Genomic DNA, 144,179 nt, shown 5'->3' with positions numbered 1-144,179 from the left:
AGTGTCAACGTGTGGGAAATATTTTAGAGCTGAAAGTTCATATATAAATATGTTTAGAGTTTATTTTAAATATAAAGAAAAATCATCTATGTTGGGTGCCGCTAAAAATCTGCGTCCTTCGACTAAGACCATTTTTGGTGGGTAAATAATCAATTCCCAATCTAGACAATAATTATTTGCTGGCCTAATATCCTCTCCTTTCAGTTAGTCTATAGAGATTACTCTCAGCTCGCCTACAGAGACTCCCATCAACTCGTCGGTATATAAAATCACTTCATTCCGAATCCAAAGACTTCCTTCAGCTCATCTATGAAATACTCTCTTCAGCTTGTCCTTTAAGGTTCCCTTCTGCTCGTTTATGAAAAACATCCTTAAGTTAGTCTGTGGAAGTCTTTAATCAGTTCACCCATACAAACTCCCTTCAGCTCTTCTATAGAGATCCAGCTCTTCTATATGAAAGACTCCCTTCAGCTCGTCTATGAAAGACTCTCTTCAGCTCGTCTATGAAAGACTCCCTTCAGCTCGTCTATGAATGACTCCCTTCAGTTCGTCTATGAAAGACTCCCTTCAGTTCGTCTATAGAGTCCCCGTTCAGCTCGTCCATAGAGGCTCCCTTCAGCACGTCTATAGAGGCTCCCTTCAGCACGTCTATAGAGACTTTCTTCAGCTCGTCTATAGAGACCTCCTTCAGCTTGTCTATGAAAGACCCCCTTCAGATCATCTATGAAAGACTCCCTTCAGCTTGTCCTTTAAGGTTCCCTTCTGCTAGTTTATGAAAAACCTCCTTCTGTTAGTCCGTGAAAGTCTTTAATCAGTTCATCCATACAAACTCCCTTCAGCTCTTCTATAGATATCCCATTCAGCTCGTCTATAGAGATTCCCTTCAGCTCTTTTACAGAGATTCCCTTCAGCTCGTCTATAGATACTCTCCCTTCAGCTCGCCTATAAATATAATCAACTCATCCATAGAGCCTCCCTTAAGCTCGTCTATAAAGATTTCCTTCAGCTCGTCTATAAAGATTCCCTTCAGCTCGTCTATAAAGACTCCCTTCAGCTCGTCTATAAGGACTCTCTTCAACTCGTTTATAACTTCATCTCGTCTATAAAGGTTAACTCCGCTTCTTTACTTTCTTTTTCGTCTATCTCCGGCTCCCTCCTGCACTCATATGAAAAATCTCCATATCGTCTATAAAGATTATTTGTCTCATTTATAAAGATATCCTTCTCCTCAGTATAGACTATTTCATATAAAGAACCCCTGTAGACTTCATTCATCGGATTTTTTAAGACTCCTAGTACTCATCGTCCGAACCACTTTACCTATAAAAGGGAATGAGTTCCTAGAATTAAATCTACTTTCTTTAAATTTAAAAATTTCCAAAGTGGTTCCCACAAGAAAATTGCTCTCCTCAAAAACTGAAAGGCTTTCCCACTGACATTGATGTGACACAATTTCCTCTTGATTCATTTTTCCTATGATGAGAACTTCATTAACAGATGCTTGAGTAGGATGGAGAGTGAATGACTTGAAGCCAGGACCACAAACTGTGCTCCCAAAGAGGAAGTCAATTATTTTATTCTAACTGGGAATGACCTCAATTTCCCTTAAAAAACAGAAAGAAAATAACACTTGTTACATTTTCCAGACCAACGGAAATAAATTTACAACCTTTTTTGTTATTTTTGCACAACCCTTAAGAAATAGAAAAGGATATTCGTTTCCTTGCCAGGCCGCCAACAGCGGCTGCCACATTTAGACATCAAAATTATAATGATGGGAACGAATAATTTTTTTTCCTAAGGCACATCCCACAGAGCTGGCTCGGCAAGCGACCAAGAAAATTACGGAGGAAGAGCTGAGTTGTTGCCATTCAACAACAGGGGTCATTTTGGGCCATTAAAGGGGCCTATCCTACAAACAGTTTTTTGTTTGTATCGAAATTCTAACCAAGATTCTCACTCAGCTTGAAGAAAATAAAAATAAAAACAAAGAAAGGAAACTTGAAACGAAGAAAAAGTAGAACTTGGAAACCTAAGAAATTTTACTTCACACAAACACAAACACACACACACAGCCATACAGCACACAGCTGAGCATAATGACAGGTAATTATTGAAGAAGTCATCGTCAGTGACACGAAACATTTGTCATAATTTTCATGTCAGTTTTTTCAGTTCAATTTTCTGTTGCATTTTCCCACCATAACACATAGAGAGAATACAACAACAACAAAAACAACAACATCGGCGAAAACATTAATTTTTGTGGTTATGGTATTGTTTGAGTGGTGGTTTTTATGTCATATTGCCAGGGGTGGAGTGGGATCTTCTTGCTAAGGTGGTATACACTTGAAAAAAATATTGGAGGGAGGTCATTTATAAGAAGGATGAAGAGAGTCTCTCATGGACGAGCTGAAGGGAGTTTTTCATAGACGAGCTGAAGCGGGAGTCTTTAATAGACGAGCTGAAGGCAGTCTTCTTTCATAGACGAGCTGAAGGGAGTCTTCTTTCAAATACGTGCTAAAGGCTGTCTTCTTTCATAGACGAGCTGAAGGGAGTCTTTCATAGACGTGCTGAAGGGAGTCTTTCATAGACGAGCTGAAGGGAGTGTTTAATAGAGAAGTTGAAGGGAGTCTTCTTTCATAGACAAGCTGAAGGGAGTCTTTCATAGGCGAGCTGAAGGGAGTCTTTTTTTATAAAAGAAGAGCTGAAGGGAGTCTCTATAGACTAGTTGAAGGAAGTCTTTCATAGACGAGCTGAAGAGAGTATTTCATAGACGAGCTGAAGGGAGTCTTTCATAGACGAGCTGAAGGCAGTCTTCTTTCATAGACGAGCTGAAGGCAGTCTTCTTTCATAGACGAGCTGAATGCAGTCTTCTTTCATAGACGAGCTGAAGGCAGTCTTCTTTAATAGATGAGCTGAAGGCAGTCTTCTTTCATAGACGAGCTGAAGGCAGTCTTCTTTAATAGACGAGCTGAAGGCAGTCTTCTTTCATAGACGAGCTGAAGGGAGTCTTTCATAGGCGAGCTGAAGGGAGTCTTTTTTTTAGAAAAGAAGAGCTGAAGGGAGTCTCTATAGACTAGTTGAAGGAAGTCTTTCATAGACGAGCTGAAGAGAGTCTTTCATAGACGAGCTGAAGGGAGTCTTTCATAGACGAGCTGAAGGCAGTCTTCTTTCATAGACGAGCTGAAGGCAGTCTTCTTTCATAGATGAGCTGAAGGCAGTCTTCTTTCATAGACGAGCTGAAGGCAATCTTCTTTAATAGACGAGCTGAAGGCAGTCTTCTTTCATAGACGAGCTGAAGGCAGTCTTCTTTCATAGACGAGCTGAAGGCAGTCTTCTTTCATAGATGAGCTGAAGGCAGTCTTCTTTCATAGACGAGCTGAAGGCAGTCTTCTTTAATAGACGAGCTGAAGGCAGTCTTCTTTCATAGACGAGCTGAAGGGTGTCTTCTTTCATAGACGAGCTGAAGGGAGTCTTCTTTCATAGACGAGCTGAAGGGTGTCTTCTTTCATAGACGAGCTGAAGGGAGTCTTCTTTCATAGACGAGCTGAAGGGTGTCTTCTTTCATAGACGAGCTGAAGGCAGTCTTCTTTCATAGACGAGCTGAAGGCAGTCTTCTTTCATAGACGAGCTGAAGGCAGTCTTCTTTCATAGATGAGCTGAAGGCAGTCTTCTTTCATAGACGAGCTGAAGGCAGTCTTCTTTCATAGACGAGCTGAAGGGTGTCTTTTTTCATAGACGAGCTGAAGGGAGTCTTCTTTCATAGACGAGCTGAAGGCAGTCTTTTTTCATAAACGAGCTGAAGTGAGTCTTTCATAGACGATCTGAAGGGAGTCTTCTCTCATAGACGAGCTGAAGGGAGTCTTCTCTCATAGACGAGCTGAAGGGAGTCTTCTCTCATAGACGAGCTGAAGGGAGTCTTCTCTCATAGACGAGCTGAAGGGAGTCTTCTTTCATAGACGAGCTGAAGGGAGTCTTTCATAGACGAGCTGAAGGGAGTATTCTTTCATAAACGAGCTGAAGGGAGTCTTTCATAGACGAGCTGAGGGGAGTCTTTATACAAGAGCTGAAGGGAGGTCCTATAGACGAGCTGAGGGGGGTCTTTCATAGACGAGCTGAAGGGGGTCTTTCATAGACGAGCTGAGGAGGTCTTTCACAGACGAGCTGAAGGGCGTCTTTCATAGACAAGCTGAGTGGAGTCTTTCATAGGCAAGCTGAAGGCAGTTTTTTATAGAAAAAAAAGATTTTATATACGATCTGAAGGAGGCCTTGATAGACATACTGAAGGGAGTCTTTCCAGAAGAGCTGAAAAGGACTATTTATAGACCAGCAGAAGGGAGTCTCTGTAGACGAACTGAAGGGAATCTTCATAGACCAACCGTAGGGAGTTTTTATTGTCCAGTTGAGGGGAGTCCTCTCAGGCTCTATAAGGAGTTGAAGGCAATTTCTGTGGAATAACTAACTGTAGCCTTTTTATACGAACTGATGCAACCGCCCAAAAATTTCTCCCTGTGTATTAATAATAACTATGCATAAATAAGTATTTCGAATATTATCTGTGACAAAAACTATTTCAAGTATGCCCCCGCTAGCGTGTGAGATCGGTAATGTATTCCATATTTTGCCTAATACTTTTGGAGGTATGGGCATGAACATGAATTGCCCATAAACAAACATAGAAAATTATGGCAGCCGAAATAGTAGCAATAGCAACTGAGTGGAAACCTACCCCTAACGGTAGGCAAATGCATTAAGGAAAGAAAATGTTAATTTTTCTTATCAAGCACCGGGAATTGATAAAAACAAAAATTATGATTTTATAGTGGTTTTGAGGTACACCCCCCAAAAACCATACACACACAAAAACAACAACAATAGTGCAACAAGTGCAGTTATTAGTGTGGACTATTTTTGGCTTAGTGTTTTTGTTGTGAAAAACTATGAGAACGTCCGCTCTAATTTTGTACTTCTTCTTGGTTGGCACTTAAGCATGACTTATGACTTGGAGTTTTATGCGGTTCAGCTACTCATGAGGAGGAGCAACATTAGCAGACGAAAGGGAGGGGGTTTTAATAATTTCATATACTATGTTTTTATTATAAACAGAACGTTTTGTTTACTTTTTGGACTTTAGTTTTGTTTTTCGGTTTTTATGTTTTATGTCGTCTGCGGATGTCAATGACCGCCGGCCCAGACCACTGGTCATAAAACTGCATTGAATTTTTTAGTTAACTTTGTTAACATTCCGCCTTACTACTCCGTTTATTATCTTTATGATGTCTTAATGATTTTAAACATTATGTTTGTTTGTGTGTTTTGTTATTCCAACGAAGAACATGGCCATAGCCTCCACAGAGACTAAAGACAGGTGGTGATGTCCGATTGCCGTTTTGTTTATTTACCTTACAAACGTATTATCTGTGGGAAGACGCTTGTCACAACACACACAGATCACAGAGTATTGACTTCGAGTCACCGAGTTTTGAAAACATGATCGATTAGTTGATTTACACGCACGACCCTTTCGTTGTGTGTGTGCCTCCAATTTTTATCTGATCTAAACTTTGTCAATGTTTAAATATTTAAACTAATAAATCATGATCAGAAAAAAAATAACAAATACAACTACATGCTTACATATGTATCGATTAGGGAAAATCGGCGAATGGAACTTCCTATAAAGAACGTGACGAACTGAAGGGAGTTTTTATAGACGAACGATAGGAAACTTTATGTAAGGTAGTTGAAGGGAGTCTCTATAGATGTTCTAAATCGAGCAGTATCTTAAGAGGACTCGAAGGTAGCCTTTGTAGTAGAGTTGAAGGATATCCTTATTGACAAGTGGAATTGAGTCCCAATAGACGATCTGATTATAGTCTCTATAGAAGAGCTCAAGGGAAAAATGTATAGACATACTGAAGGGAGTTTAAATAGATTATATTGGGAGAGTCTTTCATTGGCGAGCTGAAAAAAGTCTCTATTGAGGGGATGCAGGATTTTTGTTTTTCGTGGAACTGAACTTCGACGAGCTGAAGGTACGAACTGATTCGAGTTTTTATAGACGAACGATAGGGTACTTTATGTAAGAGAGTTGAAGGGAGTCTCTATAGACGACCTGAGGGGGGTTTTTTGATGTTTTAAATCGAGCAGTATCTTAAGAGGACTCGAAGGTAGCCTTTATAGAAAAGTTGAAGGATTTCTTTATTAATAAGCCGATAAGGGGGTATATATTGATGAACTGTTATTAGTCCCTATAGGCGAGCTAAAGTGAATTCCTATAGACAAATTGATGTGGGCCGTTGTGGACGTGCTGTAAGAAGTTTGTATAGAATGAAGTTTTTAGAGATGGGCTGAATTGAGTCTTTATAGGCGAGTTGAAGGATGTCTTCCTAGAAAAGCAGAATGATGACCTTATAGAGGAGCTAGTGGAAATCTCTATACATGATCTGTAGGCAGTCTTTATAGAGAAGCTAAAGAGAGTCTTCCTAGATGATATGAATGAGCTGTAAGGAAGCTTTCGAAAAACATTGGAAAGTAGGAAGTCTCTGCAGCAGAACTGATACAGGGCGTCCCTGTAAAGGAGCTAGGTGACAGGGAGTTTTCATAAACGAGTTACAGATCACGCAGTCTCTGTAATTGAACTGAAGGAAGAAATCTTTATATGTGATCTGAAGGACAGAGAGCCTTCATAGATGAAATTATATGTTAGGCAAGGTGGAAGCTATAAAGAGGTTAGAAATCTTTACAGATGTGCTGAAGAACCTGGAAGTCTGTATATGTGGTGCCTGAGCCGGTATTTAAGAATGGGAGGGCATTTTACAGTAATACATTATAGAAGACTTCTTGATCATTAGCCCTATATGTGACCTTTACGGATGTGCTAAAGAAGCTGGATGTCTGTATATGAAGTGTCAGAGCAGGTAATTTTAAGTGACTCAGAATGGGAACATTATAGACGAGCTATAGAAGTTCCTTATAGAAGTTCTGGACCACTGAATTATATAGACGAGCTGAGCCTGACCTGGTCATTTTCAAATGAGCAGACGCAGAACATTTTATAGGCAAAGTGGCGAACGGAAGTTCGGGTGTCTTATATATGGCATGATCATCGACATTTGTAATTCAGGTTGTCTGTACAGACTACTTTTTATAGATCTCCTGACTTCTTTCTGGTCTTCAAATAGCCTTTCAAAATTATCTTACCCACACCTAGACTCCCCAAAATATTTTTGCTCTTTCACAAAAAATTACTATTTGGCCTTTAGTTTACCTATACAGCTTCTATAGTTACCTGATATATAAAATAATTAAAATCCCCTAGTTTTTCAAAGACGAGCTAAAGGTCAAGCAGTCTCTGCTATTGTATTGATGCGGGAAGTTCTTATAGGAGATCTGAGTCCCTGTCTGGGAGCGCCTCTAGGAACTTCCTCTTGTCTTTATAGAAAAGGCATAAATCAGGAAGTTTTATATACAAGAGAAATAGTCAGGGAATTTTTCAGAGCCTGGGAGCATTTATATGCTAGTTGTAGAGCAAATCTTTTTAACTGACTGAAGAAGAGGGGATCATAGACGAGCTAATACAGTGATTTCTTATAGAAGTGGCCTTAGACCAACTGAAGGGCTTGAAAAATATTTTATGAGTTGGAGAACCCTATACATAGAAAAAGTAAAATCCTTCATTGGAAATCTATTTTATGAGCTGAAGAACCCTATATAGACAAACTGAAACCTTCTAGTTTTCATTGACATAGCGGAACCATCTAGTTATCCTTTCTATCCCTTTCTCTCTCTAGAAAATATGACTAAGGAACCCAAGAACCCCGGAAAGGATAAAAAAAATGCATTCGCCCTGAAAGGATATTTTAATCCTTCCGTTTGCTGTACTTATGCATACAGTTTTGTTTCACAAAAATCTTTAGCATAACTCTTCTTCTTCCTTGCCACATCCTCTTTTGAAACGGTATTAAATTGCAAATTTGCAGTTAAGCCGGTCTTGCGTTTTGAAATTCTTACCTAAATGTCTGCGGCCCTTCCTATCCCCTTCGTAGCAAAGAATGAACATTTGTCATGCCCGAACTACCTGTTTGCATATCTAGCGAACATAAAAAAACAAGCAGGCAAGCAAACATACACACAAAAAGGACAATAAGGAGATATAAAAACGCTGATCATCACCGTCATCGTGATGATCAGGACATGATTATCTGCATAACAATCGCAATTCGTTACACTTGGCTGGAGAACATTAAACATCGTACGAGAAAGGGATATTTATTGCAAGAGATTGTTCATTTCGTTCCGACAAAAAAGAGAGGAGAAGATAAAGGATCAGCAGAAAAGCAACAACAAACTATATTGTATCGTGATAAAAACGAAGACTAGTCTTTGCCTAGCGTTGAGGGATTACTGTGACATGTTTCGATCAAATAAAAGGATTAATTTTCTAACAAGATACTGATTGACATTTCGTTTCATGGATGGGATGTGGAGTTCTTAGAAATCTCCTTAAGATATGTTTAGCTCTTTTCACTCACTTTTTTTTGGGAATATTAAATATCAAAGAGATAGAGGTTTTTGTTGATCTGTCTCCTTTCATCAAAAAAGGTTTAAGGATTAATCTGTTGATGGATGTATTTGAATATTAAATGTCACATTTGTTGACATGACAAAAGGAGCAATTGATGTGGACATTTTAATAAAAAAAATTGGAAAGGGATAAATAATAAAAAAAAATCTATAAAAGGGATTTGAATGAGCAATTCATTGGAAATAATTGTAATAGATCTACGATTTTAAAATAAAAAATATAAATTTTATAAAATATGACATCGTGTTTTATATGACTCTCTCATTGATTAATTTATATAAGAGAGAGAGATAGTAATCATATTAAATCAATAGCAACTACTTCATTCACCTCAAGTACCAACATCAAAACTACCACCTGCCTGTTTGCTATCACGTAGCCGTCTGATATTTTTTTATTTTCACAACAATCGTAACTTTATCATAATTCGCATTCATACATTATTTAGCGAGCGATAATAAACCAATTAAATAATCTTTGTTCTTTATTTTTAAATCATGATGAAAATGTAGTTCCTTTAACTATGAACAGTAAAAACAACAAAATAATTGTATTTGCTGAAATATGGCAGCAATTAAAAGATCTCCGGAAGGATTGTGAACAAATTGGTTTATTTTCACAATTTGTCGTCACTTCGGCGGGTATTTTTTCGCTAATTCATTTATGTCTAATTTAGATACTCTGATCTTAAAAAATCTGCTAAAGGTAATTATAAACCAACGAAATTTGTTTAATTTTGTAACTCCTATACAATCTAATTGGCTCTATATCTGGTCTACAAGGCCTGAACTGGTTATAGCCTCCATTATCCAAGAGATCATTTCGATGGGATACATATTTTTAGGCATATATGGATATACCCCTCGTTTAAATAGGCACCCTGTTCATTTAGAGACCCTATTTAAGCTTCTCACCCACATAGATAGCTCTTCAAGAATGACCAGAAGTCCGATCGTTGAGCTTTTCTAGATAGACTAGGTAGTGCTTTAGACCATAGCATGGCTGATTTTCTTCTGTAAATTGATATTTAACTTTTGGCCATTTAACTGACCTAAATAATCTCCATTGTAATATTGCTCGCTTAGTAAGACTCCGGGTTTCCAGGTCGTCGATATATGTCCTCAAACCTTTAAGTTTGTCTAGATAGGCTCTGTAAGACTTCAAATCGTCTCTACAACCTCCATAGTCATTCAGCTTGCTAGAATATTAGGTCTCCTGTCTTTACAGCTTGTCGGAATTTACCCTCAAAACATTTAACTTCTCTAGATAGACTTGCTGCGGCTTCATATCATCTTCAGCTTGTATATAAAGACTAAGAATATTTTTTATAGATCTCCTGATTCCATTCAGGTCTTAAAATGGACATCTTCATTTAGATTGTCTAGATCCACATAGAAATAAACCCCAGGGCCCCTCACCTTATCTAAATAGATGGTGCTTCAGACTAAGACTCCTGGTTCTGCAAATGTCCTATTGGACCTTCTTCTAGCCTAAACAAGACTCCTGGCCTTCAGATCATCTGTACAGGCTCCCTGTTCATCAGTACACAAAAAAAGACTCATGACCCTTACGTTTTTCTGTAGAGCACTCCTCTCTGTTTTAGGACTCCCTTCCTCTCTGCTTTAGGACTCCCTGCTTCAGCTGTTCAGTCCGCCTACTTAGACTCCATAAAATAATCTTGGGCCTTCACTTCGTCTACAAAGACTATGTGACCCTCAACTCGTATATAAAGTCTCCCAGGTTCTGGAAACGTTCTGTTGACCCTTCTTCTAGCCTGAACAAGACTCCCTGGCCCTCAGATAACCTTAAAGACTTCCTGTTCTTCAGTACGCCTTAAAAAGTCTCCCTGACCTTCAGGTGTTATAAAAAGATTGGCACATTAGTTCGCCCTTATAGATATAATGACTCTTTATATCTGCTATAAAGACTCCCTGCCAGGGGTTAAGTCTCCATAGAATCTTCTACAAAAGAAGGTAGACAAGCAACCCTTCAATATCCCTCCTTGCACCATGCGTTTATCTATTTGGTCCTTGAGCTCGTCTACAACGACTCCCTGGCTTCGTCTATAGAGGATCCCAGCTCTCCGTTCGTCTACAAAGACTATCTGGTCGACTGCCTCCATATCCTCAGCACGTATATAAAGTCTCTTGCGACTTCGGTTTTGTTCAAAGACTCTCAGACTCTAGCTATAGAGACTTCATTTCGACCACGAATTAAAAGTTTAAATATAAGAGACTCTATTAAAGACTCCTTCAGTCTTCAGTATATTGATATTTGCTACAAAGTCTATTTAGAGTTCTTGTCTTTAGCTCGACTATGAAAGTCTCCTTCACCCTTCAGATAGAACTTCGGGTCTCTTGCTCTTCCACAGAGACACTCATCACATCTCGAGCAGCTCGTCTATTGCAGTCTCCTTCCGCTCATCTCTATATATTCTCGCATCAGCTCATCTAATGACACTATCAACCCTTAGTCCTATCTGATCTTTCAATTAGTCTACAAAGACTCCCTATCTTCAGTTAGTCTATTTAGGGTTCTTGTCATCAGCTCGACAATGAAAATGATTTCTTTGACCTTCAGGTCACCTTCAAATATTCCTGGCCTCCGGCTAGACCAGCTCTCGAACTAAAAAATCCTGCCTCCTAAGAGATACTTTCGGCTATTACATTGTCTAAAAAGACGATCTAGTCCTTCAATTGGTATACAAGGATTCTCTTTCTTCAGTTAGTCTATTTAGAGTCCTTGTCTTCAGCTCGACTATAAAAAAGACGTTTTGACCTTCAGGTTGTTTTCAAAGATTCCCGGCCTTCAACTCGTATACCGAAACTCCCATCAGCTCCCGAACTAATTAATCGTGTCTCCAGCACAATTATAAGTAACTATCCCCAGCTCGTTTATTGCAGGCTACTTCAGCGCATCCATATATAATCGCCTCAGCTCATCTAAGAGACTATCCGCCCTTTTGATAGTTTTTAGATGTATAGTTCAGCCCCCTATAAAGAGTCCTTTACACCGACAATAAAAACTTCATCTTTCATTTCTATAAAAACTCCGTTCAGATCCTCTATTAACTCCGATAAATTCGTCTATGAAAGAATCTGCCTGTTAAGGCTTCTTTTATGAAGGGAAACTGTAACCTCCAAACCAAAACATTCTCCAAGCCGCCTATGAACGACTGACCTCAGATCATCTATGAACGATTTTCTTCTGCTCGTCTATGATGGCTAGCTTTTTTGGACGTATAAAGGTGACTTTCACCATGCCTTTAAGAATATCTTCATTTCTTCAAGGCGCCCTGATTTTTCTGTTTTTATTGTTTCCCATCATAGACCCCTATTTTAAAAATCATTAATATGACCCCAGCTTGACCAGCTGTTTAATTGAATTTAAATTCGATCTACATTTCAGAAGATCCTGTATCATGATTTAAATGGTTATTTGTTCCGGTTATGACCATTTCGTTTTGCATATGGCCCATTTTGACTGCAAGGATAATGATCATGGTCGGATCTTAAAATCAAAATTGCCATCATGTTTGTTGTTTTAGGAAGAAATCTTCCTTTACTTCTCAAAATATCAAATAAAACAAAATAAATTTGCATTGTCCTGTCTAAGGATTTCAATTAAATGCAAATTTTTGTGTGTGTGTTTTCTTTATAAAATTTCTTTCAAATTTATTTTTGGAATGAAGAACAAAAGGCGAAATTAAAAACCATGCAAAGGCCTCCCCAAAGCAAGAGAATAAGAAGACAATTGAAAACAATTGAAATGAAATCCTCTGCTCAATTAAATACCATTGTCCAGTAACAATTGGAAAAAAGGGAAGAAATTTTTCAAGACGAAGACGGAGAACAATGCCTGGCTGTTAGACAATTAAGGACATATGCTGAACATACATACAAAAAAATTCTGCACTGAAGCATAAAAGGACAATAGAATTTGAAAAGAAGGATCGTTTTGTAATAGGAGATGTTCACAAAACCTTTGAGAGGGAGCGAGAGGGGAAATAAAGAAGTTGAAGAAATTTTAAACTCCTACAGCTATTGTGAGGAACATGTGCGTGAGAAATGATCCTGTGTGCCAGCCAGCCAAGGAAATGATGCGTATGCCCATTTTGCCTTGCATGGCATGCCTATTTTTAATGCCTATGTTATGTGTGAGCATTTGTAATAATTTCATGCTTTCTTTCCCAGGCTTGTCTTAGGCGAAGAGCATAAGAATAGGGGAGAATTTGTGTGTGTGTGTGCATAGCTAGACCATAACCAGCCATCAAATGATAGTTAATTTTGCTTGGGCATGATCTTCAACGGTGAAGACTTGTCTTAGACGAAGAGCATAAGAATAGGGGAGAGTTTGTGTGTGTCTGTGCATAGAGATGAGTAGAGAGGAAATGAATGATGTTAGCTAGACCGTAACCAGCCATCAAATGATAGTTAGTTTTGCTTGTGCAAGATCTTCAACGGCAAAGACGGTGTGTGAATGTGAGTCGTGTGTCTGGCTAACGAAAAAAGGTAGACAAGCAACCAGGTAACTGTGTATAGCAGTGGGAGAGTAATAACCCGAGTGCCTAGCACACGTTGGTTGCTTGCTTGGTTTTGTTTAATCTTTTACAATTGCCTTTTGTTTGTTCACATTGTGAACTCCGTATGTTGAGTTAAATTCTCTCACAATTTCACTCTCTCTGTGTGAAACTCACTCCCTCCGCTCTTTCTCTCTCATATGATCATTTCACATTGTTGATATGGTTATGGCCGGGGTTTGCTAGGCCGCACAGTTTAGTTTACGACGAGAATTAAGAGGCTTAAGACGTGTCAACGGCTCGCCCCGAAATTTAAAAGAAAAATATTTACGTTTCTGTTACGTTCCATTTACGATTTGTTATTATTTTTTTTTCTTATAAAAAATAAATAAAAGCCGCAAAAAAACGAAGTGAATAAAAAGATATACAATTACTTATATCCGCAAATACACAAAAGTGGCAAAGAAGAAGAAGTCGCAAGAAAAAAAAATACAAAATAAATACCCAGTGAAAGTCCAAAGACAAGATAAAAATATTAAAACAGAAAAAATATATAAAAATAAAACAAACACAAAATCAGTCATCAACCACAATAAAATAAAAAAGTAACAACAATCAGTCAGCAGAAGAAAATATTATAAAAATCCACCATGGAAAGAATAATACGCTCATTGAATTACGATCTGCAATTCGATAAAGACGCCCAACATATTTTGGAAAATAGTCACACGGATCATACGTCTGCGAATACCATAACACTGACCTCCACGCCCACAATTACTAGTTTGGATTCATCGGCAGTGCCAGTAAATTCCCATCACATTACCACAACCAGTGATTTCCTCTCGAAATTGGGGGCCTCCATTATCAATTCCATACAATTGCAAACCTCACCCCTGAATCTACCCTCAGCCTCCGCCGTATCATCATCGCCTGTTATTAATACCGATAACATGGATTTTACCAATTTCCAAACTCCTCATCATGTTGTGATCGACTCCGTCCACTATGATTCCGCCATGGATGAACTGCAAAAGCAAGTGGAATACGATCAGTTTATGAATGAAGTTTGGATTGGCATTGTTTTGATTTTGATATTGATTTCAATGGTGTTTTGCTTCTGTTCCTGTTTCCTGTATCATCAATTTCGTGTGTGGAAAAGAAATTGTAAGTATTTGAAAATCGAATTGAAAATTTAAATATTTTTTGCGCAGCTATTTGTTATTTATCTGTTTGAGTTGCCTATTTTGAAAAGAAAGAAAAAAACTACAACAACAAATCAAAACAACTAATTTCATATTCTCCAAACGTTTTAAGCATTTTGCATATAAGTAACAACTATTTTATTTTATTTTTATTTTCACTACTGTGAATATTTAATTTCTAATCAAGAAGAAGAAATTTGTTTTGTTTTTACAAAACCTTGATGTGTGAATGAGTGGCAGTTTTGGCTCAAAGCCATTAACGTCCTAACGTCCAAAAACGGAAGTGAAATTAACGCAACAATTAGAAATTTATTTTCAAAGCTTTGGGGTTTTGAGTTTTTTTGGCCAGTGAAATGAGTTAACGAAAAAAAAAAAAATGTGAAAAAGAAACAATAAATTATAAAATTATGGCAGACAACAGCAACAACAACAACCACAAATGTAGAGTTACAAGTGTTTTGTTGTACCACCACAACAACAACAACACACATTACCGGTGTAAAAACAATGAAATGTAGGGCTTAAAATGTATTGAAAAGAAATTTGGGGTTTATTTTTCTAAAGCGTGAGAAATTTTTGAAAACAAAAGAAAATTTTTGGTTTTGGGAAAATAGTAGAGAAATTTTGAAAATTTAAAAAAAATGGTTATAAAAAAAATTAAAAAAATCGCTTATATGAAACTCTAAGATATTAAAAAAGTCAAGAACAAAAAAGAAATAGAATTTGAAAAAATTAAAAAAAATTCAAAAATGTAAAAATGTTCAAAAAATAAAAATTTTAAGTATTTAAAAATTATAAAAAAATAATAATTTTTTATATGAAACTCTAAGATATTAAAAAAGTCAAAAACAAAAAAAGATAATTTGAAATACTTAAAAAAAATTCAAAAAAATAGATATTTTTATTGAAATAATAATCCATAATTTTTATTGAATAATATCGAAATTTTTTTCTTGCTTATAACCGAAATTTTTCGTTTTTTACAAATTTGTGTAAAGAAAATCGAAATTTTAAAGAATTCATTTTGTTTTTGCTTTTAATTTGCCACTAAATTGTGATTTTTATGAAAATACTCCAAAAAATTGTGTTTTATAACTGTTACTTATAACCGAAATTTTCGTTTTTTAACAATTTTTCTAAAGAAAATTGAGATTTTTGGTGACATTTTAAAGGATTTGAATTTATTTTGTTTATAATTAGCGATCTTCATTGAAATAATCCACCAAATTTATGTTTTATAACGGAATTGTTTGTTACTTATAACCGAAAATTTTCGTTTTTTTACAAATTTTTGTAAAGAAAATTGATTTTTTTTTGCGAAATATTCATTTATTTCGTTTTTAATTTTCCACCAAATTGTGATTTTTATTGAAATAATCCACAAGACTTGTTTTTTATAACCGATTTATTTGTTACTTATAACCGAAAATTTTAATTTTTTACAAAATTTTGTAAAGAAAATTGAGATTTTTTGTGATTACTGGCCTTACCTATGAAAATTAGTACAGAGTCCTGCAAAAAAAAGTGAAAAAAATCATTAAAAGCACGTGTTGCTTATAACCGAAAATATTCTCTATAAGGAAAAATTAACATTTTTATTAACATATTTTCAATATTATAATTAAAATAATATGCGTGTACCCAAAATTAAATTCCCACATATCGTCGAAATCGCTTATTACGATACCGATTTTAATGACATGCCGGTTTTAACGTTTTTATTCAGAAGTCCTGAAAAAAGTTTTTGCTCTTTTATTTAATATTGGTTATAACGACTATCACTTATGGTGACAAATTTTGCGGGTCTCCAGACCATCCTAATATATGCTATCAACTGTTAACGAATATTTGAAGATTTGACTAATACCTTGATGGATCGTTTATATGCAAAAAATTCTATATCCGATACTCTACTTTCTACTGTAGAAATTTTCTCCCATTGAAAAAAAATTTAACACCTCTCGATGATACCCTTTTCATTAAAAAATTGATTAAAGACCATTGACCTAAAATAGCCAGACATTTTGCATAAAACCACCTCACAACATTAAATTTCGTTTTTAATAGATCCGGTCTGGATTTCGAAAATAAATCCTCTCAATAGGCAAAAAAATCTGAAAGAAAAGAAGCCGATCAAGCCGCTAAAGTTCTTGGTTATTTATATATTATGATAATTGGCCAATAACAACAAAACAATAACAAAAGAAAACAAAAAAACTTGTTAGCCAACTAAACAATAGAACGGACATATGCAGATTCAGATTTTTTATAACTCACGTTTTTTCATATCAACGTCGAGACAAAAAAACGGCTGATATGTTCAGCGAAAATAGTGTCAGCTGTTGGGGTATATTTACATATTTAAATAAAAAAAATATATAGGGAAAAAGTGGAATTTTTTTTGAAAAAAATCGAATGTAAATTACTTAGAACATTTATTTTGAGCCGGTGGAAAAAATTTGTTAAAAAAAAATTAAAAAAATAATGACAAAAAATATTTTTTTAATTAGAAATAAACAACATCGTTTAAAGAATATTGAAAAATTTTTTTTAACAAAAAAAAATTTTATTTTTTATTGATAAAGCTAGAAACAAATCGGTTATAAACAACAAAACATTTTTTTTCAAATAACAAAAAAAATAGTTATAATTAACAAAAATATTAAAAAAATAATAAGGTTAAAAATAATAAAAATTTTTATAATAAAAAATCGGTTAAAACATAAAAAACGCAATTTCTATTTTTATAACAAACAAAAAACTCCTGACTCAAGCTTCCGTAAAACAACCCAACCACTAAAACGTAATAACCCATTTTTTTCCAAATGGCTGATAAGTGGTGTATTATTATTTTTTGCCAAAAAAATACAAGGTCATAAATTTCGTTATTAACATTTCTATTATCAAAAAAAAAAAAAAAAAACATTTTAATCGCTTATAAAAATCACAGATAGCCAAACCAAAAAAACCTGCAAAATTTTCTAAGGTTTTGGTTTTGATTTTTTTGGCAAACAGAAAATTGTAGAACATCTCAAAAAATTTAATTTTCAAAATGACTGCTGTCAGAAATAAATGATATGATAACACAAGCAAAATTTCTAGACATTCAAGATACATCATGTTTACTTCCCTAAATCAACACACATACCATCTGAGTAAATATTTACCAAAAAGCGGTAGTAAAAGAAAATAAGGCATTTTTTCCAAATCTCAAACAGATAAAATAAACACAGATTTTATTTTTCATGTCAAACCATGTTCTTTTTCCAAAACCATGTTTACTAATCAATTTCCTTTTTTCTTATTTATTTTTCCAGATCGCCACACAATGACCCAAAGTGATGATGAGGATAATGTAAAAATCAATTTGGATTTTGAGGATCCTGTTCCCGAGTACACCTTGGTTTCCGGTCTACCCTCGTACGAGGCAGCCCTGGAGCTATTGCATAAAAATCCCCAATCCTGTCTCATTGTACATCCTAGTGTTTTTGAAGTTTTCAATTGCAATGAAAAATCACAAAACCCAGAAATGTCAATGGCTGCAGGAAATCCAACAACACAACCTCCAACTCCCACAACAGAGGTCGTGGTTGCAGCAGAAAGTTCAACACCTTTGTTGGCCGATAATGCCAATAACAACAGCAAAACGCCACAGGCTTTTGTTATAACCCCTTTGGTAACATCATCTGCCACAGCTGTGATGACCACACCACCTCCCACCTCCTCTCCACCACATTACAGTTTGACTAGCCTAAGTTTGGTAAATGAGAAATTGCCAGGTCTTAAAACACAGTCTTCTACGGACAAGACATCGTCTTCTACAAAAACCAGTGATAAACCAGAAAAGTCATAATTTTTTTATAAATTTATAAAAAAGACTTTTATTTAAAAAAAAAACAATTCCCGTAAGACTGTGATAATAGAACTTAAACTTAGAATCATTAACCAAAGGCAATAGACTTAGAGGATAAAAGAAAATTATCAATTTTTTATAAAATTAAAAAAAAAATCGCGATTTCATAAAGAAAGGACACTGAGATTTTTAAATTCGAGATTAAATTTGAACTCCGTTTGTTTCTGTTGGAGTTGTCCCCATTTGTACTTCCCCTTCCCTTGTCTATTGCATATTTATATCCGATGTATACTTATAGAAATTTTTTTATATAGTCCTAAACTGTGATTAATCAATTTTATTAACCTCATATATATATATATCATCTGTGTATGTATATGTGTGTTAACAAATTATAATTTACTTAATATTATTTATTTATATATAAAAAAATTAAATAAAACAAAAAATTAGACTGTATACTTATTTATATACCGTAATGTATAAATTAATGTGTGTTAACTAATTTTAAGTTATTTATATATGAGAAAAGAAATTTAGTGAAAAAAACAAAAACAAAATTTAAAAAAATATATTATTATGAAAATAAAAAAATCATTACTTTAAAAAATATGAAAATTAAAACAATTTTTTTTATTTCAAACTATTTGGGAAAATAAAAAATTGGGGAAAGTAAAAAAATCGGCGAAATTAAAAATAAAAATAATAAAAAAAATTATTGTCGGATTTTAAAACAAAATATTATTTTGAATTATATTCTGACCTTTGAAAAAAAAAAAATGCTTTTCTTCTAAAAAATATTTTTAAAAAATTAAAAAATAAATGAAAAATTGGCCTCAAAATTGTTCTTAAAAATTCGACTTTTCCATGTTTTGTATAACACCTGAAAAATCCACGCCTTGTATAACAGTTGAAAAATTCCACACCTTTTATAACAGTTGAAAAATCCACGCCTTGTATAACAGTTGAAAAAATTCACGCCTTGTATAACAGTTGAAAAATCCACGCCTTTTATAACAGTTGAAAAAATTCACGCCCTGTATAACAGTTGAAAAATTCACGCCTTGTATAACAGTTGAAAAATCCACGCCTTGTATAACAGTTGAAAAAATTCACGCCCTGTATAATAGTTGAAAAATCCACGCCTAGTATAACAGTTGAAAAAATTCACGCCTTGTATAACAGTTGAAAAAAATGCACGCCTTGTATAACAGTTGAAAAAATACACGCCTTGTATAATAGTTGAAAAATCCAAGCCTTGTATAACAGTTGAAAATCTACGCCTAGCATAACAGTTGAACAAATTCACGCCTTGTATAACAGTTGAAAAATCCACGTCTTGTATAACAGTTAAAAAAATATTTTTAAAAAATCCACGCCTTGTATAACAGTTAAAAAATATGTTTAAAAAGTCAGCGCGTGTAGTTTCTCCATTAAAAAAAAATCTTTTTTAAAAAATCCAAGCCTGAGGCCTTTCAAAAAAAAAATCTTTTTTAAAAAATCCTCGTCCTGAGGTCCTTTAATTCTTGAAAATCCTAGTATTGAGATCATTTAATTCTTGAAAAATCTATGTCTTGAGGTCCTTTATGTTTTGAAAATCCTCGTTTTGAGGTCCTTTATTTCTTGAAAAATCCACGCCTTGGGGTATTTTTTTTAAATCCACTTCTTAAGGTTCATCTTAAAAATCCAATCCTTAGGGTCCCTTTATAAAAATCCATGCTTTGAGGTCCTTTTTTATAAATCCACGTCTTGAGGGCCTTTTTAAAAATCCACGTCTTGAGGGCATTTTTTTTAATCCATGCCTTGATATCCTTTTTAAAAAATCCACGCCTTGAGGTCCTTTTTAAAAAATCCACGCCTTGAGGTCCTTTTTAAGAAATGCACGCCTTGAGGTCCCTTTTTGAAAATCCACACCTTGAGGACCTTTCTAAAGAGGTCCACGCCTTGAGGCTCTACATCTCTTTGAAAAGTTTCTTTAAAAAATCCACGCCTTGAGGCTCTACATCTCTTTGAAAAGTTTCTTTAAAAAATCCACGCCTTGAGGCTCTACATCTCTTTGAAAAGTTTCTTTAAAAAATCCACGCCTTGAGGCTCTACATCTCTTTGAAAAGTTTCTTTAAAAAATCCACGCCTTGAGGCTCTACATCTCTTTGAAAAGTTTCTTTAAAAAATCCACGCCTTGAGGCTCTACATCTCTTTGAAAAGTTTCTTTAAATAAATCCACGCCTAAAGGTCCACGCCTTGAGGCTCTACATCTCTTTGAAAAGTTTCTTTAAATAAATCCACGCCTAAAGGTCCACGCCTTGAGGCTCTACATCTCTTTGAAAAGTTTCTTTAAAAAATCCACGCCTTGAGGCTCCATCTCTTTGAAAAGTTTCTTTAAAAAATCCACGCCTTGAGGCTCTACATCTCTTTGAAAAGTTTCTTTAAATAAATCCACGCCTAAAGGTCCACGCCTTGAGGCTCTACATCTCTTTGAAAAGTTACTTTAAAAATACTTCTTTAAAAAATTCACGCCTTGAGGTCTACGTCTCCATGAAAAATTCTTCTTTAAAAAAAATGCACGCCTTGAGGCTCAACTTCTCCATGAAAAATTCTTCATTAAAAAAATCCAAGCCTTGAGGTCTACTTCTCCTTGAAAAAATCTTCTTTAAAAAATCCACGCCTTGAGGCTCTACATCCCTTTGAAAAGTTTATTTAAAAAATCCACGCCTTGAGCTCTACTTCTTCATGAAAAATTCACCTTTAAAAAATCCACGCCTTGAGGCTCTACATCTCTTTGAAAAATTCACCTTTAAAAAATCCACGCCTTGAGGCTCTACATCTCTTTGAAAAGTTTCTATAAAAAAATCCAGGCCTTGAGGCTCTACATCTCTTTGAAAAGTTTCTTTAAAAAATCCACGCATTAAGCTCTACTTCCGCTTGAAAAATTATTCTTTAAAATACCCACTTTTTTAAATTTTCCCCTATGACTAATTCCCCATTAAATTCCCATGAACAACAAGTTATTAAAAAAATTAGCAGCGCACGTCAATAGAATTTAAAAATAGTGTCAATAAATTTTGTATTTTCAGAATTGTAACAATTAATTCAGCGATTACTTAGTAGAATTATCAGATTCCAACGTGGTATATAAAAATGAAATTAAAATCCGTTTTTCATAAAAACTATAAAAAGTTTTATGATTTCACTGTTACTTATAAACTTGGCTAGGGGCAATTAAAACTAACCCATAGACAAGAAAACGGGTTAGCGTTACAATGCCAAACTATTTTTAAAATAAAATAAAAATGCAAATAAAAAATACAACAAATTTTAGAGTTTTTAATTAATTAACAAAAACAAAAAAACAGCAACATCATTTAATTTGATGATCTCGATATCAGCAACAACAAAACTGAAATTAATAGCTGACAACAAAATGCTGTAAAAAATATTGATCGGTTTTTTTGGCCATAAATACAACATGATCGCTTACAAAAGTTCGGCCTAATAAAATTGTAAATTTATGATGAATTTATAAATAGCCTCCGAGAGACCCCTTGGTGTCTGCATATTACCAAATAATTCCCCCACCCCAAAAATGGCCACTGATTTGGCTTACAGCCAACCTGGCCAGACTTAAAGGGTCCACCTATTGTGTTTAGGTTTTTTTTTAATTTTCAAACATTTTAGTGACTTTGGCATTATTCCACATTTCAAAATATTTCCTCTCATAGTTTAGGCTTAATCAAAAATTATGTTATCATCATCAGTATTTCTGTTGTCCAAATAGATGACAACAATATAACTCAGCGAGTCGGAACCTGAAATACACTTGGAGGGCTATGTTTCTGTATTTTTTTAATTAAATGGCCATTTCTTTAATTATGAAAATGCCTCGTTGTTGCCGAACAATATGTCGCTTACACTCGGGAGCCATGGGCTATGAAATACGCCATTTCTTGTTGTTGTTGTCGTCGTTTTCATTATTTTATTATTAAAACTTTAGTTATAATTTCCTACAAGTGAAAGTTGGCTGCTTGAAACGGTGGTAGGGTAAGTGGGTAGTCATCAGCATGAAAAACAAGCAGCTAACCTTCATTTATGCCCAAAAATATGTTTTTTTATTTAATTTATGGCAGAGCAAGACATCTTTAAGGCCTGGTTCAAGCGCAAATAAAAATAGCTGCACAACAACAGCAGCAGAAACAACAACAAGAAAGCTTTTCCATAAATGAATATTACAACTACTATTTTTGGAGATGTTGTACCACAGTGGAACTAAGTTTTCATTAGCTGACTTCAAAGAGATATAGAGCACAAGACGTAGATTTTTAAAGAAGAATTTTTCAGGAAAAAGTAGATCTGAAAGCGGAGATTTTTAAAGAATGTGTGGATTTTTTCAAATAGACGTAAAACTCAATGCGTGGATTTTTTAATAGAAATTTTGAAGGATAAATGGGGGCGGTTCTGAAAAAAATGTTAAGTAAATTTTTAGTAGAAGTAGAGCTCAAGTCGTGGATTTTTTAAAGGAGAATTTGTCGAGGAGCTGTAGAGCTCAAGGCGTGTATTTTTTTTTAAATATAATTTTTTCAAGAACTCAGTGAGCTCACAACGTGGATTATAAAAGATGAATTTCAAGGACCCATTAAGTCCAAGGAATAGATTTGTAAATAAGAATATTTCAGGGAGAAGTAGAGCCCAAGGCGTGGATTTTTTAAAGAGGAAATTCTCAGGGAGAAGTAGAGCTCAAGGCGTAGATTTTTTAAAATGGACTTTTCAGGAAGAATCAGTTCTCAAGGCGTGGGATTTTAAAAAAACATTTTTAAGAGAGATGTAAATCTCAAGGCGCGGATTTTTAAAGACGAACTTTTTAAGGAGATGTGGAGCTCAAGGCGTGGATTTTCAAAGAAGAATTTTCCAAGTAGAAGTAGTGCTCAAGGCGTGGATTTAAAAAAGTTATTTTCCACCTAGAAGTAGAGCTCAAGGCTGGATTTTTGAATGAAAATTTTTTTTTGAGGAGAATTAGAGCTTGGAAAATTGGATTTTTATAGAAGAATTTTTTGAAGATAAGTAGAGTTCAAGACCTGGATTTTTAAAGAAGAATTTTTTTAAGGGAGGTAGAGCTTGGAAAATTGGATTTTTAAAGAAAACTGTTTCAGGGTGAAGTAGGTGACAAGATGTGGATTTTTAAAGCAGAATTTTTAAGATAGAGCTCAAGGCGTGGATTTTAACAAAGAATTTTTGAAGTAGAGGTCAAGGCGTGGATTTTAAAGAGGAATTTTTGAAGTAGAGGTCAAGGCGTGGATTTTAAAGAAGAATTTTTGAAGGACTTTTTCCAAAGACTATTTTTTCAAGGAAGGATTTCTAAGGGTCAAGTGTGGATCTTTAAAAAAGATTTCTTAAGGGCCAAACACGGATTTTTAAAGAAGGATTACCAAGGAAAAAGTGGATTTTTAAAGAAGGTTTGTTAAGGACCAAACGTGGATTTTAAAAATAAAATTTCTTAGGGACTAATGGTTAAGGATCAAGCGTAGAGTTTAAAAAGGTTTGTTAAGGACAAAAAATACATAAGGATCGGGATATAAAACAAAAACTTAAGGATCAGGCGTGGATAAATAAATTTCTGGACCACCTTCTGGAAGACCTTGCAAGTCTTACGTATAAACAGGAGAATATGAAGGTATCCAAAGAAGACCTAAAAACTCGTTCATCTACTCTAGGAGACCCAATAAGTCTTGTACATCCATAGAAGAACATATATGGCTTTTTGTTTCTATAGAGAAACAAGAATTTTCAGGATGTTAGACCTTGCAAGTCATCCGACTTTACATATGATCTTGAAGGTCTTCCGTCTCCAAAGAAGACCTGGGAGGTCTTCTATCAACGTAGATTACCTTAAAGGCCTTTACTATAATGAACCTGAAAGGTCTGATGACCCCATAGAAGACTTTGAATATATTCTGATTCCATATAAAACCTCGAAGGTCTCCATTGAACACCTTCTCTTTCTCTATAGGAGACCAAGTATGTCATGTGCCTCCGTAGAAGAACATATAGGAATTTTTGTCTCCATAGAGGAACATGAAGTTTCTGGTCCTCCGTTTCCATAGGTCCTCCATCTCCGTAGATGACTTTGAAGGTCTTTCGTTACAATAATAAAACTCAAAGGTCTTGTGTTCCCATAAAAGGCTTTGGAAGATATTCTGTATCTATAGAACAACTTAATGGTCCTCCGTATCCATAGGGGACCTAAAACGTCTTATGTTATAGAAGACCTCGAAAGTCTTCCGTCTCCATTGAACTCCTTCTTTTCTATAAGAGAGAAGTCTTGTGCCTTCATAGAAGAACATAAAGATTCCACTTTCCCCAGAGGAATAAGAAGTTTCAGGACCACAGAAGACCTTGCAAACCCTCCGATTTCAGAGGTTTTTTTTATAACAGTAGACGACTTTAAAGGTCTTTCGTCACTATAGAGACCTCAAAGACGTTCGTACAGAATACTTTGAAGATATTCTGTTTCCATAGAAGACTACTAACCAAGTTTTTTTTTTAATTTTTTGTATCTATTATCACCCAACAATACCTTAAAAATCCTCCAACTTCATAAAAGACATACTCCGTCTCCATAGAAGTCTTGGGGGTTTTCTATCACCGTAGACGACCATATAAGATCATTCGTCAATTTAGTAGTTTTTAAAGGTCCTTGAGGGGCCTTTTATGACTATTAGGGACTTCTGTTTCCATAGAAGACTCTAAAAACCTTCTATATCTAAAAAAACATTTCAACTTTTTCCCCATCTCTTATTGTCCACCAAACTACTGTCCACATTGGTCTCCCCTCTAGGCTCCAGCGTTTTTTTTTTATAAAAATAAGTGCGACAACATTAATGAATTGCAGACAACAATGAATGAAGAGAGAAAAAACTGCATTTTCGTTTTCATTTAATGGATTTTTATGAACATCTTCTGGCCGCTTTCATGCAATGCAATGAATGGCGGCCAATAGCAATCAACGAACCAACCGAGCCAACAACCAAACAAAAATGCCATGGATTCATAAATGCATGAATAGCTGTCACGTTTTTTCAGCCAACACAGTCGGGAGGCAAAGTGGGGAATAACCAAAAAAAAAAAAAAAAAACATTCGGAGATTACCTTAAAAGTTTAACACTTTTTTCGATTGTTTGTTAATCTTGCAGCGGCAGCAGCAGCACCAGCCATAGATAGATTTATCGCAACTTCAATCAAACAACTGTGTTTGAGTTCGGATGTGTATGGGTATGAGAGGAGGGAAGCTATGGTTTGGTGTCTACTTGGAATTGATGATGATGCTGCGGATTTTGAAGAGATGTTGTTTTTTTTTTGCTGTTTAAAGTTTGTGTGTGTGTTGTTTTTTGTTTTGGTCCAAAAACCACGAAGATTAAACCGGGACATGCCGCAGGTATTCGAATGAAATTGAAAGTTAAAAACCTGTTTGCAACAGCTCATCGAATCGATATGGATCGGCCAAATGTAACATCAGCAGCATCGCCATTACGAACGTCGTATTCGTCTTCGTCATTTAATTTATTTGTTGTTAATATTTGACCTAGATATGGTTTCGGTTGTAAACGATGTTGTTCGGAGTGTTTGTTGTTGTGTATGTTTGGTTGTTTGTTGTTTTTTATTGTTATTAACATTTAATATTAACTCTTGATGGTGTTGTGGTGCTGTTTTTTGGAGGACTTGCAATACTTGATCAATACCGACAACACCAACAACAAGAGCACCTAGCCCAGAAATACAATATGAGGAAGAAACATGTTAATTAGTTTTACCTTAGTTTGTGGTTCAGCGGACTTTTGATGAATTTGAAGTTTGCCCCAATTTTTACGCATGCTGAGAAGGGTTGTTCGATATTTAAGCCAAGGTAAAACAAACAAAAAAATCAATAAAAAATTCAATCGTAGACGTATTTGGAGTGTTTTTATCTGATGATGTTTTGGATGTCATGCCATTTAAGATACAATTTTGAGATAAGAGAATAACGATCATAAAATTGTATTGGAAACCAAATGGAAATAGGGTCGTTTAATAGATCAAAGATATATTTAAAATTATATATGTAGTTAGACAGTTTTCCTATTTTCATGTTGAGCGCCACTTGGTTTTTTACAACATTTTTCAAATTATTCAATTTTTTGTTTTTATTCAAAATTATCAGGCGTAAACTCAATTTATTTTTATACAACAACGATTTATTAGTGGCAAAATATGGCATTTTTCTCACTAAGGGGTAAGAAAGGCTGTCCCTTGGTACCTTGGTTTTGGATACTACCAAGCCTACTATAATTTTATAATATGAAATTATAAATTGAAAGTGAAATAATTTTGAAATGTTCTTAATTTTGTAGTACCTTTACTTCGAACTGGATTTCGTTAACCCAGTGGTTTATATTTCGCGATTTACATTTCCGAATTATCAATGCCTTATCTCCCTCCGGTTTAGATTTGGCTTCAGATTTATTTATTTATTTTTTGTTTGTTTTTGAATCTCAACCCTATTAAATAATTATACAAAAAGGAAATAAAAAATATCAACGAACTTAGACAGAATTTACTAGATTTTTTCAGAAGTTCGCCGTAGGTCTAAATTAGTTTCATTATCACCCACCGTGTCAATGTCAATGTGCCATTAAAACAATTTGTAAAAAAAAAAAATTATAAAATAAAAAAAAAAATATTAAAAATAACCATTGTTTTACAATAAAAAAACTTGACACACATTAAAACCACAATAATAATATAAAAAAATAAAATTGATAATAACATATGTTGTACAATGACTCTCAACTAAAGGCGATAATAACAAAAAGAAAACAAAATATGACAAGCCTTTGAATTTATTTTGAGATCTACTTAGGATTCCGAGCAAATGGAATAATCTAGGCTAACTCAAAGTTTGGAAAGTACAGTGAATTTTCAAATTAGTTTTATATGATTAGTAATAAATTTTAACAATTGTTAATGTCTACATTGGAACTTTTTTTAAATAATCGATTTTGCGAAGTCCAACTAATTCATAAATGTGTGTTTTTTTTAATCAAAATGATCTAGAACAGAGGACCAATCGAGGTATAAGCAGTGATTTTTTAAACATATTTTTTCAATGTGATTTTTTAAGAAGAATACTTAAGGAGAAGTACATATCAAGGCTTGGATATCTATGTAAGAATTTTTCAAGGATCCCCAAAGCTCAAGGAGTTTTAAAGGAGATTTTTTCAATGACCCACTAACCTCAAGGTTTTAAAAAAAGAATATTTCGAAGTTTTCAGAAAATATTTTTAAGAAGAAGTAGAGTGTGGATTTTTTATACGAAATTTTTAAGGAGAATCTGCGCTCTAAGTTTGGATTTTTCAGGACTAATTTTTTAAGGAAAAATTGAGATGAAGGCGTAGATTTTTTGGAATAATCTAAGCTAAGTCTGGATTTTTGAAAGAAAAATTTTTTTTTTAATGAAAAATTGATTGTTGTAAGGCGTGGATTTTTTTTTAAAGAAAAATTTCAAAAATAATTTTTAGGATTTTTGAAAGAAAATGAAATAGAGCTCATGGCGTGATCGTTGTAAAGAAGAGTTCTAGACGGGATTTTAAAAGGAGCGTTTTAAGGATTTTTTCATAGACCTTTTAGCAGGGATTTTAAAAATAAATTTTAAAGGATTTTTTAAATACCGGTCCATTTGTTGTGAAGAATAGTTCTAGACGGGATTTTAAAAGAAGATATTTTCAAGGCATTAAGGAACTTTTTTTTATCAAAATTCTACAACAAGGAACGGATTTTTTGGTGTACAGTCAACATGAATAGGTCGAAATTATATATGGAAGCTAATCTGAACCGATTTCAAGGAAACTTGCTAGATTTTTATTAATAACTGTACGTGTATGGGTCTGCATGGGCCTTTAGTGTACCATTTACATAAAATCGGACGAAAATATATATAGAAGGTATATGTAAATCTGAACCAATTTCAAGAAAACTTGACACACGAAAGTTTATTGTAACAGTATTGAAGCCATATCTAAATCTGAACCGATTTTCACGAAACTTAGCACGCATCATTCTGGACCTAATTCAGTAACCTATGCCAAATTTCGTGCAAATCGAAAGATATATAGGCACTTTGGAGCCCCATTTACTTTAGATCGGACGAAAATATATATGGGAGCTATATCTAAATCTGAACCGATTTTCTCGAAACTTAGCACACATCATTCTGGACCCAATTCAGTACTCTGTGCCAAATCTGTATTTTAAAAGGAACCATTTTGATTATTTTTGCCTGTTACAAACATGTATGTCTTTGTGCATATGTACCACACTGTTCCATGCAAATCGAAATATATATAGGGACTTTGGTGCACCATTTTTCTTAAATCGGACGAAACTATTTATGGGAGCTATATCCAAATCTGAACCGAATTTCTCGAAACTTGGCACACATCATTCTGGATCTAATTCAGTACTCTATGCCAAATTTCGTGAACATCGAAAGGGGGGGCAATTGGCTATACTTTTGTACAGCATTTTACCTTTTGAAATATTTTCTTCACGTTGGGCGCCATATTAAGCAATACACTCAATTTTTGTGGATATTTCTTATTTTAGAAGCGAATAACTTTAAGTGCTACTTGCAAGGCATACTTATTATGGTCAGATCTAGAATGTTTGATGTATCAGAATCACTGATTCATCTTTTCATTTATCTTGTGATGACATCAACTGATTGTTTTAAATGTGACTGATGTGACATTCATATTGAGCGCCAATTGGCTATATTTATACCCTACACAATTATGTTGTCAGGGTATTATAGCTTTGTGCAGCCCCAAAAGTTTGTAACGCCGCAAAATATTGGTCCTAGACCCACCTATAAGTAAACGGATCGTCATATCTCGACTAACTGAGTCGATCTAGACATGTGTGTCCGTCCGTCTGTCCATTATGGACAAATTTTTGTATGGAGAAGGGGATCGGGCCAAAGAATAAGCATGCCTGTTTTGATAAAGATCGGTCAATATTTAGAGGGTCAAATGGACCCTAACTTTTGTGTGAAAAATGACTAAATTTGTATTCTATAGACTATATATTTACCACTGAAGGACATAGACCCCAGAAGTTGGCAGTATATCCAAGAGGAGTGGTTGACCTTTAAATTGATACCAATTATATTGTCATAGGTACTCGGATGCGGGAGTTACACTTAAATATTTACAAGTGCTTCCGTATTCACATATTATTTAGTAACCTATTACCACACTTGAGGGCGGATATATAGATATATAGGTTCCAGTTATGGTCAGTAAAATGTTAGGTGATGATCGCTTTGAAATTATTTGTACTTTTCATGAGTGTGCAAATATCGCTGTAAATATTGCCCAAAAGTGTGCAGAATTTAGAACCACAAAATGTTAGATTTTTCGGGAAGTTGTGAAGGGTATCGTATGGTCGAACCCGTCCGACTATACAGTTCCGCTCACTGGTTTTGTACAACATTTTACCTTTTTAAATAATTTTTTTTATTAAACATTTTCTTAACGTTGGGCGCCATATTTATTATGTCGAGCTACACACTCAATTTTTAATGATATTTCTTTTTTTAGCAGCGAATAACTTGAAGTGTGACTGACAAACCTTATTTCTATTTTAATGTTGGGCGCCACTTTTTCCTTTTTTAAACATCAAGTTTTGAACTATCCATATTCTGATTATTTGGTCGTTTCATACATGTATTGATCCTAAATGGGCCTATGTGTTATTTTCTTAAAGTCGTAAAATGATTGTTTTTTTATCCCTATTAAAAGGCCTAGAAGTCGGAGATCTTATTCTGCGTAGTTCATGAAGGAAATAGAACATATTATTAGTGTGAGTAATACAAATTTTCTAAATTATAACCACAACAACATCAACAAAAATTCCCCTTAATTTTTTGATAAATATCAGTTCGCTTCTCACGTGTCCTCACCGGCTGCAAATGATCGGAAATAAACGAAATGGTTACTTCATTTGTTGACACCAGTAATTTTGTTTTTTGCATCCATTCGAACACAAAACAAATTGGAATGGAATGTTTCTAAACACGTTGCGGCTGTTCGAGAATCATTTCCAATTAGTTTTTATTAAATTAATTGAATTAATGTTTTGTTTTGATGGCGCGGTGTTAAATTTATGTGGACAGCAAAACGAACAAAAACAACAACAGTGACACTCCTGCAAATGGCTAGATGGCAGGTTGTCTGAGCAGAGGTCTAAACACGTGAGTTTTACAACATTTGCAAGGAGATCGTTCGACGATAAGGAACCGTTACGATTTGTTGTGTCCATAACAACTTGGTAAATCAAACACGTGAGAACCTGTTGGAGCCATCAATATTATCATCGTAGACTAAGATCATACCGCATTAACATCTAATACTAATAATAGTCAAATGTTAGTTAGTTGGTTCACTGGCCAAGTGACTTCACTTAACAAAATCGCTCAACACTTCATGCAATTCAATTATTTCATTTCATTTTATTTTATTTTTTTTTTTTTTTTTTTTGAAAAAAATTACTCTCTTACCCCGGTGTGAGAGTGTCTGGGGGACCAAAACACCGGCGAACTTTAGAATTTCTACCGGCAATCAAACAAAAATCCATTACTTTTTGCCATGAGTGAGTGCGAGTGCAAGCAAAGTGTTGTCTAATTTTTCTCCGATCACACTTCATTACCTTACCCTGCGCATCTCACCAACTTGTTTGTGGACTTTTGTAATGTATAATTAACAAACGAACAAATGAATACAACAAATAGCATTGCTTTTGTGGTTTTAATGACTGACTGTTCGAGTGACTGCCTGCCTGCCTGCCTGGTCGGTATGGCCTGCAAAACGATTAATTGCCAAGCTAATCGAAAAGAAAATCTATTTTAAAATATTGCTGATCTTCAATTATTCAAATCGCTCAAAATTGTTATGAACAGTCATTTAATCTGCCATAACAAACTGTAAATGATGAGGATGATGGAGATGGAGATGATGGTGTGTGGTGGTGATGCTGTTATCGCGATCTGCTGCCAGTAAACGTGAATTTATTCGTTTAGATGCTTCATTGTTTTGATTTATGAGTTTTCGAAATACAAATACAAAAACAAAAACACAACAAAATGTTATGCAATTTTATTTACAATCTAGACAATGAAAGACGAGCTAAAATTCATACGTAGCCCTTATTGTGTCAAGGGTTACTACACAAAACTATTTATAATTAGAAATAAGTGAAAAGAAATCTGCTATGAGATAAAATGCCAGACATAACGCCCTTTTTGAAGAAATAATCATCTATTATGATCCTGGAATATGAAAATGATTTTTTTCAGGTTGGGCGCCATTTAAAATTTATTCAATTAGCAACTAAAGAGTCCTGCCTTGTAATCAATACTTTAAAAATTTTCAGAAGTTTTTATTTTCGGGTGCTATTTTTTAGTCGTTCCGAAAAATGTCCCGTCTACATCTTCTCAAGAACTTATTAATCCCTATATCAATATCTATATATAAAAGAGCTTAGTGTTAAGTGAGTGAGTGACTGACTGACAGATTATCGCCCAGACGAAACGTCTAAAGCTAGAAGCTTGAAATTTTGAGTGTGGGTTGTTGTTGGTGTGTAGGCGTGAGATAAGGCGGGGTTTTTGGAGATTCGTACTAGAAGGGTACGAAAAGTACTAAAATGTACTAAATATGGTACCCTTTGTATTAGGCGAACGGGAAGAGCTAGAATTCTGAAATTTGGAATATGGGTCACTGATGGAAAGTTAGAAAGATGTAGAAAAGGATTTTTGGAAATTCGACCTATAAGTGTACTAAAAGTACTAAATTGAGTTCTAATTCTACATATATTGAACATATATAGCTAAAATCTTGAAATTTTATATAGACAACAGGTTGGGAAGTGGTGCTGATGTATAGAAATGGTTTAAGATTTTCGTACTTATGTTTTTTAAAAAGTACTAAATGGTACTAAATTTGGTACTATTTGCATTTAGTTGAGTGTATATAGATGGAATCCTGAAAATCGGAATTAGGACTACTGTTGGAATACAGGATTGAGGTAGCTTTAAAAAATCGTACCTTTGTGTACGAAAAGTATTTAATGGTACTAAATTTGGTGCAAGTTGCATTTCGGTTCACATATAGAGCTGGATTCTTGAAATTGGGAATTAAAATGGCAGTTGCAGTGTAGAATTGAGGTAGTTTTGGAAATTCGCACTTATTGGTACGAAAAGTACTAAATCGTACTAAATGTAGTACAATTTTGATTTTGCTTAAACGGATGAGCTTAAAACCTGAAATTTGGAATTCTGATTACTGTTTAAGATTGAGCTATAGAGACATCTGTGGAAATTCGTATTTGTGTGTAAACGTACTAAACGGCACTAGATATGGAAACCTAAAATTTGGAATAATGGTTGCTTTTAGAATATAGAATTAAGGTATGGAAGCATAGTACGTATGTGTACTAAATGGTACTATATTTGGTACAACTTAATTAATTGGATAGAGTTGGACTCCAGAATTTTGGAATTAAAATTACTTTTGAAGTGTAAAATTGACGTAGTTTAATTATAGAAACAAAACGTACTAAATGGTACCAATGGATAGGGTTGAGATCCTGAAATTTTGATTAAATTAATATTACTGTTGGAGTGCAGGATTGAAATATGTCGGTAGTTTTGAAAATTTGTCATTTCGTGTACTAAATGGTACTAAATTTGGTACAGTTTAGATCAGAGTGAATGGATAGAGATAGAAAACTTAAATTTAGAATGCAAATCATAGAATTAAGGTAGTATTGGAATTTCGTACTCTTGGATACGAGAAGCACTAAATGGTACTAAATAGGGTACAATTCGTTTTGTTTGAACAGACAGAGCTGGAATTATTAAATTTTGACTTACGATTACGATTTGAAATAAGGATTGAGGTATATTTGGAAATTCGAACTTATGAGTACGAAAAGTACTTAATTTGGACTTTGTGGAATTAAGATTACTGTAGATTGGAATTTAGATTACTGTTGAAATGTAGTATTTAGCTATAGAGATAACTATGGAAACTCGAATTTATTTGTACGAATAGTAAATGGAAAGCAAATGCACTAAATTTCGATTTCGGCAACGGAATCACATTATATGCATAGAATTACATTATTTGTCGATTTATGCATTGTAAACAATGTATAGGTCGCATTTATGATCCGAATTGGATGAAATTTGGCATACGTCACATATTTGGCCCAATGACGAACCCTATTGAAATTGGAAAAAATCGGTTCAAATTTAGATATAGCTCCATATATATTTTAGTCCGATTTTAGATAAATAGTGCACCAAACTTCAATTTACACGAAATTAGGCACAGCGGGCTGAATTACGGCTAGAACAATGTGTGTTAAACATCGTGAAAATAAGTTCCGATTTAGATATAGCTCCCATATATAACTTCGTCCGATTTAATGTAAATGGTGTACCAAAGTCCCTCTATATCTTTCGACTTGCACGAAATTTTGCATGGGGTACTTTACTACTTTCCTTACTGGAAATAGTGCTTATGTGTACGAAAAGTACTAAATCGCAAACTATAGTAAAACAAATTTATAGTATTTACGATACAATGTGAAATATTTTTTGTATTCCCTTTCCGCATACGAAGTAGCGGGCACTTTGCTAGTTATTCTATATAGAGAGGTATATACACTAGTTACTTCATAGGGTACTTCTCATTTTAGAAAAACATCTGTTGGAAGATCATGCCAGAAACAACGCCTTGTTGAAGAAAATTAATGTTGGGCGCCATTTTAATTCAATAATAAATAATAGCCTACTGTTTATTTTTCTATATTTAAAAAATTTGCCGAAGTTGTTATTTTTATGTGCTACTTTTTATTCCTCCCATAATATGCCTCGTCTATATTTTCTCAAGAGGCTATTAATCCCGAAATCAATATTTGGACATTGAGAAGTATATGCACTAGTTACATTTTAGTGTACAAGGTCTTCTTAGAAGAAAATTCATGTTGGGCGCCATTTAAAATGTGTTTAATAAAACTATTATTTCTATAGTATGCAGTTTAATTTTCCATTTTTATACAGCCCCAATTTTTTGTACAGCCCCAATTATATAGGTTAATATTTAGGGGGTGAAATGGACCAACTATTTAATTTTTGTCGGTTTTTCTGGTCGCTTCAGACGTCGCAACTATAGCCCAAACATTCCGAATTTTTACATGGAGAAGGAAATCGAAAAATGAGAATATGTGTATTCTACACCGTATATATTTACCCCTAAAGGACATAGACCCGAGAAGTTGATAATATATCCAAGAGGAGTGGTTGACCTTTAAATTGATACCATATTGTCGAATGTACTCGGGTGTGGGACATACACTTAAATATTTACAGGTGCTTGCGTATTCTTAGATTATTTAGTAACCTATTACCACACTAGAGGGCGGAAATATAGCGCTGTTCGCTTTGACATTTTCCATGAGGATTCAGGTATGGTCAAGGACAACGCCTATAATTTTCGGTGATGATCAGATAACAATGATGAAAAAAAGTGGAACGAAAACTTAATTTTTTGTGTTTTTTCGAGTCGATCTATAGGCCACAAGTGAAAGCTGAACATTACCCATGGCGAATGGAATCTGGAAAAGTAATTAGAAGAGCTGTACAGAATATGAGCAATGTTTGTTGAGTTGTAGTCGGTCAAGAGGGTGCAAATATCGCGAAATATTGCCCAAGCTCGGAATGCAGCTTGGACAATAGGGAAGTTGTGTAGGGTATCATATGGTCGGCCCAGTTCGACTATACTGCTCGGCTCACTGGTTATTTTTTAATTGAAAATTCTCATTGGAAGCCAAATCTCCATATCGAAAATAATCAATAGCGTCCCATCGGTATTTTGAGGATTTCAGAAATTTTTATGAACCCCTATGTTCATTTTTATTGGAATTTCAGATATTGGCTCTAATTTGGTATATTGAGTTCTCATTCGTCCTACAAACAATTATAAATACCGGTCGATCATTGGGTACCGCCTGTATAGAAAGTTCCACCCCTTCGTAGATATCTGGATCATAGTGACCTAGTGACTCTATACGAAATGACTGTAATTTTGCTTGGGGGGTAAACAAGTTTTTCACATAACATTTTCTTGCTTCTGTATATCCCCCCATACAAATGTCACGCCTTATTTTCGGGGTCCCTTGACTAATTTTCTAATCTGAGTGTCTATAGGTTGGTATTTTGATTTCCCTTAGCAACAATTAACTGCGGCATAGCGCCCATATAAAACCTCTGTTCGATTTTAGTAAATTTGAATGCCTACCTCATGGTTCATTTGGCTTATTATTTTGTTCATAGAGCTTGATATCGATATCGTTGGGCGCCATTTTCATTCATTTTCGGTATGTTCGAGGTCCTAGACAAATTTTCTAAGCTAAGTGTATTTAAGTTGGTATTTCCTTTTTTCCTGGAAGCAATTAACCATGACATAGCACCCATATTAAACTCCTCTTCGATTTTAGCAAATTTCGATGTCTACCTCAGGGTTCGACCCGATCAAACATACCGACGTTTTTAATTGATTTTTTGTTATATTTCTTTTATTTGAAAGTCTAGTGCAATTTATACGTAAATGTAGTAAATTTGAATGCCTACATCATTGTCCATTTGAATTATTATTTTGTTCTTAGAGTTTAATGAAAATGGCGCCCAACGATATCGATATCGTTCCAGGAGCGAATTTCTAAGCTAAGTGTATCTAAGTTGGTATCTCCTTTTTTCCTGGCAGCAATTAACTATGGCATAGCAACCATATTAATTTCCTCTTCGATTTTAGAAAATTTCGATGTCTACCTCAGGGTTCGACCTGATCAAACATACCGACGTTTTTAATTGATTTTTTTGTCATATTTCTGTTATTTGAAAGTCTGGTGCAATTTATACGTAAATGTTTAATCTGTTGGGCGCCATATATCTCTCACGTTCAATTTAAATTAGCAAGAGTTTCTGTAGATCTTCCTAATGACATAGTTAATTGTCAAAATGTAAAATATACTGTTTTTAATTGGGCGCCAACAATGTTCTAACTGAAGCATCCAAGCTTTTGGCAGGTATTTTAAGTTGGGCGCCATCTGGATAATTATTTTGTTCCTTAGCGCATGATAACGATATCGTTGGGCGCCATTTCATCGAAAAGTTGAGTTTTATAGCCCCAAAGTCCGTCAGCAACAAGTGTAGAAATCTAGAAGCTTTTTCTATAGAAAAAATCCTCAGTCACAGAATTGAAGTTTTTCTATTGAATATATTCACGTTTTTTTTCTATAGAAAAAACATTTGATTTTTGAGTATTTTTCTTATAGAAAAAAATTCCTCGGCCACAGGTTATTTGGGGTTATTTTCTATAGAACAAAATTGCTCAGCCACCCGTTGAGGTTTTTTTATTCTTTAGAACAAAATTGCTCAGCATCCCGTTGAGGTTTTTTTTATAGAAAAAAAGCTCAGCCACCGGTAGAGATTTTTTGTATAGAAATAAATTCCTCAGCCACCGGTTGAGGTTTTCTTCTATAGAAAAAAATGCTCAGCCACCGGTTGAGGTTTTTCTGCAATAGAAAAGTTTATTGCTAATATTATGTCCATGTTGGGCGCCAGTTTTTTTAACGATTTTTATAATCATTTCATTTATATTTAATTTGTTCTGAATTTATGACACTCTCTTTTAATAGCTTAAGTTATCAGCACCAGAATCTGCCAAGATTCTTGACACACAATTTATCGTAATGTCAACAAACTTGATTCCATAATCGATATACAAATAATAATTACTAGATACGCTGCTGGGAATTCAAAGTTCAGTGGCTAATAAAACCAGATTTACATCACCTGAGACAACTGTTACAATGGCGGCGATTATTAAATAGGTCACTTTAAGCCAATTTTTTTTATTATATAAAAAAAGAAAAGAAATTATTGATTTTTAATTAGTAACTTAAATAATTAAATGTTATGTCGATGCAATCGATTTCCTCGTGAAGGAATTATAAAATAGATATGAAATCAATAAATCGATTATATGGGCACTGAGAGAGCGAGAAAAGCCTTAACTCTCCAAGTCTCACCTATCGCCACAAAAGTTTATCAAGTTTCTGTAACTCAATCCCTTAGTGCCACTTGTCTCCATTATTTATTCACATATATTCTGAGCACAAAAAAAAATCTATTACAAAATCAAATATGTGATCTGAAAATTATATCACCAATGGGGACAAATTGCAATAAAATCGCCTCGATACATATAAAAAACCTATATTCCGTTTATAAAGAAAAAAAAAAATACAAATAAATAAAAAACTTGTTGAGATATTAGATTTGATTTTAGCGGTTTCTCAGACCATGTAATAAATTCGCTGTAAAGATCTGTTGTGGTTGGTTATTTTTTCTATTTTATATAAATAGTCTGTGGTAATACAAGTTTTTTTTTGTTTTGTTTTTGTTGTATTGCCAACCAAGGTCAATGACTCAGAATCAGAAATCAATTAACACCAGATTTGTTTCTAATGTGTTAGTCTAACTTATTTGCCAGTAAATCTATGAAGATAACCATTGAGCTGGAGACCGATCGCCAATGATTTTCTTTGTAAAAGTGAAATTTATTAAAAAAATATTCAGTCTGAGGTTTAAAAATTTACACAGAAAGTCGTTGCTAAGCCAAATTTATATATCGCCGAAGCGTTTGATAATTAATTATGGTTGTTAATATGGTGTCATTATTTATTGTTACAAAGTTCGATTTGGAGCGAAGTTGTTTTTTTTTATTATGTAATTGAAGGAATGCTGTGCGACAAAAAAATGGAATTTTTAAAAACTAATTTATACATAATAGTTATAGAAGCTATGAAACACTATTGTTAAAAAAATTTAAACACCAATTAGTAAGCCTGCACTTTCTGAACTCTAGTTATTGACAATTTGCCATTGGAATTTCTGACTCAGTTTATTTTTGTTTAGAAAAACTTGTTGCTAAGTAATTTTTTTCTATAGAAACAAATCAAGAGACTGTGGCAGAGGATTTTTTTCTTATAGAAGAAAACCCCAAACTATAGCTGAAGAATTTGTTCTACAGAAAAACCCCTAAATTTCAGCTGAGGAATTTTTTTCTATAGAAAAAACCCAACCTGTGGCTGAGGAATTTTTTTCAACAGGAAAGAAGACATCAACCTATTGCTGAGGATTTTTTTTATAAAAAAAACCCAACTTTTGGCTGAGAATTTTTATTATTTAGAAACACTGACCTCAACCTTAATCTTTGCTGAAAAACATTATTCAGCCCCCAGTTGAGGTTTTTTATACCCTCAGTCTTTAGGCTAATGAGGGCAGGGTTGCCATTGTGCGACTAAAGTCGCAATTTGCAACCTTTTTGATGCTCTGTAACGCTGGTTGCAACTTTTTAAGCTTTATGCGTCTTTTCTTTCCTGTTTTTGTTAAGTTATATTTTGATGGCTAAAGGGCTTCTCAAACTTAAAACGCGTTTTTCTCTAAATATTTGTTTGCGAATGGCGGGCACGATAACTCAAAAACTAATAATCTAATCGGTTCCAAATTTTGCAACGTTTCTCTGGGAGTGTATAGCTCTCGTATGAACTAATTTTGTAAATTATTTTTCTTCCTTTTTAAATCTTCAAATATATATGTGCAAAGTTAGAAACCTTAACAACAATTGGTATTGATTTACCAGCCCAATGAAAATCTTGAAAAATTAAAATCGAGAATGGGGGGTTCCCTTAAGTTCGAAGATGGAGAATATCGGTCCACTCCTTCTGGTACCTCCCCCACAAAACGGGAGAATTGTGCTAAAAATTAATTTGATTTATTTAAATCATTGTACAGCCTATTATCTTTACTAAGCCTAGATCAAGTTTGAAGATGGGACCCACTGGTCCACTCTTTGCGGTACCTACCCAAAAATAAGGTCAAATTGTTCTAAAAATTAATTTTATAAAAACATTACCAACTTATTATCTTTACCAACCCTTGATCATGAAGATAGAACCCATTGGTCCACTCCTTCTGGCACCTGCCCCACAACTAGTAAAAAAATTTCAATATTTGTAAATCCAATATCAGGCGAATGGAATGTCCGATAGGAACCAAACTATGCACAACCCACATTATCTTTACGAAGTCTAGATTAAGTCCAAAAATGGGACCCAGAAGTCCTCTCCTTCCGGTACCTCCCTCATAAATGGTCAATATTTTATAAAAGTTCTTATATAAAGCTAATAATAAAATCTGTGTCTAATTCCGAAGTCCTCCATATGATGGGGGTATATATCTGTCGGCAACACCAACTGACACTTTTTTACTTGTTCTATATAGAAACAAGTGAAAGAAAAAAACAAGAAAGCGTTAAGTTCGGCCGGGCCGAACTTTGGATACCTATACCGACATTTCTACAAACCGATTATATAAACAGTCATTTTTGATTATACCCTCAGCCTTATGGGTAATTAGTGTGTATACACTTTCACACGGTGAAAAGGTGCCTCATCGAAATATTGGTTCTAGACGCCATGTTTCTTTGGGCCAAATCCGTTTCAGAAAAATTTGATTTCATCGCATCTTATTATGTCTTCCAAACATAGTTCAAGTCCGAATTTGGGGAATATCGGTCCTTCTGGTACCTCCCAAGCAGGGGCTACGTCTAAGCCTAAATACGGGCTATAGTTCACATATAGTTCATTATTGAACCGTACGTTCTACTTTTTTATCTCGATATCCTTCGCAGGTGAAATGATTACAACAGAGTGTTAGAACCAAATATAAAAAAATGTGATTATGTGGGGACTACGCCTAAAAGGGGTTGACTATTAATAATTTTTGGTAGGGAGATTTGTTTTCATATACGGCTACAAAATACCAAATTTCAGTGATTTCGGTTGAAAAACGCGATCAAGAACATCAAAATGCCGAAATTTGGGGGTGCCTTTATATGGGGACTACCAGAAAAAGACGACCTATACTTATAATTTTTTGTGGAGACATTTAGTACGTAATAAGAACCCAATATACCAAATTTTAGCGGATTCGGTTGAAAAACGCGAAATTGGGGGGTACCATTATTTGGGAGCTATGCCTAAACGTGGACCGATATATTCCATCTTCGAACTTGACCTGCCTGCAGACAAAAGACAACCCTATGCAAAATTTCAGCACCCTATCTCAATTCCTCCGGAAGATAGCGTGATTACAACAGACGGACGGACGGACGGACATGGCTAGATCGTCTTAGAATTTTACCCAGATCAAAAATATATATACTTTATAGGATCGGAAATGAATATTTCGGTAAGTTACAAACGGAATGACAAAATTAATATATCCTCCATACTATGGTAGAAGGTACGAAAATTCCTCAGGTTTATGTTGACGTTTTTCTATAGAAAAAATCCTCAGACCTTGTTTGGGGTCTATTTTCCTGACATTTTGTCATACAGCGACTCCTTTATTTAGGTAGTTTGAGTTTTGGTATGTGAAGTTATTCAAACCCTCCTCCCTGAATCACATAGAGATATGTCCTTTTTATTTCACCCATTACCCATAGTTTCTCTAAGGATATCCTGCATTGTTATCAAATATCAGAAGAAATCTCCGCAGAATATTTTTCCCATTAACGATGGCTCCTTTTTACGAAAAATTTTGCAACAATTTGTCATCATTTGTCCCCTATGGGAGTTTTGTAATGATGATATCTCCTCAGCTAAGTACAAGACATTTGAGATGACAAATTATATAGAAAATCACATGTGATGAAGATATCTTATTTCAACCGGACGGACAACTCTTCAATGGAACAGGTATTCTGTTGCTATTCTTGTTTTTTTTTTTGCGTAACAATGCAAAATTTTGTTTTCGACAAAAGGGAAATTGATATCATGGAAGAGATGGAGAGAGAGAATAGAAGATCAAAATTCATTGATAAATTGCTACTTTTGTATTTTTTCGATTTTTTGTGGAGGAGGAGGTTCCCAGGTCTCATAACCTTACTCAACAAGATTTTTTGTTTTGTTTAAGACGGAAATTGTTTGAATACAAAATTGAAAAATCATCATCGAAAGGAACATAAACAATGTTATGAGCAATGAATGAATGAAGGAATGCAGAACCAAAAAAAATGCATTCATTCATAACAAAACTATTCCTTGTAAATCTAAAATAAATATACACAAACACACAGAAGGACAGACAGCCCTGCTCTATCCCCTGACTTTGTTTTTCTTGTGTGTGTGTTGGAAAAAAGGGGTGTTTACTGCGCATGTGCACATGGCCTAAGTAAACACATTGCCTAGAAGACATGTTCTGCTATTGTAATGTTTTGGTTCCCATAAGATGTGACAAAGACATGTTCCTTGGAGGATATTCAAAAAAAAAGGTATCTATTTTTATACCAAAATATCATCCAATATTCTGAGACGATGAGGTGACAAAATTGTGGGAATTTAAATAAAACAATGCAACACTTGCATCATTGCTTCGAACAGAGAGACAGATAAGGAGATGTCTCAATGATCTTATCTATTGTCCTGTAAGGAAAACCATACGGAAGTAACTCAATTATGTACCGGAAATAAATTGAAAATTGTATATATTTTGTATGTGTAAAGGGTATAATTGAAATATCATTAGAAAATTGGTCATTTTCAAAATTTTCTCACCAAAATTTTTTTGCACAATAGCCAAAAAACAGCAGGCTTTAAATTATATTTTTTTTCACACACTTTTTACATTCATTTGGGCAAATTAAGATTTCAAAATCTCCACAAAACATACATAACAATGCATTTCTGTTTGTTTACGTTTCTATTTAAAATATTCGTTTCTTAATCTACAAAAAAAAAAAATATCATAAATCTCAAAGCAAACTTGAACTCTGACCTAACCCATATAAACCGGAGTGGCATAATAAATTTGTTATTTCTATACGAAATTTATTAATAACAACAAAACAAAATTTTTAAAACACCATCGATTTTTTTTTAAATCAAAATGTTTAATATTTTCCACAGGCGTCAATGTCTAATTGTCCGCGCTCATTTCTTTTCACACCTCATTATAATGACTTTATCAAAAATGAAATAAATTTCAATTAATTCCCCAAAAAAATAATATTGAGATCAACAACCAATCGTAGATCCATTAATCATTTTTATTTTGTCGCCGAATGCTATCAGCAGCAAATAGCCTAAAGACATTTTTTTCTACGGTCATGTTTTCCCAATTTATTGTAAACTTTCCCTAGACAAGCCGAGGCGGAATACCGAACATCTTTGTTAGAATTATTAGTTCCTATTATTTTTATTTTATAACATAACACCCCTAAAGGTTATCACTGACTTGCATAACTAATGCATTTTCAAAAAAAAATAAATTTAAATATACAATTCTATTTTGAAAATAAAAAATGTAAACAATGCAAAAATCTAGTTTTATAATTAATGACACATACACAAACAAATTATTTCCAGGGAGAAGACAAATACGCTCAGTCGTGTGCCTGAAAAAAATTCTGCCCGGTTGCTGGGGAATTAAGAAAACAGTTTCGTAGTCAAATATTTCTTTAAAAATCCACGGCTTGGATGGTCGTTGAAAAAAATATTTCTTTAAAAATCCACGGCTTGGATGGTCGTTGAAAAAATATTTCTTTAAAAATCCACGCCTTGGATGGTCGTTGAAAAAATATTTCTTTAAAAATCCACGCCTTGGATGGTCGTTGAAAAAATATTTCTTTAAAAATCCACGCCTTGGATGGTCGTTGAAAAAATATTTCTTTAAAAATCCACGCCTTGGATGGTCGTTGAAAAAAATATTTCTTTAAAAATCCACGCCTTGGGTGGTCGTTGAAAAAAATATTTCTTTAAAAATCCACGCCTTGGGTGGTCGTTGAAAAAAATATTTCTTTAAAAATCCACGCCTTGGATGGTCGTTGAAAAAATATTTCTTTAAAAATCCACGCCTTGGATGGTCGTTAAAAAAATATTTCTTTAAAAATCCACACCCTAGAAGGTCGTTGAAAAAATTCTTTAAAATCCACGCCATGGGTTTTGTAGTTGAAAAATTGAGAAATGCGTCTAGGACCTTTAAAATATGCGGAACGTTATGTATGGACCTATGAAATTGTGACTTTTTCTGAAAGAAAAATATCTTATCTTTACACTGATGTGTCATAGGTCACTGTAGCTAATAAAATACTAGAGATATAGCAACATTAACACAATTACCAAAATTTGACAAATTTGGTTAATTTTTAAGTAACCCTCTTCTGAAGCCCTTAACGTCAAAAATTATCAAAGTTTTCGAATACAATAAATTGATTTTGCAAACTGTAGATATTTCCCGTTATTTCAATATATAATACTAAAATATTTCCAACTAAAATTAATTTAAATCCTAAATGAAAACATGTGATGAATATTGGCAAAATTTGGGAATTTCTAAAGTAATTATCATCTTGGGGCGAAATTTTCTGCTATATTTCCGGTTATCTCGATATAAGCACAAGTGCATTAAAGTACATAATCTCCCCTTTAAATTGATATATCCTACGTGAACATCGTCGCCAAAATGACCAAGTTATGACTAAATGATTCCATACGTCAAAGTATAATACATGTTAAACATTTTTGAGTAACCACATACAAGTAGCCATAACCATTTAAGTGATCGGTAGATCTACATAAACAATCTTGATTATGAATGTAGAGAACCTTAGCTTCAACATCGTGTTGTAAAATTTTGATATTATTCACCAAAACTTAGTACCCGTTTGATAATGATAACATTTGACGAAATGCCCCAAACGGTCGGTTGTTTTGGTAATCACATTCTAGGGACCATAACTTCTAAGGTAATCGTCCATATCGTTACATAAATATTCCTACATTAAAGAAGAAATTCTCTCCTTTACATTGATGTGCGATTTGGTTAATATTCCTTTAAAATGGACGAAATGTGGCTAAATTATTAGTGATACCAAGTGATGTCAAATGCTTGTAATTTGCGAGTAACCGTTTTGTTACGATCATAACTTGAGAAGTAATCGGTATATCTGCATGAAATAACTTGATTATGAAAGTTCAGAAGCTTAACTCTACAGATGTGTTGAAGAACTTGGGTATTTGGAACAATAAAAATAACCAAACAGTTAAATGAAAAGATTACACGAAAGCAACCAAACTTTAAGTTGTTATTCTAAATCGCAAAACTTTAAAAGTAATCTATATATTTCAATAAAATATCTTTACTATAAACGTGTGTAGGTTAATATTCAATATAATATAAAATAATCATAAATTTCCTAAACGTAAAACTTCCCCAAAACATGAAATAAATCAAGTGCTGAAACGTTATAAATGTTTGCAATTTTTGAGTAACCATCTTCTAGTGGTCATAACTACTAATGTAATCAGTATTTTAGAATGAAAAAGTTGACTATGAAAGATTAGTGATTTATCTATAATGTGACATAAATTAATAAAAATGTTGCAGTATAATAATTGATCAAGTTTTCAAACTAAGACTGACTAAAAGGTTATTTCGCAGTTGAGGTTTTTTTGGTTACCGGTATCTAGTGACCATAACATCGAAAGTAGTCGGTACTTTTTCGAAACCTAAAATGAAGGCAAGTACTGATATGTACAGAATTTTTGCTATTTTTGAGTAACCACTTTCTGTTGGACATAACTTCTAAAGTACTGGGTATATTTGAAGGCAATAATTTGCACATGAAAAGGCGTATGATTTTATCTTTAAGCTGGTATAAAATAATGTATATATAGCAATGTTAATAATTGGCAAAATTGTAAATTAATAAAGTGCGGAATTTGTGTCGAAATTTCAACTTTTTTGAGTTGTCGCGTTCTAGTCAGTCAGTCAGTTAATGAAACAACTTGTTTATGAAATTGCAGACATTTGTCTTCATATTTTACGTATAATTTTTGCCACTTTGGAGTTACCTCTTTCCAGGGTTCATAACTTCGAAAGTAATCGGTATATCTTAATAAAATAAATTGATCATGCAAATATTTTATTTTAAAAAGGGTAGATACATTTTGATACAGAATATTAATTTTAGGGTCAAATGCTTAGCAATTTGTGTTTCTGAAGTTATATATATATGTACGTAAATATATATTATTAAATTCAAATTTGATTATTATAATTTTTATTTACAACTGGGAATACATTTTTTCGGTCACCAATTTTACTAACTGCGGAATAGTTTTGTAATATTGTAAATTCTAAAACAGAATGAATTATAGATGTGTCGAACCTACATGTTCTGTTCTTTTGTTTTTTTATTGTAGCAGATTTGTTAAATTTTGTATTGAATTTATAATTAATTTGAACTATTTTTAGAAATGTAAATTGACTTTATTGTCGAATATTAATTTTTAGGGCTCGAATGTTGGGTGATTTTTATTTATGAAAAAAAAACATGTTCTGTCTGTATTTTAAATTCAGAATATTAATTTTTGTTGCGGCTCCAAATTGGCTAACTCGGTGATAAGATTTAGAAATATGGAAGAACCTCAGACAACATAAATTTTTTTCAAAATGCAAAAAAACCAAAGCATTATTGTTGGTAATTTTGAAATTTTTTTTTTTTTTTTGAGATTATCAAAATTTTAAAATGATTTTTAAATTTCTTTTATCTTTTTTAACGAAATGTAAATCAATTTTATTGGAATATTAATTTCTAGGGCTCTATTGTTTGGTGTTTTAAGAAATTCAAAATTTAGTATTGTTGTAGTTGTTTTTTTAATACCGAATATTAATTTTTCTTACGGCTCCAAATTGGCTAACTGTGTGGTTAGTACAGTCAAACCTAATATAAAACAATTTTTTCAATAGCAAAAAAACTCCAAATTTGGTACAGGGTGTTTTCAAAAAAGTGGTTTTATGTTGACATTCATAAAATAAAATCATTTTTAAATGATTAAAATGTATACGAGGACCATATAATTTTCATACAATTTTAAAACCCCATATACTGAACATTTTCTACCAGGAAGTCCTTTGTGTCAAGAAACCACGAAATGCCAAATATCATCAACTTCGAGATATATAGGGCTATGGTGTTCAAAATACTGCAAATGCTACAGGTCCCCTATGTGGAAACTCTCTATGCCAATATCCTGACCTAAATTGACAGGTTTCTAACAAAATTGACAAGTTTCAAATTTCAAAAATATTTAAAAATTTAAAAAAAAAACTCTTTGGAATCTTCTGTGGATGTTTTTGAACACGGTTGTCCTGAATCAAGAAAATGTTTGATGTGTAAAAATGTCCTTTTCTGGATATTTCCTTTCCTAGCAAATATTTCCATTAAAAATACTCCAGCAATTTAACTAAAAAGACGTATTATGTTGGTATTCATAAAAAATTGTTTTTTTCGAATGTTTAAAATTTATACGAGCCCACCTACAGAATAGCAAAGTGGCTCCCTAATGTCTTCGCCAGCCTGGGTTGGCGCAGTAGTATGCCTGAAACTTCTATTTGTGTCCAATCCCATCAACCGAGATTGCCAAATATGAAATTGCCTACATTTAGCGGAAAATATTCCAAATATAAACATTTTATGAGTTTTTTGAAAATTTAGTTCACACAGATCCGACATTGACAGACATAGAAAAATGTAATCACTTAATTTCATGCTTGTCCGATGACGCTCTCGGTACTGTAAGAGCATTTCAGATTTCTGAAGAAAATTATCCTAGACTGAAAAAGGTTTATGATAATGATTGCTTGATATGTTTCGATAATATTTCTAAACCTGTTGATCTTCCTGAAATCCCTAAACCTTTAACTTCTGCTTTGCGTAGCATGATCCAATCACTAAATCCAAATGGGAAGAACAGGTTGACTTCGAAAAGCTACCATTATAGTCTGATTTTTAGGATGCTTTATGTAAGAAATATCAGTATATTTCAGCTGAAGAATCTTCTGGTGCAAGACCAAAAATTAATAAACAAAAGTTTGATAATCAGCCTAAAAAGAACCTTAAAACATCACTTTCAGTTTCTAAAAAGAAGCCATCTCCTGAAAAGTGCGTGTTCTGTAGATTTTTACAGCATAATATAAATAATTGTACTTTCTTCACTGCCGTACCAGTTCTGCAACGATTTGAGTTTCATAAAAAATGTCCCTGCTTGCATTGATTGCCTTAACTCCTCACTGGAACATCGGAATCCGAAAATTCCAACGGTGTTAGAAAGAGTACATGTCTGGCTCTCTTATGAACTAGGATTATTGACTTTGCACAACAATTAACAAAATGGCGGAACTTTGATTTTTTTTTTTGGAAACCGCCGGAAGTTCTTCACCGATTGGCTTTATCCTAGTTCATACGAGAGCTATACACTCCCAGAGAAACGTGTCAAAATTTGGAACCGATTGGATTATTAGTTTTAGTTATCGTGCCCGCCATTCGCAAAAGAGAAAAACGCGTTTAATGTTTGAGAAGCCCTTTAGCCGTCACTTGATGCTGACACAATAAATCGGCTTTATCTTCAATGCTTCTTGAGATTTTCACTTGAAATTTTGTAGGGTCATTCTTGAATTAGTGTAGATTCGAATTAAATCAAAAAAAAAATCTGACCCCGAGAATGGGGGTCCCCTTAAAAAAGGTCATACGGTTTCCAAATTCAATTCAGGAGTGAAGTGTAGAGTATGCGGTGGTTCACACCATTTCTTACTGCATCGATATGCCTCAGATCAAGCGCAGCCTTCTACTTCTAGCGCTTCGGTCAACTACTCCTCGTCAAACGAAGGCGTAATGTTAGCCACAGCCTCTGTAACGAAGAAGTTGCTGGGTATTAAATCACAAGATCTTGATGGGTAATTGTGATCACCTCTTGGAGAGATAACCCGTAATACTGGCTGGATCTAGAAATGAAATGTGTAACGAAAAATATCCTAAATTCCTATCAGAATATGAAATGAAGTAAAAATATAAAAAAATATACTTAATATATTTTTATTCTAACTTTGCTTGTCGTAATTAATCCCGGTATGTTATAATAGCTCACATGTGAAATTACATTCCATCGCTGGAGACCTTTTGTAGTCCTTTCCATAGAAAAAGAAAACTACACACGATAGGCATCTCTTGTTGGGAAAACAACCTTTAAAACGAAATTCCTAACCATGACCCCACTGAAATAATTAAACATTTTACTCTGCCCTCTTACTTTTTATGACTTTTCTAGGTACTTTATGTCTAGGAATTTCTGCGCTGGACCCCAAAAGTCATAAAAATTCGAAACAACACAAACCAAATCTTAACATTTAACCTTTTTCCAATCACATTTATTTTTTCACAAAAACAACAATTATTTTATGTTGTTTTTCTATGAGCGTGTCTATTTCGATAATGCCGGAGCAATGGCCGCAATGTGTTTTTAAACAAATAAATAAAGCAAGAAATTTTTATGTTTTTTTCTTCACTCTTATCTTAAATTTTTTTTCTATAAAAAAAAAATTATTATTTTTTTTATTTTGGTACAGAGTCAGCATCATTATTTTGAAAGAAAAATAAAACAAGAATTGTTTTTTTGTAGAATTCTTGAGGAGATTTAAAATTGTGTGCATTTTTATTTTATTTTTTCTTCCAGTAGCAAGGTTGTGCGCCTCAATTTGTTTTTCAATTTAATGCATTTTTACTTTGTAGTTACAAAAAAAAAATAAGATAAAAATTAATTTTTTTAAGGAAATCTTGAACTTTCTATGTTTTGTGATATCGCTTATCTCATTGAAGTTTAATTTCCTGTTTTAGTTCTCTCATGGAAATGTGCTTTATTTTATTTTTTGGTATCCACTGACCCAGTTCACATCATTAGAATTTTTTGTTGTTGTGGTTTTAGGGGAATTTTTCTAGGGATTTTATTTTTTCTATTTGTTTTTTGTTATTTAGACTCTAAAGCAGGCAGGTTATGTTTGGGTCAAGTTCAATGCTAATTACAATTATTTTATTTATTTTTAACTTGAATAATAACAATAATAATGTTTCGTTGATAACACATGTGAGGCGAGGCACAGTGGTGTGAAATCGAATCGAAATCGAATTTAAAGCGATATGGAAAATTAGAAAATTTCATGTTAGAAAATACGACTAGAACCTTCAGAATACTAAAAATCAGTGAAGTCGTTGTTTGCCTGCAGGGAGGTATGTTAAGATGAAAAAAAAAATCCAGATTAAAAATTTCGGTGGATGTTTTTTGAACACGGTTAGCCCTGAATCAATGCAATCTTAGCTCTCCAATAATAGCCTTTTCTGGAGATTTCCTTTGTCTAATAGCAAATATTTGCGAATAATGCCATTATTTCTATTAAAAACATTATTCAAGCAATTTAATTAATTTTGTTCTTTGTTAAACAGTTATTTATTTTTAGCATCCAATCTATGTGTCACAGAGTTCGCATATTTTATTTGTTGTTTAAAAAATAATATTTATAACTTGTTTGATATGTTTAGATATTTAAAATTAAAAGAATTTAGCTACTGTTTCTAATATCGTAGACAAAACCGGTAAGAGTTCAAGGACAGCGTGAAAGTTGTCATTGTTATTCTCACATAAAAATATTGATGATTCGATATAAAATCTATATCGAAATGGTATATTAAGGAATACCTTTACACCCGAAAATGGACTCAATGGACGACCTAATGATCAAGGTTTCTGGCCCTACAGCTAATTCAGATGTGGTTTTTCAAAACTAAACTGGTGAATCACGGACGACCCTACACGACCCCATTGACGACATGGAAATTCTATCGAAGGAGGGACACACTTTCGCCATAAAATAATTATTTTTAAGTACCATAAAAAATTGCAAAAATTAATCTACACCTTCACTATATAGCCTTACCAGAGCTGAGCTTTTCAAACAGACTCAATAAGAATACATTGATTATCCAGATTGTTCCGATAGACACCTAATATTAGATTTATAAAAATTTACAACTTTTTCACATTGTGGGAGAGATTTTCAAAGGAGTGGATCGATAGGTTCGAACTTGATATAGGATTGGCAAAAATATTACGTTGTGTAAAGTTTGGTTGAAATCGAACATTTAATTCGCCTAAAATTGGATTTATAAATATTTAAAATTTTGACGCTTTGTGGGGGAGGTACTAGAAGGAATACGTTGATATTTCCCATTTTCCAAAAATGGAAAACTATCGAAATATCGTTCGCACGATATTATAAAATACATTTTCAGCAAAATTTTGATCATTTTGTGGAGGGGGCACCAGAAGGACTGGACTGGAAATTAATTTCATTTTGAAAGAAACATTATAATGTGCAAAGTTTGGATGAAACCGATTACTCCCCTCAAGAGTTATAGTGCTGACTGGAAGGCCACACAGACGGACGGAGGGACATTTGTAAATTTACTCCAAATTGTCTGAAACGAATTTGATCCACAGAAACATGGGTTATAAAACAAATATTAAGGCTGAGGGTATTGAAATGTTTATTCTCACACATATACCGGCTATATGAAACTTCAACTATTTTGTCCTCAAAACGCGATATCAAAATAAATTCAAAATTACAAATATTCTCTAATAATTTTAAATTATAGCATGTTCTCTACATAAAAATATTTTTTTTAAATCTACGACCTCATAGTTCTATAAAAATATTTTTTTTAAAATCGAAGCCTATTTTTTTTTTTTTGAATCTACGTCTTCTTGGTTCCTTCAAAAAATGTATTAAAAAAGTACATTAAGCCTTTTTGGTTCGTTTAAAAAATCTACGCGATCTTGGTGTCTTAAAAAAATCTACGAGTTCTTGGCTCCTCTAAGGAAACTTGGTTCCTTAAAAATATATTTTTAAAAAATCTACGCCATAGATTTTTCAGTTATTTGAGACGGCAACTACTAGTACATTAGGAGCGCTAGTTACCCCATATAATGTTTTCCTCTCCATCTAAAATTATATTTCTGCGAATAACAATTGGATTTCTGGGTCGTATGGTGATGTTCGTATTCATTTCTTAGTATTTTAAGTATAATGTTTGTGTACAAACAATATTAATTTAAAAAAAATATATATTTTTAAATCGAATTTTATTTCGAATCTACATTAAGTCATGAATGCCCCTATGAAATTTCAAGTGAAATCTCAACAACTCTTGAAGATATAGCCGATTTATTGTGCCAGCATCAAGTGACGGCAAGAGAACTTCTCAAACTTTAAACACATTTTTCTCCTAACAAATTGTTTACGAATTGCGGGAACGATAACTCAAAAACTAATAATCCGATCGATTCCAACGATTTTGGGACGTTTCTCTGTGAGTTGGTCAAGAGCTTCCATATTTTTTAAAATAGGCGATTTTCCAAAAATATTTTTTTTAAAAGTCCGCCGTTGATTTTTGATCGAAGTCAATAATCCTAGATCATACGATTCCGATGTTTCAGTTATTTTTGATGGCGGGCATGACACCGCCATCAAAAATGAGGACATTTCTTTAATCACATAAAACAACAAAACAAAAAAAAATGTAAATTATTTTTCTTTTCCTTTAAATCTTCAAATATATATCTGCAAAGTTACAAACCTTAACAAGCTTTGGTATTGATTTACCAGCCCATTGAAAATCTTGAAAATTATAAATCCAGAATACAATACAATACCTCCATATAAATATTGTCAACGCTGCTGTGGATTATGCATATTCTGTTTTGTCCCATTACTCTATTGAATCACAATATCAACTTGCCTATCCCTGACAACCAACCACACAAGTGGGAAAAATTAGAAAACAACAACAATAAAATTCTTACCTTGAAGCTCATGTCGCATTCCTTACTCTCCTCAGCTAACGAGAGCAGTAGTGATCAAACCAAGACGACGGCAGCAGCGACTGCGACGACAACGATTGTTCAGACGACCGAGGTTGACACGAAAAACGTAAACAAACGAACCACGGCGGCAGACAACCGACCGAGGATGACACAAAAATTGTAAACAAACGACACGAACTGACCACTAACCTCAACAAAGAACATCAAATGGTACAAAAAAATATTGGCAAATAATTATTATATTTCAATGAAATTAACAAATTCAATTAAAACACTTCAATCAAACATTTTCACTTCACTTTACCAATAACTTTGATTTACAAAGAGGAATTTAAACGTTGATAATGACGACATGGGGGCAAAAGAACACAAAGAAATAAACGAACACAGAACATAGACGGACAGGCAACTTGCAAACAGATGATGGATACCGAAATGAAAGAAAACACGACTCGCGAAACAGCCGACGACAAACTATTCGCGACCGGCTTCAATGAAAACACCAAACAACTGAAGAGAGAATAATTACAGAGTTGCCCTAATCAATGTAATTAAATTAAAAAAGGGGTGATGGTGGATGAACTTAATTCAGTAATTTAGTTTTGGCGATTAAAGGAGTAAATATTATCGATTTAAAATATTTCAATAAATATTTAAAAATTAAAATTAGAGTCTTGAGTAAAGTGACGCCTTGACGAAACAACTGAGGCTAGAATCTTGAAATTGTGGGTGCCACCTTTGTCCAAAGGTTTTTGAAAATTCGTACTAGAACGCCGCGAAAAGTACTAAATATGCTACCATTTTTATTTGCCGAATCGATAGAGCTACATTTTCTAATATACCCTGCGGATCATTGTCTCATCTGTAATAGGTTCCCAGGCCTTTTAACACTGCTTATAGGGCTATAGATTGTCAACTGAAGATTTCTCTCAGTCAGTTTTTATTAAAATAATCTTTTGATTTTCATTCTCCATAGTCTATAGCCTTTCCGTTCATCCATAAGATCATCTCATCTGTTATTAATAGTATATTCATCTGTTATTAATAGTATAGACCGCTTGTCTCCAAACAACATGCGCAAACGAAATCCCTTCTACATGACTTCCATAACCTTATCTTTTGGTTTCAAATATCAAGCATCCTCCCTCATCCTTTCATCAATGGTGTTGTGATGTCATAACAATAATAATTTGTTTTTTTATTTTGTGTGTGTGTTTTTTTTCACTCTCCGAACATTGTTCTAAAGCTAGCATCTGATAATTCCTTTCAAATGGCCTTCGGAATGTTGTACATAACAAGTGTAATACTTGCTCATGCATGTTCAAATACCCATAGGATTAATTTGTAGTGAGAACAAATTTTGTTCTTCTTCTTTTCTATATTATTATTATTATTTTTTTTTTTTTTTTGAAATCTTAATTTCAAAAAATAAAGATAAAGACTATGTTTTTTTCAAACTTTATCTCATACAACCCTAACCTATACCACACAATTTCCACAGAGAATCCCACAACAAAATCGACAATTATGGTGCAGCTTTTTCGACAAGCATTTGTCGATGATAACAGATATCGAAGAAACATAAACGAAATACAAATTGTGACACTCGAAGAAGACCCCTCCATACCCCTTTTTCTCTTTGTATCTTTCAGTTGCAACCACAACAAAATATGTTTATCATACGGCCAGTTCTCAAACAACAATAAAATTTAACGACCAACATATTTTTCAACACTACGCCTGTTTCACATCTCAACGGAAGTTCGAATAAAATGAATGACTTCCAATCAAGAAGAAGAAGAAGAAGTATCAACAAATGAATCGATTTGCGGAGGTTTTCATTCATCAATGGATTGATTGCAACCACATAGGAAATTTGTCATAAATTTCAAAGCAACAACAACAATACCAAACACAAAACAATGATTAATTAACTCCTACTCCGTTGTTGATTTTTTGGAAATATGCATAAAAAATGTACTAGGGGCCCTAATCACCATTGTTTCGATGTTATTAATCCATCGGCTGTTGTTGTTTTTTTCTTAGATAAGCAAATTAATAGCCCCATGCCTACAACTAATTAGTGGGTCATTACAATCGCTGTTCATCTCCTAAATGATTTGAAATTTTATTGGTTGCATTGTGGGCTAGGAATTGTTTGAAATGTAACGATATTGCGTGGTATTTTGCATTTGAATGATTTATTGTCGTGTGAGGTTTTATATGGACTTCTATGGTATAAACAGAAGATTCACAAGATTAAACCAAAAAAAAAAAAAAAAGAGTTAAAAGGTCGTTTTGTTTAGGTTTGTATACCACCACCTTAAGATACGCATTCAAAGTTCGTAAACTAGGTCGGGACATTTTTATAGGCGTTATTATAGATTAACTGTCAGAAGTTATTTTGTCCTCCGTATAACAGATTACAGACACTCATTGTATTGCAAGTGGGCGGGAATATAATATGGGATTTATGTAAAAAATAGACCTATACTGATTTTTTATCGAAAAAGTTCTATACCCACCAATAACTCGGAATGCCAAATTTCAACTACTTCGATTGGAAAATGGGGGTTAGGACCATGAAAATAATTAAAATGGGGCGAAACCTTTACATGAGGACTATGAAAAAATATGAACAATTTCTCGAAGGAAGTTTTTTACCCACCAAGAACTCAGAATGCCAAATAAAAGCCACTGCGACTGGAACATGCGGTTGAACCACCTAAAGTGGGATCTATATGAGATCTACGTAAAATATCGTCATATATTGAACATTTTGTGCAACAATTAAGAACGCGGAATACATTAATATACATTAAAATATACAGATAAGACCTACAGATTACCGAAATGGGGTGTTACTGCTATATGGTAATCCACCGAATGATATTCTTACAACAACATGATAGTCTTACAACAACTTGAAAGTCTTACGACAACATGATAGTCTTACAACTGATCAGATAATATGAAATTATGCGGCCTCTGGCTCTACAGGTCGTGCATATGAATTCAGGGGCACCTTCACGTAGACCCACTGGCATTAAACTCGTTCAGCTCGTTCATATAAACCCACTGGCCCCTCAGCTCTTCTATATAGAGTAACTGGACCCTAAGATCGTCTATATAGAGTAACTGGACCCCAAGCTCGTATATATAGATTTACTGAGCCACCTGCTTAGCTCTTCTATATAGGATCACTGGCCCATCAGCTTGGCCCTTGGTTCCTCAGCTCGTATATATAGAATCACTGGCCCCTCAGCTTATCTACATAGACTTACTGGCTCCTCAGCACGGGTCCCTCAGCTCGTCTATATAAACTTACCTGCTTCAGATCGTCTACATATACTGACTGACCTTAGTTCAACTCATTGGCCCGTCAGCTCGTCCATAGGCTCGTCTATATAGACTCACTGGTCCTTCAGCTCGTCTATATAAATTCACAGGCCCCTCAGCTCCTTTAAATATAATCACTGGCATTTTGTTTTTGTAAAATAGTCAGGCTGAATCCCAGTTTGTTGTTTTTATAAAAAAAATAATCACTGGCTTTACAGCTCGTCTTTATAGACACACTGGCTCCTCAGGTTGTCTGTACAGACCCATTGAGCCCTCAGTTCGTCTATACAGACTCACTGAACCCTCAGTTCGTCTATATAGACTAATGAACCCCTCAACTCGTCTATACAGACTCACTAGCTCCTAGCTCGTTAGCTCGTTTATAAAGGATAAGTGGCCCTCAGCTCCTTTATATAGACTCATGGATCCTCTGCTAGCCCATATAGACTATGTACAGCTCGTAAATATAGAATGACTGGACCCTCAGCTCCTCTATATAGACTCACTCACGTCGAAAAGATTCAATAGCTTCTCAGCACGGCAATATAGACTCCCTGGGCTCTGAACTCATCTATATAGACTCACTGACCCTTCAGAAATATATACGAGCTGTACCAGTAATTTAATTTGTGACAACATTTAAAATAATATATTCCTTATATTCTCCGAATTTTTTACCGCTGATAATCATTTGAGTACTTCTGTACCTCATTTAAATTCTCTTTAATAGCCTTCATCTATTGTTGACGCCAAACTACCATTCTGGGGATTACTGTAGATTATCAGCAATTTATTTGCCCATAAACTTAGCAAGTACGCAATATTTGATCAACAACAAACGAACCAAAAAAAAAAAACAAAAAAACATTTTCAGTGCACCCCTTGTGATTCTTAATTCATCCGTTCAATTCCATTCATAATTTTGTTTTCGATAACGTCAATTCACGAGATCGTTTGCCAATTAACATCGGCACATGGCCACCACCACATAGCTTGTGTTAATGAGCTATGCAAATAGGGACAGTAAAATGCAAATAAATACGAAATTGCAAAAAATATGAGAATGAGAAGCATAAACTGTGGTGTGGGATATGGTAAAGTGTCAAGAGAGAGGGGAAGGGGGGAGAATTCTTATTAAAACCTTGATGGACATTATGGCTAGACTCCAAAGAGATATTAATGTTAATTGCTTAGGAAAACTTATGCAAATACGTTATAAAAATAATTGTGTTGTTCTATAAAATGTTGGGCGCCACTGTAGCCCAGTGATTATAATCCATGTCATCTAAGCCAACAATTAAAAAATGTAATTGTCCAAAATTGCTTTCAATATTTTCATAATACATACATTTATGAATATTTTTTCTTGTTTTCTAAACAAACATCATCCGGTTGAAAAGCATAATACAAAATCAAAACAGAACTTACCTAACCAAACCGAACAACAGCAACATCACAAATTTCAACAAACAAATTCCATTGAAATCCGTATTGGAATGAAAAAAGAGGAGGCCAAATTTTGTAAATATCAATGACAATACAATTTCAATTGGAATCTTTGTTTAAATTCGAAGGCATTGCTGCTACCGAACTCCAGCTTCCATCATAGCAAACCCATTCAGCGTCAGCATCATCATCGCATTATCCATTCATCTCTCATCGCACTCGAACGTAATTCCTTGTGTCAACACACATTGCGAGAAACCACTTGAGAGTTCCGCATAAAATCTGTCCTTCGTCATCGAATATTTTTTGGGGGATTTATTTTTGGGTTGTTGTTGACAGTGGTAACGAATGATTTTCCACTTTTTTGGGTTTGAGTTCCGTTTCTTTTGTATGTCACAAAATTTGGGTAAATATTTACTTTAACAATAAATGATAATACAACAACAAAAACGTAATCAGCAAAAAAATAACACTTAGTTTTGATTATGCAGAATGATTCTCGAGATTGTGCTAAAATTCACATGACAGGAGGCTGAGATTTTTATTTTGAAGCGGAGAAAATTTTGCGGATTGAATAAAGAAAAAAACAAGTTGGGCTTAGTCGAGTTTTTATTGGTTTCATCGTGAGGTGCTCATTCCAAGTATTACAAATATATCGGAATATGTATATGAAAAAATAGACATAGAGTTCTTTTCAGGTCATCTATATAGGCACTGGAATCTCAGCTCACCTATAACGACTATATGCTTCCACTGTTTTCTATATAGAATCACTGGTTCCTCAGCTCGGCTATGTAGTCTCACTGGCCCCTCAGCTCACCTATACAGACTCACTGGCCCTTTTATAGACTCATAAACCCCTTAGCTCATCTGTATAGACTAACTGGCCCTTCAGCTCTTCTATATAGACTCACTTACCCCTAAGCTTGCCGATATAGACTAACTGGCCCTTTATAGACTCATAGACCCCTTAGCTCGCCTATATAGGATCATTTGCCCCTTTATAGACTCACAGGCTCCTCAGCTAGCCTATACTGGCTCACTGGTTTATCAGCTCAGCTATATGGGCTCAGTGGCGCCTCAGCTCATCTATATCGACTTACTGGCCCCTTAGCTCGTCTGTATAGTCTCAGTGTCCTTGAACTTGTCTCCATAGAATCACTGGCTCCACAGCTCGCCTGTATCTACTTACTGGTCCCTCAGCTCGTCTGTATAGACTCACTCGCCCTTCAGCTCGTCTGTATAGACTCACAGACCCTTAATCTTGTCTATATAGACTCACTGACCCCTCAGCTCGTATAAATAGACTCATGGGACCTTCAGCTCGTCTGTATAGACTCACTGACCCCTCAGTTCGCCTATATAGACTTTCTGGCCCTCAGTCATCTATATTGACTCACTGGCCCTCAGCTCCTCTAAACAGTCTCACTAGCTGCTCAGCTAATCTGTATAGACTCACTGGCCCTTCAACTCGTCTGTATGGACTCACTGACCCCACAGCTCGCCTATATAGACTGTTTATATAGACTCACTGACCCCTAAGATCGTCTATTTGAACTCAATGTCCCCTCAGTCATCTATATGGACTCAGTGAGCATCAGCTCCTCCATACAGACTCACTGTCTCCTCAGTTCGCATGTATATGCTCTTTAGGTTGTCTATATAAACTCATAGATCATTCAGCTCATCTGTATATACTCAGTGGTCCTTCGGCTAGTCTATGACCCTTGAACTGGTCTATACGGTCCCTTCAGATCCTCTATATAGCCCCTGTCCCTTCAGCTCCTCCATATAGCCTCGTTGACCCCTCACTACATGGACTTGCTGGGCCGCTGGATCGTTTATATTTATTTTCCGAGCCCTCAGCGCTTCAATATACACTCCCAGGGTCCTTAGCCCTTATGTAAATCCCATACCCTTTGGTTATTTACATTATTTCCCCCGAACCTTCGCAAACTCATTTTAAATAATTTATTTTTATTATCCTTATAACAGGATTTCCAAAATTTATTAATCATCATCAAAAAACTTCTCCATTGCCGTTTCATTAACATAACCAAAATGCCATTTCTGTTCCAGCTTCGTGAGATCACAAAAATTAACGAAAATCTTCTTCGTTTCCCGCTCCACTTCCATGCAACGCTGGCGATATTTCTCTCTGCCACCATGTACCAACATTTCCGTATTCCTATCATAATACCACCATTGATTACCACCACGATTATGGCAAGGCCATAGCCATATGGGTGCTCTGGCAGACCATGTTTGGACCTCCAGACAATTACCATGATGTTGAAGATCACGACGAAATCCCAAATGCCATTTTTGGGAATCGTAAGGATATTTTAAGTCTGGTGAACAGGGTTTGAGGATATTTTCCAGTTTATGGCGAGGTTCCACATCAGCCATATCTATGCAGAGGTCCCGGAGGGCCAAACTTCGTATAGCACCGCTGGCAAAATCGGGAGGTTTGACGGGAGGATAGGCTTTGAGTAAATCGGGGGCTATAGTCTGCATAAAATATTTAAAGGGCTTGCAGTTTAAGTCATGCCTTAATTGTTTTTGTTTTGTCAAATTGCTAGCATCGATTTGATTGAGTTTGGGTATGTGTTCATACAAATACTCCTTGTACTCATCCATCCATACCTCGGCTACGCGTTTGTAGTTCTATAAAAAATTCAGATCATTAGAAATAAATAAAATCATATATTTTTGTACACCCTTACCTTCGATATAAAATCATCCTTTCGCTTCGTATAGCTCACAGCAAATTCTGGTGATCGATATAAATGTCCAACCCTGGAGCATGGCACCTCCAACAAACGTCCACCACATAGCCACAGCTTAAAACTCAATTCATATTGTTCGGCACCCCAAATTTCCAAACCTCGATCATAGCCACCCAAATGCCAGAAATATTTCCTCCGCATCGCAAAGAGTCCACCATTCATAATGGGGTTATTATGGGGTTCAGGATCAATGGCTTCCTCCTGTTTCAGCAACGGCAATTGTACATAATTAAATTGCCAATTGAAGCCACCCCGCGAGGGCATTCCACCCTGATATTCCAAGGTGTCATATTTGATGATGTCAATAATGGGTGTGGTTGCGGTATTGGGATTCTCCACAATGGGCGCCAAGAGTGGTGGTAACCAATTTACATTTACCTCAACATGGGCATCGAGAAACACCAGAACTTCTCCCTTAGCTTTTTGAGCTCCGTGAAGACGTGCTCGTATTAGGCCTTCCCTTTGAGGTAAATTGATGTTATGTATCTTGCCAGGGAAATTCTCGATTAAATAGTTTTGCAGAACTTTCTGCTGATTTTCAGTTAAATTATCGCTGTAATCATTGACCAATATGATTTCGTGGAGTAGTTCTTCTGGGGTTCGATTCCATATGCTATGTAAGGTTCTCAGTAACACTGAGGGTTCTTCATTGTAGTAGACAATGATAATACTGCAGGTAGGCAAGATAGCGGGATATAATTTTGATTTGCAGCTGGAAAATTGAGAAAAAGAGGATTGATTTTAGATAAATCAGATATTGACCTTAGCAGGAACCCATTTCTACAAATCGACCGGAGTCAGGGGACTTCTAAAAATACACAAACCCTATGAACATTTTGTAACATTATGTTGTTTTTCAGATTACTTCTAATAGACCCTTTAGCTCCCTGCTCCTGCATCTTGAGATATACTTTTAGGTCTCTAAGGTTGCCTTTACCTCTTCTAAGGTAGACTTTCTGACATTTCAACTGGTCCGTAATATAAAGGAGCTTAAACTGATCTGGTCCGATTATATGTCCTCTTACCTTGTCATTTTCCTCGACTAATATATTCCTCGGTCCTTAAATTTCCATAATATATCACTAAACCTTTCCAACGATTCGATGTTAGTAATCGACTCTTCATAGATCAGCATACCCTTTATCTTGACCTGCTGCTCCTTCAACTACATACACCTTTCAAATCGTCGATATAGAAACTCTTGTTCTTCAGATCGTCGTTCGCTGGCCCTTAAGATAGTCGCTCCTTTGGATCATCGATCGCTAGCCTCCACACCCCCTCGCCACCCCTTGCAGCTCCTCTATATAGACCAGTTGACCCCGCAGTTCCTTTATATAGACCCGCTGATCCTGCAGCTCTTTTGTATAGACCAATTGGCCCTTTATAGGTAATAAACCCCTGGAGCTCCAGTTTGTCTATAGAAAACACCATTCCTGGACAAGAAATTTATTTACATAGACAAATTGGAGGTCTATGCAAACAGATTCCCTGTTCATACAGCTAATTAGTGGAAGCACTCATCCAGCTTTTCCATGGAAGAGAGATTCGTTTATACAACATCGATTCCCAGTTATTCGGACATATATGCCAGCTAGTCCATCAATTCATCTATATAGACACTTCAGATCGTCGATATAGAAAAACTGGCTCTTCACATCGTCGATCTCTGGCCTATTGGATCGTCGATCTCTGGCCTATTGGATCGTCGGTCTTTGGACTTTTAGTACGTCGAACGCTAGCCCTGCAGCTCGTAAAAACCTGCAGCTCCTCTACATAGACCAGCTGGCCCTTATGCCAATCGGCTTGCTTAAAAGCCAGCCTGACTTCATGTTCCTACATCCGGCCCATTGTCTACTCCGGGGACATCAGCTCCACTAGGTTAAATCGTGTTCCATTCAACATCGGTTTGCCATTAAACAACTTCCTCGCCACTTCGATTTGCTTCCATTGCCTCTCATCCTGCCAATAATAGCCAACCTTGAAGCTCGTCTTTATAGACCAGGTGACCCCGAAGCTCGTCTATACAGGCCAGTTGACCCTGCAACTCCTTTATATAGACCAGCTGGCTCTTCACATCTATATAAGGACGTCTATAAGGCGTCCTTGGTCATTTGCCCGATTTTTATTTCCCCGGATCTTCGGCTTTCCTATACCAGACTTCTTAATCCCTCACCTATTATAGGTTTTTGGCCTCCTGACCCATGAGCTCGTATATCATTAATTCCTTGCCACACCAACTTGTTTCCATTCCATTTCTTTTCAGAACATCAATTCACCGCCAATAGACTTGCTCAAAATTCAGCCTACCCCCATGTACCTATATCCAGCCCATTATAAATAAACTCCGGTTAAATGAGCTCGGCTAGGTTATATAGTTTTGTATCCAAATCGGTTTGCCAGTGATCCACTTCCTCATCACTTCGATATGTCTCCATTTCCCCTCATCCCGCCTATAATAGGCTGCCTTCAAATCGATTTAAAACCCCTGTCTTTTTTATTTACTTAACAAATCAAATCACATAAAATAGATCATAATTTTTAGAACCCTAACCCCCTTCCTTCTCCCCGAACACTATACACACCCAGCAACATAGTTCCTAACTAACCCATTTGATTAATTCCACACACGTTTTGACTGAACAAACAAAGAGGCAATTTGCACCTCTTCACATGTTTTGCACACACTCTACGCCCCCCGGTCCTACCTAAAATGGCCTAAATGACCCCCCGCAAAAAAATTAGCTACAGATCGACACACACACATTCACCTTCACTCACTCACTAAATCACTTACCTTTTATGTCGTGTATCGGGTACCGGCCGCAACAATGGCAAACTCTCGGAGAGACGAACATTAAAACCGGTTAACTTTAAGCCATTGTTATGGCTGTCGTAACGTTTCTTTGCCCTGGCCGATTGACCAATTTTTAATGGCAGCAGCGGTGGCGGTTGTGGTTGTGTTGAAGTCTGGCTTAGCTTTTGATCGTCATTTTTTGCTCTATGTGGTGGTCGGGTATGCCAATCACGTAATTGCCGATTAGTGTTAACGTCTAGTTGTTGTTGCGGATTTGTGTTTAGATTCTCGAGAAGTGAATGTTGCTGTTGTTCGGAACGTTTGAAAATGCTTAACAGCGCAACATTTTCTACACTGTGGCTAATGAGACCCGCACTGTAAACTATGATAAGTAATATGCTCAGAACGCTGAGAGAGAAGAATAGCAGCAGCAGATAATACGTCACTTTTCGTGTCGGCTGATAACGAAGTAACAGAGAGTAAGAGTGTTTGGAGCGGACCATAACGTGCGACTGATGTTTGGGTTGTTGGAGGAGAGTAAACAAAGCAAGATCATTGTTGTGGATGCGTGGTTGGATGGCTGGCTGGAGGACAGAGGGATGGAGGTGTGAAGCTTTTAGAAAATGCATTTCGTAAAAAATAATAAAAAAAAAGCTTTATCAAGATCAGGTTTAGAGCTTTATATTAATTTACAAAAAAGACGTTATATTTTGATTTTTTTTTAATTTATTTTTTTTTATTTAATCATTATAATAATTATAAAAAAATATTATTATATTAAATATTTATTTTATTAATATTTTGTTTTTTTTTTCATATTTTAAATATTGTATTTATTTTTTTATAATAAAAATACGAATTTGAAAAAATGGATCGGATTTTTTTCAATTATGTGTACAAAAAATACTTTATGTGTTTATCCCGATTCCTTCCAAGACCCTAACCATTGAGGCCTCACAAGCCTCCTATACATAATTTTTAATTGTTATTATCGTCCTCTATTTCCATAGCTTCTTTATAGCTTTCCAAAAATATCTTCTTCAGTCAAGCCATGCTGGGCCAAATAGGCACGAGACCAATCATCGATTTTCTTTTGCAGCTCAGGAGACAATTCATCCTTGAAGGAGCCCACAATGCCGCGGCGCATAAATCTTAAAGAAAACCCAAATGTTATCTCAATAAAATAGTCCATCGATTTGAATCCTTTCTACTTACTGGAAATCCTCTTTAATTGTGGGCACCTGTTCCCTCAAAATCCCCGTCAAATTGGTTTGATCATTACCTTAAAAAAAATATTTCCAATTTACCGAAAAATCTGAAAAATCCCCATTTTTCCTTCCCCCACCCTTACCCTTCATATTTTCAAACGACAAGTGATTCAGCGTATTCTCCAATTCCTCTGCCGTCAATTGTGGTCTACCCAAGAAGTCACACAATTGTTGTATTACCTTACCCAAATCCTTTTTCATCTCCTCATAGGTGGTAAAGAAAATATTCGGTTCATTACGCATTTTCCAAAAATCGACAATGTGGGTCCAGAAGCAGGTATACATAGTCTCATTGTTCATAAAATCATTGGCAAAGTCATCGACATTATCCCCTACCCAGGAACCGAGATTTTTCAGGAAGTGATAGGAGGAGACAATGACATCCTTGCAGTTGCGGGCAACGTAGATGATCTAGAGGGTTGAAAGAGAGGGGGAATGAAAGAGAGAGGGAGAGAGAGAGAAAGAAACATATTATTATTTAAAACAAGTGAAGAGGTGGGTTTAGTCTGGACGAACTGAACTTATCCTCTACTATGAAGTGGACATTCATAACATCTAAAATTCGTATATTGGATTATGGCGGAACTTATATGGAACTATGCCAAAGCATGAACCTAGAAGAAATATAATTCTAGGTGATAACGAATTATCAAAGTGCGAACAAGTCGAATACTTCGGAACCTTCAATATACCGAAAAGGTGTTGGAACCTTTATAGGGGAATTCTGTCAGATTTGGACCTATATTGAAATACAGTTGTTTACGCAGCAAGAACGCAGAATGTCAAATTACACATGGGGGTTATGTCAAAGCATGAACCTATACTGAAAATGTCCTGTGAAGTATCTGTTTATCCGTCCAGGAGCAGAGGGTCTATTTTCCATGAGCTGAAATCCTAAAGAGTTTTTTTTTTCACAAGATACCTTAAAGGTCGGAGCAAGGGAAAAGAGGCCAGGTAGGTTTTCTGTAGAAAACAGGATCCCTGGACAGGGAATCTATTTCCTTAGACAAATTGGAGGTCCATAGAAAAGTGTTCTGCGAAGTAGTTTTTTATCCGCCCAGGACCAGGGGAGCTATTTTCAAACAGCTGAAATCCTAAGGAGTCTATTTTTCACAAAAGATCTGAATGATCAGAGCGAGGACACCCTTGCCTTCCTCTAGTCTAGTCTCCAGGTTGTCAATAGAAAACAGCATCCCTGGACACGGAAGACGAACTGAAGGTCTATAGAAACGGATACCCTGTTCCTCCTGGTAATCAGTGGAAGACCCTCATACCCATCCTGCTCTTCCATGGACGTAGATTCGTTTATACAACATAGAGTCCTAGTCCTTTCTTCTCTATATTGAGCACTCTCTATATATATATAAACCAGGAGGCAGCTCTTCATTGTAGCACACTGCAGCTTCTATATAGACCAGCTGGCCCTTTAGATAAACCTCTGTGTAGACCAGCTGACGCTCCAGCTCCTCTATATTAAACAGATGACCCTTCAGCTTGTCTATATAGACCAGTTGGCCCTTTAGCTCCTCCATATAGATCTTCTATATAGACAAGATAAATATGCAGCTCCCCTATATAGACTATTTGATAATGCAGCTCATCTATATAGACCAACTGGCCCTTCATCTCTTCTTCTATATAGACCAGCTGTTCTTGTAGCTCTTCTTCATATTAAAGTATGCCCTGCAACTCGTCTATATATAAGACCTATATCCTGCAGTTCCTCTATATAGACAAACATGCCTCTCAGCTCGTGGATATGTTATGGCAGGCCCTCACCTCTTTTATATATGCTCACTGGCACTTCAGCTCGTTAATATGCAATTACATGCCCCTCCCGTTTACTGATCAGGCTTTCTTTTCTCAAATCGGATACCTTACCTTCGCTTTCTTCGTCCACAATTCCAAGGGCAATAAATTCGGTGGCATGTGGCTTTTAATGACACGAGGACTAGCTAAGCTTTGGCATTGCTCTACGGCATTCGGTGCTGTTGGATTGAAACCTTGAATGCTACAAAAACAGAAATAAGTGTTCTTAAAAATAACTTCAGAATTTTCGACCTTCTTCTTACTCTATAAATGGACTTCTCACAAATATATGTTCTCTCTTCGATTTCCCAAAATCCAAATTATGCATTAGCAACCATGCCGCCTCCTGCATCCATGTGGTACCACATTTTATAAAAGTCACAATGAAGATATCATCGTCACGAACTTCCATGTTTAAAATTTGTGGTAAAAGTCCATCAAATTCTTTCGATAGACTACACCATGATTCCAACCAGTTTTTCTTTAATGGAATATTTTGGCCTTCGGCGGAATATTGTTTCGAATCGTAGGCAATGCGCGGGGCTTTAAGTGGACGGGATTTTAACATTTTCTTTTTAATTTTTTTTAAATAATTTTTCTTTCCGATTTCTACAAGACCTCGATGATAACTAAAAGTAAATCGCTTTTATTTTTTGGTGGTTTCCTAAGCACTCATAAAATCACATAAAAAGATATGCGAGCGACATGTTCGCTCTGTCATTGTATTTGCTGGTGTCTTGAGTGATAAGAAATTCGGTAGATTTATGAGATAAACTAAATTTTTCAGTTTGCTGGCCCTCGCCTCTCTCTCTATTTTTATTATCGATAATAATATTCATTTTTATAGATTCAAATTTTTTTGGTAATGTTACACTCGAAAAAAGCTGTCAGTTCAACTAAAAACAAGGTCTACAAAATGGATCTTTTGTTTTGATATATAAATCTAGGGCCTTATAGTTCGAATATAGAAATATACTTCCTGTCCCTCCAGTTGTCTAAAGAAAACTGACCCTCTGGCCCTTTATATAGTCCATATAAAAGATACTCATTGACCCGGCATATTCGGCCCGTTCTACAGACAACAGACTCCCTGGACCTTCATCTAGTTCACAGAAAAAGGACTTTCTGGCCCTCCAGTTTGTCTATTGACAATAGACCCCCTGGCCCTCCTGTGTTTCTATAGACGAGAGACTTCTTGGCCTATAAACAATTTACTATCTGACCCTTAACCTTTTTTATAGACAATCGACTCCCTGGCCCTCAAACTCATCTCTCGACAATAGACTCCCTGACCGAACTTCAGAGTAATTTTCGTACATAAAAAACCTAATATCCGATTTTTAATACTTTCGATTTTTTCGAACCAACTTACCTTAGTCTTTTTCTTCCATATATCCAGGGGCAATAAATTGGCTGGCATGTGAGTTTTTAAAACTCTGGGACTGGTAAGGTGTTTAGCTTCCTCCACGCTATCCGGAGCCAAAGGATTCAGACCTTGGTGGCTGGAATAAAAGCATTTATTATCCTGCCCCATAAATCAAAACCCAAAACACAGATCGGTCCTTACTCCAAAAATGGACTACGCTGCCACAAATGCAACGCTTTGCTCTTCTCAAAATCCAAATTATACATTAGCAACCAGACGGTTTCCTGCATCCACGTCGTGCCAGATTTAATAAATGTCACAATGAAGACATCATCATCACGCACATCCATTTCCAACAACTTTGGGAGAACTTTATCGAAACCATGGGTCAATGTACACCAGGTATCTGACCAATTTTTCTTGAGAGGTATATCGGAACCTTCGGTGGTATATTGTTTAGATTCCAAGGCGGCACGCGAAGTTTTAATGGGACGTGATTGGAACATAACAGGGAGTGATTTTTTAGATGTTTTTTTCTAATGCTTCTAGATTGGAACTGAAAGGGGTACATTTTAGCCTCCGAAAAAATGGAAAAATACTATGTGCATGTCCCATATCAATGTTTTAATTTTTAGGGTTTTAATCTTTTGTGAGATAAGCTATAAGGCATTTGATATGCTTACAAGATAGTATATAATTGTTTTTATTTATTTTAATGTTTCGAAATTCATGTTTTAACATAGTCGAAATTAATTGTCTTTTTCGATAATATCTGTACGAAGTGAAGAAAATAGACACGCGAGTCTAAAAATATAGAACAGCTATTTTTTCAACCTCAACTACAAAAAGTCAGCTCGGCTCACAAAAAGATTAGCTTATCAACAGAAACTTCCTAAAAATCTAATGCTTGTATATAGTTTCCTAGGACCAGGTCACCCGATGTATCCCCTCTTGTTTTGAGAACAGCTGACCCTTCAGATCTCCTTTATAAATCGTCAAAATATGGCGGCTTAGCTGCTGACTAATCACTCGAAACATCCTAAAATGTTTAGCCCTACAACATAACCTCATTAGACTCCCTGCCTGATCTTCGATTACTAATGCCTGTCCTTTTTGCTTTCTATTGATATTGACATATCCTTGACCCTTTAGCTCGAATTTGTATTGAACATGTTATCCTTTATATTGTCTTTATAGAACTGATGGCATGTAAGGACATTTTGGCACTTCTGTTGGCCTGTAGTGATTACTGATGCCTGTCCTTTTAGCTATTCTATTGACAATTCCTTGACCATTTGGCTCGAATTTGTATTGAACATGTTATCCTCCACATTGTCTTTTTAGAACAGATGGTCTTTCTAATCGTCTGGGTATACCATTTAGTCCTTTATTTTGGCATGTAAGGTCCTTTTGGCACTTTGCTGTTGGCCTCTAATGACTCAGTGATTTCCTGTTCAGCTTCATTAGCACATTGGTCCATTAGGACTCTATAAAGACTAGTTGAATATATTTATCGTATATAAGGACTACGTAGCATTCAGTCCACCTGTAGTCACACACTAGGCCTTCGATTGAACTGTGGAGAATTCCTTGCCCTTCAGCTCGACTATAGAGACTTCAGATCTTTATATTGTCTATTGTCTGGCCTTTCAGTTCAAATATTTCGGCCAGTCGGTCTTCGAAAGACTCCTTGACGAGCATATTTGAATATTTAGGATTTTGAAGGATAGGATTTTGAAATGACTTAAATCAAATTTAGAAGAAATAATTTTTTTTAATTCAAATTTTATATTAATATTAAAAAAAAAGATTTAGGAAATTCGTTTTTTGAAGGCATTAAGGTCTCAAAAAATGTTTTGTGTAAAATATCCAGGCCCTGGATAATTATAATTTTTATACCCTACACAACTATGTTGTCATGGTATTATAGCTTTGTGCAGCCCCAAGTGTTTGTAGCGCCGCGAAATATTGGTCCTCGACCCACCTTTAAGTATACCGATCGTCACATCTCGTCTAGCTGAGACGATATAGACATGTGTGTCCGTCCGTCTGTCCATTATAATTTGTAAACACGATACAGGCCACAGTTATGGACCAATCTTCACGAAATTTTGCATGTATGATGGGTTCTGGCCAATAAAGACACCTATTGTTTTTTGAAAAGAATGGTTAATGTTTGGGGGATGAAATGGACCAAAAACTTTATTTTTGTCTGATTTGCTGGTCGTTTCAGAGGCCGCAATTATGGCCATAACTTCGCGAATTTTTACATGGAAAAGGGGATCGGGCCAAAGAATAAGCATGCCTGTTTTGATAAAGATCGGTCAATATTTAGCAGGTCAAATGGACCCTGACTTTTGTGTGAAATTTTTCAAAATTTGTATTATATAGCATATATATTTAATCCTGAAGCACATAGAATCGAGAAGTTAATAGTATATCCAAGAGGAGTGGTTGGCCTTTAAATTAATACAAATTATATTGTCGTATGTACTCGGATGTGGGAGTTACACGTAAATAATTACTGGTGCTTACGTATTCAGATATTATTTAGTAAGCCATTACCACACTAGAGGGCGGAAATATAACGCTTATCACTTTGAAATTGTCCATGAGGATCAAGGTTATGATCAGATAATAATATTGGCATGAGGTGGACCGAAACTTAATTTTTTGTGTTTTTTCTTCAAGTCTATCTATAGGCTACAATTGAAAGCCGAACATCACATCATAACCGACGGTGAAGGGAATCTGGAGAAATAATTAGAAGGGCTGTACTGAATATTAGTAATATTCTGAAAATATGTCAGTGTAATGAAGAGGTGCTGTTGACCTCTAGTCGGTCAAAAGGGTGCAAATATCGCGATATATTGCCGAAGCTCAGAATATAGAATCACAGAAAGTTAGATTTTCATGGAAGTTGTGTAGGGTATCATATGGTCGGCCCCGTCCGACTATACTGCACCGCTCACTGGTTTTAAACAGTGTTTTGTGACAATGGAAAACCGGACCCTCCAACTCGTCTCTCTACAATACATTCCCAGGCTTTCCAGCTCTTCTATATCAAATAGACTCCATGGTCCTGTAGCTCGCAAAAATAAAAAAAAAAATATTTTCTTATAAATATCCTTCTTAAAAAAAAAAAATTTAAAACAAAAAACAAAGCCTTTATATATATATATATATATATAATATAAAATATTATATATAAAATTTAACTTGTCATTCAGAGTATATATCTTGATCCATCTTTCATATAAACAAATATTTAAATCATATAAAAAAATATTTGGCTTTATTTCTAAAACTACCCAGTAGTTCGAGTAACTGGTGATGAACTAGATATTTTACTAATTACCTGTAAGTACCACTAGTTACCACTTCATGCCCTAGACTGGTGAATTTAACATGTGTATGTCATTGGGGAAGTCAATTGTCCCCTGCCTGCGTTACCAGTATACAGTCATTTCGATAGTCGATTCATTACCCTTTGCATTACCAGTAACTACTGAATTGGTATGATGTGTGCAAACAACTTATTCAGTTGACAAAAAAATCCAACAGTCTATTTTGTGTTCCTTTTTGGGGTATGAAGTAACTAGATCACCAAGTAACTAGCTATATAACTATATAATAGCAGACAATTGATATTTATTGTACAACTGGGTAGTTTCAGATTTCTTTAAATAAAATCTTTTTTGAAAAGTTTTTTGTAAAAAATGATTACCATTTCTAGTTAATATAACTAAGGGCACGAAATTGATTTACAGTTTGCCAAAAATATCCTCTTCGGTTAGACCATATTGAGACAAAATTTTCCGAGACCAATCGTCAATTTTGGCTTGCAGTTCTGGGGTCAATTCATCCTTGAAGGAGCCGACAACGCCGCGTCTCATGAATCTGTAAATAAAAATTGGGAAATAAAAATTAAATAAAATTCCATGAATATAAACAAAACATTAAATATATGAAATTATATCGAAATCGATTTAAAATCTGAAATTGGGAAGTATGTTTCAAACCAACTGGAAGATGTTTTGAGACCATATAGAAGTTGTATGTGCTAAAACACCAGCTGGAAAACCCCCAATTCGATTATGGTTAAATCGCTCAATTTTTTGATATTTGGAGCCTTTCTCAAGAAGCTAGTGGAGATGGCAATGGGAGAGCTCTATGGTTATAACTTTAATTTTACTTACTGAAAATCATTTGCGACATTGGGAATGGTTTCCTTGATAACGGTGGTAATATTTGTTTTATCATTATCTAGAAAAGAAATTGGGACCCATCACTTCAAAAAATATTCTCAAATATAAAATCTCAAATCGAAATTTACCTTTCATTTTATTGAATGACAAATAATCCAAAATCTTTTGCATTTCCTCCTCCGACAGTTGGGGTCTACCCAAAAATGTGCACAATCTCTTAATGACCGAACCCAAATCACGTTTCATCTCTTCGTAGGTAACAAAGAAAATATGCTCCTCGTTGCGCATTTTCCAAAAGTCAACAATATGTGTCCAATAATTGCTATAGTAAATTTCATCATTAAGGAAATCGGTGACAAAATCTTCGATATTATCACCAAGCCATTGGCGGAGATTCTTCAGGAAATGATATGAGGAGACAACGACATCCTTGCAGTTGCGGGCAACATAGATTGTCTGAAAGGAAAAAGAATGGGGAAATTTATTTTTTAATCCTTAAAATCCTCGCCTTTTGAAGACGTCTTAAAAATTTTAAAAAAACCACGCCTTATGGAGATCTCTAGAAAAATATTTTTTAAGAATTCGAGCCTTATGGAGGTCCCTAGAAAAAAAAAAATTAAAAAATCCCCGCCCTAAAAAGGTTTCTAGAAAAGTATCTTTTTTTAGGAATCCACGCCTTATGCAGGTCTGTAGAAAAATATTTTTAAGAATCAGCACCAAATGGAGGTCTCTAGAATTGTTCTAAATCCACGCCTTGGAGGTCTCTAGAATTGTTCTAAATCCACGCCTTGTGGAGGTCTCTAGAATTGTTCTAAATCCACGCCTTGTGGAGGTCTCTAGAATTGTTCTAAATCCACGCCTTGTGGAGGTCTCTAGAATTGTTCTAAATCCACGCCTTGTGGAGGTCTATAGAAAAATATTTTTAAAAAATCCACGCCTTGTGGAGGTCTATAGAAAAATATTTTTAAAAAATCCACGCCTTGTGGAGGTCTATAGAAAAATATTTTTAAAAAATCCACGCCTTGTGGAGATCTATAGAAAAATATTTTTAAAACATCCACGCCTTGTGGAGGTCTATAGAAAAATATTTTTAAAAAATCCACGCCTTGTGGAGGTCTATAGAAAAATATTTTTAAAAAATCCACGCCTTGTGGAGGTCTATAGAAAAATATTTTTAAAAAATCCACGCCTTGTGGAGGTCTATAGAAAAATATTTTTAAAAAATCCACGCCTTGTGGAGGTCTATAGAAAAATATTTTTAAAAAATCCACGCCTTGTGGAGGTCTATAGAAAAATATTTTTAAAAAATCCACGCCTTGTGGAGGTCTCTAGAAAAATATTTTTAAAAAATCCACGCCTTGTGGAGGTCTCTAGAAAAATATTTTTAAAAAATCCACGCCTTGTGGAGGTCTCTAGAATTTTTTAAATCCACGCCTTGTGGAGGTCTCTAGAAAAATATTTTTAAAAATCCACGCCTTGTGGAGGTCTCTAGAAAAATATTTTTAAAAATCCACGCCTTGTGGAGGTCTCTAGAAAAATATTTTTAATAAATCCACGCCTTGTGGAGGTCTCTAGAAAAATATTTTTAAAAAATCCACGCCTTGTGGAGGTCTATAGAAAAATATTTAAAAAAAAATCCACGCCTTTTGGGATCTCTAGTAAAAGATCTCTTTTGACATAGATAAAATGTACTTACCTTTGTCTTTTCTGTCCAAATTTTTTGTGGCACCAAATTGGCTGGCATATGGGTCTTAATCAAACGTGGACTGGGCAGAGTTTTGCTGAACTCAATAAGACTGGGTACATTGTCGGTGATGCCATGGAAACTAAAAACAAACAAAAATTAATTCCGAAAATCCACCTCGTATCCAAAATTTGTCTACTCACTCAATAAATGGAGTTCTCTGGGTCAAACTCAACTGTTTACTCTTCTCGAAATCCAAATTATTCAGCAACAACCAGGCGGTTTCTTGCATCCAGGTGGTACCACTCTTAATATACGTGACCACGAAAACATCATCCTTACGCACTTCATAGGTCAGGGTGTCATTGAGAATATTATCGAAAGCCTGTGGCAAGGTACACCACGACTCCGACCAATTTTTCTTTAGCGGGATATTTGGATCTTCAGCGGCATATTCCTTCATAACATAGGAGCTACGTTGGGTGGGTTTGCTGCGTGATTTGAACATGGTGATGCACGATTTTAATATTTTTAATTTAATTAATTCTATTCCCAATAACTTAAGGGTAAGTGTTCCGGCCAATGTCTCTTTTCAAACTGCAGGAGAGGAAGCCGAAACGAACATATTTTTTTCTTCAGCGGCATTTAAGAAAATCAAACGCGATAACAGAACCCTGTCCATTATGAAGATAAGGTAGCATGACTAAGCATATTCTTGCCAAATTCACTAATAGTTTGACATCGACAGGTTATTCTAACTGGAAAATAACTTTGTTGATAAACAATAACTGTTTGGCTGTTTACAAAACAAAAATTAGCAAGAAGTGTGTGTATCGATCGAAGACGCAAACTCTGGTATATGCCTTCGATAGGTAGGTTAAACAAGTTTTATTAGAGATAACACAAATGTGTTTATTTTGTAATTTGACACACCTCCAATTATTTTCAACACGAATAAACTTAAAATTTATCTCTTGAGAGTATTCTAGATGTAGGAACTATCAGTAAGCCCGGCCTTTTGTTTCCCATCGTCAGAAAGATAAGCTATTTTGCATTTGTCATCCTTGCATTCAATATAAGTTTTTTTTAATATTGTCAAATTTTGTGCGTCATGACCTATGGCATCTCAAATTTGAAATCAGAAAAGGAATCGGTTATGTGACTAAATTAATTTTCGTTTTCATAAATATATGAATAAAAAATCCACGTCTTTTAGAGGGTCGCTAAAAAATATTTTTTTTTTAAATCCACGCCTTCTGGGACTTCAGAAAAATATTTTTTTTTTTAAATCCACGCCTTCTGGGACTCCAGAAAAATATTTTTTTTTAAATCCACGCCTTCTGGGGCTCCAGAAAAAAATTTTTAAAAAATCCACGCCTTAACTGCTCTTAAAAATATTTTTAAACCAGTGCGCGGAGCAGTATAGTCGGACGGGGCCGACCATATAATTCCCCACACAACTGCCACGAAAATCGAATTTTCTGTGGTTATATATTCTGAACTTGGACAATATTTCGCGATATTTGCACTCTCCTGACAGAATAGAAGTCAAGAAATATTAATAATATTCAGTACAGCCCTTCTAATTACTTGTCTAGATTCCCTTCACCGTGGGTTGTATTGCGATGTTCAGCCTTTAATTGTGGCCTATAGATCGACTCGAACACAAAAAGTTGTCGGCCCACTTCATCCCAATATTATTATCTGATCATCACCGAAAATTATAGGCGATGTCCTTGACAATTCCTGAATCCTGATGGAAAATTTCAATGCGATCAGCGCTATATTTTCGCCCTCTAGTGTGGTAATGGGTTACTAAATAATATCTGAATACATAAGCACCTGTATATATTTACGTGTAACTCCCACATCTGAGTACATACGACAATATAATTGAATCCAATTTAAAGGTCAACCACTCCTCTTGGATATACTGTCAACTTCTCGGGTCTATGCCCTTCAGGGTTAAATTTATTCGCCATAGAATTCAAATTTAATGTAAATTTTTACACAAAAGTCAGGGTCCATTTGACACGGTAAATATTGGTCTATCTTTACCAAAACAGGCAGGCTTATTTTTTGGCCCGATTTCCTTCTCCATGAAAAACTTCGCGATGTTCGGGCCATAATTGCGGCATCAGGAGCGACCAGAAAATCAAACAAAAATAAAGTTTTTGTTCCATTTCATCCCCTAAATATAAATCGATCTTTATCAAACCCAATAGAGATCTTCATTGGGCAGAACCCTTCCTACATGCAAAATATCGTGAAGATAATAGACAGATGGACGGACGGACACACTTGTCTAGATCGACTCAGCAAGTCGAGATATGACGATCGATATACTTAAAGGTGGGTCTAGAACCAATATTTCGCGGCGTTACAAACTCTTGGGAATGCACAAAGCAATAATACCCTGACAAAATAGTTGTGTAAGGTATAAAAATCCACGTCTATAAATAGGCCACTAGAAAAATATATATGAAGAATATATATAAATGAAGGTCCCTAAAAAAATCTCCGCCTATTGAAGGTCTCTAGAATTTTTTTTTTATTTTTTAATTAACATTTATTTCCAATTCGTATTGAAATCCGAACTTATCACTAATTAATTTAATCTTAGAAACTAAAAAAGTTGTAATTTACAATTTGCCAAAAATATCCTCTTCCGTTAGACCATATTGAGCCAATGTTTTACGTGACCAGTCATCAATTTTGGCTTGCAATTCTGGGGTCAATTCATCCTTGTAGGAGCCGACAATGCCACGTCTCATAAATCTGAAAAAAAAGTATTTAAAAAAAAATATATAAAAATATATAAAGAAATATCCTACACAAAGGAATATTTTTTTAAGGATACAGTCGAACTTCTCTACATCGAACATCATGAATAATTATCCCAAACGATTTAAGAAACCTGATATAGATTCTCACACAAAATAATCTCTTTTCGAGGTACATATCCATCGGTCCCCCAGCTTCATTGTAGAGAAGTCTCACAGTAATCTCACATATATTTTTCTTTACTTACTGAAAATCTTCCTTGGCGTCGGGAGCATTTTGCTTCAGGGCAGTGGTGATATTTGTTTTATCATTAACTGAAAGATAATTTCGAATATTAAATATCGATTTTAAATTTGTGTTTTTTTTTAATTTCACATTTACCTTTCATTTTATTAAACGACAAATAATCCAATGTCTGTTGCATTTCCTCCTCGGTCAGCTGGGGTCTACCCAAAAAGGTGCATAATCTCTTAATGACCACACCCAAATCACGTTTCATCTCCTCGTAGGTGACAAAGAAAATATGTTCTTCGTTTCGCATTTTCCAAAAGTCCACAATATGAGTCCAAAAATTGCTATAATAAATTTCATCATTGAGGAAATCGGTAACGAAATCTTCGATATTATCACCACGCCATTGCTGCAGATTTTTCAGGAAATGATAGGATGACACTATGACATCCTTGCAGTTGCGAGCAACGTAGATTGTCTGAAAGGGAGAAGAGATGAATTATTTCTTTTTATTATGGAAAAAATATATTTTGAGGACCTGTAGAAGGCCTCTGGAAAGTTTTCTCGATGTTATTCTATATCCATATATAAAATGTCAGAATTTTTGAAAAGTTCCGTATAAAGTGAAGGCCTGTACTGACCATTAATTTAATTTTTTTCTGTATAAGAGGGGACCTCTATCGATAAATTGTGAGGTTAAATAATCTCTATATTCGATCTGAGGGCTAAAAAGGACTCCAGGAATGTGCTGAAGGGCTTAGGTGGTCTCCATTGAGAAACTGAAGGGACACAAGTCTCTTCTGAAGAATTGATATGCCAAGAAGTCCATATAGACGAATGGCCATTAAGTCTCTTTAGAAGAACTGAAGTGGGCACGTATATATCGAGAAAATATGGGGCTACCAAATATCTACAGACAAACTAGGTGACTAAAGGCAATCTACAGGTAAAATGAAGGACTAACAAGTCTCAATATATAGATGAGGAGACTACCGACTCTTTCGACAAACCAAAGGGCTGTTGGAGGCGACTATAGAGGCTGTATCAAGGACATGACAGTCGCAATTAATAGAATGAGCTGTCGATCACGGCGGACTCTGCCAACAAACTGAAAGGTCAGAAGTCTTGCCAGACGATCTAATCTGCCAAGAAGGTCATATCGATGAGATGAAGGATCAGGGGCCTCAAGAATAAATACTCAAGATGTGGGGAAGGACGAGGGTGTATATATCGAGAGGCTATAGAACTACGAGGTTTCAACAGACAAACTAAATAGCTAGAGGGTCACTACAAGTAAACTGAAGAAAACTGAAGATCTCAAGATAAAGGACAAGGGAATCCTTTGAACCAAGCTAAATAATGTGTATAAGACCTTAGACTGTCTGGCCCTACATCTAATCAAGGATCGTTCAAGGACCTGACAGTCATAATAAATAAAATGGGCTGACAGCCTAGGCGATCTCCATAAAGTGTCAGAAGTTTCGTCAAACGATCTGATTCGCCAAGAAGTCCATATAGATTAGATGAAATATCAGAGGTGTTTAGAATCAAAGATGTTTCTAAAGACAAACTGAAGGGCTAGAGGGTCTCTACAGGAAAACTGAATAGTTACAGAGGTTTTGCAGAAAAGTTGAAAGTTCAGAAGTTTCATCAGACCAGCTGATGAGCCAAGAAATCCTTATAGATTAGATTAAGGGCCAAGGGTTCCGAGAATAGATAATAAAAAATATTTATACAGGCAAACAGAATAGCCAGTAGATCTCTACAGTCAAACTGAAGGGCTACGAAGTCTCAATAGGTAAGAGAATCACTTTTGTCGAACTAAACAACATTTGGAGGCCCTCCGAATCTAGGGAGTTTCTACAGATCTGTATAGGACATCTGAAGACTGTAGAGTATCGTCCAACAAACTAAATGGCTTACAATAGAGGAGGATGTGTATAGGGCCATTGGTATATCGAAGAATCGTTATCAAACCGACTACAACTACAGCAATGTTTTTACAGTAGTCAATCTCAGGCCCTCAATCTGCAGAAAAGTTGTTAAAAGGTTTCGATCAATCCTTACCTTAATCTTTTTTTGCCAAATTTGTTGAGGCACTAAATTCGCGGGCATGTGGGTCTTTAGCAAACGAGGACTGGCCAAAGTTTTACTGTACTCAATCAGACTGGGTACATGAGGGGCCAAGCCATGATAACTGGAAAAAGTGGCACCATAAATAAAAAATCCAACACCAAAAAAAAATGAAGACCTTACTCCAAAAATGGTGATCTCTTGGTTTGATCCAATTTCTTACTTCCTTCAAAGTCCAAATTATTCAGCAGCAACCAAGCAGTCTCTTGCATCCAGGTGGTGCCACATTTAATATAGGTACAAACAAAGACATCATCCTGACGCACCTCAAAAGGTAGCAGTTCGTTGAGCACCGTATCAAAAGATTGTGGCAATGTACACCAGGATTCAAGCCAATTTTTCTTTAGCGGGATGTTAGGATCTTCAGCGGCATATTCTTTCATAACATAGGCACAGCGTTCGCGAGAAGTTTTACGGGTTATTTCGCGGGATTTGAACATGGTGGGAAATTTAATTTTTTATTTCTTTAATGAATCAAGTTCTGTGTATTCTGCTCTAGGTCTCTTTGAGTACTGCCAAACTTAGTACGGAACTTATTGCATCTTCCAATGACAAGCAAAATATTAGCCATTAGTGATAAGACCACCGCCACCACCACCACCATTCATTTGCCCATTATTGATAAGCCAGAATTTTGGTCAAACATGTGTCTTATATTGTAGTGGATAAGATAGTCATTTGCCGATTATTATTTTGTTTGAGCTCAAGATTATTTTGTTAACTACAAAGTAGTTTATGTTTACAATTGTCTATTAAGATATGAAGTGGAATTCCGTCTATTTATAATCTAGCGACCCTAAAGAATTGCATAGCCTTCAATATAGAATATATTTGTATTTTTCTTTTAATAAAAGTTCCACTTGGGCTTATCTATGATGTTCTATCTGAGCATGATACTTAAGTTCTATTTTAAATTAGAATCCATTTTTCGATATAAATACGAAATGAAAATCTTATCTCGGAAATTCTACTGAATCGGAAATAAATTTTCCATAAATAGATGACTGTACTTATTTATTATAAATAATAAAAATACATTAAAAAATCACTTTTAGAGCTTCCCAAAAATATCCTCCTCCTTAAGGCCATGATGGGCCAAAACATTGCAGGACCAATTATCAATCTTCCTTTGGAGCTCAGGCGACAATTCATCTCTGTAAGAACCCACAATGCCACGACGCATAAATCTGAAAATAATCGATATAAAAAATTATATTCTCCACAATGAAAATCTAAAAATCCCAACATACTGAAAATCATCACTAATCGTTGGCACCTGTTTCCTCATCAGGGCGGTTATGTTGGTTTGATCATTGCCTGGAACATTTTTTTTAAAAATTAATATCTGAGCATTTTTATTAAAATTCCAAAATGTACCTTTCATATTCTCAAAAGACAAGTGTTTTAACATCTTCTCCATTTCGCCAGAACTTAACTGAGGCCTCTGCAAAAATCCACACAATTTTTGTAAAACTCCTGGTAGATCTCTTTTCATCTCTTCATAGGTTGTGAAAAACATAAACGGCTCGTTGCGCATTTTCCAAAAATCCACAATATGTGACCAAAAGCTGGTGTACATAATTTCATTATTCATAAAATCATTGGCGAATTCTTCTAAATTTTCACCATTCCAAGAGCCCAAATTTTTGGTGAAATGATAGGCGGAAACAATGACATCCTTGCAGTTTCGGGCCACATAAATTATCTGGGGGAGGATATTATTAAATACTAGAATCGTCAATGGCTAAGAAAATCCTCGAAGTTAAGAACCAGTGAGGGTATATAGAACCTAGTAGAAGGGTTAAATAGCAAAAGAACTCGAATGAAGGTCTACGTAATTCACGTAGACAAAATTCAGTCCTGAAAATCTACTCAGACTTCTTTATAGACAAGCTCTTGGATGTTTTTCAAGACTTTTTTATAAAGAAGCTGAAGGGTCCAGGTGTTTACATGGACGAGTTATATGGCCAGGGACCTCTACAAGAGAATTAAATGTCCATAAAGATGATGTCCATAAATATGACTTTTTGGCACATACGCTCGTCAGAAAAACATACATCTTGTCAATATTTACATCGTTGTCCTACAGTTCCTCTACAAGAATTCCATTGTCCTTCATATCATCTATATGGGATTTTTGGGACATCAATTTGTTCGAAGGTCCTTCAACTCGTCCGTAGAGCCCTCTTTGAGAAACTGCAATATGGAAGAATCTTTATAAAAGAAGTCAGGGGTCAGGAGGTCCCCAATAAATATGTCAGGAATGAACAACCTTCTATCGATGACCAGGGTGTCTTAAAAGATAGCCGAAAACCAAAAGTGCTGTAGTACCATAGAATCTCTACAAACGAGCATAAGTACAGATAAGGATATGGAAGAAGTAAAACACCAGTTAGTCTCAATCAATTGATGAAATCCGAAGAAGTCTCTATCGATTACCAGATAGACTGAAAAGTTTATATGTACCAACACAGGGTTGAAGAAGTCTTTACAGATAAAATAATGTGTTAAGTCGTCTCCACAGACAGATCGCAGGGACAATTTACCTATAGAAGAGTTGAAGGAGGAAGCGGTAGGACTCAGAAGTTTCTACAAACAAATTGAATTGCTAGAGCGTATCTGCAGACAATCTGAAGAACTACGAAGTCTCAATAAACAGGTGAAAGACAAGGGAGTCTCCATCGACAAACTGTAGGCAAAAAGTATCTCTACATACGAGCTCGGACACTAGGAAGTCTCTGCAGACCAACTGAGTGACTATGACGTCTCTAAATACGAGCTGAGGGGTCAGAGTCCGTCCACCTGAGATCTTAAGGGCTATATATTATCTACAGACGAACTGAAGAGGTTGACTCTATCGGCAAACAAGTGAGGTACCTAAATATGAGCTGAAGGGTGAGAGTACATCTACTTTCAGGGCTAGATATTATCTGTAGACGTACTGAAGAGCTAGGAAATCTCAAAAAATGCTCTGAAGACCAAAAAGTGTCTATAGAGGAACTGATCATCCAGCAGTTTCTTCAGGCAGGCTGAAATGCCGAACATCCTATATAGGGGGCCATGTTGTGAATAATTGAATGTCATACGGTGTATTTTATATATCTGGATGACACGATCGATAAACTGAAGGTCTATTAGTCCTCTAGAGACAAACTGAGGCATTTGAGTGCCTAAATAACTCTTTAGACGATCTGAAGTGCTACAGAGTCTCTATAGATCACCTGACGTCTGTATAAAATGATTTGAAGACCAGGAAACTTCTATAGGACGTCTTAGCTTGACTATATGAACTCACTAACTCTTCAGTTCTCTACTGTTCCTTCGGCTACGTATTTGGATACACTAGCTCTTTATGTGCTCTATGGTTTTCTGATCGTCTGTATAAATCCTCTGGCTACTCAGCTAGTATTTATAGATTCACCTTCCCCTCAGAAGGTATGTAAAGACTCACTGACTGCAGTTTAACAATATAGATTCAATGCGGCTTCATTTGGTCTTTGTAGACCTGATGGCATCTTAGCGCGTCTTTAGAGACCCACTATCTTCCAATATACTCAGTGACTCTTCTGCTTCTTTATAAAGACCATCAGACTCTACATCTCTTTTATGGCACTCAGCTCTCCACATAATGGCTTTCAGATCGAATTTATAGACCTCTGACTCCTCAGGTCGTATTTATTCATACACCTACTCCTGAGCCCTTCTATAAAGACTCACTGAACTTTCTATTCGCTAAAATTGATGCATTAGTCTTTCAGTTCCACTTATAAGTTCAATGATCATCCTTCGTTCGTTAAAATAAAAACTGTGGCTATCAGTCCCTACAGATGTCCCTTACATTCAGCTCTTCACTCAACTGACCTTTATAGACTCACTGACTTTTAGATCGCTTCTATAGTCCGTCTGCCTCCTTAGGTCGTATTTACGGGTACACCTACCCCTAAGCCCTTCTATAAACACCTAGTGACCATTCAATTCCCTAAAATAGATTCATTAGTCATTATAGGCCCAATGGAGCCTTAGCTGGCACTCATCACCTTCAAAAAAACGACCCAGTGACTTCAGTGACTTATGAAGCTAATTTATATGGACTCAATGGTCCTTCAACTTGCCTCATTGTCCCTTTATCTAACCTTTTGTTGATCCACACCTTCAAATAGATACAGTGCCCCTTCAATTTATCTATATACACTATCATGACTTGCAACTTGTCAATGGCACCTAAGATCGTTTATATGGACTATGTGGGCCTTTTATGAAGGTTCTATAGAATCACTCGTTCTTTAGCTCGTCCATAATATCCCAGGACCTCTCAGGATCATCAATCCTATACAATGTCAATCCCTACCTTCACATTTTTCTTCCATATTCACAATGGCAAAAAATCGGCTGACATATGGGTCTTAATGAAACCTAAGTTAGTTTATACGGATTCTGTGGCCCTCCAACTAGCCTCTATAGGCTCACTGGCCTTTTAACATCGTATGTAGTATCCCTAGATTTTCATCTCCTTCTCTGGACCATCATTTCAATGTCAATCTCTTACCTTCACTTTTTTCTTCCATATTTCCAATGGCAATAAATTGGCTGGCATGTGGGTTTTAATGACTCGAGGACTTGGTGCAGTCTTACAATATTCTATGGCATTGGGGGCGCCAACATTAAAGCCATGATTGCTATACAAAAATATAATATTTGATATTCGGAAAAAAATATTTTCAGACAAAAATTCTTACTCCAAAAATGGACTCCTTTCCCAAACATGCATCGCTTTCGATTTCTCAAAATCCAAATTATTCATTAGCAGCCAAGCGGCTTCCTGCATCCAGGTGGTGCCACATTTAATGAAGGTCACCACAAAGACGTCATCCGAACGTATTTCCATGTTCAAAATATCGGGTAAAACAATATCGAATTCTTGTGACAGAGTACACCACGTTTCGGACCAATTTTTCGCATATGGAATATCTTTGCCATCGGTGGCATATTGTTTGGAGGGGAAGAGAACTCGAGGTGCAGAAATTGAACGAGATTTTAACATTGCGAATTTGTTGGGAATTTTTGACTTAGATGTGTTGTGTGCGGAATCTTAAATGATACTGATAGATGCGACTTTTCTTTGTTGTTATTATTTGTTATGGTCCCGTATTGTTGTTGTTAATTCAATTAAAATCGAAGAAGAAGCATGAATAAGCAAATCTGGTAGAAGAATAATACTACACTTATGGCTTTATTATATTTAATCGTTTTATTTATTTGAGCGAATTTATCATTTCCTTTTTATTTTTATTATTTTCCAAATATTTAAAAAAATATATAAACAAATATTAATTTAAGATCTATAAGATACAAGGGGCAAGGCAGGTTCTGTATTATAAATACTTTAACAACAAAATTAAAAAATATTAAAACTAGTTAATAATAGCTTCTAAGGTGGCTGTTATAAATCGTCAAATTTAATTCGATTTATAGCTTGCCAAAAATATCTTCTTCAGTCAGGCCATGTTGGGCCAAATAGTTCTTAGACCAGTTATCAATTTTTTCCTGCAATTCCGGGGTCAATTCATCCTTGAAGGAGCCAACAATGCCACGGCGCATAAATCTGAAAAATAAATAGATTTTGTATTAACACAAAAATAAACAAATAAAAAATTAATCGAACTACTTACTGGAAATCTTCCTTGGCTGTGGTAATTTGTTCCTTCAGGGCAGTGGTAATATTTGTTTTGTCATTAACTGTAAACCGAAATATAATTTTATTAGACTTAAAAATTCCTTCTAATAATTAACCTCTTAAAATTCTCACCCTTCATTTGTCCGAATGACAAATATTCCAATGTCTTTGGCAATTCCTCCGCGGTCAATTGGGGTCTACCCAAAAAGGTGCACAACCGTTGGACAACTGAACCCAAATCGCGTTTCATCTCCTCATAGGTAGTGAAAAAGATATTCTCTTCGTTACGCATTTTCCAAAAATCAATAATGTGCGTCCAATAATTACAATATAAAATATCATCATTAATGAAATCATTAACAAAATCTTCGATATTATCACCAGACCAGAGGCGTAGATTTTTGGCGAAATGATAGGAGGATACAACGACATCTTTGCAATTGCGGGCAACATAGATGACCTGAAAGTAGAGAAAAAGGAAAATAATAAATCCAGATATAAAGAAAACACAGTTCTAAGTTCAATTGGAACCTCCAACACAATAAAGAATCAAATATTTTGGCGAGACAATTATGGACAATTTTCTGCGAGGGAGGTATTTTACTCTAAAAATGCGGAAAATTCGGCGAGATTTTTATATAATGATAGCGTCGAACACGAACCTGTATCTTTTCTACTTCGAGGAGGAAGATTACTCTTTGAAATCCAAAATGACTCATTAGAGCTAATTAGTTTTGAATAGGCTCACTGGCGCCTCCGCTAGTCCATGTGTACCTACTGGTCCTTCATCTAGTCTTAATATATTCACTGGGAACCACATGTTTTCTAAATAGTCTTACAGACCCTGTAGAGACTTTCTATCCCATCTGATCGACGAATAAGTTTATATGACCTTCCGACTATGTAGGTACTCTGACCCTTCATCTCATCTTTGCAGACTCACAAGCACCTCAGCTTCTCTATATGGACTCACTGCTCATCTACAGAAACTTACTGGCCTCTCAGCTTATACAGAGCCTCACAAGTCACACAACTCGTCTATAGAGATTCACGCTATTCTACCGAGGCTCACTGACCTCTCCTCTCTATATAGTCTCACTGGTCCTTCATCTAGTCTTTATATACTCACTGGGCGCTACATGTTTTCTCTATCCCATCAGATCGACGAATAGGTTTATATGACCTTCCGACTATGTTCTCTGACCCTCACAGGTACCTCTGACTCACAGGCACCTCAGTCTTTCTATATGGACTCACTGCTCATCTACAGAGACTTACTGGCCTCTCAGCTTATACAGAGCCTCACAAGCCACACAACTCGTCTATAGATATTCACGCTATTCAACCGAGGCTCACTGACCTCTCCTCTCTATATAGTCTCACTGGTCCTTCATCTAGTCTTTATATACTCACTGGGCGCTACATGTTTTCTCTATCCCATCAGATCGACGAATAAGTTTATATGACCTTCCGACTATGTTTTCTGACCCTCACAGGTACCTCTGACTCACAGGCACCTCAGCCTTTCTATATGGACTCACTGCTCATCTACAGAGACTTACTGGCCTCTCAGCTTATACAGAGCCTCACAAGCCACACAACTCGTCTATAGAGATTCCCGCTATACCGAGGCTCACTGACCTCTCCTCTCTATATAGTCTCACTGGTCCTTCATCTAGTCTTTATATACTCACTGGGCCCTACATGTTATCTCTATCCCATCAGATCGACGAATAAGATTATATGACCTTCCGACTATGTAGGTTATCTGGCCCTTCATCTCATCTTTGCAGAGTCACAGGCACCTCATGTTCTCTATATCGACTCCCTGCTCATCTACAGAGACTTACTGGCCTCTCAGCTTATCCAAAGCCTCACAAGCCACTCAGCTTGTCTATAAATATTCACGCACTTCTGCCGAGACTCGCTGGCTTCTTCACTCTATATAGTCTTACAGGTCCCTGAGATTGACTTTATAGGCTCTCTGACATCTTAAATTGTTTATAGATTTTTTCAGAACCCTCAACATCTCCATAGATACTCCCTGCTTCTTACGATCGACTAATGAGACTCTCTGATCTTTTCGGCTCTACAAATTTCCTGAGCATTAATATCGCATATATAGGCTTCTTGACCATCTGGTATCTTTAAAAAAAAACTTCCCGACTCTATTTAAAAATTCGCGCTTTGAGTTACAGTTTAGAAAAAAAAAACTATTTTTACCAAATTCACGCCTTTAATTGTCCCCGAAAAAATATTTTTCCCAAATCGAGGCCTTTAATTGTCCTCGAAAAAAATATTTTTCCCAAATCGAGGCCTTTAATTGTCCTCGAAAAAATATTTTTCCCAAATCGAGGCCTTTAATTGTCCTCGAAAAAAATATTTTTCCCAAATCGAAGCCTTTAATTGTCCTCGAAAAAATATTTTTCCCAAATCGAAGCCTTTAATTGTCCACGAAAAAATATTTTTCCCAAATAGAGGCCTTTAATTGTCCTCGAAAAAATATTTTTCCCAAATCCACGCCTATTGTAGGCCTTTAAATTTTTTTTAAAAATCCACGCCTTAGATAGTCATGGAAAAAATATTTTTAAAAAAATGCACAAAAATTTCCTCATCCTTTTCCAAGACTTCCTGGCCTCTCGTTCTGCTTTTTTGATATACGGTGTGGTTAATTTGAACCCCTTGCCTTTACTTTTTACTCTTCAATTCGTCTTACCTTTGTCTTTTGTTCCCAAATTTGTTTTGGCACCAAATTCGCCGGCATATGGGTCTTCAGCAGACGGGGACTGGACAATGTTTTGCTATATTCAATGGGATTGGGAGCCGTGGGAATAATGCCATGGAAACTAAAAAACAAATATCCGATTAATATGAGTGCCACCAAAAAACCTCCTCTATGCCAACTTACTCAATAAATGGTGATCTTAGGGTCTGAGCGATTTGTTTACTCTTCTCAAAATCCAAATTGTTCAGCAACAACCAAGCGGTCTCTTGCATCCAGGTGGTACCACATTTAATAAAGGTGCATACAAAGACATCATCCTTACGCACCTCATAGTTGAGAACTTCGTTTAGCACTGTATCGAAAGGTTGTGGCAGGGTACACCATGTCTCCGACCAATCTTTTTTCAAGGGGATATTTGGATCCTCAGCCGAGTACTGTTTCATTGCAAAGGCACGTTTTTCTTTGCCATCTGTGAGTTTGGGGCGTGATTTGAACATGATGATTGTTTTCTTTTTCGTAAATTTGTTTCTAAAAAAAATTAGATTTCAAAATCCCTTTTAATTTCTAACGACTAACTGCTTCGCCCGACGTCTCTCCCAATACTGTTAATGTTCGCAGTCATCTACAATTAATTTAAAAACAACCAGAAAACCGGCTTATCTTGTCCATTGGCAAAATAATAATAAATATAGGGTGTTTTGTTGTTGTTGTTTTTTTATTCGAAAAATTATCATTGAGAAAGCCTTCTCTCCTACACACATATTTCCGATGTGTAACATACACATCATTGTTGTGTTAGCCCATTATTACGATAATGGATTAAGTCCATATCTACAAATTTGGATGTTCTATTATTTATTCGAAGCTGAGCAAACGAGATTTTGATAAGACCACTATAGATAACAGACTTTGCCAAACATGTGTCTGATTAAAAAATAAAAACACGTGTGAGTTTTATGACGATTATTTTTTTATTTTAAGATTTGCAGATTATTTTTGGGGTAAACAAAATGACTAGCCAATTTTTTCGGTTTTTTAGTTTTTATTTTGTTTGACAACAATTAGTTTATTTTTGTTCTGGAAAATAACCTATTTTTTTAGTTGATAATTAAAAATAAAACAATATGTGAAGTGTATGTATGCTAGTGTTACTATGAAGTACTATAAATTCAAATCAAAATAAATAATTAACAATTGGTATACATATTGTTGATTGGTTATCTGAACCAGATCAGACTTAAAAAAAAATTTGAAATAAAAACATTTAAAAAATCCAGGCCTCAGATAGTCCTTGGAGAAAAATATTAAAAAAAAAAACATTAAAAAAATCCAGGCCTCAGATAGTCCTTCAAAATATATTCTTTAAAAAAAATCCACGCCTCAGATAGTCCTTGGAGAAAAATATTTAAAAAAATCCACGCCTCAGATAGTCCTTGGAGAAAAATATTTAAAAAAAAATCCAAATCTACGCCTTAGATAGTCCTTGGAGAAAAATATTAAAAAAAAAAAAATCCAAATCTACGCCTTTGATAGTCCTTGGAGAAAAATATTTTTAAAAAAATCCACGCCTCAGATAGTCCTTGGAGAAAAATATTTAAAAAAAAATCACGCCTAAGGGTAGGCCTCGAAAAATATTTAAAAAAAAATCCACGCCTCAGAGAGTCCTTGGAGAAAAATATTTAAAAAATCCACGCCTCAGATAGTCCTTGGAGAAAAATATTTAAAAAAATCCACGCCTCAGATAGTCCTTGGAGAAAAATATTTAAAAAAATCCACGCCTCAGATAGTCCTTGGAGAAAAATGTTTAAAAAATCCACGCCTCAGATAGTCCTTGGAGAAATATATTAAAAAAAATCCACGCCTCAGATAGTCCTTGGAGAAAAATATTAAAAAAAATCCACGCCTCAGTAAACCATGAACAAATATTTAAAAAAAAAATCCACGCCTCAGTAATCCATGAAAAAATATTTAAAAAAAATCCACGACTTAGTTATCCATGAAAAAAATGTTTAAAAAAATCCACGCTTCAGTAATCCATGAAAAAAATATTTAAAAAAAATCCACGCGTTAGTAACCCATGAAAAAATGTTTAAAAAAATCCACGTCTCAAATAGTCCTGGGAAAAATATTTTTAAAAAAATCCACGCCTTAGATAGTAGTTGGAAAAAATATTTTAACAAAAATCTACGCCTCAGTAATCCATGAAAAATATTAAAAAAATCCACGCCTCAGATAGTCCTAGGAAAAATATTTTTAAAAAAGTCCACGCCTTAGATAGTAGTTGGTAAATATATTTTTAAAAAAGTCCACGCCTTAGATAGTAGTTGGTAAAAATATTTTAAAAAAATCCACGCCTCAGTAATCCATGAAAAAAATTTAAAAAAAAAATCCACGCCTTAGATAGTCCTTGAAAAATATTTTTGAAAAAACCACGTCTTAGTTAATACTTGAAAAAATATTTTTAAAAAAATCCACGCCTCAGTAATCCATGAAAAAAATATTTAAAAAAATCCACGTATCTGGTACGTGGAAAAAATATTTTTAAAAAATCCACGCCCCAGATAGTCCTTGGAAAAAATGTTTTTAAAAAAATCCACGCCCCAGTAATCCATGTAAAAAATATTTAAAAAAAATCCACGCCTCATTAATCCAGGAAAAAATATTTAAAAAAAATACACGCCTCAGCTATCTGAGGCGTGGAAAAATATTTTTAATTTTTTTTTTTTTTTTTTTTTTTTGAAAAATCCATGTCTAGGATAATACTTAAAAAATGTTTCTAAAAAAATCCACGCCTCAGATAGCCCTCGAATTTGTTTTTAATCCCTTCATTCAATTGTTCTTGAATATAGGGTGTATCCCCAAGTCTGTGTGTAGGCAAAATTTATTCACACATTGTGATTATTGTTGTAATTGTTATCTTATTACAATTTATTCTCCTATTCAAAATTTTTTATTATTATTTGGGCAATAACAAATGTGTTGCTTTCTGAGATAGATAAATATATAAAAAAATATACTTTACACATGACAAGTGTTTTTTTTTTAATTTAATCGAGAGGTCTATTACTCCAGGCTGATTAAATATTTGTTTTTTGTAAATAAAATGAAAATGATTTAAAAAATAATAATAGAAAAAAAAACAAAATTTTATGTCAGAAGCTAAGAGAAATCATAGGCATGTAAAACAAATAAACTGTAATATAAGAACTAAAGCCAAAATTAATATTTGAATTCTAAAATTCCGTTCCGTTTAAACTTCCACCGATGGATTAGATTAAATTCTTCGTAGTCTCTTTCGGCTTAGTCTCTTTGGGCCGAAATGTATGTAGGTAGATATTTTGCGTATTAACTTATTAATGTGGGAACTTTCCTTTACAAAAAAAAAATAACAAATATGTTTCACAGCTATATTTACAACAAATTAATTATACAGTCGAACATGTATATAATTGCCGAATGAAATGAATTCATAAGCATTTTGTCAAAAATGGAAATAGAATCAAAGCTTCTCAGAGCTGTGTAAGGAGTTCCACTGTAAAAATAATAATTAGACTTGAAGCGGGTCATTCATCTAAACACATCACAACATTTTGTCGACCAATTAAAACATCATTTACTTACCCTATAATACCTGCCACCTCAAGTGCGGGAAGTTACACACATGTTTGGAGAATATTTTCTTCGAATATCGATGATACATGTTAAGGAAATAGCGATTCGAAAAAGAATTTTCCAAAGATAAGCTAAATGGCAAAAAAGTTCCTATAGACGATGTGGAGAGCCAGACAGTCTTCCTGTACGAACTTGAATAAATATAGGGAGTTACATTGAAGCATGAAGTCTCTTAATAAATCTGCAGAAGAAAAAGGTGGGCTCTGGGGAATGTTGGGACTTAATATGGAAGCTATATTGTCAAATTATTTGTAGTCACGTCGGCTAACACGCCAGAAGGCACAGGAGGATGTTAAAACAGGAGGTATATGTTGAAAAGAGCAGTTAAGCATTGTAACTTCTAAGACAAGTAGAAGAGAGTGACATTGAAAACGAATTCAAAGGTCAGGCAAATTGTATTGAATTAAATTATAGCCTTTGAGACTTTATAGATCCAAGAAAGGCTAACGATTGTATAAACGGGATTGGGAACACGAAGACGTCCTTAGAAGCATGACCATTCCTTAGGCGGGCTGAAGATTTGTACAATTTAATTATGCATTGAAAAATATTTGGGAGCACGAAGTTTCTACAGATAACCTACGAAGCATGAAGACTTTTTAAATGAGTTGAAGAAATTTGGAGAATAATATAATTTACAGAAATGGTCAAGGTGAAGACGTGCTTTTAAAATACACCATGTTAAAGAATTAACAGAACAGACCGGCTGTGAAGACCAGAAAAGGCTTGGAAATTGGACAAGGGGTGAATAGAAGCCCGAAGCCTTTAAAGAGTTCAGTATCATGAATAGCAGCCTAATTTTTAATAAAAAGAGCTTGTTCGAACTGAAGATATCGAATAGAAAAGGTTTATAGAACTGAAAAAGTTTTGGGAATTAAAAAAATTAATTTTTGTGTAGTGTAGAAGAGGCTAACAAATTGTTTAGAACGGAATAAAAAGGAATGGAGTCTATAAAATTAAACAGAGAACAGTATCACGGAAAGTGTTCTATTTTTTAACAAAAATAACTTGTAGTAAAAACTGAGGATATAAAACAGCATGTTGGATCTTTGAGTTTTATTCATCTGAGGAGGTCCTAAGAGCTGTAAAATTGAGTTGAGGAGTAAAACAAATTTTTAGACTCTCGGGATAATGAAGTATCGGATAATTTCTAATAAAACATTTAATAGGCCTGGAATCTTGAGGAAGTCTTCAAAGTCTGCTGTTTATAGGTGACCTGCTGATTGTCTACTGTCCATAGGTAACCTGTAGATGGTCTGCTTTTATAGAAGAGGGAGTTTTTCCATAGACGTCATTTTCAAGATCTGCTGTGTATAAAAGGACCTGTAAAAATCTTATACAGAATACCTGTAAAACGTATGTGTACACCGAACGTAATACTACGTTTGTTTACTGACAAGTTTATAGGCGAACTAATGACGATCTGCAGGGCGATCTGAATAAGTTTAATTAAGGTAAATAATAGCTTTACTACTGGAATTAAATTAATCGACTCTTTTAAAATCCGTTGAAGTCTTATTCTAATTTATAAATGAAACGAAGAGTTTCTCACAAATGAAAGAAGAAGAAAGGAATGCCAAGAAGGAAAGTAATTTCCATTAGCTTTCCAATGGCGCCCATATTGCCCCGGCAGAATTTTCTGGAAGGAACAGGGGACAAAATAATTGTCCTTCTTCCAAGATTAAAGTTATTATATAGGACGTTTATAGGCGAGCTTAACTACAGAAAAACCTTGTGGGCGAGATGAAGGACCCAAATCGTATTGTCAATAATATTATATATGATGAACGCTCATCTATCCGTGGAGGCGTTGTTGCCATTAAAACAGTATGATATATTATTCTGGGACCAATGAAAACTAGCTCCAAATCTAAGCCCAATGTTTCTCTTCATCTCGCCCACAAGGTTTTTTTGTAGTTAAGCTCACCTTTAAACGTCCTATATAATAACTTTAATCTTGGAACAAGGACAATTATTTTGTCCCCTGTTCCTTTCAGAAAAATTCTTATTCTCAATAAATGTCGTCCCTACCAATACAGCAACTTTTAAATTAACCTAAATATTGATCCTAATAATGATAAAAAAAATGAGTGGCGCCCAACATATGATCATTGGGCGTCAATATTTTTCTATTAATGTTATTTGTGCTTATATATATTTTTTTATTTACAAAAATTGATCTACACCACCTTATAATGTACCAAAAATATCCTCCTCTTTGAGACCATGTTGGGCCAAACAGGCCTGAGACCAATTGTCAATTTTCTGCTGTAATTCGGGAGTTAATTCATCCTTAAAGGAACCGACAATGCCACGACGCATAAATCTGAAAAAGGACAGACAAAACACGAATTAAATATATGTTACAGTGAGCATTATAGTGAGTGAGTGAGAGTTGTAAAAATAACTTACTGAAAATCCGTAGTGGTCTTTGGTAGCTGTTTCTTCAAGCCGTTGGTCATTTTTTCATAACCTATTAAACAAATAAAAAATATTTTAAATTTTTTTCTGTTTTGCAAATTTTCGATTACCTACTTTTCATTTTATCAAATGACAAATGTTCCAGCGTCTTCTTCATTTCCTCCTCGGTCAATTGGGGCCGTTCCAAAAACACACACAACCTCTGGATGACACTGGCCAAATCTCGTTTCATTTCTTCATAGGTTACAAAGAAAATATGCGGTTCATTACGCATTTTCCAAAAATCTACAATGTGATTCCAATAACTGGTATAATTCAGCTCATTGTTGATAAAATCATTAACATAATCTTCGATATTGTCTCCCGTCCAGAGACCCAATTTTTTGAGGAAGTGATATGAGGATACAACAACATCTTTGCAATTGCGAGCCACATAAATAATCTGAAATTTTCAAAAGTGTAGATAAATTTAAGTATTTAGGATGGAATTTGTAAATATTTAAAAACTGTTTATAAAAGACCTGGAGATGACCTTCTATGTATAGAGAATCTGTAAATAGCCTTCTGTATAGAGAGGACATGTATATGGTCTTATATCTATAGAAGACCTGCGTTAAGATTTCTGTACATAGGAGACCTGTATAAAATTTTCTGTCTGCAGAGGACCACAGAAAGCTTGTAAAGATCTGCTATATATAGGGGATACCGGTAAAGAAATCTGCCGTCCATAAAAAATCTTTAGAAAGATTTCTCTCCGTAGAAAAGCCAGTAAAGAATATTCTGTGTATAAAAGGTCTGTTTAAGATTTTCTGTCAATAGAAAACCTGACCAGAGCCTGTGGTCCATAAAAGACCGAAAATAATATTTTCTGTAGGCCAGCAAATGTCCTTTATTTATAGAAGGCTTAAAGAGAGTCAACAGCCAATATAGGACCTGTAGAAGGTCTCTTGTATACATGAGACTTGTTTCCATAGAAGACCTGATAAAATCTGCTGTCCATAAAAAAACCTGTGAAATGTTTACAGTGTTTAAAAAACTAGTAATGGGGTTTCCTCCTAGTGAAGACCTGTAGAAAGTCTGTTTTCTATAGAAACCCTATGAACTTTTCATAAGACCTGAAAGAGGTCATATAGCTATAAATATTTTTACCACATATATTGTCTACAGAGGGCCATCTCTACAGACTCACTGGCCCTCAGTTCTTCTGTACAGACTCAGTGGCTCCTCAGATCGTCTAGATAGACTCAATGGCCCCTCAGCTCGTCTATATAGTCTCACAGACTCCTCATCTCATCTATGTATACCCACTGGCCCTCAGCTCGTCTGTATAAAATTTTTGTCTCCTCAGACTCACTAGCTCAAGGGCTCATCTACATAGACTCACTGGTCGCTTAACTCCTTTATATAGACACACTATCCTCTTAGCTCGTCTGTATAGAATCTTTGGCTCCTCAGATTCACTGGCCCCTGAGCTCATCTATATAGACTCACTGGCCCCTCAGTTCGTCTATGTGGACTCACTGGCCTCTCAGCTCGTCTGTATAGAATCTTTGGCTCCTCACAATCACTGGCCGCTCAGCTTGTCTACATTGACTCATTGACCCCTCAGCTCGACTGCACAGATTCGCTGGCCACTCAGCTCATCTTTATAAACTCAATGGCCCCTTAGCTCGCATATATAGACTCACCGGCCCCTCCACTTCTTTGTATAGACTAAGTGGCCCTTCAGCTCGTATGTATATACTCACTGGCCCTTCAGCTCGTCTACATAGACTCACTGGCTCTTCAGCTCGTCTACATAGACTCACTGGCCCTTCAGCTCGTCTATATAGACTCACTGGCCCTTCAGCTCGTCTACATAGACTCACTGGCCCTTCAGCTCATCTATATAGACTCACTGGCCCTTCAGCTCGTCTATATAGACTCACTGGCCCTTCAGCTCGTCTATATAGACTCACTGGCCCATCAGCTCGTCTATATAGACTCACTGGCCCTTCAGCTCGTCTATATAGACTCACTGGCCCTTCAGCTCGTCTATATAGACTCACTGGCCCCTCAGCTCGTCTATATAGACTCACTGGCCCCTCATCTCGTCTATATAGACTTAATGGCCCCTCATCTCGTCTAAATAGACTCAATGGCCGCTCAGCTCGTCTATATAGACTCACTGGCCACTAAGCTCGCCTGTATAGAATCTTTGGCTCCTCAGATTCACTGGCCCCCCATCTCATCGATATAGACTCGTCTGTACAGAAACTTTGGGTCTATATAGACCCACTTACCCCTCAGTTCATCTATATAGACTTACCGTCCCGTCAGCTCATCTGTATATAATCAATGGCCCTTCAGTTCCTCTTTAAAGACTCATGGCACTTTAACTCGTCTATATAGGCTAACTGGACCCCCATATATTTTCATTATCTCTATTCTGATTGCTTGTTCTTATCACGCTTACCTTTTGTTTGCGTTCCCACATCTGCAACGGCAGCAAATTGGCTGGCATGTGTGATTTGAGTAAACGTGGACTGGACAATGTTTGACTATACTTTATGGCATCGCGAGCTCCACTGACAATACCATGATCTCTGCAAAACAAATTTTGAGTATTAATTTAATTATTTTTTCCTTTCAAAATTTTCAAACTCACTCTAAAAATGGACTTCTATCCAACACCGCCACCTGTTTACTTTTTTCATAATCTAAATTATTAATAAGCAACCAAGCGGTCTCCTGCATCCAGGTGGTGCCACATTTCATAAAGGTCACAACAAAAACATCATCATCGCGTACTTCATAGCGGAGTAACTCTGGAAGGACTGTATCACAAGCATTTGGTAGGGTACACCAGGAATCTAACCAATTTTTCTTTAGCGGAATATTTAGACCCTCTGCGGCATATTCCTTCATGGGCAGAGGGGAGCGAGTTTTGTGGGTGGCCGTTGTTACAGGACGTGATACGAACATTTTAAGGGGAGATTTTTTGGAAACTATTTTTTATATTATTTGTATTTTTAATTTATAATAAAATATTATTTATTTATTTAGTTTTTATATATAAATTTTTTTAATTTCTTTTGGAAAAAAAAGCTGCGCACCTATCGCTTTCTAAATTCAAACTACCTTGTGGCAAGCTGATAACTATAAATGATAGGGCCCAGAGCGAACAACCGGTTGTTATCAAAATTTTCTCAGCTTTCTTTGTTTATTCTGTTGTCGAAGAAGAGCAAATATCGAGGTGTCTTCTAAGGTTATTAATGCATATGCTTTATCTGTATACTTGATAGCAACAACAACAACATAAGTGAATAGTTTTTATTATAGTTTAATTAGTGTGTTTGAGAGATGTTCAAGCACAGGCACAGTGTAAGATTTAAAAAAAAAAAAAATCAAAAGCTCAAAAAAGTTATTCGGTTTTCGGATTTAACGTCCATTAGAACCATTGCTTGATTTATAATAAGTTTAGGTTGCATACTTTTAGGTAAAACACATGACTCCTAAAAATCCTTAAAAACTTAAACCACACCTCTGTATTTGTATTTTATCCAATGTAGAACTTCTAAAAAACATTTAAATAATTCAATTGCTGTGAACACGCATTATTATTTTTGCAATTTTATTGTTTATAAAATTTATATTTTCGCCATCGTTTGACTTTTCCATTTCTCCCATTTCTTACTAATAGTCCATGTGCGTTGCATACTTTTAGGTATAACATATGACTCAGAAATTAATTTTCCTTATATAATTTTTTTGTATGTCTGCATTCTAAAATTTCCCAAAAATGTCCTCCTCAGCTAGCCCATGTTCGGCTAACACTTTCTTGGACCACTCATCGATTTTGGTTTGTAAATCTGGACTCAATTCGTCTCGGTACGAACCCACAATGCCGCGGCGCATAAATCTAAAAAAATTGTAGAAAATTCGAAGGATATATTCTCTCACAAGACAATTAGGAAAACTTACTGAAAATCCTCCTTGATGTTGGGAATTTTGGCCTTCATCGAAGCAGTGGCATTCGTTTGTTTATTTTCTGGGCGGTAAAGGTAAAAAACCGACAGTAAAAAATAAATATTGAAGTTATACAAGGTAAAAAACTCATACCGCTTTCAAGGGTATACTATACACAGAAGACTTTTCACGAAGTATCTTCTCGATTTCTTATCAAAAAATGCGAAACTTATGAGATATATTTTTATGTATAAAATATCTTCTTCGGATTTTTATACTCATTTCGACTTGATAGAAATTTTCAGAACACATAAGTCCTCTTAGAAGTCTTCGCCACAGAAGTCTTTATAACATACAAAGCCTTTGGTTAGAGGTCTTCTACTCAGAAACACTTTCTATGGGGGCTCTTATAGTCAAAATACCTTTTGGAAACCTTCTATCTTCCTTCCCGAACTTCTATCAGCTATCAGATTAGCTTTTATACAATGTAAACGTCAGAAAATTTTCAACAATGAAATACTTTGTTTTGATTTCCCATACTCAGGATGGCTTTATTATCTCTTCTGCAAGAGGTCTAACCACAGAAAACCTTTTATGGATCATCCGTACATATAACGCTTTTCGGAGGTATTCTACGCAAAACAACCTTCTAAGGGACCCTCACACTGAACATAATTCCTTAAAACCTTAAATCATTCCTCGTTATTTTCTATACCCCAAAGATATTATATCCAATGTAGAACTTCTTAAAAAAAACACATTTAAACATAAAATACCTTGTTCCGATATTTTTTTGTACTCAGGAGGGCTTTTTATAAGTCGCATTCTAATCTTAAGTCTCCTCAATAGGTCTTCACAAAATAAAAACATCTTCTATTCAGATATCTCCTTCTATTTATTCTACTCTACTTAGAAAGACTCTGTAATGGTCTTCTTCATGCAAACATGTTCATTTTATAGATTTTCGAAAAGAGTAAGACCTTGTAGAGGTCTCACTGAATACCTTCTAAGATTTTTATACACAGAAGATGTACCTTTAGATTTCTATACTCTATTAGAGATCCTCTGTACACAAGAGGTGTGTCTGAAGTTTTCTATACACATGAAGCAGTGTTGCCAAAACCTTGTTGAGAAAAAATGCTAGATTCTGTTTAAAAAAATGCTAAAAAGTGCTAAAAAATTTAAAAAAGTGCCAGAAAAAAGTGCTAGATTTTAATATAAAGAAAGTTGTTAATGAAATCTATATTTCTTAATTTGTATACCTTAATATAAATTAAAAAATGAAATGAAACTTTTCCAAACAGGATACATATTGTTTTTAGTAAAAATCGGTTAATATTTAGCATTTGAAATGGCCAAAAGGCCAATAATGTTTAATATTATTCCCACACCAGAGGGCGAAAATGTCGGTTATGGTCAAGTAAGAAATCTATAGTTTTTGATAGTTTTACATTCTAATATTGTTAAGTAGCATTATCACAGAAGGAGGTGTATATGCCGCGAATTTTTCACTGACACCGGAATTCGTTTGAGGTCCACTGATAATTATGCAGGGTTTCATATGGTTAGCTTCGACCGACTTTACTGCTCCGCTCGCTGATTTAACGTTGGAAAATCTAACTCATCGTGGAAAAAATGCAGAAATTTCAATTTGTCAAAGTGAAATCGAAAAACCAGAGAGCGGAGCAGTATTGTCGGACGGGGCCGACCATATGATACCCCACTCAACTTCCACGAAAATCTAACTTTCTGTGGTTATATATTCTGAGCATGGAAAATATTTCGCTATATTTGCAACCTCTTGACCGACTAGAGGTCAACAAATATTAATAATATTCAGTAAATCCCTTCTAATTACTTGTTTAGATTCCCTTCACCGTGGATTGTGTTATGATGTTCGGCTTTTAATTGTGGTTTACATATTGACTAGAAAAAACACAAAAAATTAAGTTTTCGCTCCACCTCATTCCAATATTATTATCTGATCATCACCCAAAATTATAGGCGTTATCCTTGACCATACCTGGATTCTCATGGAAAATTTCAAAGCGATCCGGGCTGTATTTCCGCCTCTAGTGTGGTACAGATATTACTAAATAATATCTGAGTACGTGAGCACCTGTAAATATTTAAAAGTAATTCCCACATGCGAGTACATACGACAATATAATTTGTATCAATTTAAAGGTCAACCACTTCTCTTGGATGTACTATCAACTTCTCGGCTCTATGTCATTCATGAGTAAATATATACGCTATAGAATACAAATTTTGTCATTTTCACACAAAAGTAAGGGTCCATTTGGCCCGCTAAATATTGACCTATCTCTATCAAAAAAGACGTTTATTCTTTGGCCCAATCCCCTTCTCCATGTAGAAAATCAGACAAAAATTTAGTTTTTGGTCCACTTCATCCCCTAAATATTAACCGATCTTTACCAAAAATAGGGGTCTTCATTGGGCAGAACCCATCCTACATGCAAAATTTCATGAAGATTGGTCCATAACTGCGGCCTGTATCGTGTTTACAAATTATAATGGACAGACGGACACACATGTCTAGATCGACTCAGCTAGTCGAGATATAACGATCGGTATACTTAATGGTGGGTCTAGGACCAATATTTCGCGGCGTTACAAAATCTTGGGGCTGCACAAAGCCATAATACCCTGACACATTGTTGTGTAGGGTATAATGACAATTTTTTTGGAGTGATACCAGAAATTCTCGAGAAGATTCCATAAAAAATAAAAATGCTAAAAAAAGTGCTAGGTGCTAGATCAATTTTTTTGGTGCTAAAAGAGTTTAAAAAGTGCTAAATCTAGCACTAAAAGTGCTAAATTGGCAACACTGACATGAAGGCTGTCAGGCATGGCCCTCAGCTCGTTTATATAGACTCCTAGGCCTCTCAGCTCGCCTATATAGGCTCACGGGGCCCTCAGCTCGTCTATATAGACTCACTGGCTCCTCAGCTCGTTTATATAGACCCCTGTCTCCTCTGCTCGTCTATATTGAGTTACTGGACCCTCAGAATACCTTCTAAGATCTTTATACACAGAAGATGTACCTTCAGATTTCTATACACTATTAGATATCCTCTGAACTCAAAAGTTATGTCTGAAGTTTTCTATACACATGAAGGCTGTCAGACATGGCCCCTCAGCTCGTTTATATAGACTCCTTGGCCCCTCAGCTCGCCTATATAAGCTCACTTGCCCCTCATCTCGTCTATATAGACTCACTGGTTCCTCAGCTCGTTTATATAGACCCCTGGCCCCTCTGCTCGTCTATATTGAGTTACTGACCCCTCAGCTGCTTTACATTGACTCAAGGAGCCTTCATCACATTTATATAGACTCACAGGCCCCTCAGCTCGTCTATATATATATATATAATATTCACTAGCCCTCAGCTCGTCTATATAGACTTACTGGTCCCTCAAATCATCTATACTGGCTCACCGGCCCCTTAGCTCGTCTATATTGGCTCCCTGGTCCCTTAGCTCGTCTACATGGTCTCCCTGGTCCTTCAGATCCCCTTAGCTCGTCTATATTGGCTCCCTGGCCACTTAGCTCGTCTACATGGTCTCCCTGGTCCTTCAGATCCTCTATATATACTATTCTATGGACCTTTTATATATTTTGTGTATTATGTTCTTCAAAATCCCAAAGAGTGGACTTCTGCGATTTTTCTAAACGCAAAAAAGGCTTCTGCTGATTCGATGTAAAAGAGTTTCCAGACCCCTATTCTGCAAAGATGGTCTTTTATAGGTTTTCCGTGTACATGAGTCATTTGTAGATATATTGGTATATCTAAGACCCTCCAGAGGTCTTCTATACATAGAAGCCCTTTCAAAGGTCTTGAATTCAAAAAAAAAACTCCATTGAAGACCTCTTAAAGGTATTAATTATTAATTGATCTTCTGAGGTCTTCTATACATAGAATTCCCTTCAGAAGTATATGGATAGCCCTTGAGAAATATTCTATACATAGAGGACCCTTCAGAGGTCTTCTTTACATAAAAGACTCTTCGAGCTATACTCGTCCTCCTACACACAGACATTTGACATTAACTACTAAAGAGAGAGGATCTTCAGATGTTTTAAATATCTTTCACATGTCTTACATGGGTTCTCTTGGAGCAGAAGGCACTCCACAAATCTACTAATGCCGAAATACGTTCCATAATCTTCCGTAGATAAACGAACTGGTCTATTATAGACGGAGTCATGGTCATAGTGCTTTCACAGGTCTTCCAGTAGAATTCTCTTAATGTGGTATGTCAGAAGACATTTTGCATTACATCTAACGAGCGAATATTGTTTGGAGATCTTCTTAATGCAAAAGGCTTATCACAGACCTTCTATATAAGGAATACTTTTCACAGGTCTTTTTTATAGAAGTAATTTATCTGTGCATAGTAGATCTCAGAAGACCTGACACAGGTCCATTTAGACGGAGTATTTTTCATTGGCCTTCAATTGCTGAAGACGAATCTGCACAGTTCAATTTACCATTATTCCGCATAAAAACTTTACTTGCGAGCTTCTAAGAGTAACGAAAATATTTAGAAGATCCTTTATGAGTAAAAAATACATCTGGAGGGTCTTCTATGTATAGATCAAAATATTCGTTAAAATCGACACTTATTGTTCACAGAAAAATTATTAAAGAATAATCCGCCCTTAGTTCTTTTCTACCGAAGTCTTTTCTTTACACAGTAGAACTTCTTCAAAATTCTTCCTTACCCTTCATATTATCAAATGACAAGTGATCCAATAGTTTTTCCATTTCCTTCTGATTTAATTGGGGTCTTTCCAAAAATCGACAGAGCCTCTCGAGAACACCTTTCAAATTCCGCGACATTTCTTCATAGGTAATAAAGAAAATATTCGGCTCATTACGTATATGCCAAAAGTTCAGAATGTGAGACCAATAATTCGTATAAATTATTTCATCATTTATGAAATCATTGACATATGCTTCGAGGTTTGGTCCCGACCAATGGCCAACATTTTTGGTGAAGTGGTATGACGATACGATGACATCTTTGCAATTTCGGGCCACATAGATTAGCTGGAAGGGGACAAGAAAAAATACCTATTCGAGGAAACTCCCCTAAAGTACCTCAGATCCCCAAAAAGTCTCACCTTTGTTTTCTGTTTCCAAATTTCTTGTGGCAATAGATAGTCGGGTAGATGACTTTTTATTAATCGTGGACTTGGCAGCTGTTCAGACAATTTAATTGGATTCGCATAAAAGGGTCTTAGGCCCTGATATCTAAAAAAAAAACTTTTTTTAAATTTACTTCTCTCAAGAAAAATCCGATTGACCTACTCTATAAAAGCACTACGCTGATTCAGGGCCACCATTTCACTTTGTTTATAATCCAAATTGTTCAGCAGCAACCAGGCAGCCTCTTGCATCCATGTGGTACCGGATTTCATAAAAGTTACAAGAAAAACATCATCGGATCTTACCTCGAATTTTAGAATATTATCAAGCACCCCATCGAAGGTTGGAGGCAGGGTGCACCAACTATCATTGGAAATGTTTTTAATGGAGATATTCGATCCTCTTACTGTATACTCCAGTAATTTCGAATTTGAAAATTTTTTGGGTCTTGAAATAAACATTTCGTATTTTTAGGAAGGCAACACGCGTTGTTGTTGTTTTCTCTTTAAAATACCTTTGCGGAATGTAATTGAAATTAAATTGTAACCCAAAATGTAATTTATACCCTTCCCCACACTTCTGATATCTTTTTTCGATTTATACAAAGAACGCAAATTTTCGAAACCCCCACAATAAACATACCCAAAAATAACAACAAAAAGAAAGAAAACACACACACACTCTCTCTCTTGAGTTCTGTAACCTCTTTACGCGTGCGATTTTATTTCACCGGCAAACAATAAAAGCTGTGCCGTCTTTTCAACAATCAAATAGGCAAATGGACGATCCAAATAAAACCTGACGGGTGAGGCCTTATTTAGCAAAGAGGCCACAGATAAGGCTGCCGCCTCGGTACCATCTTCGTTGACAATAATACGACTCGACTGGAATATGCTCGATACAAAAACATCCTTGGCAATTTTGGTGAGGTTTGCATAGTGCGGCTGGAAGACATCAATGATACCCATCTGGAAAAGAATCGGGATAAATAAGTTAGAGGTTATTGTTGTTTTTGGGAAGATGAAAATCCAACCCAAACTTACATTCTCCAAAATATATCTCAGCGAAAAATGGGATTCTGTGGTGAATCGTGGCAGATATACTTCCACTTCATTGGGTATACCCTCCTCCTCCAGGGCACGTTCTTCTTCTTCCAGCTGCTGAAGTATAGCAGAAATTCCGACATTGCGTAAATTATTCATAACGAAATTCACTTTGGTACCTGTTAAAGAGAACAAAGAAAAATTTAAAAAAAATGTTACCAACAGAAGTCCTATGAGAGGCCTTCAAGGGTCCGGATAAGCTATACTAAAGGGGTAATTTGCTATACTGTAAGGGGTCATTTGTGTAGAAAAGTACCGCAGAGACTACTGCAAGGTCGTTTAAATCCTCAAATCTTATTGAGAGTCATTTTCGTATAGAAGACTCTGCAGGGTTTTCTAGATACAAATGACCTCTGCAGGTTCGTCCAGATATAGGAGACCACTGTTAGGTCGTCTAAGCGCCTTCCCTGTATTTTTCCCGGTGCTGAACCCGTACTGGTCTCCTAAGTGTTAATATCCTTAATTCAGTCTTCCAGCCCTCTGTTGGGTCTAATGAGTGTAAAAAACTATTTACTGGATCCTGGAAGTACTGAATTCTGAATATTAAGAACCCCTATTTTCCGTATAGAAGATTTTAGAGGTTTCGGAGGACCTGTGGAGATTATTCCATGTAAAAGTGAACCCTTTTAGGTCTTCTAAGTGTAAAGGATCTCAAGAAAATGTTTCATATATGGAAGATGTCTGCTTGATCTTTTACTACTAAAGGACCTTTGCAGGTTTTTCGGTCCTCAAGTCGGTCTTCCACGAGAAGATGCCTGTTTGATGTTTTAGGTGTGAAGGACCTCTCCAGGCTCTTCGATCATCAAGTCAGTCTTCCAATCCCCTGCTGGATCTTATGGGTGTGAATAACAATTTACTGGCTCCTGGAACGTCATTTATATCCCGAACCCCTGAACAATGGTGGTTATTCCAGGTATAAGTGACCCCTGCTAAGTCTTCTAACTTTAAAGACTTCAAAAAAAGATGTTATCTTCGTATTTTAGTTGCACAGGAACTATGCATGCTCTTCGGCCCTCAAGTCAGGCTTTCAGGCCTTTGCTGGATACTGTGGGTGAGAATAACAAATCTTCGGGCTCCTGGAAACTACTTTATATCCAGAATCACCCTTTAGGGTCTCTTACAAGATCTGTGCAGGTCCTTTCAGGTATAAGTGACTTCTGCTAGACCTTCTCAGTGTAATTGAACTCAAAAAGTTGATCTACGTATAGAAAACATCTGCCTGGTCATTTAAAGGCAGAAAGTCAGGTGGCTCTTCGGGCTTCTACACCAGCCCCTGGAAAGTCTTTTATGACTCTGGAGGATATCTTATACACAGAAGACCTCTGTTCATATAAGATGTTTGGAAAATCTCCAGAAGTCCTATAGAGGATATTTTCGGTATAGAAAAATGAGGGGTTTCATATGCGTCTAGTACCTCAGCAGGTATAAGTGACCTGAAATCCTTCAAATTTTGAAAAACAGCAAAAAGAGGACCTCTGCAACAACACGAACAACCACTGTAAAGTCTTCTATGACACTCGAGGATATTTTATACCTAGAAGAACTATGTGTGTAGAAGATGTCCTATGAACAAATTATCCTCAGGAGAACTCTAGATGATCTCCTATATATAGGAGAGTTCTGCATGGTATTCTAGGTACATAAGGCCTTAAGAAGTTATCTTACGCATATTAGTCCTATATATAGACTTCGGTATACTTCGGATACTTCTATTTTAGGATCGTCTATACAAAGGGTCCCTTGGAGGGTCTCATACGTATATGTGGTTATACCTCAGTAGTTATTTTGCATACAGAAAACTTCTTGATGACAAATATGAGTAAAGAGGACTTCTGTGTATAGAAACCGCTGAAGGGCCTATTATGTATAGAAAATATCTCTGGAGGGTGCATAGAAGATTTCTGGATGGTATTCTGTGTATGGAAGATTTCAAGAAGATCTTCTATGAGCAAAGGAGGACTCTGAAGGATATTATGTGTGTTGGACACCACCTGAGTATAGTAGTGGAGGGCCTGTTATTTATAGAAGGACTAGGAAGTATTTTCTATGTGTGAAAGGTCTCTGAAGGGTAATCTAAGAAAAATTCTGAGGAGTCATTTTATATAACAAGACACCTGAAGTGTTTACTACTTAGGGAAGGTCTTCTAATTGTAGAATAGAAGTCATACATGTCTTCGATATTCAGGGCTTTCATATATATAGAAGATCTACTGATGATGTTTATAAATAGAGGGACTTCCAGAGGTCCTATACTTAAGGAAGCCTTACTGCGGCTCATATATGGTAAGATGAGCAACAGAGGTTACACCAGGTATAATCATATAATTTTTTCAACAAAATGGCTTCTCTCAAATCCTCTTCCCGAACTTACCTTTCCTTGGGAATACGACCAACATAGACATTAAATTCGACTGACCATAAGGCAGTTCCAGAACAAAACTATCAATGCCGGGAACAAAAACATACGTAAAGGGGCCCATTTGTGACATCATTTGAACATTGCCAGTGACCTGGCCTTCTTCATCATGGAACGGTAACGATTGGGTGTTGATGGTCTCGAAAGGATACTGCAGGTACCAAATTTTATTATTAAAAGAAATCTAAATAAAATGTTACCAACCTACCTTCCATTTACCCTTAAAATACAAAGTAGAAATCATCAAGAGCTGGACGTCAATGAGATCCTGAGGCAAGATAGAATATGGCAATAGGCCCTTGGTGGCCTTATCGATTTCACTGTTGATCCGGACAAAAGTGGTATTGACATCTGAAAAATCTACAGGAGTTAAGACCGATTGATATTCACGTTCTATGACATCTTCAAAATCACGCTGCACTGGTTTGTTGATATCTGTGAAAATGGCCTGGTAGGAGGCGACCTCTACGAAATTTGTGACGGCACTGGAAAAAGTTTAGAATTAAAAAAAAATTGATCCTCAGAAATAAATATATTTGTAACTTTACTTCAATCTCTGCTTTATCTTGCGATATGCCACTCTCAAACCATATGGCGTTTGATTATTTATCCTCAGGGTATTTCGCAACTCCTTTAGTGTGTTATCCTCAGCACCTTCGGTTAACAACACCATTAGAGACCACACCGACAGCGGAGATGCCATATAACTACGATGTGGCATCGGTTTGTGGGCATCAGATAATTTTTCCAAAAATTCCAAACCAAATTCTTCAGCACCCTTGGCTAAGACCTTTAAATATTCCTCCTCGTGTTTGTTAAAATCGATTGGAACGCGTTGAGAAGCTTCCGCCCGAAGTGTGGCAAACACTGGTGGTCCTAAGGGTAATTTATTTGCGGGAGCTATAGGTTTGGTGTTATTTGCCGCATCCATGGGAGAACTTGTAACTGGGTCGCCGTTAGATCGAGCCAATTGTTGTATTGACTTAGCTGAGGCAAATATTGGTGGACGATTATAAGAGTCGGGATAAAAATTCGCAGTTGTTGAGAATATCGAACGATCATAGAGTGTATCATCATCCTTGGCAAAAATAATCGGTGACGATGACTGGGGGGTTGTCGACGAGAACACTAATTTGTTGGTGTTGTTGGCATTTTGCGCATCGCCATTGCCTGAAGGTGGGGCGAACTTGAGGGTTTGTTGTGGTGTGCCAATTGAGAAACCAAGCAGGCAGGCGATGGTGAGGACTGAAAAGAAAAAAGAAGATTTTTTTTTTTATTTTTTTCCTCGGCTATAGTAGAAGGGCTATATTATATTTATACTCCAGAGGTTATTCTATATAGAAAACTCTTCAATTTTTTCTATACAAGGAGACAATCTAAAGGTCTTCTATACAGAGAACATCCCTTGGCAGACCATAAAGAATTTAGTTATATACCGAAAAAGCATCCATGTGTTCTATACATACCCACCACTATATACGTAAGTTCCTCCACAAGCCCTCTAGACATAACCGAACCTCCAGATGCATTCTACAAAACATTTCAGAGGTCTTTTGGACATAACCAAACCTCAAGATGCATTCTACAAATCCTATGGAAATGTACTGTATTTATAAGATATCTCAAATTCCTTAAGGCCCCTGAAGACCCCTGGATAGTTTTCTATATATAACCTTAGGATATTCTGTATTCTACAAATAGAAGACTCTCCTGACGTCTTCTATATAAAAATGATTCTCACGAGTTATTCTATACATATAAGATTAATCAGAGGTGAATCCAGGGGGTCTTCTATATTTAGAAGATCCTCCAGAGGTATACTTTACCTTCCAAGTGGTCCTATATACCTTCCATAGGTTATCCATTCACTGAACGCTACTATAAAAATAGAAAACCCTCCAGAAGTTCTCTATACAAGGTATTGTCTAAATAGAAGACTTTCCTGAGGCCTTCTAGACACAGAAGACCCTTCAGAAGATCCTTCTATACATTGAAAACCCTTGAGAAGTATTCTATACACAAGAGACCCTTGAGAGGCCCTTCAGAGGTCTTCCGTATATAGAAGACCCTTCAGAGGTCTTCTATACATAGAAGACCCTTCTGAGGTTATCTATACACAGAGGACCCCTAGAGCTCCTATAAAAATCGTAACCCATCCAGAAGTTCTCTATACAAGATATTGTCTAAATAGAAGACTCTCCTGAGGTCGTCTACACACAGAAGGCCCTTCAGAAGATCCTTCTATACATAGAAAACCCTTCAGAGGTCTTCTATACATAGAAGACCCTTCAGAGGTCTTCTATACATAGAAGACCCTTCAGAGGTCTTCTATACATAGAAGACCCTTCAGAGGTCTTCTATACATAGAAGACCCTTCAGAGGTCTTCTATACATAGAAGACCCTTAAAAGGTCTTCTATACATAGAAGACCCTTCAGAAGTCTTCTATACATAGAAGACCCTTCAGAAGTCTTCACATAGAAGACCCTTCAGAAGTCTTCTATACATAGAAGACCCTTCAGAAGTCTTCTATACATAGAAGACCCTACAGAGGTCTTCTATACATAGAAGACCCTTAAGAGGTCTTCTATACACAGAACACTCTTCAAAGGTCTTCTAGACACAGATTACCCTTTTGAGATATTCTATGCACAGAAGACCCTTCAGATGTCTTCGTTGCTCAGAAGACCGTTGAGAGGCCTTCTATACACAGAAGACCCTTCAAAGAGGTCTTCTATGCACAGAGGTCTTCTATACACAGAAGATTTTTAAGAGGTCTTCTTCTTCCTCTACACAGAGGTCTTCTACTTCCTCTACACAGAGGTACCCTTCAGAGGTCTTCTATGCACAGAAGGCCCTTTAGAGGTCTTCTATACACAGAAGGCCCTTTAGAGGTCTTCTATACACAGAATATTCTTAAGAGGTCTTCTACTTCCTCTACACAGAGGTACTCAACTCTATTTTAGGGTACTTCTCACTTCATCTACTATATAGAATGTGACATCTCACGTCATCAATTCTATAGCAGAAGTCTTCTCGTGTCACACTTTCTATATTTGTTGACCTGTCCGGTCACGTGATTGGCATTAGGTGGCCCCTCACCTCATCTAATCTGTAGCATGTGACCTCTCACATATATTATATTCCATAGAAGACGACCTCTCACGTCACGTACTATATGGTTATCAGCCATATAGTATCATATGTTTATTTAGTAAGTGACCTGTCACGTCATTTTATTTGCAGTAGGTGACCTCTCATGTCATCTTCTCTATTGTAGGTGAATTTTCTTGTCATCCACTACTCTATTGGAGGTTACCTATTAAGTCATGACTCTTCACGTCATATGCTCTATAGTAGGTGACCTGTCACGTCATCTCATTTATACCAGGTGACCTTTTTCCACATGTTGTAATTTAAATTACATGAATCACTTCCACATTTCTGCTGCTGACTAATAATTAATTTGTTTTCTTTCATTGATGAAAATTCCGCAATACCCATCCCTATTCTGTTGAAAAAAAAACAACAACAATTTGTATCCGAACAATTTGTCTTTACGTCAATTATAATTACATATTCGAATTAAACAAGTAACAAATAATTAAATTAAAATTAAAAGCTCCGCTTACCCCTTCCCAGTAGCCACATCTTGAAGGCAAAAAACACTGTTACTTTCTGTTGCCGTTCTCTCACTCTCTCTACTTCTCTCTTTCGGTGGTTGGCCGGTTTTATTAACCAAAATCAGGTTGATAACGAACGAAATTTGGATATTCTTAGATTTGAATTTGAAAGCAGGTTGTTTTATTTATTTCTAATTCCGATAGCAATCTGGTTTTCAAGAAATTCTTTGCAAAGCAAAAAAATGATGAGTTCTAAGTCACACAAAATTTATAAAAAAAAATAACAACAACGATTTTAGCAAAATTTATAAGTTATGAAATATGGGATTTTCTGTAGATGAAATTTTAATTTGTATTCTTTTTATTAAAAAAAATTTGCTTCACTTTTTTGGTTTATTTTTTATTAAATATTTTTTTATTATTTATATATTGATTTTATTTTCTCAATATATTTTTTTAGATCTGATTTTTTTTTATTTATCCTCTCCAGATATCCACCGAACCGTTTATTCCAATCGCTGCCAATAGACTGAAAATATCAATCGTCTTCTACAAAACCCCGTTAAGATGCTCTGTGGCTATATTTTTTTTTTTTAGAATCAAAACTTTATAACAGCAGCAACAACTTCTCTAATTTTAAGATTGAATCCCATCTAAATTTTCGATCAATTCGATTCTCTTATACGATTGTCTTTTGTTTATTTTTATAATTTGTTTTTTGTTATTGCAAAAATCTCTTCTCAAAAAAAACCGGCTTCTAACGTCAGAATAAGTTCTTTTGTTTATCCGGATGAGTAAGTTCTGAGGCGTGCTTAGATTGATAAGTTCTAAAAATTATTGTTGTTGTGGTTTTGGGTGCTATTGGCAGAATTGAGAATTTTCCCTTTTGTTGGGCAAGGGGATTTTTAGAGATTTTTGATAACTTAACTTATTCTGAACTAATTAATTATCACAAGAAATAATAAATTCTATACATGGAAGACCCTTTCTAAGGTCTTCTAAGAATCCTATCATAACTTAACTATCATAATATATTATGTCGGATTTTTAGGTAATTTGTGTTTTAGATTTGTATTAATTCAAATCGAATTTATTTACATTTTTGAATTTTATAATAGGGAAGTTTGACACTAAGCTGCAAATTTATAACAGGTGTATTATTTCAAGAATATTTTTGATGTTTTATAAATATTAAATATTTTGGAGAAGCTCTAATTGGGTGGGAAACCATCTTTATAAAGATCATATTCATCTTAAGTATAGCCCTCATAGGAAGGTTTCGCATCATAATAGGTATTTTTTATACACCGAAGTTTCTCCCATCTAAGTAATCGTATTTACCCACCAAAGTTCTCCTACACACAAAATACCCTCCAGTAGTCACATATACATTGAAGAACCAACAGATGTTTTCTCTGAATAGAAGACTTTTCTGAGGTATTCTATATATATAGAGGACTCATCAGATGTCTTCTATATATATAAGACTATCCAAAGGAATCTTATGTGTAAAAAACGTCCACTGAAACGCTTCAGAGGTTTTCTATATATAAGGGACTCTCCACAGGTCGTCCATACCTCCTATGTGGTCTTCTATACTCTCCAGAGGTCTCCTACACCTAAAATGCCCTCCAGAAGTCTTTTTCCAGAAATCTTCTCCCAGAGGTCTCTTATACCTCCAGTGGTCACATATACATTGAAGAACCAACAGATGTTTTCTCTGAATAGAAGACTCTTCTGAGGTATAAAGAGGGCTCTACAGATGTCTTCTATATATAGAAGACTCTTCTGAGGTATTCTATGTCTTTTATATATAGATCTTCAGATGTCTTTTATATATAGTAGACTCTTCTGAGGTATTCTATATATATAGAGGGCTCTTCAGATGTCTTCTATATATATAAGACTATCCAAAGGAATCTTATGTGTAAAAAACGTCCAGGAGTCTTTTATACACTGAAAACGCTTCAGAGGTTTTCTATGTATAAGGTACCCTCCAGAGGTCGTCCATACCTCCTATGTGGTCTTCTATACTCTCCAGAGGTCTCCTACACCTAAAATGCCCTCCAGAAGTCTTCTTCCAGAGGTCTCTTATGCTTCCAGTAGTCACATATACATTGAAGAACCAACAGATGTTTTCTCTGAATAGAAGACTCTTCTGAGGTATTCTATATATAGAGAGGGCTCTTCAGGTGTCTTCTATATACAGAAGACTCTTCTGAGGTATTCTATATATAGAGGTCTCTTCAGATGTCTTCTATATATAGAAGACTATCCAAAGGAATCTTATGTGTAAAAAACGTCCAGGGGTCTTTTATACACTGAAAACGCTTCAGAGGTTTTCTATGTATAAGGAACCCTCCAGAAGTCGTCCATACCTCCTCTGTGGTCTTCTCTATTCTCCAGAGGTCTCCTACACCAAAAATGTCCTCCAGAAGTCTTTTTCCAGAGGTATCTTATGCCTCCAGTAGTCACATATACATTGAAGAACCAACAGATGTTTCTCTAAATAGAAGACTCTTCTGAGGTATTCTATATATATAGAGGGCTCTTCAGATGTCTTCTATGTATAGAAGACTCTTCTGAGGTATTCTATATATATAGAGGACTCTTCAGATGTCTTTTATATATAGAAGACTCTTCTTAGGTATTCTATATATATAGAGGGCCCTTCAGATGTCTTCTATATATAGAAGACTATCCAAAGGAATCTTATGTGTAAAAAACGTCCAGGGGTCTTTTATACACTGAAAACGCTTCAGAGGTTTTCTATGTTCAAGTGACCCTCCAGAGGTCGTTCATACCTCCTATGTGGTCTTCTATACTCTCCAGAGGTCTCCTACACCTAAAATGCCCTCCAGAAGTCTTAAGGTGCTGCTGCATGAAATAATCTTCCTCTATACTTAGAAGACTTTTCAGAGGTCTTCTATATATAAAGAACTCTACAGAGGGTTTCCTTAACTTATCAGTGGTGTTCAATATCCTTCAGAGGTTTTCTATAAACTGAAGACCCCCAGATTTTCTTACAGAGGTCTCTTATGCATGAAATAACCTTCCTCTATACTTAGAACACTTTTTAGAGGTCTTCTATATATAAAGAACTCTACAGAGGGTTTCCTTAAGTTATATATTTATATATATATGGAAGTCTCTCAAGGTGTATATATATATATATATATATGTAAAACTATCCAGAGGTCTCTTATGCATAATAACCTATAATAACCTCTCCAGGGGTTATCTATACACTGAAGGTACTTCAGAGGTGTCATATACCTGGTAGATGTTCCAGAGGTCTTATATATATATATATATATATATATATATGTCTTCTATAGCCTCTAAGAGGCCTTCTATACCTTCCAGAGGTCTCCAAAAGATATATATATATATATATATATATATAAGACCTCTGGAGCATCTACTAAGCATAGGACACCTCTGAAGTACCTTCAGTGTATAGATAACCCCTGAAGATCATTCAAAGAAGTTCGCGAAGTGTTTTAAAAAATTCTCCTGAGGTCTTCTCAGCAGAAGTCTTCAATACATATAAACTAATGCAAAGGTCTTTTATGCATAAAATATCCTTCAGGGGTCTTCTATGCATAAAATACCCTTCAGGGGGTTTTTCTATACACTGTAATTGCACCCTCACCATTATTGGTATTTTAATGGTGCTAGGCTAATTTTTTCAATCGAACTGGCTATATTTGAGAATTCCAGGTACTTGGTAGGTAGAAAAAAAACTTCTGCTATCCAGAGGTCTCATATTCATAAAATACCCTACAGGGGTCTTCTATGCATAAAATACCCTACAGGAGTCTTCTATACACTAAATGTGATCCAAAGGTCTCCTTTACTTAGAAGACTTTCCTAAAAAGGTTCCGCACCATTATAGATATTTTAATGGTGTTAGGCTTTAGGTTAAAAGGTGAAAAATCTCTTTGCCAACATTTTTCGAATGTAGATCGCTCAATTTTGTGAATTTAAAAAAATGTAGAAAGCTTTTCCTAATCGAAGTGACTATATTTTGGAATTCCAGGTTGTTGGTGGGTAAATGTCCAATATAGGTTCTCGGTATGGTATAGCCTAACATATACATGCCCGCCTTATTATCGATAATTTGATTATATGGTGAAAAAAGGAATTCACCTTTCCTTTTCAGAACCATGTTTTTGCTTAGTCCAATAAATATAGAAATAAGTCCCATAGAAAAGCCTCAAGATATCTTAAATACACAAAGTACAGAAATTCTCTATGCATAGAAGACTTGCTAGAAGTTCCACCAAAGGTATTCTTTAGACAAAACCGCATTCAGAGGCCTTCTATTCATAGACTGCCCTCCGGAGGTCTGGAGACACTCCAGACGAAATCTATACAAGAATACATCACACATGAGATTAATTTTACACCCTATATAACAGTACCCTCCAATATTCGGTATTTTAGAGAGCTTTTTCAACCGAATTTTTATACCCTCCACCATAGTATGGAGGGTATATTAGTTTTGTTTTTCCGTTTGTAACGCGAAATAATCATTTCCGACCCTATAAAGTATATATATTCTTGATCAGCATAAAATTCTATGACGATTTAAACTTGTCCGTCTGTCCGTCTGTTGTAATCACTCTAGCGTCTAAACGAATTGAGATAGATCGCCAAAATTTTGCATAGAGTCGTCTTTTGTCTGCAGTTCGCAGATGGGATATATCGGACCACGTTTAGGCATAGCTCCCATATAAGGGTACCGCCCAATTTTCGGTATTTTGAAGTTCTTAAGTGCGTTTTTTAAACCGAATTCGCTGAAATTTGGTACTTTGAGTTCTTATTGGGTAGCAAGTCTCCCCACCAAAAATTATAAATATTGGTCCATATTTTCGGATAGCCCCCATATAAGGGTACCCCCCAATTTTCGGTATTTTGGGGATCTTGAGCGCGTTTGTCAACCGAATTCGCTGAAATTTGGTACATTGGATTCTTATTTAGTGCCAAATATCTACACAAAAAATTGTACACATCGGTCCACTTTTTCTGATAGCACCCATATAAGGGTACCCCCCAATTTTCGGTATTTTGAAGTTTTTGAGTGCGTTTTTCAACCGAATTCGCTGAAATTTGGTACTTTGAGTTCTTATTGGGTAGCAAATCTCCCCACCAAAAATTATAAACATAGGTCCGTTTTTTCTGATAGCCCCCATATAAGGGTACCCCCAATATTCGGTATTTCGGGGTTCTTGAGCGCGTTTTTCAAGCGAATTCGCTACAATTTGATATCTTATAGTCGTATATGGTAAAAAATCTCCCTACCAAAAATTATTAATATTCACCCCATTTTAGGGGTAGTCCCCATAAAACCCCCTTTTTTATATTAAAATAGTTAGCTAATTTGTTCCGTGTTGGGGTTATCCTAATATAGCTATATTCCACCATCGAATGGGGGATATTCTGTAGACGAAATTTTCAGTTCATACCCTGCATGGTATGGAATTCTAAAACGATTTAGCCATATGTTGTAATCATTTTTCTATCGGAGGATATCGACATAAAAACTGGAACGAGAGGTTTGAGAATGAGCTATATCGACCCGCATTTAGGCCCAGGTCTTTATAAAACACCCTAGATTTTTAATATTTAGCGTGATGCACGGTATTGGGATTCAAAACTAAATTATTAGCTTGAACTTGAGCTATATCGGGCCTTAATTAGGCATAACCTATTATATAATGGAAACACCAAGTATACGCTAATTCCTAGACAATGTTGTCAATATTGGTCCCGTTTTAGCATGCCTCATAGGATTTTATACGCATGCTTCACCCTACTATGTAAACATTTTGGGGTTCTGAGATTTTAGGGAAAACCCCATTGAAATTGCTGAAATTAATATTTGGTTTACAACAATCGATGGGTATGTTCCCTATATTTTCATTTCAAAAAAATTTCAGTATTTCTATGGTGGAGAGTATCCTAAGTTCGGCCCGGCCGAACTTAACGCTTTTTCACTTGTTTTTATTATCTTTGGATGTTAAAACTTACTATTTAAAATGATCAATATCGATCCTTATTTTGGTATAACCCCCATATAACAGAAAGGGCCTATTAATCAGTATTTTGGGAAGCTTGGTATCCCCCATATTCGGGTTCTTGGGGAGCTTGGACACGATTTTCAACCGTATTGTATTATACCAAGTGATAAATATTGACTCAAGTTTTGGGGTAACCCCCATACAACATAACCACCTATTATTCGGTATTTTGGGGAGCTTGAACACGTTTACAACCGAATTGGTTGTAATTTTGTATTTTGGGTTCTCATTGGGTGTCAAAGCTCACTGCCAAAATGATCGATATTGATAATTTGGTATAGGACGCATATAACGATATCCCCTAATATTCGGTTTTTTTGGAGAGCTAAGGCACGATTTTCAACCGTATTGTATAGCAAGCAATCCCACAAAAATGGTGGGGGGATACAAAAAAATTAGGTCCGACGGAACTTAAATGCATTTTTACTGCTCTACCCACCGGCCTCTTTAACCCGAGTTAGCCTATTTTAGCTTATCTTTATATGGAGTACTCGAAAAAAATGTACGATAACTAAGTGCAGGGTTTTGAAATCGTATTAAATATTTTTAATTTTTCTCTCCCTCTTTCATTTAATTTCTCTCTAAAATTGCTCCCCTCATTATCCCATTGATAAGACATATACGTACATATTGCACTTGCTCCCCACCATAACTAACGCCCGGCATAGTCAGGCGATATGATTGAGTACTTGTCAGTACAATTTTTTTTTCAATTTTAGTTGCCATCAAAATGTTCACAACACAGTCACGTAGTTCGGAATCGGCTGCAAAGCGTCAAAGTGGTCGTAATATCATAGAAGTTAGGGCACCCACGAAACATTTACCATTGCCTCAGGAAGAACGTCCCTATCGTTGGTGTACCCTACCCTTGGAAGATGAAGACTACCTTAATAAAATGTTACATTTTGAGGTGAAAGAGGATGATGTTTATGTGGTGACATTTCCGAAATGTGGTACAACATGGATACAGGAAGCCACTTGGGTATTGGTGCATGATTTAGATTATGCTGCAGCCAAAAAGGAGCAATTGATGCGTCGGAGTCCATATATGGAGTAGGTTTTTTTTTTAAATGGCTAATGAGAATTGGTGTTGAAAAAAATATATATTTTAAAAATGCACGCAAGTTGTTATTAAAAATATATAAAACATATTTTAAAAATATTTTTTAAAAAATGTACGGTGGTTGATATTAAAAAAGTTGGTATTAAAAAATATTTAAAACATATTTTAAAAATATTTTTTTAAAAAATTTACGGTGGTTTAAAAAATATATTTTTTTTAAAATCAACGCTTTGAGAAAAAATTAAAAACACAATCAACGCCTTATATTTTTTCTTGCTTCATTTTTATACCCTTCACCACACTGTGGTACAGGGTATTATGTCTTTGTGCATATGTTTGTAACAGGCAAAAGGAAACGAGATAGACACATGGTTCCTTTTGAGAATATGCATAGAATCACTTTCTGAGTCGATTTATGCATGTCCGTCCGTCCGTCCGTCCGTCCGTCTGTCCGTCTGTCCGTCTGTCCATGTTAAATTGTAAACAAAGTACAGGTCGCATTTATGATCCGAATTGGATGAAATTTGGCATAGGTCACTTATTCGGCCCAAGGACGAACCCTATTGAAATTGGGAAAAATCGGTTCAGATTTAGATATAGCTCCCATATATATATTTAACCGATTTAATGTAAACGGTCCCTATATATCTTTCGATTTGCACGAAATTTGGTACAGCCTAATCATTTGGGTCTAGAATGATGTCTGCCAAGTTTCGTGAAAATCGGTCCAGATTTAGATATAGCTCCCATATATAGTTTCGTCCGATTTCATGTAAATGGTGCCCCAAAGTCCCTATATATCTTTTGATTTGCACGAAATTTGGTATAACGTGCTGAATTAAGCCTAGAGTGATGTATGCCAAGTTTGGAGAAAATCGGTCCAGATTTAGATATAGCTCCCATATATAGTTTCGTCCGATTTCATGTAAATGGTGCCCCAAAGTCCCTATATATCTTTCGATTTGCACGAAATTTGGTACAGCCTAATCATTTAGGTCTAGAATGATGTCTGCCAAGTTTCGTGAAAATCGGTCCAGATTTAGATATAGCTCCCATATATAGTTTCGTCCGATTTCATGTAAATGGTGCCCCAAAGTCCCTATATATCTTTTGATTTGCACGAAATTTGGTATAACGTGCTGAATTAAGCCTTGAGTGATGCATGCCAAGTTTGGAGAAAATCGGTCCAGATTTAGATATAGCTCCCATATATAGTTTCGTCCGATTTCATGTAAATGGTGCCCCAAAGTCCCTATATATCTTTCGATTTGCACGAAATTTGGTACAGCCTAATCATTTAGGTCTAGAATGATGTCTGCCAAGTTTCGTGAAAATCGGTCCAGATTTAGATATAGCTCCCATATATAGTTTCGTCCGATTTCATGTAAATAGTGCCCAAAGTCCCTATATATCTTCTGATTTGCACGAAATTTGGCATAACGTACTGAATTAAGCCTAGAGGGATGTCTGCCAAGTTTGAAGAAAATCGGTCCAGATTTAGATATAGCTCCCATATATAGTTTCGTCCGATTTGATGTAAATGGTCCACCAAAGTCGCTAAATATCTTCCGATTTGCACGAATTTTGGCATAACGTACTGAATTGAGTCTAGAATGATGTCTGCCAAGTTTCGTGAAAATAGGTCCTGATTTAGATATAGCTCCCATATATAGTTTCGTCCGATTTCATGTAAATGGTGCACCAAAGTCCCTATATATCCTTCGATTTGCACGAAATTTGGCATAACGTACTTAATTGAGCCTAGAATGATGTCTGCCAAGTTTCGTGAAAATCGGTCCAGATTTAGATATAGCTCCCTTTTATTATAGATTGATTTTAAGTAATTGACGTACTAAGGAACCAATTGGAATAAAACGTTCTGAAAGTTGTATAACCTAACCTGTGACAAGTTTGTTTGAAATCGCTCAATATTTGGATAGAGCTTCCATATATATTTTCGCCCGATTTCTAGTAAATTGGGCATCAAACTCCTCATGTTAGTCAGATTGACATCAAATTTTGCACAACTTAAAAAATTGAGCATAGAATTACGTAGTTGCGTTTTCTAGAAGTGCAGACATAGCCCAACGGATGACCTATTTATATTTGTTTGAAGTCGATTGACATACTTTATGGATAGATCTAGGTAGATTCACATTTAGATAAATATCACATTTTTTTCATCCAATTTTATGTTATAGTCCTGCTTAATATACCCATAGTGGTGAAGGGTATCATATAGTCGGCCCCGTCCGACTTTACTACTTTCCTTACTGGTTTTATTTAATTTTTTTCCGAACCTCATATTTTATTTTGCTTTTTATTTGTTTATTTTTTAATTTTTATTTATTTTTTAGAATTAAAGGTTTCTATGGCGGTTTCCCCTTTGACACAATAGAGGCTGCAAAACACATACCCTCCCCCAGGGTCTTGAAATCACATTTGCCAGCCTGTCTAATACCCCATGAAATATGGTCGAAGAAGGCAAAGGTAAGTAACTGTGAACAAATCTGATTATTTCTAAAAAATCGTTAAGTGAACCCCTCGACTTGTTACAAAGTGTCGCGAGATCAATTTCAAATTTTTATTAATTCAATAACATCTCAATTTTTTTTCTGCTGATATTTTGCATGACTTGAATATTTTATTACTATTATTATTATTATTTATTTGTTTACATTTTATCAAGCCACTTAAAGTTAATAATACTATGGGAGATAAGTTGTTTTATATTTGTTATAAACAATACTCTCTTACTCTCAGCTCCTGAAAAATATACAAAAGCTTTCTTGTTTGGATCTACCGGCAACCAATCATTAAAGCTTTGTTGATAAGACAGAGTAGCAATTCTCACAGTGAGTGAGTAAGAGGGAAAATATTTTGGGTGACATTACGAGGTTTGTTCAAAAAATGTTCGCAATGCCAAAAAACTGGCGGAAAATGTTCCTGATATTCTCAAAATAGCGAAATTCGGGAGGTATCGTTATAGTGCGGCTACCACGGAGCAAGTCCCACTATTGGTAATTTATGATAGTCATTTTATCTGCCCAACGAGAACCTTTTAAAACATCTACGTCTGAAGGTGGTCCTTGAAAAAATAATGTTTAAAAATAGGCCACCTACCGGTGGACCATGAAAAAAAACATTTTATGCCTACACAGTCCTCGAAAAAAAAAATAAAAAATCTACGCCTTCTGGTAAAAAAATTTCCAAAACCTTCCTTCTTCTTTTGTTTAAACTACATTTTCTCCCATTTCCTTTTTTCATTTCCAGGTTGTCTATTGCGCCCGCAATCCCAAAGATATGGCCGTCTCCTTTTATCATTTCCACCGCGGTCTTGGCACCTGGGAGGGTACAATCGATGAATTTGTTGATGATCTGATCAATGGCGACATTATGTATTCACCGTATTGGTATCACGTCTGGGATTTCTGGCAAATGCGTAACGAAGAGAATGTCTTCTTTGCCACCTATGAAGATATGAAGAGAGATCTGCGAAAGGTGTTAATCGATTTAAATAAATTCCTGGGGAAACCGGATCTCAGCGAAGAACAACTGCAACAATTGCAGGAGCATTTATCATTTAAAAATATGAAGGGTAAATATGGGACATATTTTCAAATAATTTTTATAAAATCTAAATCTCATTACAGAAAATAGCTCAGCCAATCCCACCGAATTGATTGTCAATAGCCACGCCAGCAACAAGGTTAAGCCGGACTTTGAGTAAGTTTTTTCTTATAGTCATTATATATTGGGATTCTTCTTTAAATATTGAATTGTTGTTGTTGTGTTTTTCAGATTCATGCGTCGCGGCATTGTGGGTTCCTACAAGGACGAATTGTCTCCCGAAACCCAAGCCAAATTGGATGAATGGATTGCAGAACATTTGAAGGAATTTAATATTAGTCTGGAGGAGATATTTGGACAAATTTAAAGACAATTAAAAACTTAACTAAATTTGGAGGGGCACACCCCTCCACTTTGTCTACATGAACAACTTATTATAAAAAAAATAAAAATTGACACCTTGAGGAGGCCTCTAGAAAAATATTTTTAAACCAGTAAGAAAAGTAGTAAAGTCGGATGGGGCCGACAAATCATACCCTTCACCACTATGGGTATATTGTGTGATGCACCATTTACATTAAATCGGACGAAAAAATATATATGGGAGCTATATCTAAATCTGGACCGATTTTCACAAAACTTGGCAGATATCACTCTAGGCTCAATTCAGTACGTTATGCCAAATTTCGTGCAAGTTGAAAAATATATAGGGACTTTGGTGCACCATTTACATGAAATCAGAAGAAACTGCATATGGAAGCTATATCTAAATCTGGACCGATTTTCACGAAACTTAACACATATCATTCTACACCTAATTCATTACGATGTGCCAAATTTCGTGCAAATCGAGAGATATATAGGGACTTTGGTACGCCATTTACTTAAAATCGGACGAAAATATATATGGGAGCTATATCTAAATCTGGACCGATTTTCACGAAACTTAACACATATCATTTTAGACCTAATTCAGTACGCTATGCCAAATGTCGTGCAAATCGAAAGATATATAGGGGCTTTGGTACACCATTTACCTTAAATCGGACGAAAATATATATGGGACCGATTTTCAGGAAACTTAACACACATTATTACAGACGCAATTCAGTACGATATGCCAAATTTCGTGCAAATCCGAAGATATATAGGGTCTTTGGTGCACCAATTACCCTAAATCGGATGAAAATATATATGGGAGCTATATCTAAATCTGCACCGATTTTCACGAAACTTAACACACATCATTCTAGGATTAATTCAGTACGCTGTGCCAAATTTAGTACAAATCGAAAGATATTTAAGGACTTTAGTGCACCAAATACCTTAAATCGGACGAAAATATATATGGGAGCTATATCTAAATCTGGACCGATTTTCAAGAAACTTAACACACATCATTCTAGACCTTATTGATTATGCTGTGCCAAATTTCGTGCAAATCGAATGATATATAGGGACTTTGGTGCACCATTTACCTTAAATCGGACGAAAATATATATGGGAGCTATATCTAAATCTGAACCGATTTTTCCCAATTTCAATAGGGTTCGTCCTTGGCTCAAATAAGTGACTTATGCGAAATTGCATCCAATTCGGACCATAAATGCGTATAAAAATCCACGCCTATTGTAGGTCCTTAAAAATTTTTTAAAAGTCCACGCCTTTTGTGGGCCTTTATAAAATCCCCGCCTATATTGGTACTTGGAAAAATATATTTAAGAAAATCCACGCCTATATTGGTCTCCATACTACTTTTTTTTCCTAACTTGCTTCTTCATTATATCCAACCCTCTCGCCTCTGGTCCTTGGTCTCCATCAATTTAATACAATTTCCAAATTCTGACAAATCAATAGCTAACGACTCTGACTTAAATCTCTACAAAAATGAAACAATTTAGTTCCGCTTCAAATACGTTTTACGCTTGTTAGCCAAGAAAGGGAAGCAGAAGAAACAAAAAAAAAACTCATTTCCTTAAATAAACGTGCAGGGTGCAAAAAAGGAAGTGAAAACTGGAAGACGATACTCCACTCAAATCAAGCTTGTTGAGATTTTTTGAACTTTTAATTAACAATTTCTTTTTATCTTTTGAACATTATCAAAGCTGGAAGATTACAGTCGGATGGATAGGTGGATGGATGCAGGGCAAGAGAAGAACATCATCATCATCGACATCCTCGACACAGCATTGCCATTGGGCGCCAAGCATTTGCAACGTCATCATCATCACCATCAAACACACGTGATGCGATGATGATGGCAGGGCAGTGGTCCGACCCATACACACATGAGGGTGCAGTTCGCCATACCTTCCATGAGGTTTCTTTGTTAGTTAACTACACATTTGGATTTGTCGGTGGTATCGCTTCGACACGTATGAACGTCATAAATGAAAGACGAACCACTTCCTGTGAGCAATGAATCAACAAAACAGGGGAAGGAAAACTACGCTTTTTGTACCTTTAATTCGTTTCGTTCGATTTTTGTCTTGTGTTCTTATGACCCTCACACTTTCAAGATGTTGATGATGATGAAGGAGAAGAAGAAGAAAAAGAAATTGGCAAAATATTTGTAAGGCGTATTGATGATGAATATTGAAAAACACCACAAAGAACAAGAAAAACTGCATGTAATGAGCCGGGTGGAGGAGAGCCAACAAATGGACGAACCATACGGTGGCTGTTAACCATATGTGGTCGCATGAATCTCCCCTGTGGCCACCGTGGTAGTAAGCGAGCCAACCGGCCGACCGACCACCATTGAAGTACATACATACACACACATATGATTATGCGATAGCCATAAATTGTAAAGGGATTCAAGCGCCAGCTGAGGCAGCAAGTGCTCAGTCAATCTGATGGACCCAACTGTGCACTGACCGACTTCATTCATGTAAATCGAAAAACGGGGAGAAGTCATTGTCCCTTATGCAGTTGGGGGGACGGAGACAGCATGCCTTCAATACCCATGGTTAAAGCCATTGTAATCACCTTAAAAGTCATCAAACATCATCAATTTTATCGCCTAAGTAAACTTCTTAAAGTTTCTTCTTTTTCAAGAAAACTTAAAGCTGGCCAGGAATGGTCGTCAGCGAACCATCGATAAGGGTGTATTTACTTTAACTTGCCAGCCCAGCAAGCAAGGGGAAAACTACGAAGTAATTAAGGGTGCTTAAGCTTTATGTTTAACAATCATTTGACGGGGAGAGGAAAGCTGTTGTAAGGACTCGTTGTAGTTAAGATAGGCGGGGAGAGGGGGCGGTGGTGGATCCATGTAAGTATGTTTGGCATTGTCTACTACGAATATGTGTGATAAGCATAAATAATTCCACATTTATTTGTCATCATCATATGGACGATAAATTTTTATTATATCAAATTATAGATTGTATTGGAAGTGAAGGGAAAGAGAGAAGATATCTTGGAATTGGTAACCAGTAAGGAAAATAGTAAAGTCGGACTGGGTTGACTATATGATACCCTTCATCACTTTGAGTATATCGTACATATGTATCCGTACAATTGTATGCCAATTTTCCTTCGAAGGAACATATTCATGTCTTTCTGCAACATTTGATAAATTTAATTTCATTCGTGCAGATTGCATGCAATTTCAATCAGACACCCGATCGAAATACATATGGAAGCTACGGCTGCACCAATTTCAACAAAACCCAATAACGTCATTCAAACATTCGGAGTTCGGTGCACCATTTATGTAAAATCGGACGAAAATATATATCTGATTCGATTTGCACGAAACTTAGCACACATTATTCTAAGCTTAATTCAGTACGCTGTGCCAAATTTCGTGCAAATCTATAGAAATTTAGGGACTTTGGTGGACTATTTACCTTAAATCGGACTAAATCATATACGGGAGCTATATCTAAATTTGAACCGATTTTCAGGAAACTTCGCACACATTATTCTAGGCTTAATTCAGTACGCTGTGCCAAATTTCGTGGAAATCGAAAGATATTTAGGGACTTTGCTGCACCATTTACCTTAAATCGGACGAAAATATATATGGGAGCTATATCTAAATCTTACCCGATTTTCACGAAACTAAGCACACATCATTCTAGGCTTAATTCAGTACGCTGTGCCAAATTTTGTGCAAATCGAAAGTTACATAGGGACTTTGCGGCACCATTTACATAAAATCGGACGAAAATATATATGGGAGCTATATCTAAATCTGAACCGATTTTCAGGAAACTTAACACACATCATTCTAGGCTTAATTCAGTACGCTATGCCAAATTTCGAGCAAATCGAAAGATAAATAGCGACTTTGGTGCACCATTTACATAAAATCGGACGAAAATATATATGGGAGCTATATCTAAATCTGAACCGATTTTCTCGAAACTTAACACACGTCATTCATGACTCAATTCAGTACACTATACAAAATTTCGTGCAAATCGAAAGTAATATAGGGACTTCGCGGCATCATGTACCTAAAATCGGACGAAACAATATACAGCAGCTCTATCTAAATCTGAACCGATTTTCTCGAAACTTAACACACGTCATTCAAGACTCAATTCAGTACACTATACAAAATTTCGTGCTAATCGAAAGATAAATAGGGACTTTGCGGCACCCTTTACCTTAAATCGGACGAAAATATATTTGGGAACTATATCTAAATCTGAACCGATTTTCACGAAACTTATCACACATCATTTTGGACCTAATTCAGTACGCTGTACCAAACTTCGTGCAAATCGAATGATTCTCAGGGACTTTGGTGCACCATTTACCTAAAATCGGTCGAAACTATATATGGGAGCTATATCTAAATCTGACCCGATTTTCTTCAATTTCAATAGGGTTCTTCCTTGGGCCAAATAACTGACTTGTGCCAAATTTCATCCAAATCGGATCATAAATGCGAACTGTACTTTGTTAACAAAAATACATGGGCGGGCGGACGGACAGACGGACATCCAAAAATCGACTCAGAAAGTGATTCTATGTATATTCTCAAAAGGAACCATGGGTCTATCTCGTTTCCTTTTGCCTGTTACAAACATATGCACAAAGAGATAATACCCTGTACACAGTGTGGTGAAGGGTATAAAAACATTTCTAAAAAAATCCATGCCTTCTATAGAACCTTGAAAAAATATAAAAAACACGCCTATTGTAGGTCTCTATAAAACAGTTTTAAAAAATCCGTACATATTGTAGGTATTCAAAAAAAATATTTTTAAAAAAGCCACGCCTATTGTAGGTCTCTTCTCCAAAAACAATATTCTTAAAAACTCCACGCCTTGTTAAGGTCCCTACAAAATATTAAAAAAAAAACTTCGCCTATTGTAGGTCTGAACTCCGCCTATTGGAGTTCTGTAGAAACATTTTTGAAAAAAATACATGTCTATTCGTGGTATTTTTCTTTCTTTCCCCTTCCCTTTTCAAATTTATTTTTCTAATTTATTATTTTATGTAAATTTTAACAGTTGTTGCTGCTCAGCTAGTTATTCATTTGCCTAAGGTAAACAAAATTTAATTAGTCCTTTGCCGCCAAAAACTGATTTCGAACCAAAAAATAAAACCTTATCTGCCAACCTCTTTGGAAAAGTCATCAAAAATTACTGCAAAAATTAATGCATAAACACGTAGAGAGTTTTCAGCCATTAAGGATGGCTGCTGACATCCTCCGGCTTCTCATCAACGCCGTTAATGGTGCACCCAGAGAAGAGAGACAGGATACATTATTGCTGGTGTTGTTGTTGTCGCTGCCAAAACAGACCACATTGTAAATAGACCAATAATTACAAGCTCTGATTGTCTTTGTCAAAAACTGTTGTTGTTGTTGTCGGGCACAGCCACGGAACAGGTTCCGTCTGGTCGCATAGACATGCATTCGCATATGTTATGTGCTCTGAATTGTACCGGGGAAGGGATGATACACCCACTGTCTGATTTGCTAATAGTTTTTCATGCAGTTCGTGTAAACAGTCTCTGCCAGACAGGCAAGCAACCAAGCCAAGCCAACCAGCCAGCGTACCAGACAGACTGATAAGTTATCATTAATCATAAGGCAAACAAGTGCAAAATTTGTTACTTCTAACGAGATCATAGTTTGGTTGTTTGTTTGTTTTGTTGTTCTCCTTGTTTACTCCTTGTTACACTTACACTTGCCCCCAAGGAGCCAGACTGACACCGAAGGGTGTTGACAACACCTCTAAGTAGGATCTATTTAAGAACAACAAAATTGCAATTGCCAAATGTGAATGCCATCAAAACTCGTAACAAGACAATGATTCCTATTTGCCGAAGAGGCCGGGCCTGGGAATTGTTACTCCCCCTTGTTGGGTGCTCATTAAAAAGTTCACCTTTCTTTCTTTCGTCTTTTGCGATTCGCAGAACTAAGACTGAAAAAAGGAAGTTTTAATTGCAATTTGTTTTAAAAATTTATGATGAGTTTCTGCAATGAAAAAAAATAACTGATAGAACAATATCGGCACCAAGAAGTAGGAAATAACTGAGAGTTTGGAAGAGTAAATGATAGAAGAGTTTTATATGCAGTTAACAGGCTGTGTCTTTTTTCTATGGAGAACAAATTTAATAAAAAATGTTGCCAAAGGGAAAAACACATTAATGAAGAAAAACTCATAGTTTTGAAGTAGAAAAAATATATATGAGGATAGAGGGGGAGACATAGGTCAAGGGAAAACATATAGATAAGGCACACTATGGGGTGAATTTTTTAATAATAATTTTTCGAGAACCACAAATAGGCTTGGATTTTTTAAAAATATTTTTCTAGAGACACACTGTGGTACAGGGTATTATGTCTTTGTGCATATATTTGTAACAGGCAAAAATAATCGAGATATACCCATGGTTCCTTTTGAGAATATGCATAGAATCCCTTTCAGAGTCGATTGATGCATGTCCGTCCGTCCGTCTGTCCATGTTAAATTGTAAACAAAGTACAGGTCGCATTTATGATCCGAATTGGATGAAATTTGGCACATATCACTTATTTGCCCAAGAACGAACCCAATTGAAATGGGGCAGCAAATTTCTTATATATTTTTCGATTTGCACGAAATTTGGCACAGAGTACGGAATTAGGTCCAGAATTATGTGTGCCAAGTTTCGAGAAAATCGGTTCAGATTTAGATATAGCTCCCATATAGAATTTCGCCCGATTTAAGGTAACTGGTGCACCAAAGCCCCTATATATCTTTCGATGTGCATGAAATTTTGCATAGAATTCTGAATTAGGTCCAGAATGATGTGTGTTAAGTTTCGAGAAAATCGGTTCAGATTTAGATATAGCTCCCATATATAGTTTTGTTCGATTTTATGTAAATGGTGCACCATATATGTCAGTTTTGAGATTTAGATATATCTCCTATATATATCTTCTTCCGATTTAATGTAAATGGGGCACTAAAGTCCCAACATATCTTTCGATTTGCACGAAATTTGCATAGGTTACTGAATTAGGTCCAGAATAATGTGTGCTAAGTTTCGAGAAAATCGGATCAGATTTAGATATAGCTCCCATATATAGTTTTATCCGTTTTTATGTAAATGATGCACCAAAGTCCCTATGTATCTTTCGATATGCGCGAAATGTTACATAGTATACTAAATTGTGTCCAGAATGATGTGTGTCTAGTTTCGAGAAAATCGGATCAGATTTAGATATATCTCCTATATATATCTTCGTCCGATTTAAGGTAAATGGGCCACCAAAATCCCTACATATCTTTCGATTTGCACGAAATTTGGCATAGGCTACTGAATTAGGTCCAGAATGATGTATGCTAAGTTTCGTGAAAATCGGTTCAGATTTAGCTATAGCTCCCATATATAGTTTTGTTCGATTTTATGTAAATGGTGCACCAGGCCTCTATATATCTTTCGATGTGCACGAAATTCGGCATAACTTACTGAATTGAGCCTAGAGTTATGTATGCCAAGTTTCGTGAAAATCGGCTCAGATTTAGATATAGCTCCCATATATATTTTCGTCCGATTTAATGTAAAAAGTGCACCAAAGTACCTATATATATTTCGATTTGCACGAAATTCGGCATAGCGTACTAAAATTTTAAATTTCGTATAGCTATATATATTTTCGAGTGATGTGTGTTATATATTCTCTTTGAAAAACGTTGAATTAGACATAGATGGTGTGTGTTTAGATATAACTCCCATATATATTTTCGGCCGATTTAATGTAAATGATCCATCAAAGTCCCTATATATCATTCGATTTTCCCAAAATTTGGCACAGCTTAATGAATTAGGTCTAAAATGATGTGTGTTAAATTTCCTGAAATCGGTTCAGATTTATATATAGCTTCTATATCTGACCGAATGAAAAATTTAGTATCGGTTGCAGGAGGACATGTTTATGGATCCAATTTCATTTTTACTGGTCCTTTAAAAATGCGACGTCTGCTAGGATTCATCTGTTGAATATACCCAAAGTGGTGAAGGGTACCATATAGTCGGCCCCGTCCGACATTACTACTTTCCTTACTGGTTAAAAGTGGTGGTGTTCTATAGGCGAGGATTTTTTTGAAAATATTTTTCTAGAGGTCTTCAATAGGCGTGGATTAAAAAAAAGTTTTCAGAGGTCTTCAATTGGCGTGGATTTAAAAAAAAGAGTTTCTAGTGACCTCTACATGGCGTGATTTTTTTAAGAAATTTTTAATGGCCTACAATAGGCGTGGAATTATTAGAAATATTTTTTTAAGAAATACAAAATCAATTTGTGTATTAAATATTTTCCAATATTTAATATTGAAATTAATCATTTCATGGATTTATTCGAAAACATGCCTTAGAGGTTTAATTATCGCATGTCCGCTCCATATAAATACAAATGGACATTTGTTGTTGTGGTGCAACTAAAAGATGTGATTCTCCCTGAGGGGAATTTAATAAAATATATTTATTTGACACGTACACCAAACAGACACACACACACACTCTTACACATGTTGGAGGATTTTTTTCTTGTCATTAATAAAAGTGAAATTTCGAATTTTACTCTTTCATTCCGCCCCAGCTCCCCCATTTCATCTAAACTGCATGTGAGTGTGCTGAGGACGTCAAACTTTGTCAAGTGACTTTGGGGAAAATTTTGACAATGAAAAAGTGTTGAATATTTTCCCAGCTTAAGGTTAAGTTTGTCATTAACACGTACGCGATGCCAAAAGCGGAATATTGACTGTTTGTGCTGGCTGGAAGGATGTGTGAGTGTGTGTGGTGGAGATGTGATGGTAAATCTGATGGGGGGTGGTGATGCAGAGAAAGAGTTTCACATGAGTAGCAAATAATGGCCTTCAGCTACTTTTGTACGTGTGACATTACAAAAGGATAGCAGACAATCAATGACAGGAAATTAAAAGTGTGAACATAGACGGAAGTCTAAATGAAATCGTTTTCAACACAAATAGTTTTCAGCAAACAATCATCCCGATCCAAGTCTTCCTCATCATCGTCACTTTTGGAAAACTTCTTAGGATGAGGTTGTCAAAGTTCACAGTTAGAGTATTCCCAACACGAAGTTATAGTTCCACTTCACAAAATTTTATGATTTAATTTGAGAAGTTCATCTGTGCCAGCCATGACAGACAAGTCTGCCATCCAGGCATTCAAAACATTTGCCTGCATTACAAATTACAACCAAAATATTTGACATTTCATTGTCATCCATAATTGCTGATAATTTATGGACATAGACATTAATTAAATTCCAAGCAAGGAACCAAACATGCACCCAAACACAAGCAGCACTAGACGGCGAGTGACAATGTTGCAGGGTGGAGTTCACTGTCAGATGCTACATCAAAACAAGCACCTGCATCCCAAAAACTCTCTACACACACTGTGGCTGCCAATAGTTGTGTTCGTTTGTGCTGCATACAAATCCGCCGCATCTTCAACCAAAAAAAAAGATAATCACATGTTCGAACCGCAGCATCCATCCCTCTCCCTCATTTTCTTGGGTGACATTTTTTTTGTTAAATTAATTTTGGTTGCAAGAGTCAAATATTGAACTTGAATTTTCTGTGTGGATGTGGTGTGTGATGGCCTTGTCTCTCCACCATTGCCACCACCACATGATTTTTAATTAGTTAAATTTACTTCAATTTCTTTTTTTTTTTTTGAAAAAAAATTCATGTAGATTTTTATAACAATTTTTTTGAAGTGCCTCTGAGCATTGTTACAAAACATTAAATTTGAAATTTATTTGAATTTAAATAAGCGAGGATGGTGATGGTTTATGGACCATCGAATTATGCTGATGATGAAGATGAATGCACGTGTGCGGCACAAGTTCAATTGGTGGGGAAGGGGGGAATTCGTCGGCATTTGCTAATAAACTTAATTAAAAAAAAATAAGAAGAAGTGGAAAGTGAAGTCAATTTTGTTTAAAAAACATATCAGAGGCCTTTTGCAGAGTTAGGACCTTGGCAGATTTTTTGTAAAGAGAAAACATTCAGAGCTCATCATATAAAAATTTCCACAAATGTCATTAAAGACCTTCGAAGTTTCTTTTATGAAGAAAACACTTTATAGAATTTTCCGTAAAAAGAAGAACTTTTCCATGGGGGAGAAGTTCTATAAAGATTTTCTATAGACAATTTCTTAAAGATCATAAGAAAATTTTCGATTAAAAAGAAAAACCCTTCCGATGTTTTCTATAGAACTTTTAGTATTGATCTTCAGAAGTTCTTCAATGCTACATGCAGGAACTTCAAAAGTCTGCTATGGGTTGAAGAACTTCAGAGGTCTTCCACAGAAAAAGTCTTGCAATTATTTAAGAGACCGTCCGATTTTAAATTTCTTTTATAGAGAGAACACATTCAAGTGTCTTCTTTAAAGAAAAGTTTTCACAGGTCTTCTATAGAATCTTTCTAAAAGACTTGAGAAAAAATAGAACTTTAGATACCATCTATAAAGCAGATACCTTCACATTTCTTCAAAGTACTTTCCAAGAAATTTCGTTAGAGCTCTTCTATAGAAGAGTCTGATGTCTTCTATAGAGAAACGATTTTCCGAAATCAGATGCTTTCCATAGAGAGAAGGTCGTCGTAGAACTCGGGTGGAGAGGTATTAACAAGGAAATTTCTCTTTAGCTCTTCAGAATGCCTTCATAGGTAGTGAGTATAAAGAATACTACAGGATGTTTTCTATACAGAAGACTCACTCTTCTTTAAAGAAAATCCTCTAGAGAGGTCCACCTTTGTGCAGAGAATTTTTAAGGTCATTTATCGCTAATATTTGTATACCCTTCACCACACTGTGGTACAGAGTATTATGTCTTTGTGCATATGTTTGTAACAGGCAAAAGGAAACGAGATAGACACATGGTTCCTTTTGAGAATATGCATAGAATCACTTTCTGAGTCGATTTACGCATGTTCGTCCTTCCGTCCGTATGTCCGTCTGTAGATGTTAAATTGTAAACAATGTACAGGTCGCATTTATAATCCGATTTGAATGAAATTTGGCACAAGTCACTTATTTGGCCCAAGGACGAACCCTATTGAAATTGGGAAAAAATCGGTTCAGATTTAGATATAGCTCCCATATATATTTTCGTCCGATTTAAGGTAAATGGGGCACCAAAGTCCCTCCATATCTTTCGATTTGCACGAAATTTGGCACAGAGTACTAAATTAGGTCCAGAATGATGCGTGCCAAATTTTGAGAAAATCGGTTCAGATTTAGCTCCCATATATATTTTCGTCCGATTTTAGGTAAATGGTGCACCAAAGACCCTATATATCTTTCGATTGTGTTATATCGTACTGAATTAATTATAGAATGATGTGTGCAACATTTCATGAAAATCGGTTCAGATTTACATACACTTCCTACATATATTTTCGTCAGATTTTAAGTAAATGGTGCACTAAAGATCCATAGCTTGGCCTCCAAGGTTCTATTGTAAAGAGAAGTACTGCAGAAGACTTCACCCAATAGAAGACCTATTTAAGGTGTTGTTTCTCGATAATATCATTAAGGTCGTCTACCTATTGCAGACTCTATAGAAACCGAATTGAAGGTCTTTAGTTTACCTCTTGAAGGTATTTTTTGTATATACAAAGTCTTCTGGTTCCGCCCTGTCTTTAGAAATATTATTGAAGGTCTCCTTTAAATTTTCTGCCAATAGAAGAGCTCTGAACTAATTAAGTCTACAGAAGTATGATTGAATGTCCTCAGAAGATCTTTCAGACGTCTTCTATAGAAAGATGACTTTCAGAGGTCTTATATAGAAAGATGACTTTTAGAAGTATTCTTTAGAAAAATAACTTTGACAGATATTCTATAGAAAGATGACTTTCAGAGGTATTCTTTAGTGAGGGATCTATTGTAGATCTAATATCTACAATAGACCCTTCTCTAAGGTGTTCTGCCAATACAAGACGTTTTGAAGATATTGTATCTGGAAAAAATATTTAAACTCGTATACCTATAGAAAACTCCTGAAGATACACTAGACGAAGACCTCTAAAGGTCATATGTCCTCTTGAAGGTATTCATATTTTTTCGGATCAATAGAAGCAAATTTAAGATCTTTAGAATCCTCATTACTTATATACGAAGATCTCTGAAGGTCTTATATAATACACTCTATAGAAGTGCTCTGAAGTAATTGAAGCTATAGAAATGTTCCTAACCGCCTTCTGTCTTTAGTGACTCTTTAAAGTGCCTTTAGAGTACCTTGGAAGTTCGCCTATATAGAGAAGACCTCTGTACAAATATTCTTTAGACAAATCAAAGCTTAGCGATGCTTAAACATCTTTAAAAACCCATGTCTATTGAAGATATTAGACCTTCAGAGGTCTTCTGCCATAGAAGACGTTTTGAAGATCGTCATTATTTATATATGCGAAGACCTCTGAAGGTCTTCATTAATTTTCTGTCCATGGAAGAGCTGTGAAATAATTCCTGGTATAGAAATGCTCCTAACCGCCTTCTGTCTTTAGTGACCCTTTAATGTGCCGTTGGAGTACCAAGGAAGTTCGCTTGTCTATAGAAGACCTATGTGCAAATATTCCGTAGACAAACCCAAGTTAAGCGATGCTTAAAAATCTTTAAAAACCCATGCTTCTTAAAAAATTCACGCTTCGAAAAAAAATCTTTAAAAAATTAACGCCTTGCGGAACTTCAATAAAATATTTTTAAAAAATCAATACCTTGCGGAACTTCAATAAAATATTTTTAAAAAATCAATACCTTGCGGAACTTCAATAAAATATTTTTAAAAAATTCAGCGCCTAGCGGTACATTGAGAAAATATTCTTTAAAAAATCTACGCCTTGTGGAACATCGAGAAAACAATCTTTAAATAATCCACACCTTGTGGGACATCAACAAAATAATCTTTAAAAAATCTACGCCTTGTGGAACATCGAGAAAACAATCTTTAAATAATCCACACCTTGTGGGACATCAAAAAAATAATCTTTAAAAAATCCACGCCTTGAAGAACTTGAAGCAAATATTTCTTGCGAATTTCAAGAAAATGTTCCTTTAAAAAAATGTGATAGAACTTCAAGAAAATAATATTAAACCAGTGAGCGGAGCAGTATAGTCGGACGGGGCCGACCATACGATACCCTACACAACTACCACTGAACTCAAATTTTCTACGGATGTGTATTCCGAGCCTGGGCAATATTTCGTGATATTTGCATACTCTTGCCCGATTAGAGGTAAACAGCACCTCTTCCTCACACTGACATATTTTCCGAATATTACGAGTATTCAGTACAGTTATTGTCCAGATTTCCTTCACCGTGGGTTGTGTTGTAGTAGATCGACTCGAAAATAATACAAAAAATTAAGTTTTCGGTCCACTTCATTCCAAAATTATTATCTGATCATCACCGAAAATTATAGGCGTTGTCCTTGACCATAACTGGAACCTCATAAAACATTTCAAAGCGATCAGCGCTATGTTCGGCTCTCTAGAGTGATAATGGGTTACTAAATAACATACAAATACGGAGATACCTGTAAATATTTAGGTGTAACTCCCACATCAGAGCACATGCAACAATATAATTGGTCTTAATTTAAAGGTCAACCACTCCTCTTGGATATAATATCAACTTTTCGGGTCTATGTCCTTCAGGGGTAAATATATACGCTATAGAATACAAATTTTGTCATTTTTCACACAAAAGTCGGGGTCAATTTCACCCGCTAAATATTGACCGATCTTTATCAAAACAGGCATGCTTATTCTTTGGCCCGACCCCCTTCTCCATGCAAAATTTCACGATGTTCGGGCCATTATTGCGGCCAGTGGAGCGACCAGAAAAACCGACAAAAATTTAGTATTTGGTCCATTTCATCCCCTAAATATTAATCGATCTTTCCCAAAAACAATAGGGGTCTTTATTGGCCAGAACCCATCCTACATGCAAAATTTCGTGAAGATTGGTCCATATCTGTGGCCTGTATCATGTTTACAAATTATAATGGACAGACGGACGGACGGACGGACACACATGTCTAGATCGACTCAGCTAGTCGAGATATGACGATCGGTAAACTTAAAGGTGGGTCTAGGACCAATATTTCGCGGCGTTACAAACATTTGGGGCTGCACAAAGCTATAATACCCTGACAACATAGTTGTGTAGGGTATAAAAATCCACACCGTGACGAACCTTTTCAAAAAATCCACACTTTATGGAGATGCATAAAACTTGCAGAACTTAGGAAAACATTCTTTAAAAAAATTCCTCGCCTCATGGGGCATCAAAAAATATTCTTTAAACACATCAAACGTTGGAAATTAATTTCCCAAAAACCTCCTTTATTCTATTACAAAATTATATTTCTCGAGATGGGATTGCTACCGTATTAAAATTAAAACTAAAATCATGTTCTTCATATCGTAACGGTATGAGATTTTTATCGCAATGCTTAAACTAAATCTAACATCTTAATTAAATAATGGCGATTTTATTGTCAATTTATTTTGATAAAAAAAATTCCAAATTATTTATTTTCGAATTGAATGTTTATCTTATCACGAAGCTATTATTGCTTTGCTTTTGACTACCTTCGGTGAGTGAGTGAGAGCCCAGCTTTTTTATAATTAATATAAATGTCTTCATTACCAAAAATCAAACTGATTTTTCACTAAAGCTGCAACTTAATTAGAAAGAGGGACAAAGATAACGAAAATTTAAATAAGCCGCTTACACTGAAGGTTGTAGTCACCCAACCGGCAGGGTAGGCAGGCAGTTTGAATGCTGTTGCATCCAAAAAGTCATTCCGACTAAAAAGGTAATCAATAGCCCACCAAAAGATATCGACCACAAAAGCAGCAACACAATATGTCCCAGCTAACATTTTTTGAAAATTTTAATCATATTCGAGCCTTTTTTAATACTGCTGGAAGATTAAAATGCTCGAATATGCGCGCTTTTTCTGATCGTATTTGACTCAGTCGTCGGGAGAAAAGTGCGACCCGGCGCGAGTCCTCTGTATCAATCACATATGAGTCTTCCTCGGCATTAGATTCGAGTAATTTTTAACTTTTTTCTAATAATTTTAAGGGTCTTTTTCGAATCATTTTTTAAACACTTTTTCCCCATTTTTAATTAATTTGTGACACTATTTCGAGTCTTTTTTGAGTAATTTTAAAATCTATAACTAGTCCTAATTGTGTCATTTATGAGTCTTTTTGTAGTCGTATATAACTCATGCATATATTCATTCAGGAGTCCTTTTTGATCCATTTATGCTTAAAATTCGAGGCGTTTATTAGTCATATATGAGAGTTTACGATTTTACAAATCACGTACGTGATTTGTAAATATTCGGGTGTCCGTAAAAAGGTAAAATAAAAAGAAATATATTATGTTTTGATTTTAATGTTTATTTATTACAAACATTAAAAAAAATACATTTATTCATTTTATATTAATAATTAAAAACTAATTAATTTTGTATAACTAAATAAGTAAAAAAATTAGTATAATTAATATATTTTATAATAGTTATTAAATGTATCAAATATATTGTTAATAATACATATAAAAATAATTTACCCAGTCTGCATGTAGAAAATTGTGTTGATGAATACTGTTCACTTCTTTATCGTTACCGATGACAAATATCTGAAAGGAAATATATATGTTCCGTCTTAATAAAAACCTTATATGTTTGAAAAATGAACTTACTTTTGATTGCCGTTGCTATAAATAATTGTTTGCGCTAGCCTTTGATCAGGTTTCCTTCAGCTGTCTTGCGTAGCTAAGCCATCTGTGAACACCTTCCGAACTGCAGCTCCAAGAAATTGAGCACGCCATCGTTTCTTGCAATAAAATCTTTCTGAAAATAAATTATAATGAATTTCGTTAGTTTAATTAATTTAGTTGATTAATTATCAAATCACATTAACTCACCTTTTAATACTTTTGTTACACTTCACTAAAAATTGATATTAACACCTCCACTTAACATTTATAAATGAGCAAAAATGAAAATTTTCTCCAGTAAATGCAAAAAATGTCTTGTTTTACTTGGAAGAAAACAAAACAAACATTTTTTAATCACCCATCTGTGCAAAATGTGATCAGAGAATACACAATTCTAATCACTTTTCAAACATCTGCATGCTTTTTTTTTGATTAAGCATTTTTCAATCTCCAGATGATCAAAATATGATGACAAATAACGGAACAAACAGTCATATTTTACACACATTGATGATTGTTTTGCGACTGCTATACATTTTTTTGTTGTAATTAAAATAAAACTATTTTTAATCATAAGAAGGAGTCATTTTAGAGTCCCTTTTTGGTCGTCCAAGTGAGTCAATCAGTTTTTAATCACCAAAGGACTCTTTAAAGACTCCCTACAGTGATTTTTTCAAAAACGATCTTCCAAATGCTAGCTGGGGTTGCACGCCGACTAACATATGGATCGGATGTATGGTTGTGTGCTTGTATGTATGGGTGTGTGTTTGTGTATGCATATCACCGCATATTGATTATCATCATTTGTCAGAATGATCTCTGTTGCTGCACAGTACAAAGCCCAAAAGTGTGCCGTCTCGGTCCACAAAGGCGATTCTTCTTTGGTGGCAAAATGAATTGGCATTTTTCACTTCGAATGCAGTCAGCATGCAGTGGCACTAATGAACCTTAAATGCATCATTGGATAGAACTTTTTTTTCCCAAGTTTTCTAACTTAGTCATGTTAGGGGCAGCATCAGGAGAGATATGCTATATATGGTGCCCTTTTTCGTTAGGAAACAAGATTAATTGTTAGGGTCAAACATGAAGTAAGATTAAATAGAGCATCCCGAGTTTAGGTAGCTATTCGTTGGAACTTTGACATGGCATTTTCTAAGTAGCATCGATTTGAATGATCGATTTTTATTGGAGATGAGCGGTTTTTTCCCCATTTCAACTGTGAAATGAGTTACTAATTATGCCAGACGATTGTGTTAAATGTAGGCAATTTTTCACAGTTTGAAATGTAAGGTGGAGGGATTTTTCATTATTTTTATTAATTTTTTTCTATAGAGTGACCGCAGATTTTTATAAAGGTCAATTGGCCTATATAAAAACCACAGGAAACAGAAAGACAATAGGCCTATAGAAAGACTTTCGGATATGCAGTGACCACAGATCTATATAAATACCAATTGGCCTATATAGGACCACATATCTTTATAAAGGCCAATAGACTTCTATGGGTACCTAATGCCTTTTATAAATGACCTATGTAGTGAACTCAGACCTTTATAGAGATCAATTGACCCATATACCCCAGACATAAAGAAACCCAGGCCTATAGAAAGACACATAGAGCTCGCAGGTCGTTATATAGATCAATAGGCATGTAAAAAGACCTCAGACCCTTATAAGGACCAATTCGGCTATTCAGAGAACAACAGACAACCACATGTATTTATGGATACCTCAGGCCTTTATAAAGATTAAAATGAGATAAATATAGTCATCTCCGACCTTTATAAGGACCAATTTACCGATATAACCCAGAAAGGCCTTTATATACACCAATTTGTATATAGACCAGTGGGCCTGTATAAGGACCTTAGACCTTCATAAGGACCAATTCGGCTATGTAGAGACCTCATACCTTTATAAAGACCAATTGGCCTACATAAAGAGCAGACGTCTTTATCAAGACTTATAGGCCTGTATGGATACCTTATGCCCTTATAAATAGTCCATGTAGTGGCCACAGATCTTTATAAGAATCAATTGGCCCATATATCCCAGACAGGTCTTTATAAGTCCCAATTCGTTGCTATAATAACAACAGGCCTGTATAGAGAATACAGACCTTTATATAGACTAATTGGCCTAAGTACGGATCACAGACCACATAAGAACCTATTGGTCTAAATAGAGATCACATGCCTTTATAAAGGCCAATTGTCCTAAAGAGCCTTTATAAACGGCAATATAGTCACTGCAGGTCATTGTAAGGATCAATTGATCTATGTACAAGAAACACAGGCCTTCGTGAGGAACATTTTACATATACAAGGACCACAGGCTATTAGAGAGAGCAATTGATCATATAAGGACCATACCTTAATGAAGACCCCAGGCCTTAAAAAGAACCAATTGGTCTATATAGAGACCACAAAACTTTATAAAGATCAATTGACCCTTATAGACCTAAAGGACCTTTACAAACGCCAATTTGTCTATATAGTGGGAATAGGCCTTTGTAGAAACCAATTGTCCTGTATAGGGATAATAGTCGTTTATAAGGAACAGTATGCATCTACAAGGACCAGAGTGGTTTATAAAGACTAATTTGCCCATATAGGACCAATAGACCTATACAGACACTACAGGCCTTTATAAGCTCTAAATTACCTGCATAAAAGCCACAGGCCTTAAAAACTACCTATTCGCCTAAATTATCTGCATATGCCTTTATAATGACTAATTTGCCTATATAGAGACCACAGGGGCTTATAAACACCAATTAGTCCATGCAGTAACCACAGGTTTTTGTAAGAACCAATTGACCTATATAAAGATAACGGGCCTTTATAAGAAAGAAATATGCATCTATAAGGACAACAAGCCTATATTAAGATCAATTTGGCCATATAGAGACCAAAGGCCTATATAAGAACCAATAGACCTATACAGAGACTGCAGGCCTTCACCCATATAGAAGCCACAGGCCTTAAAAATACCTAATAGCCTAAATTACCTGTATATGCCTTTATAAAGACTAATTTGCCCATCTATAGACGAATTTGCCTATACATATACCACAGGCGTTTTCACACCTCAATTTGACCATATGAACCCCACTGCCTTTTATAAAAACCACATAAATCACAGGAATTCGTATTTTGAGACCTCAGGCCTTTATAAGGATTAATTAACCCATACAGGCACCACAGGCCTTTGAAAAATCCAATGTGCATACATAGACACCAGAGGCCCTTATACACCCCAATAGAGACCACAGGAGTTTATAAACGCTGATTTCTCCATGCAGTAACCACAGGCCTTTGTAAAAACAATTGACCTATATGGAGATCAAAGGTATATATAAAGGACAATTTGTCCATATAGAGACCAAAGGTCAATATAAGAACCAAAAAGCCTACACAGAGACTACAGGTCTTTAAAAGCCCCAATTTACCCATATAGAGGCCCCAGGACTTAAAAAAGACCAAATTGCCTAAATTGGCCTTTATAAAGAATTATTTACTTATATGGAGACCACAGTGGTTTCTAAAGTCCAATTTGCCTATACAAACCATATGAAGACCACTGACTTTTATAGAAACTATATAATACCCAATTCGCATTTGTAGTAATCACAGATCTTTATTAGGACAATTTTTTTTACAGAGACCTCAGGCTATTAAAATAACTATTTGACCCATACTGGTACCACAGACCTGTGTTAAACCCAATATGCCTATATAGATACCACAGGCCTTTATACACCCCAATAGAGACCACAGGACATTCTACATTTTTTCATATCAGAAATGTTTTCATATACGGGTGGACAAAATTTATAACTTTATTTCACATATTTTTGATTCGAGAAAGAAATCCTTTTCTAAAACTCTTTCTTTGTTCCGAACTCCCCCAGATTCCCTTAGCAATCAATCCGGTGCCCCCCTTTCCATCATCACCCAGTTTTCATTTTTGACACCCCCCCCCCCCTCACAAAAAAGTTCTCCTTTTAATCTCCAAGACAAACACATTAAAGGGAAATTGTTTTCCGATTTTTTTGTGCTTTCTTCTGCTCCCTTTTTCTGCGAAAATTGAGCAATTTTCTAAGACGACGACTTTGTCAAGATTTGTTTACATTTCGTCTTTTAGTTGAGCGTTTTCGTAGCAACAATGAAAAAATGCTTCAATATTTTGTATTGAAATGTGGGGTAACAACCCCCATATTTTGGATACCAAAAACTGGGTTTTGGGTGGGGGGGAGATTGCCTGCAAAAATTCCACTTGCATGAAAGTGTCGTGCCAATATTTGTAAATCTTAAAATAAACACTTAATTGTCAATCGAAAGTGTAAAATGTTTGCAAGGAGATTTTTTTGTCACAGGAAAGTAGGAGAAATTTTGAAAATGAAAAGGAAAAAATATTCAATTTCTCATTTCTCGGCACATAAAAAATTTTAAATTTTTTTATGAGACATAAGGCCCAGATTTTTATACCCTACACAACTATGTTGTCAGGGTATTATAGCTTTGTGCAGCCCCAAATGTTTGTAACGCCGCGAAATATTGGTCCTAGACCCACCTTTAAGTATGCCGATCGTCATATCTCGACTAGCTGAGTCGATCTAGACATGTGTGTCCGTCCGTCCGTCCGTCCGTCTGTCCATTATAATTTGTAAACACGATACAGGCCACAGTTATGGACCAATCTTCACGAAATTTTGCATGTAGGATGGGTTCTGGCCAATGAAGACCCCTATTGTTTTTGGAAAATATCAGTTAATATTTAGGGGATGAAATGGACCAAATACCAAATTTTTGTCGGTTTTTCTGGTCGCTCCAGAGGCCGCAATTATGGCCCAAACACCATGAATTTTTGCATGGAGAAGGGGATCGGGCCAGAGAATAAGCATGCATGTTTTGATAAAGATCGGTCAATATTTAGCGGGTCAAATGTACCCTGACTTTTGTGTGAAAAATGACAAAATTTGTATTCTATGGCATATATATTTACTCCTGGAGGATGTAGACCCCAGGAGTTGATAGCATATCCAAGAGGAGTGGTTAGCATTTAAATTGATACCAAATATAGTGATGTATCTACTTAGATGTGGGAGTTACAGTCAAATATTTACAGGTGCTTACGTATTCAGATATTATTTAGTAACCCATTACCACATTAGAGGGAGAAATATCGCGCTGATGGCTTTGAAATTTTTCATGAAGTTCCAGTTATAGTCAAGAACAACGCCTACAATTTTCGGTGATGATCAGATTAAAATTTTGGGATGAAATGGACGGAAAACATAATTTTTTGTGTGTTTTCGAGTAGAGTATAATCCGAAAATCACAACACAACCCACCGTGAAGTTAATCTAGACAAGTAATTAGTAGGACTGTATATTCGAAAAAAGTAAAAAAGAGGTGTTGTTAACCTCTAATCGGACAACAGGGAGCAAATATCACGAAATATTACTCAGACTCGGAATAAACATCCTCAGAAAGTTAGAGTTCGTGGTAGTTGTGTAGGGTATCGTATGGTCGGCCCCGTCCGACTATACTGCTCCGCTCACTGGTTTGAGGTATATTTTTGTGAAGCCCTGCGAGGAGTGCATTTTTTACAATTATTTTTTTAGAAGTACTAGAAGTCGACGATTTTCTAAAAGCAACTTTTTTTTTTTGAAGTACTAGATAATGTGGAATTTTTAGAGAATATTTTGTCAACATCGCCCAGAGAAGGAACGCCCAAAATTGTGGTTCTTTCTTACGAATTTTTGGTAAAGGGTTTAAAAATGAAGCTCCAAGGGAACTAAAAATCACCTCCACTTGTTCACAATTAAAAAATATATATATACATATTTTTTTATTTTTTTGCATTCCCCATTCTTTGATTTTTTTTCCTACGAATACCTACCTCAGTGTCCATCCATATGCCTTCAAAAATATTCAAAATGTTCAATAATAATCGATTTTTTCGATTTTATTTGTTTTTTTTTTTCTACGAAAACCCATGAAAATGACCTAAACTAAGGATTAAAAACAAGGTTACATAACAAGGCAGGATAAATCGAAGAACAAATGTTGTTGCGCCACCAGCCTGTCATCTTGCATCTATTTTACTAACAAGGCTTAAATGGAGAGGCAAGTCAGCCTGAAAAGGCAACAAGGCAATTCGATTTCGATTTTATGGATCAGATAACAGATGTTAAAACATGGCTTAACCTTCGCCTATTGAGCTGATGGCCAAGATTCTTCACAAGACGACAACCTCCACAAACAAATATTCATTGAGAGATTAAAATCTCCAAATCGAAATGAAAAAAAATGAAACGTGATCATCACTGCAGTTATTTGAGCGGAGTTTGATCAACATGATTTTAAAATCGATATCCAACAAAAATTGAAATTGTTTTCTGGCTAAGGGCCGAAGAGCAACAGTTTAGATTGCTTCTTGATTGCTGTTAAATTTATGTTTATTTTCAAATCGAAGCCAACGCCGTAATGCTTAGAGGCCAATCAAAAAAAAAAAAAAAAAACCCCAAACGAAATTCAATTTCAATTTTAGAACAAGAATTATGGAATTTGTTTTTTTGTTCTTCTTCTTCTTTTGTTACTTAAATTATCTGATACAACCTTATAATTTTCGTAACAATGAAAAACAAAACCTGAAATTATGAAATCATAAAAAAATTCACCACAAAAAAAAAATCACCTGTCGCTGGGTTTTTGTTTTAAGAAACACACAAAAACAACAACTACAACAAAGGAGATCTTCAAATTCAAACTCCCCACCATTCGAAACAGAGGAGCTGTAGTTTTCTTTCTTTGGGTTCCATATCTCCTTTTGGAATCTCAAATGTTGGACATTGATCATTTTTTGTTTTTCTCCTTTGGTTTGAAAGACAGTTTTTTTGTTGTTGCTGGCTGCAGACTAATGTCTGCTACCTGCTGTGTCGGGACATTGCCATAATTATGTGAGTGTTTGTCTGGCTGTGTCTGACTCTAACCATTGAACATTGAGTTCGTGCCTTTACTCTAAATCCGCGACTTAATACCCTAAGACCACTTCAGAAAACATCGTTGAAAGAAGATTTTTTATGGCATTGCCGATGATGCCACATGACTTTTGACCATTGCAACAACATTTCATTTCAAAATACAGCTGCTGTTTGTAGCTATGTTTGATGTTGTTGTTGTTTTTGTTGCATCTTCTGCTCCTGCTGATTTACTTTTATTTTGAATCATTTCTTCTGTCCATTGCCAAATATGTTGAAATTTTGTTTTTGTATTTTTTTCTGGAATATTGATGACGACAGGTTAACTAAAATGCAATCTGTTTTTTTTTTCTTCTGAAACCTTTTTTGAAATGTTGAGTGCCCTGCTGTTGTTGTTAGGATTATGGTGTTGTTGGAGGTGTTTATTTGCCCATTTCCCTAGTCAGAAAAAAACACTGACCACTGAACCCTAAGTTGATGGACGTTAATCGACCAAATTGGAGCAGCTGAATCTGTCGGATTGTGTTAAAAAGGCTAGTCAAAAATTTGAAAACAAATTCGAAAACAATGTTGTTTTCGAAAATTTATTCCGATGATGTTATTTTTAAGGATTACCTAGTTAACATAAGTGGTTGCTAAATGGACATGATTGATGGCTACTGGAACTATTTTTTTCGGCCTAACTTTGAGTCTTAAAATCGGACAATTTTCAGGACACTTTACATACGTCATTCTAGACTCAATTCAGTACGTGGATGGACAATGAGGTAGGTATTCGTAGGAAAAATCAAAGAAGTTCGATTTTCATTTCTTATAATTTGGTTGAAGGCGTAGATTTTTTAACAAATATTTTTTCAAAGCCCCACAAGGCGTAGATTTTTTAAAGAATATTTTTTCAAGGCACCAGAAGGCGTAGATTTTTAAAAAAGAATTTTTTCAAAGCCCCAGAAGTCGTAGATTTTTAAAAAATAATTTTTTCAAAGCCCCAGAAGGCGTAGATTTTTAAAAAATAATTTTTTCAAAGCCCCAGAAGGCGTAGATTTAAAAAAAAAAATTTTTTCAAAGCCCCAGAAGGCGTAGATTTTTAAAAAATAATTTTTTCAAAGCCCCAGAAGGCGTAGATTTTTTAAAAAATAATTTTTTCAAAGCCCCAGAAGGCGTAGATTTTTTAAAAAATAATTTTTTCAAAGCCCCAGAAGGCGTAGATTTTTTTAAAAATAATTTTTTCAAAGCCCCAGAAGGAGTAGATTTTTTAAAAAATAATTTTTTCAAAGCCCCAGAAGGCGTAGATTTTTTAAAAAATAATTTTTTCAAAGCCCCAGAAGGCGTAGATTTTTTAAAAAATAATTTTTTCAAAGCCCCAGAAGGCGTAGATTTTTTAAAAAATAATTTTTTCAAGTCACTTATAGAAGATTTTCCACATAGACAATTTTCACTGTGAAAATTTAAAAATTTTTCGTCATAAAAAATTTTTGAAGATTTTTTCCCGGATTAGAAAAATTTCACATTCGTTAAAATAATTACATTTAGAATTTTTCCAATTAAAAACT

General features: G+C 35.5%; 9 protein-coding genes and 1 long non-coding RNA gene across 10 annotated transcripts; 2 read left to right on the top strand and 8 right to left on the bottom strand.

The window, feature by feature from the left end:
- The first annotated feature begins 13,759 nt into the window (after window positions 1–13,759).
- On the top strand, window positions 13,760–18,167 carry LOC133329786 (protein commissureless 2). Its single transcript, XM_061538251.1, has 2 exons — window positions 13,760–14,276; window positions 17,632–18,167. The coding sequence occupies exons 1-2, from the start codon at window positions 13,760–13,762 to the stop codon at window positions 18,165–18,167; spliced, it is 1,053 nt and encodes a 350-aa protein (XP_061394235.1).
- A 40,725-nt stretch (window positions 18,168–58,892) lies between these two features.
- LOC133329785 (N-acetylgalactosaminyltransferase 6) lies at window positions 58,893–60,234 on the bottom strand. The gene is made up of 3 exons (XM_061538250.1): window positions 60,226–60,234; window positions 59,609–60,157; window positions 58,893–59,549 (listed from the first exon to the last, which is right to left on the bottom strand). The coding sequence occupies exons 1-3, from the start codon at window positions 60,232–60,234 to the stop codon at window positions 58,893–58,895; spliced, it is 1,215 nt and encodes a 404-aa protein (XP_061394234.1).
- A 3,246-nt stretch (window positions 60,235–63,480) lies between these two features.
- Window positions 63,481–67,414, bottom strand: LOC133329784 (sulfotransferase 1E1-like). Its single transcript, XM_061538248.1, has 5 exons — window positions 67,110–67,414; window positions 66,915–67,044; window positions 63,817–64,144; window positions 63,681–63,747; window positions 63,481–63,616 (listed from the first exon to the last, which is right to left on the bottom strand). The coding sequence occupies exons 1-5, from the start codon at window positions 67,412–67,414 to the stop codon at window positions 63,481–63,483; spliced, it is 966 nt and encodes a 321-aa protein (XP_061394232.1).
- Window positions 67,415–70,672: 3,258 nt separating this feature from the next.
- On the bottom strand, window positions 70,673–82,989 carry LOC133329783 (sulfotransferase 1 family member D1-like). Its single transcript, XM_061538247.1, has 5 exons — window positions 82,685–82,989; window positions 82,495–82,624; window positions 71,245–71,572; window positions 71,108–71,174; window positions 70,673–70,808 (listed from the first exon to the last, which is right to left on the bottom strand). The coding sequence occupies exons 1-5, from the start codon at window positions 82,987–82,989 to the stop codon at window positions 70,673–70,675; spliced, it is 966 nt and encodes a 321-aa protein (XP_061394231.1).
- Window positions 82,990–83,414: 425 nt separating this feature from the next.
- Window positions 83,415–86,844, bottom strand: LOC133329782 (sulfotransferase 1 family member D1-like). The gene is made up of 5 exons (XM_061538246.1): window positions 86,531–86,844; window positions 86,339–86,468; window positions 83,755–84,082; window positions 83,618–83,684; window positions 83,415–83,550 (listed from the first exon to the last, which is right to left on the bottom strand). The coding sequence occupies exons 1-5, from the start codon at window positions 86,842–86,844 to the stop codon at window positions 83,415–83,417; spliced, it is 975 nt and encodes a 324-aa protein (XP_061394230.1).
- Window positions 86,845–92,289: 5,445 nt separating this feature from the next.
- On the bottom strand, window positions 92,290–92,615 carry LOC133329789 (uncharacterized). Its single transcript, XR_009754320.1, has 3 exons — window positions 92,555–92,615; window positions 92,432–92,492; window positions 92,290–92,345 (listed from the first exon to the last, which is right to left on the bottom strand). It is a non-coding gene; the product is annotated as an uncharacterized LOC133329789 (long non-coding RNA).
- A 53-nt stretch (window positions 92,616–92,668) lies between these two features.
- LOC133329780 (sulfotransferase 1E1-like) lies at window positions 92,669–95,404 on the bottom strand. The gene is made up of 4 exons (XM_061538245.1): window positions 95,088–95,404; window positions 94,896–95,025; window positions 92,730–92,882; window positions 92,669–92,674 (listed from the first exon to the last, which is right to left on the bottom strand). The coding sequence occupies exons 1-4, from the start codon at window positions 95,402–95,404 to the stop codon at window positions 92,669–92,671; spliced, it is 606 nt and encodes a 201-aa protein (XP_061394229.1).
- Window positions 95,405–96,205: 801 nt separating this feature from the next.
- LOC133329779 (luciferin sulfotransferase-like) lies at window positions 96,206–101,836 on the bottom strand. The gene is made up of 5 exons (XM_061538244.1): window positions 101,727–101,836; window positions 101,540–101,669; window positions 101,138–101,465; window positions 96,404–96,470; window positions 96,206–96,341 (listed from the first exon to the last, which is right to left on the bottom strand). The coding sequence occupies exons 1-5, from the start codon at window positions 101,834–101,836 to the stop codon at window positions 96,206–96,208; spliced, it is 771 nt and encodes a 256-aa protein (XP_061394228.1).
- Window positions 101,837–102,271: 435 nt separating this feature from the next.
- Window positions 102,272–108,733, bottom strand: LOC133329778 (serine protease inhibitor 77Ba-like). The gene is made up of 6 exons (XM_061538243.1): window positions 108,715–108,733; window positions 105,632–106,328; window positions 105,292–105,568; window positions 105,039–105,234; window positions 102,608–102,786; window positions 102,272–102,532 (listed from the first exon to the last, which is right to left on the bottom strand). Exons 1-6 carry the CDS (start codon window positions 108,731–108,733, stop codon window positions 102,272–102,274), a joined length of 1,629 nt encoding a protein of 542 aa, XP_061394227.1.
- Window positions 108,734–115,521: 6,788 nt separating this feature from the next.
- On the top strand, window positions 115,522–119,791 carry LOC133329777 (sulfotransferase 1B1-like). Its single transcript, XM_061538242.1, has 5 exons — window positions 115,522–115,844; window positions 118,212–118,344; window positions 119,128–119,452; window positions 119,508–119,580; window positions 119,656–119,791. Exons 1-5 carry the CDS (start codon window positions 115,522–115,524, stop codon window positions 119,789–119,791), a joined length of 990 nt encoding a protein of 329 aa, XP_061394226.1.
- Window positions 119,792–144,179: the final 24,388 nt, after the last annotated feature.

The sequence above is a fragment of the Musca vetustissima genome, unplaced genomic scaffold (genome assembly GCF_032173495.1).
Source record: "Musca vetustissima isolate MV318-11 ecotype Yass unplaced genomic scaffold, APGP_CSIRO_Mvet_v1 utg12527, whole genome shotgun sequence".
NCBI classification, from domain to species: Eukaryota; Metazoa; Arthropoda; class Insecta; order Diptera; family Muscidae; genus Musca; species Musca vetustissima.
Note: the sequence above shows the minus strand (reverse complement) of the source record. Positions and strands in the feature narration are given on the sequence as shown.

Coding starts and splice junctions, on each gene's coding strand:
- LOC133329786 (XM_061538251.1), top strand. CDS start 13,760: ATGGAAAGAATAATACGCTCATTGAATTACGATCTGCAATTCGATAAA. Junction 14,277..17,631: donor TCGTGTGTGGAAAAGAAATT/GTAAGTATTTGA, acceptor TTATTTTTCCAG/ATCGCCACACAATGACCCAA.
- LOC133329785 (XM_061538250.1), bottom strand. Junction 59,550..59,608: donor AGGATGATTTTATATCGAAG/GTAAGGGTGTAC, acceptor AATTTTTTATAG/AACTACAAACGCGTAGCCGA.
- LOC133329784 (XM_061538248.1), bottom strand. CDS start 67,414: ATGTTCCAATCACGTCCCATTAAAACTTCGCGTGCCGCCTTGGAATCT. Junction 64,145..66,914: donor TATGGAAGAAAAAGACTAAG/GTAAGTTGGTTC, acceptor TCAACCCTCTAG/ATCATCTACGTTGCCCGCAA. Junction 63,617..63,680: donor ACAATTAAAGAGGATTTCCA/GTAAGTAGAAAG, acceptor GTTTTCTTTAAG/ATTTATGCGCCGCGGCATTG.
- LOC133329783 (XM_061538247.1), bottom strand. CDS start 82,989: ATGTTAAAATCTCGTTCAATTTCTGCACCTCGAGTTCTCTTCCCCTCC. Junction 71,573..82,494: donor TATGGAAGAAAAAAGTGAAG/GTAAGAGATTGA, acceptor TTTTCCTTTCAG/ACAATCTATGTTGCCCGCAA. Junction 70,809..71,107: donor AATGTCGCAAATGATTTTCA/GTAAGTAAAATT, acceptor TTTTATTTACAG/ATTCATGAGACGCGGCGTTG.
- LOC133329782 (XM_061538246.1), bottom strand. CDS start 86,844: ATGTTCAAATCACGCCCCAAACTCACAGATGGCAAAGAAAAACGTGCC. Junction 86,469..86,530: donor CTAAGATCACCATTTATTGA/GTAAGTTGGCAT, acceptor TTTGTTTTTTAG/TTTCCATGGCATTATTCCCA. Junction 83,551..83,617: donor ACAGCCAAGGAAGATTTCCA/GTAAGTAGTTCG, acceptor TTTATTTTTCAG/ATTTATGCGCCGTGGCATTG.
- LOC133329780 (XM_061538245.1), bottom strand. CDS start 95,404: ATGTTCGTATCACGTCCTGTAACAACGGCCACCCACAAAACTCGCTCC. Junction 95,026..95,087: donor GATAGAAGTCCATTTTTAGA/GTGAGTTTGAAA, acceptor TTTGTTTTGCAG/AGATCATGGTATTGTCAGTG. Junction 92,883..94,895: donor TGTGGGAACGCAAACAAAAG/GTAAGCGTGATA, acceptor TGAAAATTTCAG/ATTATTTATGTGGCTCGCAA.
- LOC133329779 (XM_061538244.1), bottom strand. CDS start 101,836: ATGAAATCCGGTACCACATGGATGCAAGAGGCTGCCTGGTTGCTGCTG. Junction 101,670..101,726: donor CAGCGTAGTGCTTTTATAGA/GTAGGTCAATCG, acceptor TTTTTTTTTTAG/ATATCAGGGCCTAAGACCCT. Junction 96,471..101,137: donor GTCATTTGATAATATGAAGG/GTAAGGAAGAAT, acceptor TTTACCGCCCAG/AAAATAAACAAACGAATGCC.
- LOC133329778 (XM_061538243.1), bottom strand. Junction 105,569..105,631: donor AAGATAAAGCAGAGATTGAA/GTAAAGTTACAA, acceptor AACTTTTTCCAG/TGCCGTCACAAATTTCGTAG. Junction 102,533..102,607: donor TGAGATATATTTTGGAGAAT/GTAAGTTTGGGT, acceptor ATTCTTTTCCAG/ATGGGTATCATTGATGTCTT.
- LOC133329777 (XM_061538242.1), top strand. CDS start 115,522: ATGTTCACAACACAGTCACGTAGTTCGGAATCGGCTGCAAAGCGTCAA. Junction 115,845..118,211: donor CGTCGGAGTCCATATATGGA/GTAGGTTTTTTT, acceptor TTTATTTTTTAG/AATTAAAGGTTTCTATGGCG. Junction 119,581..119,655: donor AAGGTTAAGCCGGACTTTGA/GTAAGTTTTTTC, acceptor TGTGTTTTTCAG/ATTCATGCGTCGCGGCATTG.